The sequence below is a fragment of the Xenopus laevis genome, chromosome 1S, assembly GCF_017654675.1.
Source record: "Xenopus laevis strain J_2021 chromosome 1S, Xenopus_laevis_v10.1, whole genome shotgun sequence".
Classification (NCBI taxonomy): Eukaryota; Metazoa; Chordata; class Amphibia; order Anura; family Pipidae; genus Xenopus; species Xenopus laevis.
This window is the reverse complement of record NC_054372.1, coordinates 193,911,743-194,037,686: the sequence shown is the minus strand read 5'-3', so window position 1 is coordinate 194,037,686 and position 125,944 is coordinate 193,911,743. Positions and strand designations below refer to the sequence as shown.

Here is a 125,944-nt window from a genome sequence, read left to right as displayed (position 1 = left end):
CAGTGACTGCAATATCACACAGCGCCCTCTGTTGGTTATATGAAAGATTAACAGTGACTGCAATATCACACAGCGCCCTCTGTTGGTTATATGAAAGATTAACAGTGACTGCAATATCACACAGCGCCCTCTGTTGGTTATATGGAAGATTAACAGTGACTGCAATATCACACAGCGCCCTCTGTTGGTTATACGAAAGATTAACAGTGATGGCAATATCACACAGCGCCCTCTGCACATGGTAGTGGGACAGTGGGACAATGCACACAGTAATCCGTTTGGCAATTCTCTGTCACCATCAACTTTGCAAAGAAGTCCGGTTGATCGCTGGGGGGGTCGCTTTGGCAGAATGTGTGCTGCTGGGAGACAGGGCTGTAGTTGTGTCTAGGCTTATACTAGAGTCAATAAGTTTTCCCAGTTTTCGTAGGTACCTCGGCTTATACTCGGGTCGGCTTATACTCGAGTATATACGGTAACTATAAAACTATAAAAAATAAATAACGAAAACCAATTGTAAATTGTCTGGGTTTTTTTTACAGATCATGGAACGCTGAGGTGACATATTTTACAGTGGTGCATTATTTTTATAATACGCACGTTTCAGTGAGTCATGTGACACCAATTACATCACTGAGCACAGATTATAACTGATGACATCACTACGCGTCAAGGATATAATATGGATACAATTTACGAGATATTGATGGCTCCTCTAAAGCATTAGTGCCCTTGCAAGGGACAGTGAAAAGGAATTTGCTAATTTTGATTTCTTATAATTGTTTTTTACAATCAAAGGGGAACTGCACCCAAAAACAGTTTATTGAGGCAGAAAATGTCATTCCAAACGACTGGCCAATATACATTTATTGCACTTTTCAATAGTTTTACTGTTAGGGGCATATTTATCAAGGGTCGAACTTCGAATTGAAAAATCTTACAAATTCAAAAAGACCAACCGCAATGAAGTCGAAGGTTTTTTTTTGGTCGAATAGGTCCATACTTGGCAGAATTCGAATCATACGAAACTAAGGAATAGCACATTCGATCAAATTTGATCCAAAGTTTTCAAAAGAAAAACTTCGAATTTTCAAAGTCCACCAAATAGGTTCTAGGAGGTCCCCCATAGGCTAAAACAGCAATTCTGCAGGTTTTAGATGGTGAATGGCCGAGGCCAAATTTTTAAAGAGAACATTACATGATAAATTTCGATATTCGAAAGAAATAGCTGAAAATTCGTTTTTTTTTTTCATTCGAAAATTCACTTTACCTTTGATAAATCTGCCCCTAATTGTAGGCAGTATCCGTCTGCCTGTTTATATTCTGTGCAGTACTGTTTCCGACTCCTGAAACAATGAGAAGCAGCCATCCAGGGACGCAGACTTTCTGAGGTCGCAGAGAGCAACAGTCCAAACTGCATCTTCCATGATGAAGGACAACCGGCAGCATCTCCTGTAAATCCGCTGTTTTCCCATTCCTGAATTTAACCGGCAATACAGCTACGGTAACCCTTTAAATTTAGCATAGTTATAATTTGATTGTTAGCCCAGGGACCAGCAATTGGATCAGCCAAGTCTGACCCAGCATGTTGGCGTATGTGTATCTTTATGGGGCATATTTATCAAGGGTCGAATTTCAAATTGAAAAAACTTCGAAATTCTAATTCAAAAAGACCAACCGAAATGAAGTTGAAGTTTTTTTTTGGTCGAATAGGTCTGTTTTCAATCGAATAGTTTCGTATTCGGCCGAATTCGAATAGTTTGAATCGAAGCGGGATCAGGAACCTTGGCTCCCCAGCTGTTAAGGAACTACAAGTCCCACAATGCATTTGCCTTTAGACTCCTTCAAAAGGCTCCATAATTGCATTGTGGGACTTGTAGTTCCTTAACAGCTGGAGAGCCAAGGTTCCTGATCCCTGCGCGGGCATTCGATCGAATTTGATTCAAAGTTTTTCCCCCAAAAGAGCTTTGATTTTTCAAAGTCCACCAATTGACTCCAAATAAGTTCTTCGGCTTTAGATGGCGAATGGTCGACGTTGAAAAGAGACATGATAAATTTCAATATTCGAATTTTTGACGTTTTTGCAAAATCGAATATGGACTATTCCCTAGTCTAAGTACACAAAATATAGCTCGAAATTCAAATTGTTTTCATTCGAAAATTCACCTCGACCTTTGATAAATCTTAGAAAAATCTTAGAAAAACGAAACCCTAAAAATGACTATAACTAGAAATACCATATTTTATATGCTGAACTTATTGCACCAACCTTAGGGGTGGTTCACCTTTACATAAACTTTTAGGGGCAGATTTATCAAAAGTTGAGGTGAATTTTCAAATGAAAAGACATTCAAATTTTGAGCTATTTTTTGTGTACTTCGACTAGGGAATAGTCCAAATTCGATTCGAATTTGGACTATTCGAATATCGAAATTTATCATGTACTGTCTCTTTAAAAATTCAACTTTGACCATTCACATCTAAAACCTGCCGATTTGCTGTTTTAGCCTATCGGGGACCTCCTAGAACTTATTTAGAGTCAACTAGTCACTTTAAAACATCAAAGTTTTTTTTGGGAAAAACTTTGAATCAAATTCGATCGAATGCGCTATTCCTTCGATTCGTACGATTCGAATTTGGCCAAATTCGGACCTATTTGATCGAAAACTGACCTATTCGACCAAAAAAAAACCTTCAACTTAATTTCGGTTGGTCTTTTTGAAATCGACTTTCAAAGTTTTTTCCAATTCGAAATTTGACCATTGATAATTATGCCCCGTAATATGTAATAGAACGGTCAATTCTAAGCAAATTAGTTTTCATCATTTATATTTTTATAGTTTTATAATTATTATAATATAATTATTTGCCTTTTTCTTCTGACTATTTCCAGCTTTTAAATGGGCGTTGCTGACCCCATCTATAAAACAAATGCTACAAATCTATTGTTATTGCTACTGGTTGCTAGGGTAAATTGGTCCCTAGCTACCAGCTTCTGAATAAAAAGGTAAATAACTCAAAAACCTTAAATAATACTAAATGAAAATTAATTGCAAATTGTCTCAGAATATCGCTCTCTCATCTCCCATCATCTCTCAACATTTATTAACAGAACGGGCAATACAATACTAAGTGGTCAACAGAAACTGGGTTGTATCGCTGGCCAGATTGCACAACATGCAGGTCTATGCTAACTGGGCAGGATTTCCCCCCCCACACACACACCGGAAAACGGTTCAAAATTCAGCACAGATTGTTTGGCACCTCAACGTTTGTGGTATATATAGTCACCTGCCCATGTGGACTCTACTACGTTGGCAAGACAACCACTTCTCTGCGTGACAGAATCACCAATCATAGATCGGACATTAGTAAGGCACTTAAAGGGAAACTGTCATGGGAAAAAAAATTTTTTTCAAAATGAGTCAGTTAATAGTGCTACTCCAGCAGAATTCTGCACTGAAATCCATTTCTCAAAAGAGCAAACAGATTTTTTTTATATTTAATTTTGATATGTGACATGGGGCTAGACATATTGTCAATTTCCCAGCTGCCCCAAGTCTGGTGACTTGTGCTCTGATAAACTTCAGTCACTCTTTACTGCTGTACTGCAAGTTGGAGTGATATCACCCCCTCCCTTTTCCCCCCAGCAGCCCAACCACAGAACAATGGGAAGGTAACCAGATAGCAGTTCCCTAACACAAGATAACAGCTGCCTGGTAGATCTAAGTACAACACTCAATAGTAAAAACCCATGTCTCACTGAGACACATTCAGTTACATTGAGAAGGAAACAGCAGCCTGCCAGAAAGCATTTCTCTCCTAAAGTGCAGGCACAAGTCACATGACTGGGGGCAGCTGGGAAATTGACAAAATGTCTAGCCCCATGTCAGATTTCAAAAATGAATATAAAAAAATCTGTTTGCTCTTTTGAGAAATGGACTGATGCGTTTTGAAAAAAACATGTTTTCCGATGACAGGATCCCTTTAAATAAAATACATCCCAACAACCGGTGGCCAGACATTTCTTGCAGATGGGACACAGATTGCCCACATTCAGCTGCATGGCAATAGACTATCAACCCCCACTCCCTAGAGAGGGTAATAGAGATGTCGCCCTGTTGAGAAGAGAATCAAAATACATCGTCTGGACACTGTTACCCCACGAGGACTGAACGAGACTTTACCATTGGGGTGTTTCGTCTAATGGTCTTTCACCTATTACAATAATTCCTCTTTGCTAATTCTACTGATTTTTACAAAGACATTTTAGACTATAGAGGGTTAATGGCCCTCTACCGTTGCCAATGACTTGTTACACTTGAGGCATAAGTATATTACCGCTGTTTCAACTTTGAGCAGTATGGCAACTCCGTTGTTACTCAATTGTGACTGTCTTTCTCCCTCCTCTAAAGCTCCCCATAGACGCAAAGATTTCTCTTGCCGAACGACCGATTTTAGCGGAGTCCGACCAATCCTTCGAAATTATCGTGCATTTAGTGGGATTCGAATGACTGAACATCTTACGATTTTGCGGCCGACATCTGTCAGGAAATTGATCAATTTATGTTTGCAGGGCCAAGCAGGCAGCTCCCCTTTGTTTTCCTGGCCAATTGGTCTTTTTAGTTGATGGACAATTCGTTAGATCGTTCCGAGAAAATCGTGGTCTCACGATGGTGATCAGATCTTTTAAAAATCTCAACATTTATGGCCAGCTTAATGCTCTCGTCCCTTTTTGTTTTTATTTTTATTATTCCCTCTCTTCTGGCACCTACTGCACATGCCAAGAATTACCTGGACCTAAAATACCCATGGGCGATGGCGAACTATACACCCACAGGCAGTTATATGTGGTTCTAGAGGGAAGTACCTGTCCATTTTTGTTCCCTTGTTGGATAACAGCTGAGGCGATCTATATGGGCTCTAGCATTGCCTATGAATGTTGACAAATAAGCTGGGAATACCCAGGGCAAGTAAGTACGGCACGTTTAATAGTGGCGAATTCGTGATTAGAGAGCTGCGTTTCGCTCCGTCACTGAACAGCTGCATATGCCGGTTCCTAGCAACGGCCAGGCTTCTGACAGGTAGAGTATGGAACTCTGGTGCGCACTAGCGCACAACCACCTCTATTGTGCACAGTGATTGGGTGAAGGCCTTGGCTTTGCCCGGTAAGGGACACTGGGTAATAAGAGGTCATTTTAATTTGGCACAGCAAGGGCTTTTCCTTTACCCGATCCCTATCTGAGGATCTGGTCTACTCATGTCACTGCTACTCCTTTCACTATGTCTCTTTGTCCTTTCCCACTTTTCTCTTGTGACAGATTTACTTGTGCACGCATTGACACTAATTAGGTTGCCCAAAAAAAGGTTAGGGTTTAAATTTTGTGGGACCATGAGGCCTCTGGTTGTTTGTTCTGTGTTCTCCTGACGAAGATCCCGGTTTGTGATTGAAATGCTTCAAACGTCTTCAATAAATAACTATTTGCATTTGCATCAAGAAAAGTCAAGTGAGTATATATATATATATATATATATATATATATATATATATATATATATATATATATATATATATTTATATATATATATATAATATCAAAACAGGGGGGTTGTGGGAGCACTCTAAAGGCTTTAAAGTATATATATAAGTATAATAAATGCTATTGCATATGTACCCAAAACAGGGGTTATTTTGTTACAAAGTTATGATCATAAAATTGATAAGCCACCATACCACGTCAAGGTAAACCCCGAATGGCGGTCCCTAACTTGTTTTATATTTTATGTGCATTTTAGCATTACCTGTAATCAATGTCCGTTGAACGCTGTTTTTTCACTGAGGGCTAAATCCTCCCCAGCCAGCAATCAGGCTTTTAAAGGAGAGATATTCCCAAAACAAACGCCCAATTTTAAAAGCATAGGAACACCACTAGTTTAAAGGGGGGGTATGGGGTGCTACAACCACTGAAGCTATGCCACAGCTTCCGGCTAAATATACAATATCAAAACAAGGGGGTTGTGGGAGCACTCTAAAGGCTTTAAAGTATATATAGATATAAGTATAATAAATGCTATTGCATATGTACCCAAAGCAGGGGTTATTTTGTTACAAAGTTATGATCATAAAATTGATAAGCCAGTATTAGGCCTCAGTGACAAAACAGCGTTCAATGGACATTGATTACAGGTAATGCTAAAATGCACATAAAAAAAAAAAACAAGTTAGGGACCGCCATTCAGGGTTTACCTTGACGTGGTATGGTGGCTTATCAATTTTATGATCATAACTTTGTAACAAAATAACCCCTATTGGGTACAAATGCAATAGCATTTATTATACTTATATATATATAAAGCCTTTAGAGTGCTCCCACAACCCCCCTGTTTTGATAGTATATATATATATAGGTAGGTGAACAATGGCGGCACTCACAGGATTTTCAGGCGAAATAAAGAAAAACTTTTTATTTCGGGATCTTTCTTATGAGTATACTCCGTTCCGATCACTCACAGGGATCGTTCTCAAGAGTATACTCTTGAGAAAGGGATCGAACATCGAGTTAAATAAAAAGTTTTTCTTTATTTCGCCTGAAAATCCTGTGAGTGCCGCCATTGTTCACCTATACATTTACCCTGCTGGCTCAGGCACCCTGTACTCTATCCTGTAAATGGTGTGCACCTTTGGGACTGTATATACTGTACATATATTTATATAAGTGAATGACATTACAAAGTAATTAACCCCATTTAGAAAGCACATTTCTCCTTTTAATCACTAAGGCAGACCATTTATTTTTTATTTTTATATATTTTTACAGAGAGCCAACACATTAAAAATTATTATGAATAGAAAAATAATTTGTAATGATTTTTCAGCACATCAACGAGTCGAACATTAGTGTCAAGTTCTTGACACCGTACAGTACTTTCCCTCTTTGGATAATTAAAATACCTCCAAACTGTATGCATGGAAACACAGAAAGAAAAAGGAATCACTGGCCGTGTATGTATGTACAAAGCTTTGTACAATTTAAGATAAGCAGGTCTCTTGGCGAAACTGACTTGCAGCTTAAAGCGCAATTAACCTTCATTAGCAAAACTGAAATAACACACAAAATGCTGGGAGGTATCAGCATTCCTGTAACACAAGCACCACCTACAGACACTGTTAGTTTAGGGCTTTAGATGTTGAAGAACACAAAACAGTTCAGATAACTTTGCATAATTACTTTTTGTATTCTGGAACTACAATCCAATTGGCTACCTGCACAAAATTTGCCCTGCTTGCTGCAAAATACAATAAATAATTATTTCTTGATTCCACCCCCCTCTTGCCACCCTTTGCCCAATGGTCCCTCGGCCCTACATGTGAGAAGCTGTATCTCACTTTATTGGCCTGTGTAGGGGCTAAATTAATAGTCTGGTTTACTCTGAACTGTGTTGGACTAGGACTACGTCAGCCTATTGATTTGGTCAAGTGATGTGCAGGTCAGGCAGTAGAGTTGCCACCTGCTGGGTTTTAACCTGGACAGCCTGGTTTTTTTGAAGGGCTGCCTGGGTCAAAACTGCCTGCCCAGTTTTCCAATTTAGGAAAACCAGGCAGGATTTCCTATGATTGATGTGACGACCGGCCATGACATCACTGTCCCACCCCCGCTGCGTCATGACCCCTGGCCGGATTGCACCGGGCGAAAAGGTGGCACCCCTATTAGGCGGGTCCGGGCTGATTTACACACACACAGAAGTTGCCGGAGCAGACAGTTGAGTAAAGTCGTTGATAGTGAGAGCAGAAGAATTAGACCCGAACCTGCCCCTTTCCTTACTCTGACAGCTGTCTGCTCCTGCAGCCTCCATTTGTAGGCACACGCCTGCTCTGTCCCCTCTTATTACATCAGAGATGAGCCGGTAAAATACCTGCCAAGGCAGGGGCTGGTATTACAAATTTACCGGCAATGTAGCTGCCTGTAAATTTGTAATACGATTAAAAGGAGCCCTCGGCCTGCCCCCAATCCCCTGGAACTTACCTTTTCTTTTAATTCTTCTAGCGTCCGTGGCCCCGCCCCTATTGATGTCACAGGCCACCCCTTTTGACGTCACGGCCCACCCCTTTGTGTCCCCGCCCCCCAGCAGCCGGTAAAACATTTTTAAAAAGGTGGCAACCCTATGGGCGGGTCAGGTGTGGCTCTATAAATTGGGGTTCCCGGTGGGTTAGGGTCGGGTGCAGATTGAATTTTTGTCGACCCACGCATCACTAATTTGATCCATTACCAGCAGGTCTGCAAAGGCCCAAATTATTGGTTGTTGGCCAAGGAGCCAAACAATTAGATGGGCAATCAGGAAAAAAACCCACTTGTTTGGCCCCTAATATGGCACAAACTTATGTGTGGCTCTCAAATAGTTACTTATCCATCTTGGCTGTAGACCTCTAGCTCACAGATTAGCTCTGAATCAAGTACAACTGCAAATCACTGCATTCCCACCTATACCCCTGTAGCACTTGGCACCGGTGTTTATATACCAACTCTTTTTTTTGTTTTGAGAGAATTTGAGAATTTGTTGAAGAACCCCCTTTGCATTGTATGGTGGTAGTGGGCCAAGCAAGGTGCATTTTCTCTTAAATGTATTCAGAGTGTGATGTAGATAGTTCTGTTCCAAGCTATTTAGCAGCTGTGTTTTGGTGGTTTTTTTAAAGGTTTGGTTTTTTTTTTGGATTGCAGTTTTTTAGTTTGCTATTTCCACTTCTATTTGGTTACTATGGTTCCATTTAGCCTAGCAACAGGCAGCAGTGTGAATGAAGACTAGACAATGGATGAGACCTAAACTCAAAGATTAAAAAAAAAAAAACATCTGATTTCTGGTTGTTGATCTTACGGACCTGATACAATCAGACATAATTTCTTACCTATCATTTGGGTCAGAAAAAGGCAGAATAGAAAAGCAAATACACTACAGAATATGGCTATCACACAGACCCGGACTGGCAACCTGTGGGTTCTGGCAAATGCTAGAGGGGCTGCTATAAAGTGACATAGAAAGTCAGTATTTAGTGGGTTGGTGGGGGCTATTTGGGCCTCTGTGTGGACTGATTGGTACCTGAAATGCCAGGGCCTATTTTCATTATCAGTCCAGACCTGTTATCACATCATATATTACAAGTTCAGTCTAAGGTTAACTTCCCCTTTAATCCTGTGCCTAATCATGCGTGTAATTGTAATTCAGATAAAATTACATGTAAACCATGAGGACCAGCAAATTGGTAAAGGTTCTGTGTCAAATGCTGTGAAATTATTTCCACTGTCCGTTAATAGGGGGCTTCAGATATTGAAATCATAATAAATAAACCTATTAGCGCCTGTAGCCCCATGTCGGAATTAAAAAGAGGGAGCAAAACTGTTCATGTGTATATGGGTGTGAGTGGCAGGGGCATAGACACGTAGATCAGTATTATACTGATGTATATATGTGAGTGTGCACTCACTCTTTGGAGAGGATTTGTGTGTCAGCGATTAAGACCCCCCGTTTGGGGGGTTAAATATCTATAAAACATTGCGTATGTTACAAAGTACATTGTCGCACATCGTCAGTCCTTGTTACAAAGTTTAACTGTAGCTCTTTACTGTTTCCGCCACTGATGAGTGGTTATACGACAGGTCCCAAGGGTTCCCACCAACCAGGAACTGACTCGGAGAGAGGGTCTCGCTATGAGACAATGGAAATGCAAAGAGTCTGCCGTTTCTTTCCGGTTCCAAATGGGCCTTTTCTAACAGTGTCATCTGGGAGTCTTCAAACTGGCTTTCCAAGTCCTGCAGGTTGATTATGCCTCTGGCCTCCTCCATAAAATGCTTTTGGCTGGGCCCTGGAACACACACGGTCCCATCCAGACCAGGGGGCATCATCAGGAAATTTTTATCCTCCTGGCGGTTGTTACGGGCAAACATTAGATTGGCCGTTCTCCAGGACGCAGGCTTTCTCCCTCTTCTGGGTCTGGACATCCGGCAGCTCTGTCTCTTGATGTGACGATGAAGATGATCGGAGCGAGTAAAGCTCTTGTAGCAGAACTCGCACTGGTAGGGTCGTACTCCCGTGTGGATGCGCATGTGGTTCTTGAGGTCGTAGTTGTGAACAAACTTGGCGTTGCAGTGAATGCACAAGTATGGCCGCTCCCCTGTGTGTTTCCGCATGTGTATCTTCAGCTTGTCCTGCCTACAAGGGAAAAAAAACAAATGCTTAATATTTCATTTTGTGTGATTGACAATGGAAAATATTTGGCGACCCTCTAAATAGGTTCCACCAGCTTAAAGGGATACTGTCATGGGAAAAAAAATGTTTTTTAAAAATGAATCAGTTAATAGTGTTGCTCCAGCAGAATTCTGCACTGAAATCCATTTCTCACAGGAGCAAACAGATTTTTTGTATTCAATTTTGAAATCTGACATGTGGCTAGACATATTGTCAATTTCCCAGCTGCCCCCAGTCATGTGACTTGTGCTCTGATAAACTTCAATCACTCTTTACTGCTGTACTGCAAGTTAGAGTGATATCACCCCCCCCCTTTTCCCCCCAGCAGCCTAACAACAGAACAATGGGTTGGTAACCAGATAACAGCTCCCTAACACAAGATAACAGCTGCCTGGTAGATCTAAGAACAACACTCAATAGTAAAAACCCATGTCTCACTGAGACACATTCAGTTACATTGAGAAGGAAAAACAGCAGCCTGCCAGAAAGCAGTTCCATCCTAAAGTGCAGGCACAAGTCACATGACCTGGGGCAGCTGGGATATTGACAAAATGTCTAGCCCCATGTCAGATTTCAAAATTGAATAGAAAAAAATCTGTTTGCTCTTTTGAGAAATGGATTTCAGTGCAGAATTCTGCTGGAGTAGCTCTATTAACTGATGCGTTTTGAAAAAAAAAACATGTTTTCCGATGACAGGATCTCTTTAATTTAGCACATTTCTAATGGAAATAGTGCAAATATATAAATGTTCTTGATTTTTCTTATCTGTCAGTTTCAGTCTTTCTTAAGCTTAAAGGGGAACTATCGCAACAATGAAAATTTAATATAAGTTTCATCATACTGAAGTAAGAAATTTTCTAAATGCAATTAATTAAATATTCTGTGCCGTTTCTGAAATAAACAAGTTGATCATCACTGCCCCTCTCTCAGCATCTGTTTCTCTTCATTCTGTCTTCATTCAGGAGTTGGGTGTCAGATGAATGATCCAATATATGTTATAGGGGGGCTCCTTTCCTAGTAGATGAATTAGAGCTCACTCAGTACAAACAAAATGTAACAAAATAACTGCCTTTTGCACAAATTCTGCATGTAGAGAGACATGATGTCTGGTGATTTCTAATACATCTTCTAGGCAAAAGCAGATGCTGAGAGAGGACTAGTGAAGATAAACTTGATTATTTCAGAAACGGTACCGAATATGTAATTGATTGTATTTAGAAAGTTTCTTATTTCAGTATGCTGAAGATAATATTTTCATTTTCACGATTGTTGCACTTTAAATTTTGTTGCTGGCAAGTACACACTTCTTATCACCTCTCATAGCCCTTCTATCCAGTTACTGTATAACTTCCTAACAAGTAACCAAAGGAAAATGTGGATTTGCACAATGCTAGATAATAGAATTAAGTGAGAAATGTGTGGGAGATTAGATTCAGAAGAGGATAAAAGATAAGAAAAACAAGAGTGTAAAGGAGAGACTTGGAATGGGCACAAAGTAGGACTTGGTCTGATATTTCTGGCAGGTGCTTTGTTCCATAGAAGGTAGTCCCTATTTTTATCTGTAAGAGTTCTACCTGTATCTGGAAACTAAAGGCCCCCATACACAGGCTGAAAAAAGCTGGCGACAGACCGAGTCGGCACCTTATTGGCACGTGTGTGGGACCATCCAATGGGATTCCCCGATCGACTGCCCGTATCAGATGCATTATGATCCGTTCGTTGTGCCCTAGAGCCCACGATCAGATCAGCCCGATATCACCCACTTCAATGTGGGCATATCAGGGAGAGATATGCTAGTTTGGCAACATTGCAACCGGCCCGGAAACGGCGGGTCTGGGCCAATAGAGCTCACTGGGTTTTTCCCCGGTATCCCACCGTCCCAGTCCAACCTTGAATATTACTGCTCCAGTGGCCAATAGACAATTCCTTATATTGAAATTCAGTAGGTGCCAAAAAAAAAGGCACATTTAAAAAGATTGTGCCCTTCTGACATGTCTCGTACTTTGCAGGTGGCACACAATATAGCCCCTTTTACAACAATTTCTCTTGGAAATAGACCTTGTCATACATGACTTTGGGTGCAGGGATCAACCCCACAGATTGGGAAGGTCTTTGGACTAGGGGTCAGGGCAGTTAAGGTATGGGAGTTACATACAGAGATATTTGGAGACTAGTGGGCAGATTTATCAAGGGTCGAATTTCGAATTCATTTAAGTTTTTTTAAACTCCCATAAACTCCTATGAACTTGAAATTTGACCAATCAAAATTTATTATAAAAACCACATTTTTTTAAACTCGGGTGAATAGGATCTACTCATTCGAGTTTTACAAAAAAAAACCCGTATGTCAGGAAGACTGCAAACATCAACAAATTGATCCCTGGACCTCTCCCATTGACTTATACAGCAATTTGGCAGGTGGCAAATAGTCTAATTTGAGTTCTTAAAGGGCAACTAAAGTCAAAAATAGAATAATGTTAGAAATGCTGTATTTTGTATACTAAATATAAACATAAACTTAATGCACCACAAGCCCAATTAAACAAATGAATTATACTTTCAAAGTTGGCACAGGGGGCTGTCATCTTGTAACTTTGTTAAACATCTTTGCAAGACCAAGACTGTGCACATGCTCAGTGTGGTCTGGGCTTCAGTTAGGAGGTTAAGCTTAGGGATCGTCATAAATGTTTAAAACAGCACAAGTCAAATAATATCTGCCATAGAAGCCGATACAGCAAGACTGATTAATAATCAGAATATACAGACTGCACTGGGTCTGTGGATACAAATCTACACAGTTGTTACAGGGAAACAAACAAAGCTGCTCGAGTTCTGGGAAGTAAAGCGGGGGCTCCCCCCTGTTGTTTGAAAGTATGATATTTTCCCTGCAGAGCAGTTAGGGATAGTCTGCAGTTTCCATAACTGCAGCTGTCAGAGCAAGTAAAATGAAGGGGGAATTTCACTGCATGCAGTCAGGTTTCTTATATAAACGGTACACATTTTTTAATTGAAGTATATTGGAGATTGGTTTCTTTTTCATTAAAGAAAGTTAAAAATGGGATTTTAATTTTATCCCCTTAAAAGGGCCACAGTATAATAAATCTCAAAAATAGAATTCAAATTTTTTTTTTAAAAAAAAACTCGAATCAAATTTGAATAACTCCATAGTCGAATTTGACAGTTTTGAAACCCGAAAATTCAAATTTGAAATTCAACCCTTGATAAATCTGCCCCTTTGGGAATGAAACGTTCAGTAAGTCAGGAACAACACAGTACCGGTGAAAGGGGGGATAAAAAGGCAATAAGTCACATACAGGAGGGGCAGATTGTGACCTTTACATGAATTTGGCAGGGGATCAGCAGACTGGCAGGGGTGTGGGTTGAGTCTAGCAGAGGCATTATGGTTAATTTTAACAGGAAAAGATTTTTATATGTGAAGGACAAAGTAAGTGGATAACGGGCCAAACCCAGGCAGATATGGGAACTGAACTCCATCAGGATCAAGTGTGGGAAAGGGCTTTATTTATTGTACTGCTGATATGCTCAGGACTGTACCATCAAGGTTACCAGCACTTATATGTCAGGCATCATTCCACCACTAATGTTGTGTCTCTTTCTGAGAAACATGCAGAGCTGTCTAGAGAGGAGTGAGACGGGCACTACATAGAGTGGTGCCCCACAGGCCAGTTGCTATAGAGCAGAATAACATGGCGACAGCAGGGCAAGTTGCTATCACATTGTTCTTCGGTTTCTCAATCAATCCTAGATCAATTCATTCATTACTGCCAACTAATCTCACAAAGCATCGTGCACAGAATTATCTGACAATACAATTCAGCCTGGCATTGCTGCATCATATTGGGGCATAGGTATTCCCGGTGCATCGCTACCAAGTGTGTCTTTTAGGAATCACACAGCAGTAAAATAAAGTCAGGGCACCATGTGGAACAAATCTTCTCAGCCCAGTGTTCCGTGTCTTGTGCTGCTCCTCTTTATATGCTGAACCCCCACTGGCTATAATGCTGTGTGTGTACATTTTGGTGTGAATTACCCCATTATATATCCATCTAGTCCTGTCCCTGCCTCCATAGAATCTGCTGCATCTGTAGCCGTGCAGGTGGCACCTCTGTGGGAACCAAACGAACAGTCTTGAGACACAAATTACTGTGTTTTTGGACCACAGTGACTTCCTTTTCTCTATCCCGTACAGCCTTAAAGGGACTTTTTTTGCATAATAAAGAAATATATAATTCTAAACTACTTCCAAGTATTCATCCATGAAACTGTTTTTTTTTGTTTGTTTTTTTTGTAAATATAATTGCTATTGAGAGCAACTACAGCGCTTTTTTCTTCTTCGGTTCTGATTCTTAAAGGGATACGGTCATGGCAAAACATGTTTTTTTTTTCAAAACACATCAGTTAATAGTGCTGCTTCAGCAGAATTCTACACTGAAATCCATCTCTCAATAGAGCAAACAGATTTTTTAATATTTAATTTTGAAATCTGACATATTGTCAGTTTTCCAGCTGCCCCCAGTCATGTGACTTGTGCTCTGATAAACTTCAGTCACTCTTTACTGCTGTACTGCAAGTTGGACTGATATCACCCCCTCCCCCCCCCCCCCCCCCCAGCAGCCTAACAACAGAACAATGGGAAGGTAACCAGATAGCAGCTCCCTAACACAAGATAACAGCTGCCTGGTAGATCTAAGAACAACACTCAATAGTAAAATCCAGGTCCCACTGAGACACATTCAGTTACATTGAGTAGGAGAAACAACAGCCTGCCAGAAAGCAGTTCCATCCTAAAGTGCTGGCTATTTCTGAAAGCACATGACCAGGCAAAATGACCTGAGATGCACCTACACACCAATATTACAACTAAATACACTTGTTGGGTTAGGAATTCAATTTTATATTGTAGAGTGAATTATTTGTGTAAACAGTGTAAATTTAGAAATAAAAATGACACCGTGAAAATCATGACAGAATCCCTTTAAAACAATGTAAAATAATATTAGAGAACGTCAAACATTCTGAATGTACCACTAGGTGGCAGCAGATGTTTAGTGTACATAGTATTACCCTCACTGTACCTTACTCCAGTATTATTACTAGTTTTCAAGGCCCAATTTACACAGAATGCTTTGCTGCTGTGATTAATTGTATTGTATCAATCACTTTATTTCAGACTAGTGCTGTGAGCTCAGTAAGGCCAAGGGCACAGTGGGCTGACTCTCAACCAGCAGATAAATGCAGTGGTTCCAGGTGCAGGCACAGAAGAGCAGTTATTCAGTCGTAGGGACTGATTCCTGGCCTGCGTTTATTTTCAAATTAGCTCAGTTTGGCATTAGGGTTAGGGTAGAGACATGCATTCAATGAAATTCAGTATTAAAGATGAACTCCAGTTTCCAAACCAAAATTTGATAAAGAAGTCCACATAACACAGAAACCCTTAATATACCCATCACAGTTATCTATTTCTTCAAAAAGTATAAATAATGTCATTTTCTATGCTGAAATGCAGCTGTTTAACAGTTCTTCTCATTCTGCATCATTTGAAATCCTGGCAGGGAAGGAGGGACTAAACACTTATGTTACAAATTGTAACAACTACTCCACAGCTTACAGACAGCATGCAGGAACTACATTACCCACAATGCATTGCACTGGGATGTTCCTTTCCTTATTGAAATCATGTCTGCAGGGAATTGTGGGGTTTGGAGGCTGCAGGCTGAGGACAGATGGCTGTTGATACAATGTAACAGTAGTCAGACAGCTCAGCAAAGTAGTCAGACAGATCAGCAGGAGAGCAGGGGGCTAGGCTTAGGGATCTGTCTGAAACCATTAAAAATCATGAAAAGCATATTTTTTAATTGATGTATATTGCAAAGTTGCTTGAAATTATGTTTACTTTTCAAAATAATTAAAGAAGAAGGAAAGGTTTCAAGCACTTGGGGGTGCCAAATGTTAGACAGCCCAAGTGAATGTATTTACTTATCTGAAACCCCAGACTGGTGCTCCTATCAGCAGAAAACTGCACAAGCCTGGGGTTATACCAGTGAACACCATGGCTCGATCCTCTTCCGGCTTCTTCTTTCTTCATGCGGCTGCACATGCGCAGGAGAGTGAAAAGATTAACTTTAACTCAGTCGCTATTTCGTTCTACTGCGCATGCGTTTGCCCTGGGAAATTTGAAGAAAGAAGAAGCCGGAAGAGGATTGCTCCGAGGTGCTCACTGGTAAAACCCCGGGGTTTCAGCTAAGTCAATACAAGGACTTGGTGTGCCTAACATTTGGCACCCCCAAGTGCTGCAAGCCTTTGCTTCTCCTTTAAGTTATGTTTGTGTGGAATTCCCCTTTAACAAGGCAAAGTGTGTCCCATGGCCACCAATCACTGGCATGCTCTGATTATGTTAATGGTTAGACCAATGAAAGCAAAATGCTGATTGTTCTTTTGGGATAGTGGAGAAATGCAAATTTTATTACTGTTAGTAAAAACGCAGCCAACTGAAATGTATTTTTACATATACTTATTTAAAGGATAAAATAAATAAAGAGGTTTTTTTTTTTTTTGCTTAAGGTGGCTCCGTAGTCGCTCAGGTCAGATTCAAACCTGCAGTGAGCCAATTATTTCTAATACAGCATGTTGGAGGGCCTGATTAAATTAAAATAATGATGATCATTAGAGTGAAACCTAAAGAGCCTCTGAGCAGACTGGCTATCCGGCCCACGGGCATCCAGGAGGGCATCTCTCATCTAGAGAACTGGTTGCCACATTGTGGGTCTGGCTCATCTTAGGGAAGAAATTAAGAGGAATAGGGCACAAAGATATACCAAAACTTTTTATGTTCCCCTGATGAAGACGCCTTTTCTGCGATTGAAACACCTTGGGTTATGTCCTTTTGATATTGAATAAAAGGTTTTATATTATCTTTCTGCTGGAGTGCCCTGTTCCTCTAAAAATGTTGGTGGTATGTGGGGGCTTGTAGGAAGCCCCCTTACAGTGCACAGGATTCTCTCTCTCTCTCTCTCTCTCTCTCTCTCTCTATTTTGATGGTGTGCCAACCCTATATGCATATGTTGCCCATTTCTGGCGGATTCTAACTGGCCTGCAGGGGGAAAGTATGGGTGGTGCCATCATGGGAAGGGACTTCCCCTGTGAACTGTTGTTTTTATGAGGACCATAACGGAAAAAGCAATTCAAAGCATTGAGTTCTGGGTTGCTACAGACATTAACATTAAAGGATAATAACATGAATTTGCTGTGGGGCTCAGTAAAATCTAGTTACACCACTTCCATTTAAGTACATACACCACATAGGACCACAGACAGATTAGTCATTTGGGGACGTCACACCTTTCACTTCTATCACAGCGACTCTCTTAAAGGATAAGGAAACCTTTAAAATAAGTACATTTAAAACTGATGAGGGGGCTATTCTAAGCACTTTTGTCATTGACATTCATTATTTATTTTCTTTTAATGCCAAGATATTAAGGGATACATGTACTGTTAATAGGAATGAATTTTGTTACAACAGCGCCACCTGCTGGTCATTTTCCCACCAGTCTGTCAGGAGAAAGATGTTCTTCTGCTTAGGAATACAATTAGAAACTTTTCTAAAATCTTTCCTAAGCAGAAGAACATCAGAGCAGCCTCTTTCTTTCTCCTGACAACTTCCTTGACTACTTGATGGTCAGACTGGTGGGAAACTGACCAGCAGGTGGCGCTGTTGGGACAAAATTCATTAAAATTAACAGTACATGTATCTTGGAATTAATATCTTGGAATTAAAAGAAAATAAACAATGAATGTAAATGGCAAAAGTGCTTAGAATATCACTCTCATCAATTTTATATTCACTTATTTTAACGGTTTTCTTATCTTTTAAGAGTCACTGTGATTGAAAGCTGTGACACCCCAAATGAATGATCTGTCCATGGTCCTATGTGTAGGTGTAGGTACTTAAATGGAAGTCCTAGTGCCAGTGGTGTAACTAGATTTTACTGAGCCCCACAGCAAATAAATTTTAGGGCCCCCAACATAACCAGAGGATGTTCTTTTTTACCAATATATGTTGAAATTGCTTATTATTTAGGGCCTCATGGGGCTCCTATACCTCCTGGGCTCCCTCTGCAATCACGCCCCAACCTAGTGCAGTTTTGCTGATGACCTTGAGAGAAATGGAGTGACCCAGCAAGGATGAAACCACACCAATAGAAGCCAGTGACTCACCTAGTAAAGCGGACCTCACAGATGTTGCACATATATGGCTTTTCTCCGGTGTGGGTTCTCATATGCCGAGGCAGTTTCCCCGCCCCCATGATTACTTTATGGCAGATGGGGCATTGCTGTGATGCCTTTGGCTTTAATTTTCTTTCTTCCTCCAAAGGCCACGGAGGAAACATTCCCAAATGCGCTGCACTCAGAAAGCCGAGATAAGCGCTATAGTCCATTTCTGCCTTAATTTGTCCAAAGTGGTTGCCCGAATGGTCGGCAAACACCTCCTTAAAAAAGTTATTTGGGAAAGGGGGTGCAGGTAGTTCATCTTGTTTCTCCTCTTTAATTTTTCTGTTTTTTATCACAAGATCCAAGGGTCCATTGTCTTCTGGTTGGTCTTGGAGTTGGGAAAAGGCCCCTAAATCGCCGTTCCAAAGATGGGGGAAGAAACCAGGTAGAAAATGAGAAATGGTTGGCCTCCTCTCTGCAATGTTATTTTTGGGGTACAGGTTTTCACTTAGTAAAGATTCAATTGAGAAATCTTTTATAGCGTTTTGTTGACTATTGGTATTGGTGATGGATGAGAAATGTGTTGGGAGGTCCTTTTGCATTTCATAATGCCCCTCCGGATGGTCCGATTTTGGCGGGCTTTGATGACAGCTGGAGTCCTTGATATCAGTTTGGTTCTCCTCATTCATAAAGTCTTTTGCTTCTTCATCGTCATCATCCTCATCCTCATCTTCTTCTTTCTCATTATTCTCTTCCCCATCTCTGGGTGTCTGTAATATTTCCAAACATACGTTGATAATGCACTGGATCTCCAGCATCTCCGCTGCATCCAAGATATGTTTGATGTTTGACGTGGTGATGGTCAGAGTGGACGTGTAGGCAAATTCCAGTATGGCGGAAAATGCGTCAGGCTCAACAAAGTCAATCTCATATATATAGGGCTGGTCTAATAATGAGCCTGTCGTAAAGAGCTTTTTGAAATATTGGCTGCAGGCGGCTAAGACGGACCTGTGCGTTCTGTATTCCTGTTCCTGAACAATAAGGATGGCGTCACAGAGGAGACCATCTTGTCTTTGTGCATTGAGTCCGCACAGAACTTCACTGCTGTGATTGGGGAACGGAATACCAATTAGGTCATTGTCCGTGCTGGCCATATTCTCATGTGTCCTCCTGAAAAAGAATGAAAGATGCAGAGAAGTAAATTGTGGGTCCTAGTAACATTTACACCCCAGAACAACTGCATTATCCTTCTATAATACACAAAAGCCATGAATATCCAAAAAAATGATATCCTTTTAAATGGTGACTAGTGATCTCATCAGTTATAAACAGTGAGTAGTGATGTCATTTTGGTCACATGACTCACCAAAACGTGTGTATTATGATAAATAAAGTACCTCTTGTTGGAAAATATGAGGATATTTGAAGTAACCTCAGAGTTTCCGTGACCTGTATAAAAGCACTTGGCCTTTGGCCTCGTATTTTTATATGGTCATGGAACTCCTCGGTGACTTATAATATCCTAATATTTTACAATACGGGGTACTTTATTCACTATATAGTGAGCTAGATAGAGCTGATATGCTGGTGGACCAAAGTAAGGGTGACTGCCCTGAGAACTGCAGAGCAGCCTCTTTCTTTCTCCTGACAACTTCCTTGACTACTTGGTGGTCAGACTGGTGGGAAACTGACCAGCAGGTGGCGCTGTTGTAACACAATTCATTCATATTAACAGTATATGTATCCCTTAAAGGATAAGTAAACCTTTAAAATAAGTAATTGTAAAACTGATGAGAGTGATATTCTAAACAGTTTTGTAATTTACATTCATTAATTAATTTATTTTTATTCCAACATGTTAAGGGATACATGTACTGTTAATGGAGAAAGAGGCTGCTCTGATGTTCTTCTGCTTAGGAATACAATTAGAAACCTTTCTCAAATCTTTCCTAAGCAGAAGAACATCAGAGCAGCCTCTTTCTTTCTCCTGACAACTTCCTTGACTACTTGGTGGTCAGACTGGTGGGAAACGGACCAGCAGGTGGCGCTGTTGTAACAAAATTCATTCATATCAACATCACATGTATCCCTTAATATCTTGGAATAAAAATTAATTAATTAATGAATGTAAATTACAAAAGAGCTTAGAATAGTACCCTCGTCGGTTTTACATTTACTTATTTTAAAGGTTTGCTTATCCTTTAATATCTTGGGAAACAAAAAAAATAAATAATGAATGTAAATGACAAAAGTGCTTAGAATAGCACCCTCATCAATTTTAAATTCACTTATTTTAAAGGTTTACCTATCCTTTAACCAAAACCCGGAATTTGCGGAAGTCAGCAGTAACATAACCTCCTCCGAAAGCAATTTTCGCTGCAGATTCGCCGGCGGGCCCCGAGGGGGTGCGGATCCTGATGCAGTGGCACCCCCAGTAGTTCTGCCACTAGAAGTCAGCCTGAACCTGCCCAATTTTCGGGTTTCAGGCCAGCCCACACATCATAGCGTCAGTTGCTGTCCTCTGCACTGGTGGTTCTGACTTGAAACAATACAGCAACTGAAAACAGACCTGGGAAGATACAGGCAAGGTCTGACTTCTGCTATATTGTTTCTAGAGACACAGCTAGAAATGGACAGACACTGTGTTCAATAGCAAATACATTGCCAAATATCTTGGAAATTTGTTATGAATGTAAATTAGGAAGTTGCTTAGAGTTAAATGTTTTTTATTTCTTTTTAATTTATCATATTTTTATCATCGCCTTTAAATAACACCCGACATATAAGGAAAGAGTGAAAATAAATCACATCCCCCTCTTACAATTGTCTCACACTCTGGATTAAATAAGCGACGGGGTCATTACCAGTAAATGGCTCTTCTAGTTGCCGGTCATTATTTCAGCTGCAGGAAGGGAACTTCATGTCTCATTTGAGGATGATGTGACCTCCACCCTTTCCCTTTTTATCTGTTTAACTGGATACATAATTGTCTGCATGTGGTTTCAATCTCTGCGGTTCTGCTTTGGTGATCAGATGACAGGGCCGGGGGGGGGGGTTGTTTTCATTTTAACCCCGGGAAGATGAGTGAATGTGAGGCCTTGCCACTATCTCTGCCCACACACCCAAATGGCAACTCTGTAAGGGCCCTTACTCACGGGCGTATGAAGCTGCGCTCCCCTGCGTTCCGATTTTATGCATTCAGCCGCAGGGGAGCTCAGGAGTAGATGTGCTGAATTCTTTTCAATGGGGCTGTACTCACACAGACGCATGTAAGCGCCGAACGCAGGTTGGGACGCAGCATGTTGCATTTTACCTGCGTTTGGCGCTTACATGCGTCTGTGTGAGTACAGCCCCATTGCGAAGAGTTCAACGCGTCTACTCCTGCGCTCCCCTGCAGCTGAATGCATAAAACGCCCGTGAGTAAGGGCCCTAATCAGTGTTGGACTGGGACACCAGGGGTCCACCCAAAAACCTTTGACCAGGGGCCCACCAATTAATCTTAGACAAGGCGCCCACTCTCACTACTACTATTATTATTCTTCTCCTCACTCAACCTCTATTCTCTTAGTCTTTTTTCTTTACATACTATAATCTATTATTCCATCTATTTAGCCTCTTATAAATATATATATATACATATAAATAGGGAATGGCCATGAAATAGGCCAAATGTTTAGCAGCAGGAGGGCCACTGACACCTGGGCCCACCGGGACTTTTCCTGGTATCCCGATGGGCCAGTCCGACACTGGCCCTAATGATCAGTGTGAGGGAGAAGGGATCTATGGGAAAGCAGACATCTGTAAATAGAGGAGGCCAGCAGCTGCTTTGGGGACCACCTATATCTGGATGGGCTTTGAGGGTTAACCCCTTCCCTCATTCTGGGGCAAATAAATCAGGAGCAGCCTTGCCACTTGGGCAAATAAATCGTACTGAGCAAGGGAATCAGGTCACCAGGACTTCATACCTCCCAACATTTTGGAAACAAAAAGAGGGGCGAAATTTTGTTGACGCCCACGCCTCATTTTTACAAAATTTGGCAGGTTATGAAACTTTGAACATATTTCTGTGTTTTTTTTTCCAGTTATTACAGTTTTGCTAATGACATTGAATTGACCTTTAAACTGTGAGTCTAACTTCTCCCAAGGGACCTGTTAGCTTATATTGTTACAGTTACTTATTTGCTTATCTCGAAATGGTTACAAAAGTATCTTATCTGCAGCTGTGGCTGTTCTGGGCTCTCTGCCAAAAGCCAATTAAGTTAGAAACTTTGTTTCTTTTTCTGGCTGTTCAGAGCAGAGAGAAACAAGACTTTCCAGGACAAACGAGGGTCTGCAGGTTGAGCTGTCAAAAGAGGGACTGTCCCTCTGAAAACGGGACAGTTGGGAGGTATGGGACTTTCACTGCACTTCAACATCACCTTAAAGCTATACTGACACTAAAAATTTTCTTTTGAAAATATTAATGTACATTAATGACCTATAATAGGTCATATTGATAATTTTTGCTGATAGTTCTGCTTTTGTAAGTAATTGTCACTTGAAGTTCTAAAACTGACTGTTTTGCCAACCTGACTGTCTTTCTTGACCTGTCAGTTAGAGTTTCTAATGCTAACGGACTCCTGCTGCACATAGGATTGGACTGGGGGGCTCGGGCCCCACTGGGACTCTTTCCGAACCCCCTACTGTGACGCACGCATGCGCAAAAGGAGCCGCACGAATGGTGCTGCACGGCACCGCAAATAGTTTTTTTTTTTTTTTTTAGGGCCAGGAGATCGGGAGAAATGGTCTGGCCCGGCGGGGGCCCATGAGGGCCGGGACCCATCGGGTTTTTTCCGGTGTCCCACCAGGCCAGTCTGACCCTGGCTGCATAAATATGGCAGCTCCCTCATAGAGGAACGTTAGGGGTAAGAAAGGTAATGTAAAAGCATCAGGCAAATACTTTTATGGCAAAATTATAAATAGCATTCAAAAACAAAGTTATAACAGATAATAAAAAAGGTTATTTTCTGACGTCAGTATGTCTTGAAAGGGAAACTCCACCAAAACACTTTTTATCTAAGGAAAGAAAACGTAATATTAAGCAACTTCCCAATATAAATTCATTACACATAGGCCCTGTATTTAAAGTTATTTGTAAATGCAATTGCTATTCAGAGCAGTGTCTGTCTGTCCGTTCGTAATTCTGTCTCTTCAAACAATTAAGCAGATTTCAGGCCTTGCAAGGCTTCACTCCTGGTCCGTTAAAGGATAAGTAAACCTTTAAAATACTGTAAATGAACGTAAAATTGATGAGGGGCTATTCTAAGAACTAAAATGTATGGAAGTGATTTGCAAACTATATGGCTGGCCCTAAAGGGTTACCCCCCCCCCCCCCCGGACAGACAAGATTCCGGAGTGATGATGTCAGATATCTGACCAGGCAATAAGGGATGGGGGTCCGATGTACATGAGCAGATAGGTGAGTAGGGTTACACAAGGGGCAGTGGAGCTAGAGAGGGAGCTGAGCAAGAGAAAAGAAGGATTATAAATGTACATCACTGGTAGACTTATAATACCGTCTTCGTTTATTGGTAATCCTGGTATGGTAGTGCATACCTCCCAACTGTCCCTTTTTCAGAAAAAGAAACAAAGTTTCTCACTTAATTGGCTTTTAGCAGAGAGCCCAGAACAGCTAACAGGTGCAAATAAGATACTTTGTAACAATTTTGAGGCACAAAAACACAGTTTAGATAAGGAGAAATATTTTCAAACTTTCATAACCTGCCAAATTTTGTAAAACAAACATGGTAATTAGGGGGTGTGGCCACAGAAAGGGGTGTGACCAAAAAGTTGCTGTGCTACGTGCGGGAAAATTTTTTTTGTCCCTCTTTTTACTTCCAAAATGTTGGGAGGTATGGTAGTGCCCAGGGAACAATCTGGAGGGATAGAACTAGGGATGCACTGAATCCACCATTTTGGATTCGGCCGAACCCCCGAATCCTTCGCGAAAGATTCGGCCGAATACCGAACCGAATCCAACCCCTAATTTGCATATGCAAATTAGGGGTGGGAAGGGGAAAACATTTTTTACTTCCTTGTTTTGTGACAAAAAGTCACGCAATTTCCCTCCCCGCCCCTAATTTGCATGTGCAAATTAGGTTTCGGATTAGGTTCGGTCAGGCAGAAGTATTCGGCCGAATCTGAATCCTGCTGAAAAAGACCGAATCCTGGATTCGGTGCATCCCTAGCTGGAACCAGAACATAATTGTGGCGATTTTATCTGTTCTATGAAGTCTAGTCTGGCCTAATTATACCTAAAGATAAACACTAGGGGGCAGTCATGAGTTTCTTCCCTACTGCACAAGGCAGTTATAGGCATTTTATCCGCCTGACTGAGGAATAAAATAGACAAGGAGACACTTTGCCAAAACTTAAAGGGGTGGTTGACCTTTAAGTTAACTTCTAGTATGTTACAGATTGGCCAATTCTAAGCAGCTTTTCTATTGGTCTTCATTTTTAATAGTTTTTGAATTATTTGCATTTTTCTTCTGACTCTTGAGGACCCCATCTAAAAGCAAATGCAATGCAAGGCTACATACTTATTGTTATTGCTACTTTTTAATTACTTGTTTTTCTTTTTGGGCCCTCTCCTATTTATATTCCAGTCTCTTATTCAAATCAGTGCATGGTTACTAGGGGAATTTAATATCTGTGCCATAAAAACACAGCTGCTGTAATGTCAGATGTATCAATCCTTGTCACTTTAAAGGGGAACTGCACCCAAAAACTGCCTCACTGTCTGCAGAAATCTTGCCTTCCCATTCCTGGTGTCCCCATTTCCACCCTACAACACCCTACGCTCTAAGCGTGGTCTTCTTCTTAACTTTACAAAGCAGCATTTCTGTCACACGTTATTGGTGAGAATTCTGGGTTTTCTTTGCATAGAGATGATATAAATCAGCCTCTTGTTCCTGGGCAATAAAACAGGGATGCCATTGTGAGATAGGAAAAATCCTGAGAAAAGGTCATATAAGGATTCAAACAGCCCTTTTATTTGTAGAGGGTTTATCTCTCCCATCATACCGGGATACTGTGGGGTTTTTTTACATATCAGATGAATATCACCATTATTTTCCCTTTATTGCTACTAACAGTTATTTATAAAACACCATGATGTTTTAAAAGAGACAAATAAAACACCACAATTAAACTAACACAACATGTTTTCGAGCCCAGCATGGGGGTGTAGGGGGCCCCCACTCCTACTTACAGCAAAGCTGCCAATTACACCACTAGCAGTATTTCCAACAGACTCTTTGTGATTGGTTGCTCACTAACAAACTTACGAACCAATAACTGCTTAGGAATAAAATTAGAAACCTTTCTCAAATCTTTCCTAAGCAGAAGAACATCAGAGCAGCCTCTTTCTTTCTCCTGACAACTTCCTTGACTACTTGGTGGTCAGACTGGTGGGAAACTGACCAGCAGGTGGCGCTGTTGTAAAATAATTCATTCATATTAACAGCACATGTATCCCTTAATATCTTGGAATAAAAAGAAAATAAATAATTAATGTAAATTGCAAAAGTACTTAGAATAGCCCCCTCATCAATTTTACATTCACTTATTTTAAAGGTTTACTTATCCTTTGAAGGAATTCTGTCATGATTTTTATGATGTCGTTTTTATTTGTAAATGACACTGTTTACACTGCAAATAATTCACTCTACAATATAAAAATTTAATTCCTGAACCAGCAAGTGTATTTAGTTGTAATATTGGTGTGTAGGTGCATCTCAGGTCATTTTGCCTGGTCATGTGATTTCAGAAAGAGCCAGCACTTTAGGATGGAACTGCTTTCTGGCAGGCTGTTGTTTCTCCTACTCAATGTAACTGAATGTGTCTCAGTGGGACCTGGATTTTACAATTGAGTGCTGTTCTTAGATTTACCAGGCAGCTGTTATCTTGTGTTAGGGAGCTGCTATCTGGTTACCTTCCCATTGTCCTGTTGTTAGGCTGCTGGGGGGGGGGGGAAAGTAGGGGTAATATTACAGCTACAGCATTAAATAGTGACTTTAGTTTTATCAGATCACAAGTCACATGACTGGGGGCAGCTGGGAAAATGACAATATGTCTAGTCCCATGTCAGATTTCAAAATTAAATATAAAACATCCCTTATAATACATGAGTGATACTCAGAGTTCCCTGTATAACTCAGCCTGCAGCCTTGTGTCTTTATATGGTCACAGAACAACCCCTCAGTGACTTCTAATATCCTTATCATTTACAGTAGGGGGTACATTATCCCTTATAATACATGAGTGATACTCAGAGTTCCCTGTATAACTCAGCCTGCAGCCTTGTGTCTTTATATGGTCACAGAACAACCCCTCAGTGACTTCTAATATCCTTATCATTTACAGTAGGGGGTACATTATCCCTTATAATACATGAGTGATACTCAGAGTTCCCTGTATAACTCAGCCTGCAGCCTTGTGCCTTTATATGGTCACAGAACAACCCCTCAGTGACTTCTAATATCCTTATCATTTACAGTAGGGGGTACATTATCCCTTATAATACATGAGTGATACTCAGAGTTCCCTGTATAACTCAGCCTGCAGCCTTGTGCCTTTATATGGTCACAGAACAACCCCTCAGTGACTTCTAATATCCTTATCATTTACAGTAGGGGGTACATTATCCCTTATAATACATGAGTGATACTCAGAGTTCCCTGTATAACTCAACCTGCAGCCTTGTGCCTTTATATGGTCACAGAACAACCCCTCAGTGACTTCTAATATCCTTATCATTTACATTAGGGGGTACATATTATACCATATGATTAATAATTAAGGGAGAGATGTGTGTACATTTTACATTACAGAGTAGCACTATAAGAATCTACATACATACATGTCACATAAGTGTAGATTTTATTGTGTCTGATGGGAAATAAATTGTGTTTTTATCCCTTGAAATAGTCAGATAACTATCAGGAATATTATATTACAGAGTGAGTTGGGAGGGAAAGAGGAGGAACAGACCATTACACATATAACTAAATGGAAGAAACCCCAGAGCATTGAACATCTTTTATCCCCCTCCCATGTCATCCTGTCCTGTTAGATCATTTTACTCTTCCATGAACCCATTTCTATTGAATTGACTTTATTTGTGGCAAAAAGAAAAAAAATGAATAAACCCCAGATCTCTCCCCTTTATGTATCCAGGCACATTCCCCTTTTTATATTTGGGGATATCATTTCTGCTCTAGCACACACCTCCTTAGCCTCACTAGTGTTGTTGGATAGGCCCAAATCACAGAAATAAGGGGTGGAGCTTATCAGAAAGAAGGTGGAGTTTGCTGGTATAGCCTGTATTGAATAGCGCTTTGGTCCTATTTGTCACCTTTTTTAATCTGCATATTAAGAGGTATGTATCTGTGTAATACATGGAAATGCATATATGCAAGTATGTGTATATATATATATATATTCAGTCTTTCACGACATAAATGCACAATACATGCATCTGGATACACTTGCACACACAATAAATATATTAACAGGTTATATAGTAACAGGGGATGTGTGACTAGTTCTAGTTACCCTTGGCAACCAATTCACAGGTAGGTTTTACTGTTGCTGTCATAATTTGCCCTTATTCTTAAATAACCCCTTATTATATTTTTATTTGGCCTGCTGAATAATGGAACACCTGTATGCTGCCATCTGTTGGTCGCACATTGTATTGCAGCAGGTGTGCTATCTCAGGTGCAATGTTTGTGTATTTGCCTTCTCTTCTTGCACCAAAATATTTCCTAACGATGGCAGGGGCTGCATTTAACACATCTAAGCTGACACTGCACCAGGCAACAAAGCTCTAGCAGCACTGCCCAAAACATTATACATACCCCTATAGTGCCCAGGTCCTATATAATACATCATTAAAGAAGAACAGAGGAATATAAGTGAAAGAAAATCCCTGTATGGTTCAAAAATACATTTAGATTGCAAGCTCTTAAGTGCAGCGGCAGATATTTGTACATGCATTCACTTGCTGTCCTGGGTCTGTAACTAGTCTTGCAACTAAACAAACATGAAGTCTTGCCAAAAATAAAAGAATAAATAGATATACGGTATGAATAAAAATAATAACAATGCATTTTCCCCATAGGAAGCAATGGATCCTGGGAAATTTAGCATCTGTGATGCTCGGCAGTCGGGCCCTTGACTGTAGATCTGCGGAAGGTAAGTGGTTAAAAGATTTGTTTTATTGATGTACAGAAGTTTGCTAACTCTTATTATTTACAACTATCCTTTATTAAAAGGGTGGTTCACCTTTAAGTTAACTTTTAGTATGTTATAGAATGGCCAATTGGTTTCATTATTTATTTTTGATCGTTTTATAGTTATTTTTTTTTTTCTTTCCACTTTTCAAATGGAGGTCTCATCTACAAACAAATGCTCTGTGAGGCTGCAAACATATTGTTGCTACCCTTTTTATTACTCACATTTCCTTCCAGGCCTCTCCTATTCATGTCCCAGTCTCTTATTCAAATCAGTGCATGGTCGCTAGGGGAATTTGAACCCTAGCAACCAAATTGCTGAAATGGCAAACTGAAAAGCTGCTGAATAAAAAGCTAAACAACTCAAAAAACACAAATAATAAAAAATAAAAACCAATTGCAAATTGTCTCAGAATATCCCTCTCTACATCAAACTAAAAGTTAACTCAAAGGTGGACAACCCCTTTAATAACTTTTTGGGCAATATCGCCGGCTTCTGCAGTTGGCAATCGGAAAAAGCCCCTGTGATATTAAAGGCCACGCACAGAGTTGATCTTGACAGTGAAGTGAAATAAACACATTCAGTATCAAAAGCCAGTTAACCCCTTGTCATGCCAATGCATATAATATAGACAATACATGCTGACCAGATCATACATAGCAATGTATAATGATGCTGCTGCTGCTGCCTTGTAGGGGTGCCAGTTAAAAGGGTTGTTCATCTTTAAATTAACTGTTAGTATGATGTAGAGAGTGATATTCTGAGACAATTTGCAATTGGTTTTAATTTTTTATTATTTGTGGTTTTTGAGTTATTTAGCTTTTTATTCAGCAGCTCTCCAGTTTGTAATGTCAGCAATCTGGTTGCTAAAGATTAACGAATCGTCTGAAGATGGCGCCCGTGAACTCTGATGCCTGAATCTGCACTGAGGGTTAAGTAAAACATTAGGGGCATTTGGGGTGGGAAGAGGAGGCAGGGGGCACTATGTAGGGTTTTTTTAAATTTTGAGTTTGACTCTCCTTTAAAGGAGAAAACAACCTGTGGGGGGAAAAAACCCAACCCCCACAGAAGAATCTGTGCCAAGGGGTAAGTATGGAGTATGAGGCATCTCGACGGGGGGTAGTTAGCCAGGGGGGAGGAGGGCTACCTGGGGTGGGGGGGGGGGGTAGGGTTTTTTCCCCACAGGTTGATTTCTCCTTTAAAGGAGAATCAAACTCAAAAGTTAAAAAAACCCTACCCCCCTACCCTACATAGTGCCCCTGCCTCATCTTTCCACCCCAAATGCCACTAATGTTTTACTTAACCCTCAGTGCAGATTCAGGCATCAGAGTTCACGGGCGCCATCTTTAGCCGTTTTGGTAATCTTTGGAACGAGTTTGTCGCTTCTGCAATTTTCGTGAGTTACGGCGCATGCGCAGTTTTGAGGAACAGAAAATTGCTCCAACTGCGCATGTGCTGATACGGCGGCTTCATTCTGAAGATTACCGAAGAGAAGAAGATGGCACCCGTGAACTCCGATGCCTGAATCTGCACTGAGGGGTAAGAAAAAAGTTAGGGGCATTTGCCCGGGGTACCACTTAGGCTGGGGGGAGGAGGGTTTTTTTAACGTTTGGGTTTGCTTCTCCTTTAAGGTATGTTAATGCCTACCGACTGGGACAGGGATGGGTAACAGTGCCTTTGGCTACTGAAGGATGCTGGGAATTGTAGTTCATCTGGAAGGTGACCAAATTTGGTCAGTGATAACAAGTCTACAGGAGTTTCTATCTGTTATTTACTGTACCTTCGACATCTCCCAATGACACGGACCCGGCTGCGCACACAAGTATTTATCCGGCTGTCCAAATAAAACACCCAGATGTCTCCACGGAACCTTCTCCCCCCACCGGAACACTGTCACGGTCCCCAGCGATGTGCTTTCTGCTGGAGTCGAATGAATTGCCGAGACACCCAGTCCCTTAGGGTTAGACTGTATTTCCAAACAAGTCGAGGATTCTTTTTGGCTTTTAATCTTGTCACACCACCTACTGTAAGGATTTCACTCTCCCCCCACCCAACCACAACAGCGCGTCACATCAGAAGGTAAAAAGACCAAACCTTGTGTCTTCATTCAGCACATGAAATCCAGGCCAAGGCTGGGATTGTAAACCTGCCGTGAAAAAATAACCACACCCGAGACAATATTCAAGGAACCGCTGCCAAACCCAGGCCGGCCCTGCTGAAAAAAATTCTGATTGCTCACTGTGCCTGTGTTCCACTTAACCCTTCAGGGGGAGGGTGTCCTGATTCATTTAAAGGGGAACTATCGCGAAAATGAAAATGCAACATAAGCTTCATCACACTGAAATAAGAAACTTTCGAAATACAATCAATCAAAAATTCTGTAACGTTTCTGAACTAATAATAAATAAATAATAAATAAAATAAATAAGTTTATCTTCACTATTCATCTCTGTTTCTCTCCATTTTCATTTCATTCAGCAGTTGGGTGTCAGATGAATGATCCAATATATCTTATAGGGGGGCTACTTTTGCCTAGAAGATATATTAGAGCTCACTCTATTAAACTCACCAGACATCATGTCTCTCTACATGCAGGATTTGTGCAAAAGGCAGTTATTTTGTTACATTTTGTTTGTACTGGAATCAGTTATTTGAGTGAACTCTAATACATCTGCTAGGAAAGGAGCCCCCCTATAAGATATATTGGATCTAACCGTCAGTGAATATCTGACACCCAACTGCTGCATGAAGAGAGAATGAAGAGAAACAGATGCTGAGAGAGGAATAGTGAAGATAAACTTGTTTATTTCAGAAACAATGTAGAAAATTTAATTGATTGTATTTAGAAAGTTTCTTATTTCAGTATGAGGAAGCTTATATTAAAATGACATTTTCATAATAGTTCCCCTTTAAAGCAATTATCTTTATCTTCAATGTCCCTTTCTCACCATCTATTTCTCTTCATTCTGTCTTCATGCAGCAGTTGGGTGTCAGATATTCATTGACAGTTAGATCCAATATATCTTATAGGGGGGCTCCTTTTGCCTAGAAGATGTATTAGAGCTCACTCTATTAAACTCACCAGACATCATGTCTCTCTACATGCAGAATTTGTGCAAAAGGCAGTTATTTTGTTAGAATTTGTTTGTACTGGAATCAGTTATTTGAGTGAGCTCTAATACATCTGCTAGGAAAGGAGCCCCCCCTATAAGATATATTGGATCTAACTGTCAGTGAATATCTGACACCCAACTGCTGCATGAAGACAGAATGAAGAGAAACAGATGCTGAGAGAGGAATAGTGAATATAAACTTGATTATTTCAGAAACAATGCAGAATTTTTAATTGATTGTATTTAGAATGTTTCTTTCTTCAGCATGAGGAAGCTTATATTAAATTTTCATTTTTGTGAGAGTTCCCCTTTAAAGTCAAACTACAGCTACAGTGTAGTCCTGGATTCTGTAACAGTCAGAAAGAAGAAAAGCTCTTGTGCCTTTGGCACGGTTTATAATGCCTGTGCTGTTTACATGGAGTGAGTGGGAGCAGGCTTCCATGCGCAGTGGCACAAATATAAAGCACTCATGAATAACCATGTACAGTACATATGCGGAGATGAATTTTATTTAGCATATTAACAGGAGAGACCGGGGAACAAAACTTTATCGTGTATTAATAATAAATATGATAATTAAGTATTACATTAGAGATGAAGTGCCAGGTGGCAAGAGACAAAAAAGGAAAGAGATTGTTGTCCTGAAGAGCTTACAGTTTAAATGCAGTGGGTGACTCACATACACAAATGGGTCGACATTATGCAGCCATTCACAACAGTTAGGGCTCAGACTCACAAGTGCCAGAATTAAAGTAGAACTATCTAGAAAATGAAAATTTAACATAAGCTTCCTCATACTGAAATAAGAAACCTTCTAAATACAATCAATTAAATATTCTGCATTGTTTCTGAAATAATCAAGTTTATCATCACTATTCCTCTCTCAGCATCTGTTTCTCTTCATTCTCTCTTCATGCAACAGTTGGGTGTCAGATATTCACACAGTTAGATCCAATATATCTTATAGGGGGCTCCTTTCCTAGTAGATGTATTAGATTAAACTCACCAGACATCATGTCTCTCTACATGCAGGATTTGTGCAAAAGGCAGTTATTTTGTTAGATTTTGTTTGTACTGGAATCCGTTATTTGAGTGAGCTCTAATTCATCTGCTAGGAAAGGAGCCCCCCTATAAGATATATTGGATCTAACTGTCAATGAATATCTGACACCCAACTGCTGCATGTAGAGAGACATGATGTCTGGTGAGTTTAATAGAGTGAGCTCTAATACATCTTCTAGGCAAAATGAGCCCCCCTATAAGATACATTGGATCTAACTGTCAATGAATATCTGACACCCAACTGCTGCATGAAGAGAGAAGGAAGAGAAACAGATGCTGAGAGAGGAATAGTGAAGATAAACTTGATTATTTCAGAAACGATACAGAATTTTAAATTGATTGTATATAGAAAGTTTCTTAGGTCAATATGAGGGAGCTTATGTTAAATTTTCATTTTTGCTATAGTTCCCCTTAAAATAATGAATATCGAGAGATTCAATGGAAGTAGCACCGCTCTACCCATGGCCATTCTATTGGGGGTCGGCTCTCTCTCTCTGAAACCCTTTAACAACAGTTGGCAGCCTGGATGTAGTAGGCCATAGTGGTGAGATGTGGTACTGCAATAAACTGCAACCTAGAAAGCAATCAGTACTAACGACATTTATAGCGTGAGACCATCTCATCCAAACAGAGATGACAGGGAGGAATTAAAGTTGTGCATACCAGTAGGTTTCCTAGAGTTTGGCCAAGAGAGGGTCCCAGGTTTAACCAGAGAACAGCTACAGATAAAGAAATTAATAGCATAGGATCTAACTAGTACTGATAACTTGCAGTACCGCTTCCCACCATTTTTGGGAAGCGACATTATCATTTCTATAGACTACAACAGAACACTGTCACAGGTATGATTTGTGCAGCTTTATGGGCAAGCAGAGCAACTGTCGTTTGCAATGAAAAAATTTCCCAGAAACTGCAGACTCTTCACTTAAAAGCAACATATATTTCTGAGTAGCCCTGGCTGAAAGCATTTCTCACATTCCCTATCAGAGAGACAGACACTTATTGCCAAGGGAGAAGCTAAAGTGCAACACAAATCTCTGGCATAAAGAAGGGAAATAGTGATCAGACAGAGGAAACTGCAGATAATGTAATTACCTACCTGAAATGAGCACATTGATGAGATCTAAAGGGGTGAGCCTGGAACATGGAGACAGGGTCGTTATTATAGTCCTCTAATAAGCTCGTCTGAAATGCTTTTCCAGGTACTTAATAGCGTGACCTTGTTTAATTCCATCTCATTAGCAGCAGAACTGAGAGATGTTCAACTGTTTGGGGTCTGTCTCGTTCTGCTCATCAGGACAGCAGTGTCGGCTTTACCGGAGGGAGGTGCATAGTCTTAGTGTTATGTTTTTAGCTCAGTACTGAGGGAATTCACCATAGCCAGAGACAGCGTTACAGCTATACTAAGGGGGGGGGGGGTACAAGATGGGGTGACTATCCTGGGCTCATTGTGCAGCCACACAGAATATCAGTTGCAGGACCACAACTTAGAGCAGAACTGTTATGAGAAAGGGATCCAGTTCCAGAAAATATAGGATAGATTTATAGTAGCAGTGGAATAATTGTCTCTGGGAAGGGAGTGTGACTGTGGGATAGCAGGTATAGTAGGGAGAGATGGTGTCTATAGTAACAGTGGATAATAGTCTCTGGGAAGGGAGTGTGACTGTGGGATAGCAGGTATAGTAGGGAGAGATGGTGCCTATAGTAACAGTGGGATAATAGTCTCTGGGAAGGGAGTGTGACTGTGGGATAGCAGGTATAGTAGGGAGAGATGGTGCCTATAGTAACAGTGGATAATAGTCTCTGGGAAGGGAGTGTGACTGTGGGATAGCAGGTATAGTAGGGAGAGATGGTGTCTATAGTAACAGTGGATAATAGTCTCTGGGAAGGGAGTGTGACTGTGGGATAGCAGGTATAGTAGGGAGGGATGGTGCCTATAGTAACAGTGGAATAATTGTCTCTGGGAAGGGAGTGTGACTGTGGGATAGCAGGTATAGTAGGGAGAGATGGTGTCTATAGTAACAGTGGATAATAGTCTCTGGGAAGGGAGTGTGACTGTGGGATAGCAGGTATAGTAGGGAGAGATGGTGTCTATAGTAACAGTGGATAATAGTCTCTGGAAGGGAGTGTGACTGTGGGATAGCAGGTATAGTAGGGAGAGATGGTGTCTATAGTAACAGTGGATAATAGTCTCTGGGAAGGGAGTGTGACTGTGGGATAGCAGGGATAGTAGGGAGAGATGGTGCCTATAGTAACAGTGGATAATAGTCTCTGGGAAGGGAGTGTGACTGTGGGATAGCAGGTATAGTAGGGAGAGATGGTGCCTATAGTAACAGTGGATAATAGTCTCTGGGAAGGGAGTGTGACTGTGGGATAGCAGGGATAGTAGGGAGAGATGGTGCCTATAGTAACAGTGGATAATAGTCTCTGGGAAGGGAGTGTGACTGTGGGATAGCAGGTATAGTAGGGAGAGATGGTGCCTATAGTAACAGTGGAATAATTGTCTCTGGGAAGGGAGTGTGACTGTGGGATAGCAGGTATAGTAGGGAGAGATGGTGTCTATAGTAACAGTGGATAATAGTCTCTGGGAAGGGAGTGTGACTGTGGGATAGCAGGTATAGTAGGGAGAGATGGTGTCTATAGTAAACAGTGGATAATAGTCTCTGGGAAGGGAGTGTGACTGTGGGATAGCAGGTATAGTAGGGAGAGATGGTGTCTATAGTAACAGTGGATAATAGTCTCTGGGAAGGGAGTGTGACTGTGGGATAGCAGGTATAGTAGGGAGAGATGGTGCCTATAGTAACAGTGGGATAATAGTCTCTGGGAAGGGAGTGTGACTGTGGGATAGCAGGTATAGTAGGGAGAGATGGTGCCTATAGTAACAGTGGATAATAGTCTCTGGGAAGGGAGTGTGACTGTGGGATAGCAGGTATAGTAGGGAGAGATGGTGTCTATAGTAACAGTGGATAATAGTCTCTGGGAAGGGAGTGTGACTGTGGGATAGCAGGTATAGTAGGGAGGGATGGTGCCTATAGTAACAGTGGAATAATTGTCTCTGGGAAGGGAGTGTGACTGTGGGATAGCAGGTATAGTAGGGAGAGATGGTGTCTATAGTAACAGTGGATAATAGTCTCTGGGAAGGGAGTGTGACTGTGGGATAGCAGGTATAGTAGGGAGAGATGGTGTCTATAGTAACAGTGGATAATAGTCTCTGGGAAGGGAGTGTGACTGTGGGATAGCAGGTATAGTAGGGAGAGATGGTGTCTATAGTAACAGTGGATAATAGTCTCTGGGAAGGGAGTGTGACTGTGGGATAGCAGGGATAGTAGGGAGAGATGGTGCCTATAGTAACAGTGGATAATAGTCTCTGGGAAGGGAGTGTGACTGTGGGATAGCAGGTATAGTAGGGAGAGATGGTGCCTATAGTAACAGTGGATAATAGTCTCTGGGAAGGGAGTGTGACTGTGGGATAGCAGGGATAGTAGGGAGAGATGGTGCCTATAGTAACAGTGGATAATAGTCTCTGGGAAGGGAGTGTGACTGTGGGATAGCAGGTATAGTAGGGAGAGATGGTGCCTATAGTAACAGTGGAATAATTGTCTCTGGGAAGGGAGTGTGACTGTGGGATAGCAGGTATAGTAGGGAGAGATGGTGTCTATAGTAACAGTGGATAATAGTCTCTGGGAAGGGAGTGTGACTGTGGGATAGCAGGTATAGTAGGGAGAGATGGTGTCTATAGTAACAGTGGATAATAGTCTCTGGGAAGGGAGTGTGACTGTGGGATAGCAGGTATAGTAGGGAGAGATGGTGTCTATAGTAACAGTGGATAATAGTCTCTGGGAAGGGAGTGTGACTGTGGGATAGCAGGTATAGTAGGGAGAGATGGTGCCTATAGTAACAGTGGGATAATAGTCTCTGGGAAGGGAGTGTGACTGTGGGATAGCAGGTATAGTAGGGAGAGATGGTGCCTATAGTAACAGTGGATAATAGTCTCTGGGAAGGGAGTGTGACTGTGGGATAGCAGGTATAGTAGGGAGAGATGGTGTCTATAGTAACAGTGGATAATAGTCTCTGGGAAGGGAGTGTGACTGTGGGATAGCAGGTATAGTAGGGAGGGATGGTGCCTATAGTAACAGTGGAATAATTGTCTCTGGGAAGGGAGTGTGACTGTGGGATAGCAGGTATAGTAGGGAGAGATGGTGTCTATAGTAACAGTGGAGTAATAGTCTCTGGGAAGGGATGTGACTGTGGGGATAGCAGGTATAGTAGGGAGAGATGGTGTCTATAGTAACAGTGGATTATAATATCTCTGGGAAGGGAGTGTGACTGGTGGGATAGCAGGTATTAGTAGGGAGAGATGGTGTCTATTAGTAACAGTGGATAATAGTCTCCTGGAAAGGGGAGTGTGACTGTGGGATAGGCAGGGATAGTAAGGGAGAGATGGTGCCTATAGTAACAGTGGATAATAGGTCTCATGGGAAGGGAGTGTGAACTGTGGGTATAGCAGGTATAGTTAGGGGAGATGGTGCCTATAGTAACAGTGGAAATTAGTCTCTGGAAGGGAGTGTGGAACGTGGGATAGCAGGGATAGTAGGGAGAGATTGGTTGCCGTATAAGTAACAGTGGATACATTAGTCTCTGGGAAGGGAGGGTGACTGTGGGATAGAGTATAGTAGGGAGAGATGGTGCCTATCAGTAAAACAGTTGGGGGAAATAATTGGTCCTCTGGAAGGAGTGTGACTGTGGGATAGCAGGTATAGTAGGGAGAGATGGTGTCTATAGTAACAGTGGATAATAGTCTCTGGGAAGGGAGTGTGACTGTGGATAGCAGGTATAGTAGGAGAGATGGTGTCTATAGTAACAGTGGATAATAGGTCTCTGGGAAGGGAGTGTGACTGTGGGATAGCAGGTATAGTAGGGAGAGATGGTGTCTATAGTAACAGTGGATAATAGTCTCTGGGAAGGGAGTGTGACTGTGGGATAGCAGGGATAGTAGGCGAGAGATGGTGCCTATAGTAACAGTGGATAATAGTCTCTGGGAAGGGAGTGTGACTGTGGGTAGCAGGTATAGTAGGGAGAGATGGGTGCCTATAGTAACAGTGGATAATAGTCTCTGGGAAGGGAGTGTGACTGTGGGATAGCAGGGATAGTAGGGAGAGATGGTGCCTATAGTAACAGTGGATAATAGTCTCTGGGAAGGGAGTGTGACTGTGGGATAGCAGGTATAGTAGGGAGAGATGGTGCCTATAGTAACAGTGGATAATAGTCTCTGGAAGGGAGTGGACTGTGGATAGCAGGATAGTAGGGAGAGATGGTGCCTATAGTAACAGTGGATAATAGTCTCTGCTGTGGATAGCAGGTAGGAGAGATGGTGCCTAGTAACAGTGGATAATAGTCTCTGTGTAGCAGCCTAAGTAACGTGGATAATAGTCTCTGGGAAGGAGTGTGACTGTGGGATAGCAGTATAGTAGGGAGAGATGGTGCTATAGTAACAGTGGATAATAGTCTCTGGGAAGGGAGTGTGACTGTGGGATAGCAGGTATAGTAGGGAGAGATGGTGCCTATAGTAACAGTGGATAATAGTCTCTGGGAAGGGAGTGTGGCTGTGGGATAGCAGGTATAGTAGGGAGAGATGGCCTATAGTAACCTGGGAAGGAGTGTGACTGTGGATAGCAGATAGTAGGGAGAGATGGTGCCTATAGTAACAGTGGATAATAGTCTCTGGGGAAGGGAGTGTGACTGTGGGATAGCAGGTATAGTAGGGAGAGATGGTGTCTATAGTAACAGTGGGATAATAGTCTCTGGGAAGGGAGTGTGACTGTGGGATAGCAGGTATAGTAGGGAGAGATGGTGCCTATAGTAACAGTGATAATAGTCTCTGGGAAGGGAGTGTGACTGTGGGATAGCAGGTATAGTAGGGAGAGATGGTGTCTATAGTAACAGTGGATAATAGTCTCTGGGAAGGGAGTGTGACTGTGGGATAGCAGGTATAGTAGGGAGAGATGGTGTCTATAGTAACAGTGGATAATAGTCTCTGGGAAGGGAGTGTGACTGTGGGATAGCAGGTATAGTAGGGAGAGATGGTGCCTATAATAGTAGTGATAATAGAATCTGGGAAGAGACTGTGTGTGATTGTGTGGTTGGGACATCTAGCCAGGGGCGGAACTACCGGGGGAGCAGGGGGTGCGAGCGGGCCAAGGCCCGCACCCCCTCAGGGCCCCCCGGCAATCCACGCGCCGCACATATCCCTGCCAGTTCGGGGTTTGCGGAGGGGGGCGGGGGGGCCCGGCTGCGCGTCCTGCGCCAGGGTCCGCCCCCCTCTAGTTCCGTTTCTGCATCCAGCCCTGGCATTTCTGCACCATTGCAGTCTACAATATGTTTTCAAACTGTGCAGGATGTGGATTTAATATGTGTCGGTCTTTAAAGGGGTGAGGCGGCAACTTCTGTATAAAAGAGAAGCAGTGTAAAGAGACACAAAGTGCTCATGAGTAAATATACCACTGAAAAGGAACTGATTATTTGAATTCTACAGAAGGACTTCTCTGTAAAATTTTGTAGGAAGGTAGAACAAATTGTTTTCCGGTAACACTATTTACAGATTACCATTTAATCTGGAGGGAAGTGCCATTAGCTGAACCAATGAGCAGGATACTTAGATATGGGCAGGAGGAAAAACCCATTGCAGATCAAAATATCTTTTCCCATTGACTTAAATGCAAACTCGACAGGTCTGAGATGCCGGATTTTCAGATTCAAACTTTTTCCATTCTTGGGGTATAATAAATTCCTGAAAAAATTGTGTTTTTGGCATTCGGAGTTTAGTAAATAACATCCTTAGTTGATACATTTCATTGATACATTTCTCAGCAGCATCTGTGGAATATCAGCAACTATTGTATCAATTCTAACAGCTGCCTTTAATGAAACTCAGGGATTCTGCTCAGCAGGGACAAACATAACAAATGTATCAACTAAATGTATCAATTTAGAACATTTTACAGGGTCGGCGACCCCCCTTCCCAGACCTGCTTTAGAAGGTGAAAAATGATACTTTACACTTCAATACTTGAAAACAATCACACTTAGAAAATAGAAGGTAATTGGAAAAAGTCTTTATTTCTGGTGAACTGTCTGAAAACAACTAGGGGGCAAATTCACTAAGCGCCGAAGCGCCTAACGCTAGCGTCAATTCGCTAGCGTTGGGCATTTTCGTTACTTCGCAAATTCACTAACGAACGCTGGCGTACATTCGCTAGTGTTGCTTCGCACCCTTACGCCTGGCGAATTTTCGCTACGGACGTAACTATGCAAATTTACTAACGTGCGCAGTGTACTGAACGCTACCTTTTACGCTAGACTTCCTTCGCCACCTCAGACCAGGCGAAGCGCAATAGAGTAGATAGGGATTGCTTCAAAAAAAGTTCACATTTTTTCTAAGTCCCAAAAAACGCTGGCGTTTTTTCCATATTATGGGTGATAGGCTGAAAAAGATCGAAAAAATGTTTGGGGCTCCCCTCCTTCCCCCCTACATTTCCTAACTCATGGCAACTTAACTATACAGTGGGCACATGTGTAGGGCAAAAAAAAAATGTTATTTGATGTTTTGAAGGTTTCCCAGGCATTTGTAGTGATTCTACGTATTCCTCCATTGAAATTTAAATTTGGCGCCGTATGCAAATTAACCATCGCTAGCGTAACTTCGCTTCGCTTAGCGAATCAACGCTAGCGCAACTTCGCAACCTTACGCTACCCCTGTGCGCAACTTCGGATTTTAGTGAATTTGTGGAGCGCTGGCGAAACAACGCCTGGCGAAGTGCGGCGAAGTTACGCCTGGCGCAACTACGAATCTTAGTGAATTTGCCCCTAGGTGTTTGAAGGTGAACAACCCCTTTAACTCAGTACCTGTGCCACTGTGGAAGAAGCTGGTACCAATATTAACCATTTTTACAAGAGTATAATAAATTGGCCAGTTTGCAGCCCAGGAGTAATCCAACAGCCAGAGGGCCACGGGCCAGACCCCAGAGCTGCAGGTCAGTATTCACAAGTGTTTATTTGAGCTGATCTCAACACTGGGGAGAATAGAAGGCCTCCATGAATTAGCCAGAGTTTCCCTTCTTCTTGCAGCCTGTGTGTTTAGAAACCTTTGCAAGGAGAATATTTGGCACACGCAGGGTGGTTTAATAGCTACAAAGAAGAAGGGAAGAACAAAGCGATGTCTCCTCCTATTTGCACGCCAGCATTGCGAACATCTTGTTTCAGGGATAATGTGTTATTAAAACCACCCACCCTAATACTCCGTGCTTTGCCTGCAGCCATAAGGTGGTGCAACCAGCTCCGTACACTTATTCACACAGCAATAATAGGCTGCTGCTTCTTTTGCTGCAAATACCAGTGTCTATTCAATTGGATGATAGGTTAGTGCCCCTCCCGGGGCTCATGTTGGCAAAATAATTCTTGAGGGATTAACCTAGAAAGCTGGTTAAACTAGAATTTACCCATATACAAATAGCCAAGTTACATGTATTTACCCCAGTTCTTGTTTTATTACCCTGCTCACTGACGGCAGGTCATTGCTTCTAAATTGCATTATCCCCCCCCCCAATTAATCATGAACCTCTCTGTATCCTGTTTCATTTCCCTGCAGCTTTACTGACTCTTAAAGGAAAACTAAAGCCTAACTAAAGAAGTAGGTAGAAATGTTGTACATGATGTTTTGGGCTTCTGTACCAGCCCAAGGCAACCACAGCCCTTTAGCAGTAAAGATCTGTGTCTCCAAAGATGCCCCAGTAGCTCCCCATCTTCTTTTCTGCTGATTCACTGCACATGCTCTGTGCTGCTGTCACTTACTGAGCTTAGGGACCCACTCACAATATACAGTACACATAGAATAGAAATGTCACAATATAAGGCTGATTAGTAATTAATACAGATAATTACTACATGGCAGCACAGAAACCAGTGCAATTAGCATCAGAATTGAATAATCAGCAAACCTGTAGCATCAGCTTATATTACAGCCAGGGAAGCTCATTTTCTGCTGGATAATTAGTGACGAGCCCTAAGCTTAGCTTCTCAACAGCCAATCAGAGCCCACTGAGCATGTGAGTGTCACAGACACTTTCCAAGATGGTGACCCCCTGTGACAAGTTTGAAGTCCTGGATCATTGCTGCTATTGACAAGCTGAAACATTAGCCTCGTGCAATAAGTTCACTATATAAATATGGCATTTTTAGCCTTATTCAATTGTAGGGTTGAATTCTCCTTGAAGCAAGAAGTAGGCTCAAACTAAGTTTTGGGCTTCAATTCTATACCAGGGCACCCACAGCCCTTTAGCATCTATACCTCCAAAATGCCCCCCAGTTGCTGCCCATCTTCTTTTCTCTTGAATTGCAGCACAAGTACAGGACTTACTCGTTAAACAATGTTCAAACATAATATAAAAGTCATGGTACGGGCTCTAACACATGGGCGTTTTTACTTGCGCACCATGCACTCAATTATTTTGAAGGGGGCTGTACTCACACAGACGCATGTATGTGCCGAACGCAGGTGAAATACAACATGTTGTGTCCCAACCTGTATTTGGCGCTTACATGCTTCTGTGTGAGTACCGCCCCCTTCAAAATAATTGACTGCGTCTACTCCTGTGCTCCCCTGTGGCTGAACGGAAGAAAGCGATGGTGGATGGAGGATTTTAGGGCTGCAGATCCCGTAGACTGGGCCCTCATGTTCCCCGGGGTCTGATTCCTCTATTGTTACCTGCCTTTGAGAAAGCATTTTTTGGTTGGTAAAGTGTTTGAGGTTATATTTGCATCTGCTCATCATGTTCTTTATCCTTCTATGGAATGGACAATGAAAGAATTTGCAGAATAAGTTGGACTTAAACCGGCCATGCATATTAAAATCCATCTTGCCTGATTCAGCGACCTACATGCTGCACCAAATTGGCGATCTTTTGGGCTTTGGGTCAATGGATCATAACGGGCACTTCTTCAGGCCCATTGGGAGAGAACTGCATCAATGCGACAATGTGGGGAGTGCCATATACAGACAGATAAGCTGTTGATTAGGTCTGAAGGGGCTGAATAGGCAGCTGCTGAAATAGCCAGCGTTACTGGGTAGTTACTGACAGTTGGATGGGTGGGAGTTGATCTAAATATTGTTCAGAGTGAGCTGAGCCGCTAAAAACAACTCATCCTGTGGGCTACACACATCCTATTCTGACAGAAAACATTATAATTTTGGGTGGACGACATTTTTCCACAGTGATACAGACTTAAAAATGGGAAACTAAAGCTGCATGGAAACCTCATAAATATCACTTTAGCTGCTCGGCCTTTCCTCACATATAGAGCTCAAATGTTCTTGTGCTGGGCCCTACATCTGCAAACAGTTGGGCTCTTCTGAGGTTCATAATGTTTTAGTGCTGAAAGCTCTGTAGGAGTCAGTGAAGGAACTACCAGGGGAGCGGGGGGAGCAATTGCACCAGGGTCTGCACCCCATCGGGGCCTGCCAGAGTTTCGTGCACCTGCATATCCACCAAGAAGATTGCTTCTGCACAGTTAGTGCATTACTGGTAGGAGTGAGTGTCACTGATCAGTATTAATGGGCATTATTATGGGTCAAATTGTAAATTCAAACTTTTGAATTTTTTCAATGGTAAAAATTCGACTAGGGAGTTATCCATACTAGACTCGGGTTTTTTAAAAAAAATGTAGTTAGATTTTTGAGATTTATCATACTCTGGCTATTTAAGAATTCAAATTAGACTATTCGCCACTTAAGGGCTCTTACAGATGGGCGTTTGTGGGGAGCGCAGGAGTAGATGCACTGAATTATTGTCAATGGGGCTGTATTCACACGGACGCATGTAAGGCCATACGCAGGTTGGGACGCAGCATGTTGCATTTTACCTGCGTTTGGCACTTACATGCGTCTGTGTGAGTACAGCCCCATTGAAAAGAATTCAGTGCATCTACTCCTGCGCGCCCCACAAAAGCCCGTGTGTGGCTGAATGGAAGAAAGCACATGCATGGGGGCGGACAAACAAACGCCCGTGTGTAAGAGCCCGTAAACCTGCCAAATTGCTGTATAAGTCAATGGGAGATTGACTAATTTGGAGATGTTTGTAGCCGTCCTGAGTTTTTTCAACTAAAAATTGGTCACTGAACCTCTCCCATTGACTTATACAGCAATTCAGCAGGTTTAAGGGCTCTTACACACACACACATCGAATTCGAATCAAATTCGGTTCGAGTTTTCGGGAGTTTTTAAAATTCGATTTTAGTAATAAATTTCCCCCAGTCGAATTTCGAATTCAAATGAATCTTAGGGAGTTTAAAATAAAAAAATTAAATGTTTATTTGAAATTTGAATTTGCCTCTACGTGTCCTGAGACTCAATCAGTGAGGAGAGGGGTGCAGCACTAGACTCAAATGCAGCCCTGTGTGATAGAGAAGTAAGATTGTTAGCTCCTCTGGGCAGGGAGCCCTTCTCATCTCTGCAGAATATTTCAGAAATATATAACTAAAGGGTAAGTAAACTGCAAAATCACCAGTAGAAACCCAGTTACACTCTGTAGCTGCACTTTTTTTTATACACAGCTGGGTTTGTGGAGAAATCATTTATTGCTCTAGCCAAAAATAATTTCATTTGGGCTTTAGGAAGTGTTTTATTTCTGTATATTATCTATAAAGAGAAACAGGCGCTTCCCTTCCTATCGCTCTCTCTTTGTGCCTCAGACTGTCGGAAAAAGAATCTTTTCCAGGAATCCCTGCCAGAAATGACATTATTCACACAGGATAAATATACAGTCTCTAATATATCATATACATTTGTCATCGGGAGGGGGGGGGATGCTAGAACAGGAATTTACATCACTGTGCTACCATGATGGGTATCTATTGATTTGATCTAACCAATCAAAAGCAAGCTAACTGATTTACAACACAGTTCAGGTTGAATAAAGTCACATAAACATATATTTATATACTTATGGAATCCTACATAGATTCCGGGGGAAACTTTAGAGAAAGGAGCAGAGCCCAAGGGAGTTTATATGTGTTCCCTGTTCTCCAGCTGCTGCCCTGCCTGTACCCACCCCAAGCACAGCACTACCCTGCAGGAAACACGTGCCCTATTTTCTTCTCTTTCTTCATAAAGCCAATGACAGTTACTGTGCAGGTGATCCGAGGAAACGTCTCTCCCTCCTACTCTTTCTAAATAGAGCAAAGAGGGAAAAGCACTGAAGAAAATGATTAGTGTAGCAACCTACCCTGGGTGGGGTTCTTCCTCTCCAAATACAGACTCCCTTGTCCAGTTAAACCACAAAAAATCAGAATGATGAATCTGTTAAAGGTAAACTATACCCCAAAATGAATACTTCAGCAACACATAGTTTATAACAAATTAAGTGGCATATTAAAGAATCATATAAAACTAATATATATATTTAAGTAAATATTGCCCTTTTACATCTCTTGCCTTGAACCCCCATTTGGTGATGGTCTGTGTGCTGCCTCGGAGATCAGCTAACCAGAAATACTGCAGCTCTAACTGTAACAGGAAGAGATCACCTGACCAGAAATACTGCAGCTCTAACTGTAACAGGAAGAGATCACCTGACCAGAAATACTGCAGCTCTAATTGTAACAGGAAGAGATCACCTGACCAGAAATACTGTCTAACTGTAACAGGAAGAGATCACCTGACCAGAAATACTGCAGCTCTAACTGTAACAGGAAGAGATCACCTGACCAGAAATACAGCAGCTCTAACTGTAACAGGAAGATATCAGCTGATCAGAAATACTGCAGCTCTAACTGTAACAGGAAGAGATCACCTGGCCAGAAATACTGCAGCTCTAACTGTAACAGGAAGCGATCACCTGACCAGAAATACTGCAGCTCTAACTGTAACAGGAAGAGATCACCTGACCAGAAATACTGCAGCTCTAACTGTAACAGGAAGAGATCAGCTGATCAGAAATACTGCAGCTCTAACTGTAACAGGAAGAGATCACCTGACCAGAAATACTGCAGCTCTAACTGTAACAGGAAGAGATCACCTGGCCAGAAATACTGCAGCTCTAACTGTAACAGGAAGAGATCACCTGACCAGAAATACTGCAGCTCTAACTATACCAGGAAGAAGTGTGGCAGCTAAAGACAGAACTCTGTCTGTTAATTGGCTCATGTGACCTAACATGTATGGTTTGTTTGTGTGCACCATAAATCATATGATCCCAGGGGACAGCCCGTATTTTTTAAAATGGCAATTTTCTATTTATGATTACCCAATGGCACATACTACTTAAAAAGTATATTATTATGAAAATGGTTTATTTACATGAAGCAGAGTTTTACATATGAGCTGTTTTATGCAATATCTTTTTATAGAGACCTACATTGTTTGGGGGGTATAGTTTTCCTTTAAAAAAAAGATATAATAAACTGTAAGGAATTATAATCACCAAGGAGCTTTTGGTAAGTGCCACCAAAAGCACCAGTCATGTTCCCCACACCTTTTGGGGTCCAGCAGCCCAGTAATTAATGCCGTAGTGATGCAAAGAAACGGTACTGCACAAATGCATTTGTACTGGGGAGGGGATAGTGTGTAGGGTTGCCACCTCATCCCTTTAAAACCAAACACATATGGAATCCACAGCCTGCATGGCTAATTAGTAATTCATTTAGATGCATGGCTGCACAGAAATCAGTTCAGTCTGTAGCATGAATCTAATTAGCCATGCAGGCTGTAGATTCCATATGTGTTTGGTTTTAAAGGGGTGAGGTGCAACCCTAATAGTGAGTATAGTAAGGCAAGGTGGTATCACTGTGGGATAGTGTATATTGCTGAGAATGATGGTGTCGGGAGGAGATTTAAATGGGATAACATGCAAAGAGGTAAGATGGTGTTGGGGTATGCGCTGTAACTATGGGATACTTTGTATAATAAGACAGGGTGTTGTTATGGGAAGAGAACTGGAGAGCCAATACAAACTACATTTATTCACACTGGAAAAGTCTCTCGAGTTCTCTTCACCTTATATTTCACAGATGTGGAGGTGGCTACTCTACAAACTATTGAATAGCCCAATTAAAGTTTCCTGGACTAAGGGCTCTTACATAAGACCGTTTTTGCCTGCGCTCCCCTGAGTTGCACTTTCCTCCGTTCAGCCGCAGGGGAGCGCAGGAATAGACGCACTTAATTATTCTGAAGGGGGCTGTACTCACACAGACGCATGTATGCTCCGAATGCAGGTGAAATGCAACATGCTGCGTCCCGACCTGCGTTTGCCGCTTACATGCGTCTGTGTGAGAATAATTAAGTGTGTCTATTCCTGCGCTCCCCTGCGGCTGAACAGAAGAAAGTGCAACGCAGGGGAACGCAGGCAAAAATGTGCTCCCCTGCGTTCCGGGCTGAATTCATTTCAATGCGGCTGTACTCGCACAGACGCATGTAAGCGCCGGACGCAGGTTGGGACGCAGCATGCTGCATTTTACCTGAGTTTGGCGCTTACATGCGTCTGTGTGAGTACAGCCCCATTGAAAAGAATTCAGCGCATCTACTCCTGGGTTCAGCTTCAAACACCCGTGAGTAAGGGCCCTAAAGGAGGATCAGTTGGAAAGTAATCACGCATGAAGGAGCTGCAATGGTGCACATATAGTGCAAATAGTAATGCAATTTGGTGTCTGTAACGCATTAGATCAGGAGGGTCTATAGGATCATTATGGTGCAGACATTGTTCTGAAAAGTATATGATTATAGAACATTTCATTTTGCCCAGTAATAGAAACTATAATTCTGAGCAATTTTCTCAATATTTATTGATTTCAACGACTTCAGAGGATTGAACGCAACATGTCAATGTAATTGCTACTGATAACAAAGCCTTTCTGTTCTCAGCCTTGAAACCATGTAGCAGAAGCCGCCTGACCTGGGAGGAAACTCGTGAGTCTGACTTCTGTTACATCGTTTCAAGGCAGAGAAAAGAGACGGACAGACAGATGCTGCTTTCACTAGCAATTACATTGGCACATAACTTTAGATCCAATTAATATTTGTAATAAATGTATATTGGGAAGTTGCACACAATTATTTTCTGTCATTAGGAAACATTTTATTTTTGGTGGCGCTCCTTATAACTATTGTACTGGCCTAGACACAAGTTGGCACATCTCCTTATATCCTTAAAGGAGAAATAAACCCTAAAAATGAATATGGCCAAAAATACCATATTTTAACGTATTGCACGAGGTTAAAGTGTCAGCTTGTCAATAGCAGCAATGATCCAGGACTTCAAACTTGTCACAGGGGGTCACCATCTTGGAAAGTGTCTGTGACACTCACATGCTCAGTGGGCTCTGATTGGCTGTTGAGAAGCTAAGCTTAGGGCTCATCACTAATTATCCAGCAGAAAATGAGCTTCCCTGGCTGTAATATAAGCTGATGCTACAGGTTTGCTGATTATTTAATTCTGATGCTAATTGCACTGGTTTCTGTGCTGCCATGTAGTAATTATGTGTATTAATTACTAATCAGCCTTATATTGTGACATTTCTATTCTATGTATATTGTGAGTGGGTCCCTAAGCTCAGTAAGTGACAGCAGCACAGAGCATGTGCAGTGAATCAGCAGAAAAGAAGATGGGGAGCTACTGGGGCATCTTTGGAGACACAGATCTTTACTGCTAAAGGGCTGTGGTTGCCTTGGGCTGGTACAGAAGCACAAAACATCATGTACAACATTTCTACCTACTGCTTTAGTTAAGCTTTAGTTCTCCTTTAAGTAAGGCACAATATATATATATATATATATATATATATATATATATATATATATATATATATATATATATATATATATATATATATAAATAAATATATCATTTCTTATAAAGCAGAGGTTGGCTGTTTGCAGTTAAATGAAGACCAGATGCGAGTGGAAATGTTGTGCATCGCTGAGTCAGTGGCAGAAGGGTGGGGAGAGGGTAACACAGAGTTTTATTCTTAGTGTTGGGTGGGGGGAGCAGGGTGTTGGCAACAATACAAACACTAAATGTCAGATTGTTTGACCAAGCTCTTGGCTGACAGCAGCACAGGTACCGGCAGGATCTAAGGGCAAATTGGCCAAAGGCGGAGAATAAATGAAGAATCAATAAAAAGAAACGTCAGTAGGAATAACAACTCTGCTGCCACTGCCAGACTCATCGCACACTCACACCAACATTTCCGTTGGCACTAATATATATTTCTTACTTTCAAACCGCTTTACTCCGTTGCTCTCAGGAAAAGATCATTGGCTTTTATAGTCTCATTGTATAAACCACACGCGGGGTGTTTGGATCCCCACAACTTTGGGGAGGGGGGGCAGTCATAAGAGAGAGAGGTGGGAAAGGCCGGGAAGTGATATGGGGTGAGTATCTGCATTATAAGTGACAGTGATTAAAACAGAATTTGTTTTGTACCCTTAAAAACAGACACATATAAAGTAAATATCCTGCATTGGTTATTTGTGATTCTGTGCCTGTGCCTTTTAGCTAATGTAAATGGGAAAGCAAGATGAACTACTCCTCACACTTAGTTACAGTTACATACATTGGTGGAACTAATGGAACGAGAGCACTGGTAAGGCCCCATCTAGAATATGCCGAACAATTTTGGTCTCCATCACTCAAACAGGACATTATTGTATTAGAGAGGGGACAGAGAAGGGCAACTAAGCTGGTAAAGGGGAAATCTTAGCTATGAGGAAAGTATAATAATCTCTCTAATGATTTATTTACCAGTAGGACTTTCCAGCTGACACAAGGTCACCCATTCCGATTAGAAGAAAAGAGGTTCCGGCTAAATATTGGGAAGGGGTTTGTTACAGTGAGAGCTGTGATGATGTGGAATTGTCTCCCTGAATCAGTGGTACAGGCTGATACATTAGATAGGTACAAGGAAGGGTCGGATGCTTTATTCACCAGTAGCTCCTCCCAGCAGACAGGAGGGAGCCAATGAGATTAGAGGAGAGAAAGGGGTGTTACAGGGAGAGCTGGGAAGTGAATCAGTGGTACAGGCTGATACATTAGATAGGTACAAGGAAGGGTCGGATGCTTTATTCACCAGTAGCTCCTCCCAGCAGACAGGAGGGAGCCAATGAGATTAGAGGAGGGAAAGGGGTGTTACAGGGAGAGCTGGGAAGTGAATCAGTGGTACAGGCTGATACATTAGATAGGTATAAGAAGGGGTTGGATGGTGTTTAGCAAGTGAGGGAATACAGGGATATGGGAGATAACTCATAGTACAAGTTGATCCAGGGACTGGTCCAATTGCATTATGTCAGGAAGGAATTTTTTCCCCCTCTGAGGCAAATTGGAGAGGCTTCAATGGGGTTTTCTACTTCCTCTGGATCAACTGGCAGGTTAAATATAGACTAAAAAGGTTGAACTTTTCAGATGTGTGTCTTTTTTCAACCTAATTTACTATGTTACTATGTAATAGAGGGGCTGGGGGCCTAGGGGTGCAACTGCATCAGGGGTTTAAATTTTTCAGTTCAAAAAATTAAAGGTATTTCAACTCTTTAAAATTATAATTCTAAATGGACCAACTTCCTGGTTGTGCTCAGTCACTGTTTAAGGAGGGAATGGTAATAAAAAAAAACTATATAACAGTCCATAGATTATTCTTTTACATAAAGTGTTGCTCCTTAACTCAAAGCCTAACAAAGGATGCAGCTTGGGGAAGGGAGAGTTTTGTTTGTATAGAATTCATTATATGTTTATTGGGGAGGAGGGAGGTTAGGGAGAAACAAAACCGTTTTCCATCGTCCCTGACTCCCTTACAAAAAAAGCAGGGGAGGTTTGAGGTAGATAAAGGAGAAGAGAGAGGAGCCCCAAATTTGTTGTTTGGCACCTGGAGGAATGTAACGAGGCAGAGGATTGTACTAATTCCTGGACCCCTAGTTATTCTCTTGGCATGTTTATGGGTCAGTTCAAGCCCTCCTGGGCAGAACGCTGGGTATCACATGGGATCTTGATGTTGAAGTGTTTGCCTTCAGCTTTGATAAGAAACTTCACATTCCATAAAACGGGAGAAATGTGAAGATCTTGAATCTGTTAAAGGGTTAAATCCCAGGGGCAAGACTTTACTGGAGCCAGAGCAGAGACGTGCCGTACCCCTCTCTCACTGAGATCAAGTGAATCATTTCCTAGTAAATGACTCCCCACCAGAATAGCCAAACTGGGGAGTGGCCCAGCAGCTCTCAGCACAGTCCATCAATAGCACTAAGGGGGGTTAGTGGGATAGTTCAGCCACTTCCTAGGAAGCCCTATTTTCATAGAAAAAAAAGAGTCATATTATCTTGTTAACCCTATGCTGACCTACATGCATTGCAAGGCCAAACACAATTATAGAAGCTCTGTAGGCTCCTCTGTATATTGCCTCAGGCACTATATTTATATTGCATAATAAAAGCCATATGTTATGGTTCCACCTAAAACATAGGTGAATTTACCCTTTAAACTCCTGTCAGACAGCACCCCAGAATCAGTGCATTTTTCTGCTATGACAGCGGGTTCAATTTTGTAACTCCAGTCCAGGCTGGAAATGTAATACTGGGTGCGAAGTTTACTCAAGGTCTAGTAACCAGTTTTTTTACCTAAACACATATACATGGTTGCTATGGGTTACTACACCTGCCCCCCTCCCCCATTTCCACCTGCAGCTTCTCCTCCTGCTGTCCCACTCTCAAACTGCCCAAATCTCTCAAACTGCCCAAATCTCTCAAACTGCCCAAATCTCTCAAACTGCCCAAATCTCTCAAACTACCCAAATCTCTCAAACTGCCCAAATCTCTCAAACTGCCCAAATCTCTCAAACTGCCCAAATCTCTCACTGCCCAAATTTCTCACTGCCCAAATCTCTCTCACTGCCCAAATCTCTCAAACTGCCCAAATCTCTCAAACTGCCCAAATCTCTCAAACTGCCCAAATCTCTCAAACTGCCCAAATCTCTCAAACTGCCCAAATCTCTCAAACTGCCCAAATCTCTCAAACTGCCCAAATCTCTCAAACTGCCCAAATCTCTCAAACTGCCCAAATCTCTCAAACTGCCCAAATCTCTCAAACTGCCCAAATCTCTTTCACTGCCCAAATCTCTTTCACTGCCCAAATCTCTCACTGCCCAAATCTCTCTCACTGCCCAAATCTCTCTCACTGCCCAAATCTCTCTCTGCCCAAATCTCTCTCACTGCCCAAATCTGTTACTGCCCAAATCTCTTTCACTGCCCAAATCTCTCACTGCCCAAATCTCTCTCACTGCCCAAATCTCTCACTGCCAAAACCTCTCAAACTGCCCAAATCTCTCTCACTGGCCTAATCCCCACTTGGACACTGTCCTTAGAACATTCTACCTCCAAGTTGGTAAGGGAGAGAAGTTCAGTAAGGGATTGATTATATCACAGGGTTTGCTCACAGAAGCAGAATATCTTTATTCTCAATGTTCCAGTTTGAGCAAGAAGTACATAATTGTCATAATTACCAGGGTCAGGACAACTGAGATTCACAGAAGCTCCTCCAGGCCCGAGGCAGTTTAAAGGGCAAGTATGATAAAAATAAAAGTGGCTTTTTGAAAATATTGCCAAATGTTCTGTACGGGTGCAGCATTGTTTCATTATATGTAGAGATGCACTGAATCCTAGATTTGGTTCGGCATTCAGCCTTTGTCTTTGTACAACTGGATTTACATTTGGCCAAATCCAGGAGCCTGGCCGAACTGAAGCCTTAAACGTATACTGTCATGGGAAAACATGGGAAAAATAGTGCTGCTCCAGCAGACTGAAATTAGTTTTTCAAAAGTGCAAACAGATTTTTTTAGATTTAATTTTGAAATCTGACATGGGGCTAGCCATATTGTCAGTTTCCCAGCTGCCCCCAGTCCTGTGACTTGTGCTCTGATAAACTTCAGTCACTCTTTACATCTGTACTGCAAGTTGGAGTGATATCACCCCCTTCCCCCCCCCTGCAGCCTAACAACAGAACAATGGGAGATAACAAGATAACAGCTGCCTGGTAGATCTAAGAACAACACTCAATAGTAAAATCCAGGTCCCACTGAGACACATTCAGTTACATTAAGTAGTAGAAACAACAGCCTGCCAGAAAGCAGTTCCATCCTAAAGTGCTGGCTCTTTCTGAAAGCACATGACCAGGCAAAATGACCTGAGATGCACCTACACACCAATATTACAACTAAATACACTTGTTACATAGTTACATAGTTAAATTGGGTTGAAAAAAGACAAAGTCCATCAAGTTCAACCCCTCCAAATGAAAACCCAGCCCCATACACACACCCCTCCCTACTTTTAATTAAAATTCTATATACCCATACCTATACTAACTATAGAGTTTAGGATCACAATAGCCTTGGATATTATGTCTGTCCAAAAAATCATCCAAGCCATTTGTTGGTTCAGAAATAAAAATTATTGTATTATAAAATATTGTAGAGTGAATTATTTGCAGTGTAAACAGTGTCATTTAGACAACTTAAAAATTATGACAGAATCCCATTAAAATCATGTGACTTTAGATCATATGATTAAGACAATCACATTTCTTTCATGGACTTGGGGTGGGTTGGCTCTCTTGGTTTACCCTGATTGGTTACCAGGCAGTAACCAATCAGTGACTTGAGAGGGGGTCATAACTGTTGCTTTTGAATCTGAGCTGAATGCTGAGGATCAATTACAAACTCGCTGAACAGTTATGTCCCATGTGGCCCCCCTTATAGTCACTGACTAACTCAGAGTTAGAGAGCTGAAAAGCAGGAAGTAGTGTTCTGGCTATTCTGTTACAAATCCACTCAATCCAGCCTTTATACATTTTAGAAACATTTTTTATTTTGCACAGCCTATCTATTTACTCTATTTATTTTTATACTGAATTCTTCCTTTAAGTCCATGGGAACTAAGGGGAGTATTTTTGCAACCCTCTTACTCTAGCACTGGTGCCTGGGGTCCCTACATAGTTGCACTTGTGCAAAGCTGAATGCTTCATGGATAGAATGTAATGGCAATATCTGGAGGCTAACAACCACACCCTGGTCACACCCCTGCCATGCCCTTTTCTAGGGGTAAACATGGGAATTTCCAAAAAACCTGGCAGGCTGACAGGTCTGTTGTGGGCAAAATAGTGTTAACTAACGTAGAACCAATGTCTGTGCCCGTCCTCCTTACAAACTACTGTAACAAATCACTGGCCTAGATAAATGAGGCCGGATATATTTAAATACCTTAATATAAACTGATATATCAGCTGTGTTGCTCTTCCCTTTACGGCAGCAAAATCTGCTCCCAAGAAACACATTGGAACCCTGGAACCATTGCTCCCCTTGTCTGCTGGGAAAGAGGGAACAGTAATAATGGTGCTCAATGATATCACTGTTTTATTAATGCCCATGAACAGGGCTGGAACTAGGGGTGAGCAGCAAATGATAATAAGTGGGGGGGATAAGGAGTTTGGAGGGACTCCCCCCTCCTGCTAGTGACCTTACTGGGGGGCTTGCCTTGGGCGCCGCTTTCAATTGACCCAGCGCTACTTATGAAATTCTGTCACAGCAAGCAATATAGCTTCGTCAAAAGTGTGCTTAGTACAGGGAATACCTATGCTGCCATAGTTTTATGGGATCTCTCTGTACCGACCATGAGCAAACTTAGGGACTGTTCCTGCTGAATTGTGCTTAGTACAGGGAATACCTATGCTGCCATAGTTTTATGGGATCTCTCTGTACCGACCATGAGCAAACTTAGGGACTGTTCCTGCTGAATTGTGCTTAGTACAGGGGAATACCTATGCTGCCATAGTTTTATGGGATCTCTCTGTACAGACTATGAACAAACTTAGGGACTGTTCCTGCTGAATTGTGCTTAGTACAGGGAATACCTATGCTGCCATAGTTTTATGGGATCTCTCTGTACAGACTATGAGCAAACTTAGGGACTGTTCCTGCTGAATTGTGCTTAGTACAGGGAATACCTATGCTGCCATAGTTTTATGGGATCTCTCTGTACAGACTATGAGCAAACTTAGGGGCTGTTCCTGCTGAATTGTGCTTATTACGGGGGGGATACCTATGTAGTTTTATGGTAATATTACCAGATCATATGAAAAATCGTACATACAGGGGTAGCACATGTCACAGTACTAGATCCATATTTTGCCTGCATGTTACAATCACTCTATAGACCAGGCATGTCAGAATGGAAGTAGACAGGAGGGTTCATTTCCATGCAGATGTCATTCTGTCCCACAGTAAATGCTGGAGTGACATATCATGTAACAGAATATGCCATGCAGCTTCCACCTTAATCCCTTCTAACAACCCTCTGCCACTGACAGACCCAAGCATATGGCACCCAATATATTACATTATTCTGTCTGAAAGTGAATTAGGCAATGCAGTGTGTCACTGCTTGTTTAGTCTCAGTCAAGCATGACCAGCCTGAAACTTCTCTTTACCTGTTTGTATATTCATTTTATTGCTGTATTCCCTCAAGTGTCTGTTACTGACTTGGCTTGTAGCTTCAGCCTTGCATAAACCTCCATTGTCTCATTGTCACCATCACCTTCCTAATTATCTCCAAACTTGGAATGTCATATCAGTGACCCTGGCAAACAGAGAAGTCTATCTTAGAGGGGAACTATCGCTAAAATGGAAATTTAATATAAGCTCCAATATAATTATGTTTTGGATAGCCATGGATGAGTACAGTATAGCCGTGCTTTATTTGCAGGCTCTCATGCAGCCAATACACAACAGTAACTTTCACTTTCACTTTTTAAGCTGTCAGGAAGTATGCACAGTATGTCTGAACACAGTGACATCTACAGGCCATTTGTATAAACACCACATATTCCCCCTATAGTAGGAAAGCATTTGGACAACTATAATAAACAGCAACAATTTAACAGTATGCATTTTAAGACAATATTATACATTCTTCACATCACAAAGTCCTGGGTCCATGCAGGTAGTTTTCTGATTCTCTCAGTACGCCTTATAGGTTCACTTTCTTCAGGCCTATTGCAGTTGACATTAGGAGTAGGAAAATGTCCTTCATCAAATGGAGCTTCTCCAAAGTCATATCTAACAGGAGCAAGATGACTTGCATTCCATATATGTGTCCATCAGACAGTTCATATGTGTATGGTCCTCGCTGGCGTCTCACTTCAAGTGGTGTAGTAAATTTAGATTGTCCTTGTTTCAGTATTCCTGGTTTCTTAATTCTGACTAAAGATCCAAGCTGAAAGTGCACTTCTCTGGCACCACGTTTTCTATAAGCCTTGCATTTGGCTTGTTGACGTTTCACAATGTCAGCAGTAGATGATTTTGACGGCACAGTATTTTGTGGAAGTTTGATGTCTGCAACATGTAACTTAGTGTGCATCTGTCTGCCATGTAATAATTCAGCTGGAGATGATTGAGTTGTTGCATGGCACGTTGCTCTGTAGTTATGTAGGAACTACTTTCCAAGATTTCCCAGTAAGATTTGCTGTCTGTAGTGTTTCTTTCAGACTTCTGTTGAATCGCTCGATTTCTCCATTTGCTTGTGGGTAATACACTGAAGATTTCCTATGCACAATTCAAACTCATATGAGACAAACTGTGGTCCGTTGTCTGATATTAACTCCTTTGGATTTGCTTCTCTGCTGAAGACTGTAGTCAGAATTGTTATTACTGTAACTGATGTTATATGAGAAACAAATGCAATTTCAGGCCATTTACTGTAATAGTCTATCAAGGTTATAGCAAATCTACAATCTACAGGAGCATCTGTAAAAGGAGGGACAATATCAATAGCAAGTTTTTCCCATGCTGAACCAGGGAATGGTACTGGTTTTACATCTGGTCTCAACATTACTTTATGTACAAAGTTCTTTGCACAACCCAGTGAAGTGTTGCTTTGTGGTGAAATTTTAGACACTGGTTGTGCGACAGGCACTGGTGCTGTAGTAATGAGACCATCAACTAATTGTAGGTTTAATGCAGCAAAGAGATTCCTTCCAAGTATAGCAGTTCCCTTATTCACAATGTAAAAGTCACATTTTGCAGTATTTGATTCAAATTGTACAGTCACTGGCAAGCAACCAAGCACAGGGATTGGATCCTTTAAGTAACTGACCAGTTTCAGGGCAGGTACAACAAGCGGATCTTTTGCAAAGTATTTCAAGAAAATCTCCTTTGGTTGTATAGAAAGAGCTGAACCTGTATCATCAGGTTAATGGAGTGTCCCTTGTCAGCAGAAGCAGTACTGACACTGACAGTGCATATAAACCTGTCTGGAATAAATGTACCAGCTTTATCCACACTTAATACTGTGACATTTGTAGTAGTGTTTTGTGTTGAACCACAGCGAAAGCAGTATTTTCTATTTGTATTTGCTGCACGGTTTTGCAGTGTAGGTGAATCTCTTTCCTTAGCACTGTATTTTGCCTGTGACTGTGCATTATTAGGCCACAGTGCTGAATTCACAGTCTGTACATTCCCAGCAGTTCCCTGACTGAGAGTTTTAGCCTCTGCCACTGCTGTTTCAATTTGGCTAGGAGCAGTCTCTCTCTCTCTAATGTGAGGTGAGTTTGTTTTTTCCACTATTTGGTCTCTTAGCATTTCATCTGTTAGATTCCCAAACTCACAGGTAACAACCAGCTCTCTCAAAGCTGCTACAAATTGTTCTGTGGATTCGCCATTACGTTGTCCACGTTGGCGGAATTTATATCTTTCAGCAACCACATTTACTCTTGGCACGAAAAAGTTCTTTATAGCAGTAAGAGCAGTTTCATCAGGTAATGGTAATGTATAGAATATACGCTGTCCCTCTGCTCCCAGGCAGTGAATAAGTAAAGCTTTCTAGCAGCAGAAATCTCCCCTTGGTCAGCAGCAATAATGTAATTTTCAAACATACGGATCCAAGCAGTAAAAGGTATGGTAGGCTCACCAGGGTTTGGAAGAAAAGTTGCAGGCTGCTGCAGAGGTAGAAAAGCATTCTTGTCGTCAATTTGTTATGTTTTGGGTAGCCGAGGATGAGTAGAGTATAACAGGGATTTATTAGCAGACTCTCATGCAGGCATTACGCAACAATAAGCTTTTACTTTCACTTTTAAGCTGACAGGAAGTATGCACAGCATAAGTCTTGAGCACAGTGACATCTACAGGCCATTTGTATAAACACCACAATAATCAAGTTTACATTCACTATTCTTCTCTCAGCATCTGTTTCTCTTCATTCTCTCTTCATTCAGCAGTTGGGTGTCAGATATTCATTGACAGTTAGATCCAATATATCTTATAGGGGGGCTCCTTTCCTAGCAGATGTATTAGAGCTCACTCAAATAACTAATTCCAGTACAAACAAAATCTAACAAAATAACTGCCTTTTGCACAAATTCTGCATGTAGAGAGACATGATGTCTGGTGAGTTTAATAGAGTGAGCTCTAATATATCTTCTAGGCACAAGTTTCTTATTTCAGTTTATATTAAATTTAAATTTTCGCGATAGTTCCCCTTGAAGTATGAAACTTCAGTTCAGTATAAAAATACAATCAATTCAAAACTCTGCATCGTTTATGAATTAATCAAGTTTATCGTCACTATTCCTCTCTCAGCACCTGTTTCTCTTCATTTTCTCTTCATGCAGCAGTTGGGTCTCAGATAATAGTTAGGATTTAGGCAAATCTGAATTGATCAAGAACTGATGGAATTTAGTCAAGTCCAGGACCAAATGTTGGACTCTACACCCTAGCAACCAGGGTGGGCAGGTTTAAAATCACACTGAAAGATGAAGAATAGAAATAAGAACTGAAGAACAGGGGGACTCAATGAGAAGTGGAATAAATCAATAGAAAAATAATAATTATAGCAATAAACACAAGCCAATCAGTTCATTTCTTCTTTTTTCTTTTCTTTTTTTTTAATTTGGTTGCAAGGGCTAGTGATCCCCCACCAACAGCATTTACAGGATGGAAATATCCAAAAAAGGAAGGCAAATACCAAACAAATTACAAAATATATGAAGAACAACTGTAAAGTTGCTTACCCGATTGGACCTGCGACCTGACCCGCAAGTATCTTATTCGCAACCTGCTGACCATCAAGAATCAGGAAGTAGGCGTGGTCAGAAAAAAGGCGTAAAACAGGAAGTGCTGTCATTGTAAACCAGAAGTGACATAATCGGAAGTAGACTTGATCAGAAAAAAGGAGTAAAAATCACTATTGAGAAGGCCCACAAACCCTCAGAACTGCCGACCAGAGTCTATACCCGCACCCGGAACTTCTACCTGCAGGGTACCCGACCCGCTGCAGGACTCTATATGGCGCTGAGACTATGCGGAACTAGTGCTGTGTGATAGGGAAAACAATGCTTGTGTATATAATACAGTGCAGGCAAGTTCAACTAAGGTGCGCTCAGGGTTCCCCTCACCTGCCCGGCACAGTGGAATTAGAGAAGAACAATAGTGGCACTAAGGGGCAAATTCACTAAGCGCCGAAGCGCCGAACGCTAGCGTTAATTCGCTAGCGTTTGGCATTTTGGTTACTGCGCAAATTCACTAACGAACGCTGGCGTAGTTTCGCTAGTGTTGCTTCGCACCCTTACGCCAGGCGAATTTTCGCTAGCGACGTAACTACGCAAATTCACTAACGCGCGCAGTGTACTGAACGCTACCTTTTACGCTAGACTTCCTTCGCCACCTCAGACCTGGCGAAGCGCAATAGAGTAGATAGGGATTGTTTCAAAAAAAGTCAAATTTTTTTCTAAGTCCCAAAAAACGCTGGCGTGTTTTCTACATGATGGGTGATAGGCTGAAAAAGATTGAAAAATTTTTTGGGGCTCCCCTCCCACATTTCCTGACTCATGGCAACTTAACTAGACAGTGGGCACATGTGTAGGGCAAAATAAACATTTTATTTGATGATTTGAAGGTTTTCTAGGCATTTGTAGTGCTGATACGTATTCCTCCATTGAAATTTGAATTTGGCGCCGTATGCAAATTAGCCTTCGCTAACGTAACTTCGCTTTACATAGCGAATCAACGCTAGCGCAACTTCGCAACCTTACGCTACCCCTGAGCGTAACTTCGGATTTTAGTGAATTTGCGGAGCGCTGGCGAAACTACGCCTGGCGAAGTGCAGCGAAGTGCGGCGAAGTTGCGCCTGGCGCAACTTCGAATCTTAGTGAATTTGCCCCAAAGACTCTGCCAAACACGTTGTTGCATGGAAAGGGCCCTGCATAGAAATGGGCACAATGGCACCAACGGTAAGCTGGAAATCCTCAACTTTTGGGTTACTGTTTAGTACATAGAGCCATTGGCTCCCACAGGGGAAAGTCTGTAAAATACGATCCAAAACATTTAAAGGAGAACTGCACCCAAATAGTATTTTTTTTACCCAATAAAAGAAAATGTAATTCTAAGAAACCAATACACATTCACACTGGTAAAATTGGTGTGTTTGCTTCATAAACAAGAAGCAGCCAATTAACAGACCAGAGGAGAAGCAACTTCTCTTATGTTGTTTGCAGAGTCAGAACCAGAGAACAGAAAGGCCTAAACAAACACCACTTTCCATAAAGATTACATTCATGGAACAGTAACAACTAGGGTTGCCACCTGCCTGGTATTTTATGATGCTTCATGCCAATGTTATTAAACCGGCAAGAATAAAGGAACGCCGGTATTTTTTTCCAAAACCCTAGTTGCCATCTGGCTGGTATTTTACTGGCCTGGCAGGTACAAATGATGGTTGATCCCAATATTATTAATTGGGGAAAAAAGATAAATATATTGGAAGGCCGGTATTTTTTTTTTTCCGGAAAAACCCTAGTAACACCAAAAATGTAACTAAGTGAAAATATAATGTAGTTCTGCAATCCAGAAGTGATCTCACACTACAATTGCTTTTACATTGTAAAAAGAAGATTTTTTGTTTTTCACCATTTAATTGGTATCCTGTAGCCCCCCCCCCCCCCACTTCAGCCCAATTCTGCCCAAGTCACATTCCATGGGTACCTGTGGGTAACGACCCGCTGCAGGACTCAAGGGGGACGGGCCGGGGAGACAGAATGGCTGGGGCCTGAGGTGCCAGTCTCATACTCCTCCCCATCATCCTCAGTCTGACACCGGCCTATTATTACATTATACATGGAGATGCCTGAAAGGAGAAATTTCCTCATATCCTCATAGACTTACTGCATTTACCACGTTCAGCGCCGGATTTCATTTCTGGGCGCCCCTAGGCCGCGCGGTCCGACCAGGCGGCCGCGCGGTCCTAGCGCCCGCCTTCCCAGCGCGCAGGCGAAAAAACGCCGGCGCAGCTGGTGTAATTGAACGGGGACGCGAACGTCCCCATAATGCGGCTGGGCGGCATGCCGCCCCTATTTTTTTGCCACCCTAGGCCCGGGCCTATGCGGCCTTGCCGCAAATCCGGGCCTGACCACGTTCAATTAGTCACTCCAGATATAGGGGTAAATTTACTAAGTGGCGAAAATTAGCCAGCGACGGCTTCGCACCCAGCCAGCGCAACACTTCGTCAGGCGAAAATTTGCCCAGACACTGCTAATTTACTAAAATGTGAAGTTGTGTCCAGGGCGCCGAATGCTGGCGAATTGTCGCTATCGTTACTTCAGCAACTTGAGCAAATCTTCGCTCAGGCTAATTTGCATACGGCTCAAAATTTAAAGTTGAATTGACGTATATGTTGCAGCAAATACATTACATTACACAAGATTCGTTGAAGATGCGCTAGTGTTCAATTCTGCATAGCGCTACTTCGTTAGAGGTCTTCATTCAGGCTAATTTGCATACAGCGGGAAATTTAAAGTTGAATGGACATATATGTTGTAGCAAATACATTACATTACACAAGATTCGGCCGAATACCGAACCGAATCCGAATACTAATTTGAATATGCAAATTAGGGGTAGTAACAGAAGATTGAGGAAGATCTATACATTCCATTGCACTTCACCTGATCTGAGCTGGCAAGTCTGGTGAAAGAAGTAACGTTCAGTAAAATCCGCATCTTAGAGAATTTGCGGAGTAATGTCCGCAGAGCAAAAATTCGCCTGCCGATAGAGTGCAAATGACAGTTAGCTTCTGTCTCCTTCGCTAATGAATTGTCGCCTGCGCCCGTAAAGTGCCTGAAAACCGTAACGCTGGCGAAGCCCTTTAGTAAGTCTGCCCCATAGTGCCCCCACACAACTATCTACTGAATTATAAGATATTGTACTGAGTGTGATTGCATGGCATGGTTACGCCTGTCCCAACACATAAATACCTCTGACTAACATGGAGACGTCTCCCTGATCCCCTCCCTCTATTCATATCTAGTGCCTTGAGCCAAAGGAACATACCAACCCCAAAACTGGGCAGGTAGATTTCAGGTAAAGTGCATTCAACATTTATCCACTATACACCCCTGATTTCTGCACAAATGTCCTTCACTTCTGTTTACGTCTCATCTTCACTGTATGCTTTTCAGGGCCAGGACCTCATTCCACTCTATATTTTATAAGTCCTATCACTTTAATTCCATAGAATTAAATACAATACATATCTGAGTCTCCTTCTCTCCTGCACAGAAACTGTGGATATGGGGAGAGCTCTGTATATAGGGTTACCACCTCACCACTATATAATATATATAATTTGTGGCTGGTATTAAAGGGTGAGGTGTCAACCCCATACCTCCTAACTGTCCCGTTTTTTGCAAGACAGTCCCGATTTTGACAGCTCAACCCGCAGTCCCGGAATGTTACTGAAATATACCGACTTTCTCTTTGATCTCTTGCACTGAACAGCCAGAAAAAGATACAAAGTTTCTAACTTAATTGGCTTCTGGCAGAGAGCCCAAAATAGATACTTAGATACTTTTGTAACAATTTAAGATAAGCAGGTCTCTTGGGAGAACTTAGACTCACAGTTTAAAGGGCAATTTACCTTCATTAGCAAAACTGTAATAACACATAAAAACCACAGAAATATGTTCAAACTTTCATAACCTGCCAAATTTTGTAAAATGGACATGGCAATTGGGGGTGTGGCCACAAAATGGGCGTGGTCAAACATTTGCTTAGGTGCAGGCAGGGGCATAAACACAGAGGAAGCAGACCCTGCGGTTGCAGGTAGACCCAGGAGTCCATAATTAATCAGTAATTTTAATGTATGTTGATAAAAAAGGATAACCTTGAGGAAGAAGAGGAAAGGCAAGTTGCACTTTGCCAGTAAATTTATAAAACTGACTCTAGCTGGTGATACAGAGAAGTTGTGCAGAGGGAATACATACAGGGAATTTTCAGAAGAATGATACTTGCCCTTAGCTAGAGGGATAAATCTCATTCTATGGAATAAATAACTAGCACTTACTGTCACTTACTGTCCCTCCAGTCCTGTTTTAATACTGACCTACAAGCTCTTGGGCCAAGAGGAATGAAGAGAGATAAGTCATTGATGACAACAGGTTAATGCCTGAGCATTCCACTCTGGAATAGTTTATGAGCATCGTGTTCACTTTAAAACCTCTACTGGGATATTTTTGTGGACTCGCCAGACGGAGAGCACCCACAAATTACCTGGGCGGTAATCAACCAGGGTGGGGTCCCGCAGTCTCGCCCTCTCTCTCCCACACACACACAATCCTGTAAGCAGCTTAAATAGAGGAAGAGACAAGGGAAAGATTTGTTTGTGCAAGAGCGACCCCTCTGATCATGCGCTAAATCTCACCCTGGAACAATATGGGCACAATATGTGGCCACAGAGCTACTGCTTTAGGATTTCTACCTTTTTCTAAAGCCCAAAGCAGACAGATGCAGAAGATAAACTTCACTTAAGGGGCACAATAAAGGGTGCAGAGATGGTATTAGGGTCCAGCTAGTGATTCCGTATGCAAGTGGCTGATCATAGCATTTTGAAGGCACCTGTTAATACAGTTTAAACGTGGGATATAAAACGGTGTAAATTTTACTCTTTCATGGCAACCCGTGAACATTTTAAAGTTCATTAGTCCTACCAATCAGAGCAAATCACTGACTGATTTCTAGGGATTTCAACTCCAGAGCAAAATTGTTCTGGCTTTGTAATACTATCCCCTCACCTCCACTTGGTATCTCCCATATTCCAGCGTATCATTACCCCCCCCCCAAGTGCATAATATTGATCACTATTTCCAAAAGTACAAGACCACTGAGGTGTCCCCTAAAGGCATAGTCAGCCAGTTCATACAATGAATCAGTATCCCAAAGCCTACTCACTAGCTGAACTGCCACCCTATGGTAGTCACAGAAGACAACATTTATACACTTACAAACCACAACTATCCAGACAAACCAGGAGAGACTATTGATCATGCTCTGTTCTGGCTTTAATAAAGTGAATTTTAAGGGTAAGTGCTGGTGCTGATCCTAGTCAGAATCTTGGGGTGAGGGTCATTGTTTTAGGGTACTGCCAAGTTTTGAGGTCTTTGAATCCTATCCAGCTATATCTATATATATATATCTCATATAAGTTGGCTGTATCTACATATTATCTGGGAGGACCTTTATTTGCCATACAGTTGTTATCTTGCGTTATTGTCACCAATGTGTGCTATTGTCCCTATCTTGTCCTACTGGCGCCTTCTTGTCCTACTGTTTCCATCTTGACCTTTTGTCCCTATCTTGTCCTACTGTCCTCATCTTGGCCTACTGTCCCCATCTTGTCTTACTGTCTCCAACTTGCCTTACTGTATCTATCCTGTTCTACTGTTACCATCTTGGCATGTGGTGGCCATCTTGTGCCACTGTCACCATAGTTTCTTTATCTTGTCTTGCTGTCTCCATCTTTCCCTGCTGTCACCACCATGTTACTCAGTCACCATCTTGCCCTATTGCCCCGGTCTTTTCCTACTGTTTCCATCTTGTCCTAGTGTTTCCATCTTGTTCTATGGTCACCTTCTTGACCTACTGTTTCCATCTTGCCCTACTTTTTCCATATTGTTCTATGGTCACTTTCTTGCCCTATTGTTTCCATCTTGTTCTACTTTTACCTTCTTGCCCTACTGTTTCCATCTTGTTATACTGTCACCTTCTTGCCCTACTGTTTCCCTCTTGTTTTATGGTCACCTTCTTGCCCTACTATTTCCATCTTGTTCTACTGTCACCTTCTTGCCCTACTGTTTCCATCTTGCCCTACTTTTCCATCTTGTTCTATGGTCACCTTCTTGCCCTACTGTTTTCATCTTGTTCTACTATCACCTTCTTGCCCTACTGTTTCCATTTTGTTTTATGGTCACCTTCTTGCCCTACTGTTTCCATCTTGTTCTACGGTCACCTTCTTGACCTACTGTTTCCATCTTGTTCTACTGTCACCTTCTTGCCCTACTGTTTCCATCTTGCCCTACTTTTCCATCTTGTTCTACGGTCAACTTCTTGCCGTACTGTTTCCATCTTGTTCTACGGCCACCTTCTTGACCTACTGTTTCCATCTTGTTCTACGGTCACCTTCTTGACCTACTGTTTCCATCATCTTGTCTCCATCTATGACTTTCATTCCCTACTATAACTAGAACGAGAAGAAAGAACCATGACAAGCTTCCCTATGCACCTTGTTTTCTGGCAAATGCAACTATAAGAGAAGAACAGAGTGTGAGCCCGTTGTTTGCTTTAATTAAGTAGAGCAGAAATAATAAAATAATCCCTTGTACAAACCCAGGTTTCACCTGTTCCCCAGCCCCCTACCGGCTGTAGTTTGGCACAGGGAGAGCTATTCACTGGTGATTGTTTGCCGTCCCATTGTACAGAGATTTGTTAAACGAGAAAGCAAATAACAACTTCTCATTTCTGCTTCCCTAAAACCCATTGAGAGTATGTCAAACAAATGTTTAAATTAAAATATACTGTATAAACAAATGAAAGAGGAAGTTCGACTGTGTGTTATGTTAATTTATGCTATAGCTGAACTTATACGGAATTCTTTTCTGCCTCTTCCCGGTAAAACTCTGGTTGTTATGGTGACCCATGGACAAAAACAGACCAAATGTGTAGCTTATTGTTATTTTTTAATTACTAATACTAACTTTTTATTCAGCAGCTCTCCAGTTTGCAATTTGAGCAATCTGGTTGCTAGGGTCCAAATTCCCCTAGCAATCATGCACTTATTTGAATAAGAGACAGGAATATGAATAGGAGAGGCCTGAATAGAAAGATGAGAAATAAAAAGTAACAATAACAATACATTTGTAGCCTTACAGAGCCTTTGTTGTTAGATGGGGTCAGTGACCCCCCGTTTAAAGGCTGGAAAGAGTCAGAAAAAATAGACAAATAATTCAAAAACTATACAAAGAAAAAATGAAGTTGAATTGAAAAGTTGCTTAGAATTGGCCACTCTACTAAAATTTAACTTGAAGGCAGTGTAGGACTGGGATGCCACTTTGGACCAACTTTCCAAACTATTATTCCTCCTCTCCTCACTCAACCTCTTTATTCTCCTAGTCATTTATATCTACTTACTATAATCTTCCATAATTATGCATTTTCCCCATAAAGAAATAGGGAATGACTATGAAATTGGCCAAATGTTAAGAAGCAAGAGGCCCACTTACACTTGGGCCCACCGGGAGTTTTCCTGGTAACCGATAGGCCAGTCTGACACGGCTTGAAGGTGAACCACCCCTTTAGGAGACATCTGAAGAAAGCCTGGACTACTGGTTAGACAGATCAGGGAATTCAAATATTTCTAATTTCTAATTCCCTTGAATTCCAAAACAGTCAGCTAAAGCATCGAGCTCTTGTGAATAAAATGGATCTTGGACCCAGAAGCCCTACAAAGTGAAAGTCAGCAACCCAACCAAGCAGAAAGAGAGACTTCAGTTGTATTCTATAGCTTTCTGTTTAAGCTCTCTATTTTCCATTCATCATTCGGGCATCACACTGATGTGGTCGCTAGGGTCAATAGTCCTAGCAACCAAAGAGCAGTTTAAATTGCAGGAGAACAGAAAATAGAAACAGAAAGACCACTTGCAAATTGTCTTACAGCAATGTCAACCTCAAACTACAAGTAGAAGCTAAGGCAAACAGTCCTAAAATATATAACAATGATTGTTAAAGGGATACTGTCATGGGAAAAAAGATTTTTCAAAACACATCAGTTAATAGTGCTGCTCCAGCAGAATTCTGCACTGAAATCCATTTCTCAAAAGAGCAAACAGATTTTTTTATATTCAATTTTGAAATCTGACACGGGGCTAGACATATTGTCAATTTCCCAGCTGCCCCAAGTCATGTGACTTGTCCTCTGATAAACTTCAATCACCCTTTACTGCTGTACTGCAAGTTGGAGTGATATCACCCCTCCCTTTCCCCCCCCCCAGCAACCAAACAAAAGAACAATGGGAAGGTAACCAGATAGCAGCTCCCTAACACAAGATAACAGCTGCCTGGTAGATCTAAGAACAACACTCAATAGTAAAATCCAGGTCCCACTGAGACACATTCAGTTACATTGAGAAGGAAAAACAGTAGCCTGCCAGAAAGCATTTCACATGACATGGGGCAGCTGGGAAATTGACAAAATGTCTAGCCCCATGTCAGATTTCAAATTTGAATATAAAAAAATCTGTTTGCTCATTTGAGAAATGGATTTCAGTGCAGAATTCTGCTGGAGTAGCGCTATTAACTGATGCGTTTTGAAAAAAACATGTTTTCCGATGACAAGATACCTTTAAGGTAACAAGAAATTTTCAGATTTTACAAAGGACAGTTTCCGAATAAGGGGACCTGAGGGCCATAAATTATGATGGCACCAGAGTGTGGATATTGCTAATCATGCAAAAGAAAACAACAGGAACAATCATATAAAACAATCTATTCTGCAGATATGTCAACTCCTGCACTGTTTAACTAGATTAGAAATAACAACTCCCAGTACCCTCAGAAAAAGAACAGTTTGGCTATGATATTAGGTTCTGTAGTTCCTGTTCTTTATATTTAATAAATAAGTTGAGTGGTTGGAATTTTATATTTATTGCAGAACAGGAATATTTCAACTTCTGTCCCTGTAGAGGTCACCTGAGGATTCTGGGAAGTGTAGTTGGAGAAGTGCAGGTGGAATAATCCTATTGCGGGAATATCATGCTGAGCATGCTGGGAGTTGTGGTCAGTATACCAATATTATTAGCAGTAAATCAGAACATTTAAATGATCATTGTTTAATGATAGTGATCCCCTTCAGTGGGAATATGGTTACCGACCTTTCTGCGTCCGTACGGATTTTCCCAGGGACGTTCCAGTTGGACGGCGCAGAGATTCCAAAGGACGGGATATAAAATGTCAGTGAAGCTGTGGGATGTGTGTGAGGCAGACTGGAAGTTGTCATTGATTTGTGTGAAGGCAGCAAAGCTTTCCTAGGAGTGGCTACAAGAATTCACTCCCTCTAAACCAAAAGTATTTGGCACCCGGCCTCCCCAGTCCACCTGTACAATTACACTCCAGGCACCCGAGAGACAAGTACCAGTTTTATCTGACACGTGATCCCTGCACCCTGCCAGCACCCACAGAACAAAGCACCTGAATCTGCACAGGGAAACTCTCCAAATCTCTCTGAACAGGACAGGACGTCTTTCCAGAGGCCAAACCCCTCGCTCTCATCCCAAAACATGGAAATGTCTCTCTCATTCTGAGAAGGATTTAAAGGGACAATATTGTTAAATTCTTATCTTTATATTTCAGACTGAAAGTAATGGGTAATTCTTTCGTGCTGTGAATGAGTGACTTCTAATATCCTTATAACTCAGCCTGCAGCCTTGTGCCTTTATATGGTCACAGAACAACCCCTCAGTGACTTCTAATATCCTTATCATTTACAGTAGGGGGTACATTATCCCTTATAATACATGAGTGATACTCAGAGTTCCCTGTATAACTCAGCCTGCAGCCTTGTGCCTTTATATGGTCACAGAACAACCCCTCAGTGACTTCTAATATCCTTATCATTTACAGTAGGGGGTACATTATCCCTTATAATCCATGAGTGATACTCAGAGTTCCCTGTATAACTCAGCCTGCAGCCTTGTGCCTTTATATGGTCACAGAACAACCCCTCAGTGACTTCTAATATCCTTATCATTTACAGTAGGGGGTACATTATCCCTTATAATACATGAGTGATACTCAGAGTTCCCTGTATAACTCAGCCTGCAGCCTTGTGCCTTTATATGGTCACAGAACAATCCCTCAGTGACTTCTAATATCCTTATCATTTACAGTAGGGGGTACATTATCCCTTATAATACATGAGTGATACTCAGAGTTCCCTGTATAACTCAGCCTGCAGCCTTGTGCCTTTATATGGTCACAGAACAACCCCTCAGTGACTTCTAATATCCTTATCATTTACAGTAGGGGGTACATTATCCCTTATAATACATGAGTGATACTCAGAGTTCCCTGTATAACTCAGCCTGCAGCCTTGTGCCTTTATATGGTCACAGAACAACCCCTCAGTGACTTCTAATATCCTTATCATTTACAGTAGGGGGTACATTATCCCTTATAATACATGAGTGATACTCAGAGTTCCCTGTATAACTCAGCCTGCAGCCTTGTGCCTTTATATGGTCACAGAACAACCCCTCAGTGACTTCTAATATCCTTATCATTTACAGTAGGGGGTACATTATCCCTTATAATACATGAGTGATACTCAGAGTTCCCTGTATAACTCAACCTGCAGCCTTGTGTCTTTATATGGTCACAGAACAACCCCTCAGTGACTTCTAATATCCTTATCATTTACAGTAGGGGGTACATTATCCCTTATAATACATGAGTGATACTCACAGTTCCCTGTATAACTCAGCCTGCAGCCTTGTGCCTTTATATTGTCACAGAATCCCTCAGTTGCTTCTAATATCCTTATCATTTACAGTAGGGGGTACATTTTTATATGGTGAAGGAATTTCTCTGGAACATGCAATATCCTTTTATTTGAACATATTTATATTGGGTACATTTGTGTAATAAATAAAGATATATAAGAGAATGAGCATGTTCTATATGACACATGAGCCTTAAAACAAGTGAAAGCAATGGGAATACATGGAGTTATGGTGTTAGTAAAGCCATAGTTCCAGCTATTTGCTGAGGGATAGGCCTTGCACTGGTGGTTCTGGCTCTCACCCACTGACTCATTCTGGCATGACATGTGGATTCAGTTTAATATTTAGTAAGAGTCTGGGCTTATTCCTCCAAACAGGCGTGTCTGCTTATTTGGCTTTTGGGCGTGTGTGTAACTGGCAGGGATGGGGTATAGAGGTGACCATTGGTCTGAGATCATTGGAATAGCCCATGGGTGGGCCTCACTCAGGTGGGACCTAGAAACATAAATAATATCAAAATAAAAGATGGAAGCAATTAAAGGGATTTGAGATAACTTTTAGTATGACGTAGAGAGGGATATTCTGAGACCGTTTGCAATTGGTTTTCATTTTTTATTATTTGTGGTGTTTGAGTTATTTGGCAGCTCTCCAGCTGGTTGCTATGGTTTAAATTCCCCTAGCAACCATGCATTGATTTGAATAAGAGACTACAATAGGAGAGGCCTGAATAGAAAGATGAATAATAAAAGTAGCAATAACAATACATTTGTAGCCTTACTGAACATTTGTTTTTTATGTGGGGTCAGTGACCCCCCATTTGAATGCTGCAAAGAGTCAGAAGAAAAAGGCAAAATACTATAAAACTATAAAAACCAATTGAAAATTTGCTTAGAGGTGAACCACCACTTTAAGAACCAGCTCCTTCTGGAACAAGGTCATAGTAAGGTTCCCAGACACCGAGAGCTTTCCTAAGGGAATGAAGAACTGCAGTTTGTTTTCTGAAGAACAGACATTGAAGTACAGCAGGTATGGGACCTGTTATCCAGAATGCTCGGGACCTGGGGTTTTCCGGATAATGTATCTTTCCATAATTTGGATCTTCATACCTTAAGTCTACTAGAAAATCATATAAACATTAAATAAAGCCAATAGGCTGGTTTTGCTTCCAATAAGGATTAATTATATCTTAGTTGGGATCAATTACAAGCGACTGTTTTATTATTACACGGAAACAATTTGGAGTATTTGGATAAAATGGAGTTTATGGGAGACGACCTTTCTGTAATTCAGACCTTTCTGGATAACGGGTTTCCGGATAACGGATCCCATACCTGTACTAGGACATCACTAATTGTGTGCTCAGAGCTCTGATATTCTCTATATTTTTTAGGGATGCACCGAATCCAGGATTCGGTTCAGGATTCGGCCAGGATTCGGCCGAATCCTTTTGCCCAGCCGAACCGAATCCGAATCCTAATTTGCATATGCAAATTAGGGGTGGGGAGTGAAATTACGTGACTTTTTGTCAGAAAACAAGGAAGTAAAAAATGGTTTCCCCTTCCCACCCCTAATTTGCATACTCAAATTAGGGTTCAGATTCGGTTCGGTATTCGGCCGAATCTTTAGCAAAGGATTCGGGGGTTCGGCCCTAATATTTTTAGTTTGGCAAGTGCTACCATGTTGCCATATGGTTACTGGTTAATGACCCTAGCAACAAGACAGTGATTTGGAAATCAAAATCTGAAAGTGAAAATGAAACCTCAATGAAATGTAAATGTCGTAGTCGTGCTGTTCTTCAGTTGCCGGAGTCAGTGACCCCTGACCACATCATGATACCATTTTCTACACTATATAATTAAACCATGATGGTTATTTTGTGTTGTAGTCAGAATAGAAAGGATAATATTTTATCAGTTGTGTAACTTGAAAATTTTGGGTAAAAAAATCTTCAGAGGGGCCTGGCGCACACAGCAGATGGCAGAGTTTAAAGGGGAACTATCACAAAAATGAAAATTTAATATAAGCTTCCTCATTTCTAAATACAATCAATTAAATATTCTGCATTGTTTCTGAAATAATCAAGTTTATCTTCACTATCCCTCTCTCAGCATCTGTTTCTCTTCATTCTCTCTTCATGCAGCAGTTGGGTGTCAGATATTCATTGACAGTTAGATCCAATATATCTTATAGGGGGGCTCCTTTTGCCAAGAAGATGTATTAGAGCTCACTCTATTAAACTCACCAGACATCATGTCTCTCTACATGCAGAATTTGTGTTATTTTGTTAGATTTTGCTTTTACTGGAATCGGTTATTTGAGTGAGCTCTAATACATCTGCTAGGAAAGGAGCCCCCCCTATAAGATATATTGGATCTAACTGTCAATGAATATCTGACACCCAACTGCTGCATGAAGAGAGAATGAAGAGAAACAGATGCTGAGAGAGGAATAGTGAATATAAACTTGATTATTTCAGAAACAATGCAGAATATTCAATTGATTGTATTTAGAAAGCTTCTTATTTCAGTACGAGGAAACTTATATGACATTTTCATTTTCGCAATAGTTCACCCTAAGGGCTCTTACTCACTGGCGTTTTGACCTGCGCTCCCCTGCGTTCCGTTTTTTGGCGTTCAGCCGCAGGGGAGCGCAGGAATAGACGCAAGTCATTATTTCAAATGGGGCTGTACTCACTCAGGCGCGTGGTTCGCCGAACGCAGGAAAAATGCAGCATGTTGCGTCTGAACTTGCGTTCGACGCCTACACACGCCTGAGTGAGTACAGCCCCATTTGAAATAATGACTTGCGTCTATTCCTGCGCTCCCCTGCGGCTGAACGCCAAAAAACGGAACGCAGGGGAGCGCAGGTCAAAACGCCAGTGAGTAAGAGCCCTTAAGAGGTAGGAGAGACTCAGCTGAGTGTTACTATATAGCAGACCCTCTGCATCTACTGTATCAGTTACACCCCAGTATAAAACCAAACAAAATATATCAAGAAGATCAATTGAATATGCCAATCTATTACAATATAAAAGTTTATAAGTCTCAGTAAATCTCTAGGGGCATTTTCTTACTGGAATCGGAGATCAGAGTTCTGCCACCATGCAGGAAAGTTTGGGTCCCAAACTGGGGGAGCCAGGGGTTAATAATGGAGCGCCCCAAGCTGTTGTTCAAATGATACAGATATTTATGGTTTCCCTATTCTGCATTTTCATGGATGAGCTCATTTGGCCCGTGGGCATTTGGAATACTGGAGATGGGGAGAGAATTGGGCATCGTTAGGCTTATTTAAAAAAAATGCTTGAATCTCCCCATTCAGAGATGTGGGACAGACAGGAGGGGGATGGGTAAAGCAGGGGCAGGTATGGTTATTGGGATTTGAGTGGCAGCCATTGTGCAGCTGTGTGTGCCAGGGAACCAGTGAGCTGCCAACCCTCCTCTTCCCCTGCCAGTTACCATCCAGATTTAAGGGAAGACAAAATGAGGAATGTGCTGTTACCACAAAACACCCAATTAGTTCAGCTCTCTCCCATCCCTCCCAGTATCCTCCCCTCCCCAATCTCTCCTTCTGCTCAAACTGGAATGTTTTCCTAAGCCTCTCCTACACAGATTCACACAGCAAATGCACCGACGCTGCGCCCCCCACCCAGGTTATAGAGGGGTGGGAGGTTCCCCCTGTGCCCAGTTCTGTGACCTTCATGAGCCATTAACGCTTTCAAGATTCAGAAACCCAGCAATTTATTTAAAAAACTCCCATAAACTCCCATGAACTTGAAATTCGACCAATGGAAAAATTCGAATTTCCTAAACTCAGGTGAATAGGACCCGCAAACTCGAATCAAATTCAAATCGAATTTGATTCGAGCTTTACAAACTCAAATTGGATTTTTTCTCTGAAAAAAACTCGAATGTCAGGAAGTACAAGATACATTAGAAGAGAGCAAGATACACCAGGAGTACAAGCTACTGTAGAAGGAGAAAAAGATACACAAGGAGTACAGACTAGCATAGAAGGAGAGCAAGATCGACCATGAGTACAGGCTACCGTAGAAGGAGAGCAAGATACACAAGGAGTACAGACTACTGTAGAAAGAAAACAAGATACACCAGGAGTACAAGAAACATTGGAAGAGAGCAAGATACACCAGGAGTACAAGCTACTATAGAAGGAGAGCAAGATCCACCAGGAGTACAGGCTACCATAGAAGGAGAGCAAGATACACAAGGAGTACAGACTACTGTAGAAAGAAAACAAGATACACCAGGAATATAAGATACATTGGAAGAGAGCAAGATACACCAGGAGTACAGGCTACCGATGAAGGTGAGCAAGATACACCAGGAGTACAGACTACTAGAGAGCAAAATACACCAGGAGTAACGACTACTGTAGAAAGAGAGTAAGATACACCAGGAGTATAAGATACATTGAAAGAGAGCAAGATCCACCAGGAGTACAGACTACAGTAGAAAGAGAGCACGATACACCAGGAAAAGAAGAGACATAGGAAGAGAGCAAGATACACCAGGAGTACAGGCTACCATAGAAGGAGAGCAAGATCCACCAGGAGCACAGGCTACAGTAGAAAGAGAGCAAGATACACCATGAGTATAAAATACATTGGAAGAGATCAAGATACACCAGGCGTACAGGCTACCATAGAAAGAGAGCAATGATCCACCAGGAGTACAGACTACTGTAGAAAGAGAGCAAGATACACCAGGAAAAGAAGAGACATAGGAAGAGAGCAAGATACACCAGGAAAATAAGAGACATTGGAAGAGAGCAAGATCCACCAGGAGTACAAGGCTACCATAGATGGAGAGCAATAATCAACCAGGAGTACAGACTACTGTAGAAGCAAACAAGATACATCAGGAATACAAGATACACTAGAAGAGAGAAGATAAACCAGGAGTACAAGATACTTTAGAAAAGAGCAAGATACACCAGGAGTACAATATGTGCAAGATCATACTAGAAGGAGAAGTAAGAAGACAAGTAAGAAACCAAAAGCAGGGGGCTGATTGGTTGTAATGTGTAATGGTACCTGTGCAACTTGAAGGTAAGATACACACAGTCAACAATATGCACTAAAAGAAAAAAACAAGGAGCATTTGATACACAAGAGCAGCTTGCAAAGTGTATAAGATGTGCAAGATACACAAGGAGTAGAGGGTGAGACATGTAGCAAGTATGCGGTACGTAAATGGGCATAGTCTAAAACATATATGAGGGGGTTCTTATATTTTGGCGTGTATTGCCTGATTCAGATACACCATGTGACACTGAAAGACAATGCTAGCTAGTAGTACATATGTGGTGCCCCTTATGTAGGTGAGTAGGTGAGTAATTCAATTATAACACGGTCGGTGTGGGGCATATTTTTATAAGAACCTTCAATTCAAGTGATTAGATATAGGGAAAGTATACTGTATATTAAAGGGCAAGTCAACCCCCAAATTTAAAAATTGGCTAATAAAAGAAAACATAAATCTAAGAAAATTTACAGTATACATTATTAAAAATTGTAATTGTAAGTGTAAAGTTATTTGTAAAAACAATTGCTATTGAAAGCAGCATTTGCTCAACTCCTGGTTGTCACCTTTTTAAACAATGTTGCAAAAGTCTTGGTTCCCCAGCAAAGAGAAGTCTGTTAATCAGCTGCCTTGCCTTACATTGTATCAACAGTCTGAGCCATCACGACAGAGACTAGAAAGGGACAGACAAACATTGCTTTTTCTAGTAATAGGTGTACAAAATATGTTAAAAACCACTAAATTATAGATGTATAATGGAAAGTTGCTTAAAATTATGTTTTCTTTTATTAGACACATTTTTATTGTGGGGTTGACTTGCCCTTTAAAAACGACAGGAAATAAGGCAAAGTCATCCTTTATAGAATTTAGCCGCTTTTCTATCTCTCATTCTCTGTATCATTCCTGTGCCATTTTCCCATGGAGTAAAGACCCCCGGCCGTCCCCGCACCTGCGCTGCACCAACGTTAGTGACATAAATAAATACATTTCCCAAGGTCACACAAACACTAAACTCCATCCCCTACAAGAGTTTCAGCTGCTGAAGTAGGACACGAGTCTATACCTGGCTGCATTTAATTCAGCTCCGGAGACAACGTGCCCGAGGGATGTGTTCTGCTCCCAAATTAACCACATAATTCACAGCACCCGACATCTTGTAGCAACACAAGGAAGGGAGGCGTCTCTCCTGCATTAAAGGAGTTGTTCACCTTGAGTTAACTGTTAGTATGATGTAGAGAGGGATATTCTGAGATAATTTGCAATTGGTTTTCATTTTTTATTATTTGTGGCTTTTTATTTATTTTGCTTTTTATTCAGCAGTTCTCCAGTTTGCAATTTCAGCCGTCTGGTTGTTAGGGTCCAAACAAAGTTGCTTAGAATTGGTCATTGTACAACATACGAAAAGTGAACTTAAAGGTGAACCACCTAAGCAGCGTAGGTGCCGGGCTAATTATAACAAACATACAAATCACACAATGTTACAATTTGTCACTGAGAGAAAATGATGAAGAAGCCTTAAGGGACAGAGAGACATGTTACCTTCCCCGATTGCTGATAATTAGCACCTGTAGTTGTACCTCTCTACATTAATTGTGCACACGGTATAAACACTCCAGTTATAGGACCCCAATAGGCTCTCACTTTCATTAAATAAAGTTGCTTTTACTAAATAAAGGCTTTTTACTAAATCAAATCATGTAACTCAGGGGCGGAGTTATACAGGGAACTCTGAGTATCACTCATGTATTATAAGGGATAATGTACCCCCTACTGTAAATGATAAGGATATTAGAAGTCACTGAGGGGTTGTTCTGTGACCATATAAAGGCACAAGGCTGCAGGCTGAGTTATACAGGGAACTCTGAGTATCACTAATGTATTATAAGGGATAATGTACCCCCTACTGTAAATGATAAGGATATTAGAAGTCACTGAGGGGTTGTTCTGTGACCATATAAAGGCACAAGGCTGCAGGCTGAGTTATACAGTGCACTCTTAGTATCACTCATGTATTATAAGGGATAATGTACCCCCTACTGTAAATGATAAGGATATTAGAAGTCACTGAGGGGTTGTTCTGTGACCATATAAAGACACAAGGCTGCAGGCTAAGTTATACAGGGAACTCTGAGTATCACTCATGTATTATAAGGGATAATGTACCCCCTACTGTAAATGATAAGGATATTAGAAGTCACTGAGGGGTTGTTCTGTGACCATATAAAGGCACAAGGCTGCAGGCTGAGTTATACAGGGAACTCTGAGTATCACTCATGTATTATAAGGGATAATGTACCCCCTACTGTAAATGATAAGGATATTAGAAGTCACTGAGGGGTTGTTCTGTGACCATATAAAGGCACAAGGCTGCAGGCTGAGTTATACAGGGAACTCTGAGTATCACTCATGTATTATAAGGGATAATGTACCCCCTCCTGTAAATGATAAGGATATTAGAAGTCACTGAGGGGTTGTTCTGTGACCATATAAAGGCACAAGGCTGCAGGTTGAGGTATACAGAAAGCAGATTCCAAAGTAATTTGTATAGTTCACTAGAACAGGGTATTTTTAGATTCCAGAAATCTAGACAGAGTCAGAATAAAAAGGCAAATTATTCAAAAAGTACAAAAAAGAAAAAAATTAAGGTAAATTGACAAATTGCTTCGAAAAAATTGCTCTACAACATACTAACACTTATCTTAAAGGTGAACCACCCCTTTAATTCCTGTACTGATCCTGTATCAAATCTATTCTTTATGGGATGATTATTTGGCCCAGGGATGTAACAGCAAAATATCTGTCCCTAGTTCGTATAATAGTAGGGAATACATGGCTCATTCTCTTTGGGCTCCATCTACTACCAGGGGGTGGAAGTGCTGGGAAGCTGGGAAGCTCAGCAAGATCAGCCTTGGGGAGATAGAAACCCCCAGGGACACCAGCCTAATGGTGCTGAATCCTATTTAAAGGAGAAGGAAAAGCTAAAAGTAAGTAATCTTTATCAGAAAGGTCTATATAAACACACCAGTAACCCCTCAAAGTAATGCTGCTCTGAGTCCTCTGTCAAAAGAAACACCACATTTCTTTACTTCTATTGTGTACTCATGGGCTTCTGTATCACACTTCCTGTTTTCAGCTTAAACCTCCAGGGCTGGGGCTTGAGCATGCTCAGTTTGTTCCTCTCTCCCTCCCTCCTCCCCTCCCTGCTGTAATCTGAGCCCAGAGCTATGAGTGAGCATGGAAAGACTAAGGCAGGAAGTGATGTCACACCAAGCTAATATGGCAGCTGCTATCCTAAACAAACATAGAGAGTTTCTAGAGCAGATTACTCAGGTATGGTAAAGCATTCTGCAGAATAAATATATTGTTATATCTTGCAATATTGTGGCTAATCTATTGGCAATAAACTGCTTCGGTAGCTTTCCTTCTCCTTTAAGAGGCACTCTCTGCAAACACTGCTCTGTGCTGTCTATAAAGTAAATGGGATTTCACTTTCATTAGCAAAGTTTAAATGACAAAACCTTTCCAGCTTTAATAAAGCGGCAGAATGTTCTCAGGGTCACTACAGGGGTGCAACTCCCCGCATACTGTCCCTGGGATTTGCCCACATCTTCTTCTTCAGTCCAACCTGCCGGCATCGCCATTGATTTTCCTATTGATCCAGAAATCATTTGTTTTCGTGCCAGTCGGATGTCAAACGATCTTCTCCTTTTTTCTATTCAAAAAGGAGAGAAACCCGGTGCATTTTCAGGAACGCCACCTGCTGTTTTTATTTGAGGCATGAAAGAAAAAATCAGACAGTTTTGATTTTGTGGCTCCCTCTGTATCTGTAACTCACAGAATTGAGTAAATAAAAAGGGCAGCAACAACATATAGAGAAAAATGTTATAGTAGCCTCACAATAGGTGAGATGAGCTTCATGTATATCACCCCTCAACAGAGATGTAATGCCTTGTACCAGACTCTGTGCATTTACCCCTAGAGACCAGAAAGGCAGAATGGACTGAGTATATAGAAAATCACAATTAGGTCTTCATTAAATGTCATTATTCCTATGATTTCCATATACAGTATATGTATTAGTAAAGATTGTAAAATCTAAAAAACTGCAGTTGTCTCTGTGGCAGTTTAATGAATACAGGTGGATATATGATCATTGTACCCATTGGCATTATGTGCATATTACCCCCAGAGAGATTAGTGATATAGTATAATAGGATTTGTGCCAGTTACCCCACAGAAGGTGGCACTATGCAGGGCCAGAACTAGGGGTAGGCAGAAAAAGCACTTGCTTAGGGCGCAACAATAGGGGGGGGTGCTGGACAGGCACCTGGTAGTGTCTTCTGCCTACACCTAGTCGATGTTCACTGCCCTTTGTCACTCTCCCCTCCTTCCCCTCTCCCCTCCCCCCTCTGTCCATCTCCCCTCCCCTCTTTCCCCCTCCACTCTGTCACTCTCCCCTCCCTCCCCTCTCCCATCCCCTCTGTCCCTCTCCCCTCCTTACCTCTGTCCCTCTCCCCTCCCTCCCCTCTGTCCCCCTCTCCTCTGTCACTCTCCCCTCTGTCCCTCTCCCCTCCCTTCCTCCCCTCTGTCCCTCTCCCCCTACCTCCCTCCTTCCCCTCTCCCCTCCCCCCTCTGTCCATCTCCCCTCTTTCGCCGTCCACTCTGTGACTCTCCCCTCCCTCCCCTCTCCCATCCCCTCTGTTGCTCTCCCCCTCTCCCCTCTGTCCCTCTCCCCTCCCTTCCTCCCCTCTGTCCCCTCCCTTCCTCCCCTCTGGCCAGCATTGTGTACCATCCCTTTCATAATGTTTGGAACAAACAAACATTTTGTTTTTGATACCCCTCTGCTCATCATTGTGAAATTTTAAATAAAACATTGCAGATGTGATTAAAGTGCACATTCCAGATTTTAATTTAAAATTATTTGCATACATTTCAGTTTCACTAGGTACTTGTTATCCCAAGTCCACCTCATTTCAGGGCACCATAATGTTTGGGACAAAGTCATGGTAGGTACAGTAAAGCAGTCATGTTGCATATTCCTTGCATGCGATTCATAGACATCACCAGGTGCTGAGTATCTTCTCTGGTGATACTAAGCCTCTGCTGCAGCCACATTCAACTCCTGCTTGTTCCGGGGGCTTGTTTTCTCTTTGTAAGGCCACTTACCGGGGTATCCGTCCTGGGAGATGTCCGCTTGGGTTCCTGCCTTCTCGGAATTGTTTGACCGTGACCTGTCTGATCCCTGGTTCTTCATTTAGACTCTCCAGCCTCTTTTCATGGCACGACAAGTTCTGTTCCAAGTACTTCCCAAGCACGTGTAAGCTGCTAGTGAGCCCTCTTCTCACTGCTTGAATCAGGTAAAACCTCACACTCTTCAGCATATGGAAAGCTCAATTGGATTTATATCAGGTGACTGGCTTGGCCATTCAAGAATTTTCCATTTTTTAGCTTTGAGAAGCTCCCATGTTGCCTCAGCAGTATGTATGGGATCATTATCTTGTTGCAGGATGAAGCACCATCCGATGAGTTTGGAGGCATTTACTGGAACTTGAACAGATAAGATGTTTCTATACACCTCAGAATTCATTGTGCAACAACCATCAGCAGTTACATCATCAATGAAGAGACGTGTGCCAGTACCTGTGGAGGTCATACATGCCCAGGCCATAACACCACCACCACCACCATGTATAACAGATGAGCTGCTTTGCTTTGGATCTTTGGTACTTCCTTTTCATGTCCACACTTTTCTGTAATCAACACTCAAGTTAATCTTGTTCTCGTCTGTCCATAAAACCCTTTTCCAGAATTCTGCAGGTTCTTTTAAGTGCATTTTAACTGTAATCTGCCCATCCTCATTTTGTGTCCAACTAGAGGTTTGCATCTTGCAGTGTAGCCTCTGTATTTCTGTTCAGGAAGTGTTTCAAATCTGTTGGACAGGCATTTGAGGATTTGGTCTTTACCATAGTGAGGATTCTTCTGTTATCAGCAGTCGAATTCTTCCTTGGCCTACCAGTCCCTTTGCAATTACAGAACTCACCAGTGCATTCTTTTTTCCTAATGATATTCCAGGCAGTTGATTTTGGCAATCCTAAGGTTTGACCGATGTTTCTAATGGTTTAATTCTTGTTTTTCAGCTTCGGAATAGCTCCCTTGACTTTCGTTGGCACAGCTTTTCTCCTCGTGTTGAACAATGGCAACTACAGACTCCAAATGGTAGAAACATGCCTAGGTATCTTATCCCTGCACTAATGAAGCAATGCAACACACCTGAGTTATTACAAATGCATGTGAAACCAATTGTCTCAACTTTGTGTATATTATCTCTGGACAGACCATCAATTCACTGCAATGTGTTGGACCCTTAGGCTGGGGCCAGACGATTGCAGATCTCAGCCTGTGTTTCTCCACAGTCCAATAATCCATTCCCTCCATGCTCCTCCATTCCTGCTCTGCCTGTATTCAGAAGCATTGTCTCCACTCGGTGCAGGCAGATGCAAAGTATTTTGGCACAGAAATACGAAATTTTGCATTTCGTGCCAAATCCGCCCTTCCTTGAGAAAACAAGGAGAGCAACAGGGCAGTGGATTGTCCACCTGCAGAAAATCCACAATCATCTTGACACTTGCTCTGGGCATATGACCCCAGACAAAGCAGCAATGCAATTTGTCCTCTTAGTATATTTGCCATGATCAGAGCCAGCAGTGCATTTTAATGTGCTTTGTGTGAATTACCCCTTGATAGACCTGCAGTAGTGTAGAAAGGATTTAAGGCATATTTCCCCCAGACAGACATGAAAGTGACCTACGCTATTTATGAAATGTATTCCCTCGATAAAACAGCAACACAGAGATGGACTGCATGTATATAATACATATTATCACCAAATGTAGGGCTGGTATTTGGGCAAAATATTCCCATGCAACCAGCAAATTTGTACTCCTATACAATAACCGCTATGTGGTATAATGGGCTTTGTTCATAACAGCAAGTGAGGCCTGTAAGGCCAAGCAACAGGCTTTGTCTATATTGCTCCAACACAAATCAACATTATTGCCCCACTAAGGGTGTAATATATACACAATACCACCAAGAAGCTGTACCATTGTGCTCTGCAATGTCAGTGTTTATATACTGTAGATGCACAGGAAGATATTCACCGACTCCCATGATTAATTGGAAAGTCATTTAATAAATAAAAATACATGACAGTTTTAATTCAGTAGGACTCAGTGAGTGTCCCAGGTTATGCCAAAGCAAAGGATTCCCGAGTACAGAACATCTCCATGTTGGCACAGGACTTAGACTTCGCTGCATCTCAGATATTGAATAAAGGCTTCATCAGTTACAAAATGGAAATTTCAGTTCATTTTCTGAGCAATATTCTCACCGAGGGACAGAAAAAAAAGAAGCATAGCGGTAATAAATAGTGGCACACAGACATAATCAAGGCAGTCTCCGCTGTGAATCTCTCGCTGGAGTATCTATGAGGGACCCTCTTCTAATCGCCATGATTAATTATCATCAGCATGAACCAGGCTAAGCCAAGGCCTGCAGGAAGGAAAGGGCAGCTGTGCTCATTCTGCAACATGATTAGATTTGTTTACTAATTAACAGAGACGAGATGTTACTTCTAAGTCTGGTTTCTCTGATCACTCTCTGTGTTTTTTGGCTGCTTTATAAAGTGACACTCCAGGTGCCCAAAAGTGCCCAGCGACAGCATTACCCTATATAGGTTTCCATGCAGCTGCACAGTTTGGATACAATCTTTATGGCCACGTTCCCAGTATGATTGTTTTTTTACTTTCACATGCACAATCAGTGGGGGGCGTCTTTTGATCCCTCCAGTTGGACAGAATTGCAGTTTGGAATTTATCCGTCAGTCTGGAATTGTTTTGCCTCGACTATTTTGCTGGACACAACTTGCATTCGGTTCTCTTTTAAGGGCTCTTACACATGAGCGTTTTTACCTGCGCTCCCCTGCGTTTCGTTTTTTGGCGTTCAGCCGCAGGGGAGCGCAGGAATAGACGCATTTAATTATTTCAAATGGGGCTGTACTCACACAGGCGCATGTAGGCACCGAACGCAGGTTGAGACGCAACATGCTGCATTTTTCCTGCGTTCGGCGCCTACACGCGCCTGTGTGAGTACAGCCCCATTTGAAATAATTAAATGCATCTATTCCTGCGCTCCCCTGCGGCTGAACGCCGAAAAACGGAACGCAGGGGAGCGCAGGTAAAAACGCTCATGTGTAAGAGCCCTAAATCAGGCACAATTGCAGAGATTCAGCTCAGAGCATGGATGGTGTTACCCAGAGGCGCAACTACAGAGGAAGCAGACCCTGTGGCTGCAGGGGCCCCAGAAAGTGTAGGGGCCCCATGAGACCCTCATTAATGAGTAATTTTAATATATATTTGTAAAACAGGACAACCTCTGGAGAGTTTGGGATGTCCTCAAATTATTTTGCTGTGGGGCCCAGTAACATCTAGTTATTCCACTGGAGTTACCCCTGGAATTATGGGAAAATTCTGTATATGGATAAAAAAAAAACATGATGGTTTTCATCCAAAATTTCACACTGCACATGCATTTGTATATAGTGTCGGACTGGGCCAGCCTAGACCCGTTCCATTGGCTGCCCCAAAAAACTTAGCTGCATCGGTGTTGGAGCGGCGCGTCTTCTGCATGTGTGCCGCAGGTCTTTTGCCTGTCGCGCGTTCGCGGATGAGAGTGCTGGTGCCGACAGGTTTATGGGTAGGAGGGGGCCCCTGGGACTGCCAGGAGGGCCCTTGTTTTGCAGCCCCGGTGGGCCCCCTAGGATTCAGTCCGACCCTGTTTGTATATGACCCCTAATGATTTATGTCTCAAAGGCCTCATTTGTGATGCTCCAAGGCAACAATCCGCCATTTTTTTGTAATCTGCCCACTGTGTACATTTAGCTGGGAGGGCAATTCTTTAGGAAATGAGTACTTGCTCTTGTACCCCTTACTGTTTTTGCACTTGAAGCCCTGGGGGTCATAAATGACAGTTTAAATGTGGCCAAGCAGGCAGCTAATGCTTGATAGTGTCTGGGCACCTTAAAGGAGAAGGAAAGACTAAAAGTAAGTAAGCTTTATCAGAAAGGTCTATATAAATACACCAGTAAACCCTCAAAGTAGTGCTGCTCTGAGTCCTCTGTCAAAAGAAACATCACATTTCTGTCCTTCTATTGTGTACTCATGGGCTTCTGTATCAGACTAACTGTTTTCAGCTTAAACCTCCAGGGCTAGGGCTTGAGCATGCTCAGTTTGATCCTCTCTCCTCTCCCTCCTCCCTGCTGTAATCTGAGCCCAGAGCTATGAGTGAGCAGGGACAGACTCAGGCAGGAAGTGATGTCACAACAAGCTAATATGGCAGCTGCTATCCTAAACATACAGAAAGCTTCTAGAGCTTTTTACTCAGGTATGGTAAAGCATTCTGCAGAATAAATATAGTGTTATAGCTTGTGGCTAATCTATTGGCAATAAAATGCCTCCATAGCATTCCTTCTCCTTTAAGGACTCCCATTCTGTATGTTAAAAAGCAGTTCCTACAAAGATCAGGCAACTTTGTTTTAGCCATTTAAATGTATCTTTTCATAGGAAGTGGATTCATAACAAGGAACCTCATTTAAATCTGACTTTCCAGTATAATAAAGGAGAAGGTGGGTGATTAAAGGACTTGACTGCGGGACCACTTTTAATGGCACACGAGAGAACGAGCGGTTGGTTTGGATAATGAAACCATAACTTCAGAAAAGAACAGACGGAATGATTATACGGTAAAATAATTGGAAAGATAAAGAGTTGGGGAGCAACACAAGCATGAAAAAAAGTCCCTGAGTGCCAAATAAAGGCTGTGATTGTTTGGCTATATGGACTGGTAGCCTACAGGAGACTGTTTGGCAGTAAATCTGGTTTTTATACAACCAAAACTTGCCTCCAAGCCTGGAATCCAAAAATAAACCCCTGCTCTGAGGCCACTGGAAGCAACAATCATGGGGTTGGTGAGTAACGTTACAACTGGTTGGGGATCACTAATGTAGAGAGTGATATTTTCAGACAATTTGCAATTGGTTTTCATTTTTTATTATTTTATTCTTTTTTATTTAGCGTTTTATTCAGCAGCTCTCCAGTTTTCAATTTCAGCAATCCAGTTACTAGAGTCCAAATTCCCCTAGCAACCATGCACTGATTTGCATAAGAGACTGGAATATGAATAGGAGAGGCCTGAATAGAAAGATGAGCAATAAAATGTTGCAATAACTATAATATATGTGTAGCCTTACAGAGCATTTGTTTTTGTAGAATGGATGACCTCCCATTTGAAAACTGGAAAGAGTCAGAAGGAAAAAGGCAAATAATTAAATAACTATAAAAAAAATGAAGGCTAATTGAAAAGTTGCTTTGAATGATCTATTCTATAACATTGTAAAGGTTCCCGCTATCTAACAGTTGCAACTCTCCATTTCTGACACGGTCTTGCCTTACTATACACACTATCCCACACTTACTTACAGTTCCTCCTTGATACTCTCCTCTCTTACTATACACACTATCCCACACTTACTTACAGTTCCTCCTTGATACTCTCCTCTCTTACTATACACACTATCCCACACTTACTTACAGTTCCTTCTTGATACTCTCTTCTCTTACTATACACACTATCCCACACTTACTTACAGTTCCTTCTTGATACTCTCTTCTCTTACTATACACACTATCCCACACTTACTTACAGTTCCTTCTTGATACTCTCTTTTCTTACTATACACACTATCCCACACTTACTTACAGTTCCTCCTTGATACTCTCTTCTCTTACTATACACACTATCCCACAGTTACAGTTCCTTCTTGATACTCTCTTCTCTTACTATACACACTATCCCACACTTACTTACAGTTCCTCCTTGATACTCTCTTCTCTTAATATACACACTATCCCACACTTACTTACAGTTCCTTCTTGATACTCTCTTCTCTTACTATACACACTATCCCACACTTACAGTTCCTCCTTGATACTCTCTTCTCTTAATATACACACTATCCCACACTTACTTACAGTTCCTCCTTGATACTCTCTTCTCTTAATATACACACTATCCCACACTTACTTACAGTTCCTTCTTGATACTCTCCTCTCTTACTATACACACTATCCCACACTTACTTACAGTTACTCCTTGATACTCTCTTCTCTTACTATACACACTATCCCACACTTACTTACAGTTCCTCCTTGATACTCTCTTCTCTTAATATACACACTATCCCACACTTACTTACAGTTCCTTCTTGATACTCTCTTCTCTTACTATACACACTATCCCACACTTACTTACAGTTCCTTCTTGATACTCTCCTCTCTTACTATACACACTATCCCACACTTACTTACAGTTCCTCCTTGATACTCTCTTCTCTTAATATACACACTATCCCACACTTACTTACAGTTCCTTCTTGATACTCTCCTCTCTTACTATACACACTATCCCACACTTACTTACAGTTCCTCCTTGATACTCTCTTCTCTTAATATACACACTATCCCACACTTACTTACAGTTCCTTCTTGATACTCTCCTCTCTTACTATACACACTATCCCACACTTACTTACAGTTCCTCCTTGATACTCTCTTCTCTTACTATAAACACTATCCCACACTTACTTACAGTTCCTTCTTGATACTCTCCTCTCTTACTATACACACTATCCCACACTTACTTACAGTTCCTCCTTGATACTCTCTTCTCTTACTATACACACTATCCCACACTTACTTACAGTTCCTCCTTGATACTCTCTTCTCTTACTATACACACTATCCCACACTTACTTACAGTTCCTTCTTGATACTCTCTTCTCTTACTATACACACTATCCCACACTTACTTACAGTTCCTTCTTGATACTCTCTTCTCTTACTATACACACTATTCACCTAGACACAATCTAGCCTCGCTATACATAATACATACAACTCACACTTACAAAAGAGGCTGTTACAGTAACATACTGTGGTTTGCTTGACTTTTATTAGCATTTAGCTTTAATAAACCACGTGCCCCAACCCGCTCTGGTGTCTGTTGTCTACTGCAGAGCACAGAAAAGTAAAAATAAATACTCTGTAAAACAAACATTTATCTAAGTTGCATTTAATAAGTAAATCTATATGTTTCGACTTACATACAAAAAAGAACAAACTTATCAACATAATCCGAGGACTACCTGTGTCTCATAGTTATAACCTCTTTAAAGACAGAATTAGAAGAGAGTGTGGCCATTATCCTGACATTCTCCTTTGGAGCCGGCTGTCTGTCAGTGGCAATTGCATGTGGGTAAAGAGCAATTAGAGGGGTTATTTATTGATGCCCCTGATAGCCACAGTTACGGGCCAGTTCTCTAATTTGCATCTCCAAATGACACACTTTGGAGACAGCAGGGGGGCAAAAAGGCTCATATGTGCCCAACTTTCAAAGCACTTCATAACTCCCACCCTACATCTCTGAACTGATCTCTATATATTCACCCAACCGCTTACTACGCTCCTCTACTGAACTGCTACTCAACTCTTCTCTCATTACCTCCTCACATTCAAGACTTTGCAAGGGCTGCACCCCTCCTCTGGAACTCTCTCCCACGCTCTGTCCCACTTTCTCCCAACCTTTCTGCTTTCAAGAAATCTATTAAAACGCACTTCTTTCGAGAAGCCTCCCCTCACTCTGCTTAACTACCAAACGCAACACCACATACAGTACCACCTTTCTCACCCACTTAATTCGATCTTGCCCACTCCCACACCTTGTGTATCACTCCCTTCCCTTTAGAGTGTAAGCTCTTTCTGCATAGGGCCTTCCTCACCTTTTGTACCTGTATTGATTGTGATGTAAGTAACTCCATATGTTCTATGTAAATAATTCATGTGATTTTGTTGTATAATCACATTTACTTTACAGCGCTACGCAATATGTTGGCGCTATATAAATACATGTTAATAATAATAATAATAATAATAACTTGTGCAAAAAGAAAATAGTGGTCTGTACTGTGTCCTGCACCAGAAACCAATGGCAAGAAAAAGAATCAGTTAGGGATGCGCACGTGGTACTGAGCTACACAGTTATCAGTAAATCTGCCTTATTAATAAGAAGTCTCAGTGAATATCAGGGCAGATTGGGCTGCCTGGAGTCTTTCCTCCGCGCCAGGAAAATTTAGGCCAGACGTGTTATTTTTATCTGCCCCCAGATACTGCACCAAGTCAGCGAACTTATTCTCCCCCCCAGTACTTAAGCTGCATGAAATAAACACATCCCAATACACTAAGCCAAACAGTCTGTGTATCTGCTTATTTGTATGAATAACAAGAGCTGTGCCACTGCTTCTTACTAAATTATCATGAATTAGGCCTCTTTACCCCATCCTAAAATTACCCAAATTTAACGGCTTTCCATTTGTTAGGATGATACTTTCTTTTAGTTACAGTGTCAGACTGGGGTACGTAGGGCCCATCAGAGTACTTCACTCTAACTTGATCACTGCCGGCCCCCCTTCCAAACATGCAAGTAAAATCAAAGACAAAAAAATGTTTTTTAAACACATTTACCATGCGAGCAAGATGACTACTGCAATGGATTATGACCATATTAACCCCATAAATGGCAGTAAGATCACTGCAGAAAATTGATTGTGAGCACATAAACTCCAGACATACCAGTAAGATCACTATTGAAAATCGATTACTGGTATATTGATGCCAAGCAGGATTCTACAAACATTTCTTGTTCATTATGGTCCTGCATGGGTGGGGGGCAGCAATAGGACAGGTCAGTGGTGGGGCCGGGCATAGAGGCTCCTGGTTGGTGGGGCCCAGCAGAGAAGTGGTGGTTGAGGCCACAGAGGAGGGAAGTATAATGTCTCCATTATGTGAATAGCAGCACATCACAGGCTACAAAAGGAACAATTGCAAAAAGGGAGCATGAAAAGCAATAATGCAGAACTAGCTGCATTTTTGTGTGTTTATTAACACAACATGTTTCAATCTACTTGGCTTGGTATGTGTTTTGGTTTCATGTTTATTTCATGCTGCCTTTGTCATGTGTCAGTTAACACGCGGTGACACCAAGTTTTTCCCAATAAGTCATCAGAAGTGACATTGTTGATAGACACACACTCCTTCAGGGCGTAATACATTGGCCATATGCATTTAATACATATACCATGTGCAACAGACTATACACCAAGCTGTGGGGGTTCAATTTTAGAGGCTCATTCATATCAATGGCCTTGAACTCTGGCCTCCCAATGGCAAACAACAAAACCACAATATACTGTATAACATGACATAAAATAAACCGGTGCTTTTTAAAGATATTTGAGAAGATGACCGTTATAAAAAGAGTTGTTTGATGCAAATCTGTCCCTGGAGCTGTAGAAAGATAAAGACGTGTGGGAGGATTTTTCCTTTGGAAGTAGCAATTTGAGGCTCTGAGCTGACCAGACGTTGTACTGTGAGCGCCTCTCTTTCTCTTTCTTGTGTTGCTCTTTAATTACACATGTGCTTATTGCCAGCTAAGCAGCTCTATGGAAATGCCTGGTTAAACAAGCCAATCGCTTCCTATGCACCAGACGCAATTCACTGTTATTTTTAGTAAGTCCAGCTTTTAAATCAATCGGCCTGACATCCCTTCCTCTGTAACAGGATCATTAAGGATGAAACCTGGGCTTTTGCTCTGCACACACAAAGCTGTCATTGGAGGGTCACACAGGTCCTGCTGCCCTGGAATCTAAACATTGTGATGCCCCTCGAGCAGCAGCTGATGGTAGGACGTGTGATATAGTAGGGTAAGATGGAAGGATTAGGGCAAAATGAAAAAAGAGATGGGGCATATGCTGACATTAGAGAATAGTAATGACCGCAGAACAAAAGGGAGACAGTCAAGCAAGATAATGACAGTAGGGGAAGATGGTTTCAGTAGGGCAATATGAAGGAAGGAGGGCAAAATTATATAAGTTGGGCAAGATGGTAGGGGAAGATGATAAAAGTAGGAAGAGATGAAGATAGTAGGGAAAGAAGATGAAAGTAGAAGGAGATGGAGACAGTGGGGGAAAATGGAGACAGTAGGATAAGATGAAGACAGTGGGAAAAGATGATGAAAGTAGAACGAGATGGAGACTGTAGGGGAATATTATGAAAGTAGGGCGAGATGGAGACAGCATGAGATGATGCGACAGTGGGGGAAGATGGTTACCGTAGGGGAAAATGGAGAGAGCAGGGCAACATGATAAAAGTAAGGCAAGATGGAGATGGTAGGGGAAGATGAGAAAAGTAGGGAGAGATGAAGACATTAGGAGAAGATGAAGACAGTAGGAGAAGAAGATGAAAGTAGAAGGAGATGGAGACAGTGGGGAAAATGGAGACAGTAGGAGAAGATGAAGACAGTAGGGAAAGAAGATGAAAGTAGAACGAGATGAAGACTGTAGGGGAATATTATGAAAGTGGGGCGAGATGGAGATGATGGGGACAGTGGGGGAAGATGATAAAAGTAGGGTAAGATGAAGACAGTGGGAAAAGATGATGAAAGTAGAACGAGATGGAGAAAGTAAGGGGAAATGGAGACTGTGGGGGAAGATGATGATAGTAGGGTGAGATGGAGACAACAGGAGAAGATGGTGACAGCAGGGCAAGATAGTCACAGTAGAGCAAATTAGTGACAATAGATCAAGATGGCAGTAGTTGGGCAAAATGGAGACAATAAGACATGATGGAGAAAAAGGGGGGAACAGAAAAGGAACATGACAACTGTAGGTCAGCGGTGTTATGGAAGAGGCAAGAATATTTATATCACTATTGCCCTAAGTGCAGCTCTTCAGTGTTGTCCAATACAGGCTGTAGGACACATTCACAAACTTGTCTGTCGAGTCCCCCAAGCAGGAATGTACCACCAAAATTGCACCAGTTAGGAGGTACATTCAGAGGCAGGAGGCTGCACGCATGGCATTTATACGCATGGGTGAGAACTGCCAGGTTGTTTGCCTTCCGCACAATTTTGCATTTGCCATACATATTAGCAGTCACTCCTGTTCTGCTTGGCTCTGCGTTATGTTCTACTGCGGCTTGCTCTCATAGGCGTAATCGATATACAGATAAGTCTACTAAAGTATACACTCACCAGCAAATATGCCTACATGTCCTATTGCCTGTTTAAGGGAAAATAAATGAAAGCTAAATGTATGTATAAATCTGGTAAATTTCCCTTTTATTAGAAGAGATTCCTATCCAAGTGCTTCCCAGCAGGTTTGAAAGTCAGTGCTGAACCGTGACAGCCTCAAATCCTCAGTGATATAGGAAAGAACTTGCCTGTTCCGTCGGGTCTAGTCTATCCAAGGCAGCCAACTATGCTCCCCAAATCTGATCATTACAGTCCATAAAACTCCCAGTCCCTACCATTCTCCATGGAGGAGTCCCTCAGCACCTACCGTATATACTCGAGTATAAGCCGAGTTTTTCAGCATCCAAAATGTGCTGAAAAAGTCTACCTTGGCTTATACTCGAGTCAACGGGTGCTAGCTGAGATTGTAGTCACTGCTAATCATTCCTATACCAACAGAGGAATAACAGTGACTGCAATATCACACAGCGGCCTCTGTTGGTTATATGAAAGAATAACAGTGACTGCAATATCACACAGCGGCCTCTGTTGGTTATATGAAAGATTAACAGTGACTGCAATATCACACAGTGCCCTCTGTTGGTTATATGAAAGAATAACAGTGACTGCAATATCACACAGCGGCCTCTGTTGGTTATATGAAAGAATAACAGTGACTGCAATATCACACAGCGCCATCTGTTGGTTATATGAAAGAATAACAGTGACTGCAATATCACACAGCGCCATCTGTTGGTTATATGAAAGAATAACAGTGACTGCAATATCACACAGCGCCCTCTGTTGGTTGTATAAAAGAATAACAGTGACTGCAATATCACACAGCGCCCTCTGTTGGTTATATGAAAGAATAATAGTGACTGCAATATCACACAGTGCCCTCTGTTGGTTATATGAAAGAATAACAGTGACTGCAATATCACACAGCGGCCTCTGTTGGTTATATGAAAGAATAACAGTGACTGCAATATCACACAGTGCCCTCTGTTGGTTATATGAAAGAATAACAGTGACTGCAATATCACACAGTGCCCTCTGTTGGTTATATGAAAGAATAACAGTGACTGCAATATCACACAGCGCCCTCTGTTGGTTGTATGAAAGAATAACAGTGACTGCAATATTACACAGCGCCCTCTGTTGGTTAAATGAAAGAATAACAGTGACTGCAATATCACACAGCGCCATCTGTTGGTTGTATGAAAGAATAACAGTGACTGCAATATCACACAGCGCCCTCTGTTGGTTAAATGAAAGAATAACAGTGACTGCAATATCACACAGCGCCATCTGTTGGTTATATGAAAGAATAACAGTGACTGCAATATCACACAGCGCCCTCTGTTGGTTATATGAAAGATTAACAGTGATGGCAATATCACACAGCACCCTCTGCACATGGTAGTGGGACAGTGGGACAATGCACACAGTAATCTGTTTGGCAATTCTCTGTCACCTCTCATCAACTTTGCAAAGAAGTCCAGTTGATCGCTGGGGGGGGTCCCTTTGGCGCAATGTGCACTGCTGGGAGACAGGGCTGTAGTTGTGTCTAGGCTTATACTCGAGTCAATAAGTAGGTTAAGTTAGGCACCTCGGCTTATACTCGGGTCGGCTTATACTCGAGTATATACGGTACCCAATAGTCCTGTGTAACTGCACATATAACAATATACTGCCCAAAAGCACTGGCTGGTGTCATCAGGAGAACAGTTGGACAATCTGTGTCTCCTTAAAGGGATACCTTCATGGGAAAACATGTTTTTTTTCAAAACACATCTGTTAATAGTGCTGCATGAGCAGACTTCTGCATTGAAATCTGTTTTTTTAAAAGAGCAAATAGATTTTTTTATATTTAATTTTGAAATCTGACATGGGGCTAGACATATTGTCAGTTTCCCCGCTGCCTCAGTCATGTGACTTGTGCTCTGATAAACTTCAGTCACTCTTTACTGCTGTACTGCAAGTTGGAGTGATATCACCCCCTCCCTTTCTCCCCCAGCAGCCTAACAACAGACCAATGGGAAGGTAACCAGATTGCAGCTCCCTAACACAAGATAACAGCTGCCTGGTAGATCTAAGAACAACACTCAATAGTAAAATCCAGGTCCCACTGAGACACATTCAGTTACATTGAGTAGGAGAAACAACAGCCTGCCAGAAAGCAGTTCCATCCTAAAGTGCTGGCTCTTTCTGAAAGCACATGACCAGGCAAAATGACCTGAGATGCACCTACACACCAATATTACAACTAAATACACTCGCTGGTTCAGGAATTAAATTTTATATTGTAGAGCGAATTATTTGCAGTGTAAACAGTGTCATTTAGAAATAAAAAACTATATCATAAAAATCATGACAGAATCGTTTTAAAGGTAAACAACCACTTTAAGTGTCAGTGGCATTGCACATGCTCAGTGAGCTCTAAGCTCCTATTGACAAAATAAGCTCAGACAATATATATATATCAACCCATTGAATTAATAATAGATTTTGCCATTAGTAAAGGATGCCTATAGTTCATGGGTAGGTATTGTGGTATAAATGTTTCTTTTATGCGGGTCCTGCGCTGTAAGGACCAGCAGTAATGTCCAACATATAAAAGTACACACACACACACACACATATATATATATATATATTTATATATACACAGAGTTTAAGTGCCATGTGGTTAAGAGATAAAAATGTGAAAATCTGTAAAAAATTGGGAAGATCTGCCCTTGTGGAAAGGTCATCAAAGAAGTGAATGTCTTCACCATGTCGAGAGCCAAAGCAGGTTGGTTCCCCTGGGCCAAAGATTGGATCATAGTTAAGGCCAATGGAGACTGGTAAAGGATCACTTCAATGTGCCAATGTGGGCTTTATCCAGTGTACTTTTCTAACCCGCACAATAGATATGGGACTGAGTTTTCACCAGATATTGGCCAGGCATAAGATCTGGATGGCCCCATACAAAGGCCAGTTACCTGCCAACATTTAGGGTAGAACTAGAGGAGCATCTGCATCGGACAGTCGTGTCGCGTCGGATCAACGCTGCAACACCATGCAACATTTCTATTTCTTACCTTACTTTCCATCACATCCCACTTGACGCCTGCGTTTTGGAGCCGTGTGTCGCATGCGGCAGAATCACGTGGGCACCCTAATAAAACATTACTTCAATTTAAACAGATTTGTTGAAACACCTCTGCACTTTGGTAGATTTTCAAGCAATTTCCATTCACCTTTAATAATGAAATGCATATTTAGCGGTGGGAGGGTTGGTACAGTCGGTGGCATTACAAAACTATAATTGGAGCCGGCAGGTTCCTCTCTCCTGTTGGGATCCGATCTGTCTCTCCCGGCAGGATTTCTCTGTATTTCTTATCACACGTCTTATCTGCCGCATCCAATTCCCCTGTGCATGTGCCCCTATGTGTGTGTTTGTGCTGCTTGTGATATCATTTATACACCGACACAACCTTTCATACTGTTTCGCTTATCTCCCGCACAGGGAATGGATTTGTATTGTATAATCGCGTTACTTCTCTTTATCGGTAATTATGTGTTTTAAGCTCAGCATTTGAATTTTTACTTTCTGTGAATGTCAATGATTTTCCATCATCAACAACAACAACATAAGTGAAACCATTTTAATAACCTGCCCTGATATAAATTAAAAAAAAAAAAAAAAAATTTATTTTATTCTCCCCCGATTTTATAGCCGCTTGTCCACATCAATTTGATCAACACTCCCCTATTACTTATATGTGTACCCTCACGCACTTTTATGTACCTATTTCACTACTCTGTCCCATCCAACATGGCGGCTAAGTAACCCCCACACTGCCCCTCCCAACATGGCGACTATTTACTTCCTATACTATAGTACTGAACCTTTTGCCTTAACCCCGCCCCCCTATGATGCACTTCCTGTTTGTAAGATGCTGGTTCCCCTTCAAACTCTCACTATAAAAGACACTCAGGCGTCCTCCGCCGGCACAGAGGTGCTAAGTGTGTATACTACTGCCAGATGGTGAGTTTTGTTATTTGTTACCACACACCACTCTATGGGGCAAATTCACTAAGCCGCGAAGCGACGAACGCTAGCGTTAATTCGCTAGCGTTTGGCATTTTCGCTACTGCGCAAATTCACTAATGAACGCTGGCGTAGTTTCGCTAGTGTTACTTCGCAACCTTATGCCAGGCGAAGTTTCGCTAGCGACGAAACTACGCAAATTCACTAACTTGCGCAGTGTACTGAACGCTACCTTTTACGCTAGACTTCCTTCGCCACCTCAGACCTGGTGAAGCGCAATAGAGTAGATAGGGATTGTTTAAAAAAAAGTCAATTTTTTTTCTAAGTCCCAAAAAACGCTGGCGTGTTTTCTACATGATGGGTGATAGGCTGAAAAAGATCGAAAAATTTTTGGGGCTCCCCTTCCTCCCCCCTACATTTCCTGACTCATGGCAACTTACCTAGACAGTGGGCACATGTGTAGGGCAAAATAAAAATTTTATTTGCTGATTTAAAGGTTTTCTAGGCATTTGTAGTGCAGATACGTGTTCCTCCATTGAAATTTGAATTTCGCGCCGTATGCAAATTAGCCTTCCCTAGCGTAACTTCGCTTTATATAGCGAATCAACGCTAGCGCAACTTCGCAACCTTACGCTACCCCTGTTAGCAACTTCGGATTTTAGTGAATTTGCGGAGCCCTGGCGAAACTACGCCTGGCGAAGTTGCGCCTGGCGCATCTTAGTGAATTTGCCCCTATGACTTATCTGTTTATATTAACTTTGCAGCCCCACTACGTTTTTGCTCACTGCACTTCCTTCTTACCCTTTTTTACTTCACCCGTATAATTGTTGTATCCTCTAATACCTATCAACCTTTACTTTGGTATATCCAAAAAAAAAAACCCTATTTTTATTAATAGCTAACTAGTCCCTGCACCATACCTTTATCCCAGAATAATGACTACCATACATATTTTGTACTACTAAAAAAGCTTTTGTTTTGACGGATAAGCATACAGCATACTATTTGTCACTTTGGTCTCTGAAATTCACAGCTGTAACTCCTATGTTTATTGCCTGAAGAAGCGGGTCTGAGCCCGTGAAACACGTTGTACTGATTGGAGTTCGTTAATAAATTTTGACTGCTTAATTACAGTCGTTGTGTGTCTGCTTGGAGGAGGTAAGTCCACTACTGCCTCCTCTGATTACCAAGTTTTTGTATTAAACTCGTTTATATCCTTTTATTCTTTTGGCGCCTCTGTTCTTTTTATACAATAAGTGAAACCATGTTATTATGTCTGGGGATCAGCCAAAGGGGACTTTGAGGTCTTATTTCAACCTTTATTAGGTGCCATTGACTAGCGATGAGCGAATCTGTCCTGTTTCGCTTTGCCGAAAAACTCATGAACCGACAAAAAAAATTGTGAAATAGGAATTTTTCTCACTCTAAATGCATTAAAGTCAATGGCCAGTTTTTCTTATGGCGGTGAATTTTCGCAGCAGTTTTGTGAAAAAATTCACACATGGCAAGATTTTCCACAAATCCATGGCTGTCAATTAATTTCGCTCATCACTATTGACCTCAGAAATTAAACTTGCGCTTTTTCTGTATTCTGTTAGTATAAAGGATAAGTAAACCTTTAAAATAAGTGAATATAAAACTGATGAGGGGACTATTCTAAGCACTTTTGTCATTTACATTCATTGTTTATTTTGTTTTAATTCCAAGATATTAAGGGATACATGTACTGTTAATATGAATGAATTGTGTTACAACAGCGCCACCTGCTGGTCAGTTTCCCACCAGTCTGACCACCAAGTAGTCAAGGAAGTTGTCAGGAGAAAGAAAGAGGCTGCTCTGATGTTCTTCTGCTTAGGAAAGATGTGAGAAAGGTTTCTAATTAGCGGCCTGTGCTCTATAGTAAAGCCACTCTGCTGTATATACAGTGAATACACACTCTGGCCATGAACAAGAGACGGTTAATAATATCCGATTGTTCCGAAGGTATAAAGTGCAATTGTCTCGCTGTAGGAGAAGCCCCTCTGAAATACATATTCCTGACTGGCTGATCATTCTTGTGCCCTTCACTGCTCCGGCGCTGAATACTGATGTGCTGGAGACGCATTTTCAGAAAATAGATCCATGAACCTTGTCCCTTTTCCCTATAGTCAGACTCCCGGCACAGCACAGAGCCCCGGAGGTGCCGATAGACTCCTAATGATTCTATTCAGCCCATAAGGAATTCTCCTGTGTATAATGTGTGACACGGGCCGATACTACGTACAGCTCAGCAACTGCCGACTGGAACAAAGGGCAGATTCCAAGCAGATAATTCATATTATATTCAGTTTTGGGGGGTGGGAAATGTGTAAAGCACAAAATGGTCAGAGCACAGATAATATGGCAGGTGATAAATTGCTTTATTCACAAAGGTACTGTAACTATACAGTAAATATATATAGAGAGAGACAACAAGAGGGAGCAGGCTTACATCCGTTTCCTTTAAGGATCAGTAACATCAAAATTTCTTTTTAAAAAATTAATTAGTATTCATTGAAAAAAAAAAACACAAGACAGATTAAACTTTAAAATCGCAAAGCCTTTATTAGAAAATAACTTAGCGAAACTCCGCTTGCGCTCCTCTTCAGAAAGTGATCAGGCGATCCATCGTGCTGCGCTCTATTTCTCCTCCCTGCCTTCCTTATAGGAGACAGCCAGGGAGGAGAGACTGAGCGTGGCACGATGGATCGTCGCCCTGTCGCGCTTTCTGAAGAGGAAGCAGAAGCGGAGTTTCGGGAAGTGTTTTCTTAATAAAGGCTGTGCAATTTTAAAGTTTAATTTGTCTTAGTGTGTTTTTTTTTTTTTTAAATATACTAACAATTTTAAAAAGTGATGTTACTGGTCTTTAAAGCAACAGTTCAGTTTTAAAAAAAACTGGGTAAATAGATAGGCTGTGCACAATAAAAAATGTATCTCATATAGTTAGTTAGGCAAAAATGTAATGTATAAAGGCTGGAGTGACTGGATGTGTAACATAATAGCCAGAACACTACTTCCTGCTTTTCAGCTCTCTAACTCTGAGTTAGTCAGTGACTATAAGGGGGGCCACATGGGACATAACTGTTCAGTGAGTTTGTAATTGATCCTCAGCATTCAGCTCAGATTCAAAAGCAACAGGTATGACCCATGTGGCCCCTCCTCAAGTCTCTGATTGGTTACTGCCTGGTAACCAATCAGTGGAAACCAAGAGAGCTGAAAAGCAGGAAGTAGTGTTCTGGCTATTATGTTACACATCCAGTCACTCCAGCCTTTATACTTTACATTTTTGCCTAACTAACTATATTTTTTATTTTGTACAGCCCATCTATTTACTCAGTTTTTATTTTTATACTGAACTGTTCCTTTAAGCTTATCTATCCCTGTAACTTCCAGATAAATCACTTTCTCTATTCCCAGTGAAATGATGATTTTTCAACAAATGCCACTAGCCAGCAATATGCTGCCGTAGACTAAAGTGGGTCAGGTCAAAACTTATGAAATCTATTAGAAATATGGGAGTGTCGCATTACTTAGCAGCCCCCCAAAGGTAAAGAGGTAATTCCCCATCTGTGCCCCGGGTGATAGACCCTGTTAACTAAGTAGACTTTAAAACAAAAAGACCAACTCAATTTTCCACCTGCATCAAAGGGGTTGTTAACCTTTAAATTAACTGTAAATGTAGAGAGGATATTCTGAGAAAATGTGCAATTGGTTTCCATTTATTATTATGTGGTTTTTGAGTTATTTGGCTTTTTATTCAGCAGCTCTCCAGTTTTCAATTTAAGCAATCTGGTTGCTAGGATCCAAATTCCCCTAGCAACCATGCACTGATTTGAATAAGAGACTGGAATATGAATAGGAGAGGCCTGACTTGAAATATGAGTAATAAAAAGTAGAAATAACAATACATTCGTAGCCTAACAGAGCCTTTGTTTTTTAGATTTTAAAAAAATGGCCAATAATTTAAAAACTATAAAAAAAAAGAAAAATGAGCATCAGTTGAAAAGTTGCTTAGAATAAGCCATTCTATAACTTACTAAGAATTAACATAAAGGAGAAACATTCCCCAAACCACTTCCCTTTGCTCAGTGTCATATTTTCAGGGGTCGAGTCTTCACCTCCAATTTCATGCCAATTATTGGTCATCCACTACCTCCCCCCACCAGCCTCCATTTTCCCTGGATACCCCTGAGGCTGTGGGCATCTGCCTCCTCTCTACTCTTCCAAACCTCCCAACTGTCCCCTTTTCTGCTGTCCCAATTTTGATGGCTCAGCCCATAGTCCCATGTTTCTTACTGAAATGTCCTGAGGTCCTCTTTGATCTCCTGCACTGACGCCAGAATAAGATACAAAGTTTCTGAAACGTAAGTTTTTTTTGATAGAGAGCCCAGAACACTGAGCAGCTGCACTTTGGTACATTTGTAAGATAAGCAAAGATACAATTGTAACTATTTAACATAAGCAAGTCTCTTGGGGAAACTAAGACTCACATCTTAAAGGGCCATTTCATCTTCATTAGCAAAACTGAAATAACACAAAACATTGCCCTAAAACGCTCAAATGTGTTGAAACTTTCATAACCTGCCAAATTTTGTAAAGTGGACATGGTAATTAGGGGGTGTGGCCATTGATGGTGGCTCTGCTCAGTGGTATCTGGAGTCTTGGCATCAATTTTATTTTCCAAGGATTTGAGAGGTCTCTGTGGTTGGTTTCAGTACATGCGCCATCTAGTGGCAGAGAGTATTTACAAGGCGCAGTTAGGTAATACCTTATATAGTGAATAAAGTGCCCGCTATTGTAAAATATAAGGATATTATAAGTCACCGAGGAGTTTCATGACCATATAAAAACATGAGGCTGAAGGCCGAATGCTTTTACTCAGGTCATGGAACTCCGAGGTAACTTCCAATATCCTCATATTTTACAACAAGGGGTAATTTATTTATTATAATACACAAGTTTCAGTGAGTCATGTGACAAAAATTACATCACTACTCACCGTTTATAACTGATGACATCACTGCTCACCGTTTATAACTGATGACATCACTACTCACCGTTTCTAAGGATATCATTTACAGGATATTCATGGCTTTTGTGTATTATAAATGGATATAAATTACTAGTAGTATAAAGAGAAATAATCTGTGAGTTTAGAAAACATTAGTAGTATTTACTGTATAGTGAGTTGCCTATAGCAGCGTCCCTGTATAACTGGACAAAGTTGGGCACCTGCGTTTGTAGGGGGACTAATATTACTCAGGTGCATTTAGGTTGGGTGTAGCCAGATACAATGGTCCCAGTCTCTACACAAGGTTTATATGGAAAATTTGGGGTAGCAGATAAACAGAGGTGCAAACCTCCCCCCTATTTTTAAAGGTTTCTCTGGCCCCAGAAACAGAAGTAGCAAATCTTTTAATTCCCAGTTCACAGGTGGCGCCAGCTGGGGGGATTGGGAACACTAATAATATTTTATCACTTTATACAAAGGTCAGAGGAAGAGTTCCCTCAGGTGTCTCCAAGATGAAACAAAAAGCAAAGCTTTTCAATGTTGTACCAGTCTTGCTATTGATAATAAAAATTATTTCCAGAACATTCCTACGGTTAAGGTTGTGTTCCCTGAGAGGTGTAGAGAGTTACACTAGTAATGATCAATTTGGGCTGTGGGCGAATGTCACAGGAACCTTAGATTGTAAACTCCACCGGGAAGGTACTGGTGGGAATGATGTATAATCTCGGTAAAGTGCTGGGGAATATATTAGTGCTGTATATTAACAGTCTATGATTTATATGTGTAATAAATATTCAGAGGGTACTTTCTCTTTAAACATTTGAATGGATTGGGCAGAGCAGGGCTGGGCGCTCTAGTCAATCCGGCCGGCCTCACCCCGTGCATGCATGACCACGATGAAGGGGAGCGATGAAGGGGAGAGGAGGGAGGGAAGAGCGATGGATGGGAGGGTGATAGGAGGGAGTGGAGAGTTACGGAGGGGAGAGGAGGGAGGTGAGAGCAATGGGGGGGAGGGTAATAGTAGGGAGGGGAGAGCGACATAAGGGAGGGGAGAGTGACGGAGGGGAGGGTGACAGGAGGGAGGGGAGAGCGACATAGGGGAGGGGAGAGTGACAGAGGGGAGGGTGACAGGAGGGAGGGGAGAGCAACAGAGGGGAGAGGAGGGAGGTGAGAGTAATGGAGGGGAGGGTAATAGTAGGGAGGGGAGAGCGACATAGGGGAGGGGAAAGTGACGGAGGGGAAGGTGACAGGAGGGAGGGGAGAGCGACGGAGGGCAGGGAGGGGAGATCGATGAAGGGGAGGTAACAGGAGGTAGGGGAGAGCGACGGAGAGGAGGGAGGGGAGAGTGGTGGAGGGGAGGGTGATAGGAGGGAGGGGAGAGCTACAGATAGGAGAGGAGGGAGGGAAGAGCAACAGAAGGGAGGGTAACAGGAGGGAGGGGACAGCAACGGAGGGGAGGGTGAAAGGAGGGAGAGCAACGGAGGGGGAGGTTGACAGGAGGGGAGGGTGACAGGAGGGAAGACTGAGGGGTGCAAACACAGACTAGGGCAAGGCAGAATACAAGTTTAGAGGTAGCTTCCCACCAGCCCCTATATTTGCACCCTAGTCAGCTGCCTCTTCTGCCGACCCCTAGTTCCAGTCCTGGGATTGGGATTCTCTAAGGAGGCTAATTTGTCAGTGTGCCAGAAGGGGGGGTCATTGGTTAGTAGTGGGGGTGCTGCACTAATGGAATCTAGAAGACTCTCTGATGATGATTTGCACAAAGCAACATCCCTTGTCTGAACTCTGAGCTCATTTCCTTCCCAGTCTGTATATTCAGCTTTGTGTCCCCCCTACCCACCCCAAGGCCTTTCAGCACCCACCCAGCATTTCCTGTCCAACACCCACAGAAGTCACCAAAATACCAAAATAGCATCATTGGGGCAAAAAAAGCTCTTTTTTAAAATCTGTGTTTATACATTTCCTCTCTCAGGCAGATTGGTTTAATTTATATAAAGTGAACCCTTTAAAATTGTTTCTATTATTATATGAATGTGACCGAAAACATATGGATTTCAAACAAGTCCTTAAAGTAGATGAAGAAAATCATATGAAATCCCAATTATTGTATTTATTGAAAGGAAAATGATCCAATAACAAATCTGCGTGTGGCAAAACTAAGTGAATCCTTAGGGTTATTATATAATTTAACGGTGAAATCTGGTGTTTTTCAGGTTTGAGTGATTCCACCAACAAATGAAAGTATTTAAAGGAGAAGGAAACTCTAAAACTAATTAAGCTTTATCAGAAAGATCTATACAAATACACCAGTAAACCCTCAAAGTAATGCTGCTCTGAGTCCTCTGTCAAAAGAAACACCACATTTCTTTCCTTCTATTGTGTACTCATGGGCTTCTGTATCAGACTTCCTGTTTTCAGCTTAATCCTCCAGGGCTAGGGCTTGAGCATGCTCAGTTTGCTCCTCAATCCCTCCTCCTCCCCTCCCTGCTGTAATCTGAGCCCAGAGCTATGAGTGAGCAGGGAGAGACTCAGGCAGGAAGTGATGTCACACCAAGCTAATATGGCAGCTGCTATACTAAACAAACAGAGAGTTTCTAGAGATGTTTACTCAGCTGTGATGTTACAGGGCAACCTTTTTGAAATAAAAAAAAATTACAAAAGTGGTATAAAGGTGATACCTTTAGCCAATACCACTTTTGTTATTTTTTTATTTCAAAAAGGTTGCCCTGTAACATTTTTACTGGCTAACATGGTACAGCAACTTTACCTACAATTACTCAGGTATAAAGTATTCTACAGAGTAAACAGTGTTATAGTTTGCCCTATTGTGGCTAATCTGTTGGCAATAAACTGCTTTGGTAGCTTTCCTTCTCCTTTAAAGGTCAAGGAAAGTCTAAAATAGAATAAGGCTAGAAATGCTGTATTTTGTATACTAAATATAAGCATGAACTTACTGCACCACAAGCCTAATCAAACAAATGATTTATGCTTTCAAAGTTGGCCACAGGGGGTCACCATCTTGTAACTTTGTTATACATCTTTGCAAGACTAAGACTGTGCACATGCTCAGTGTGGTCTGGGCTGCTTAGGGATCGTCATAAACAAAGCCGCTTGAGTTCTGCATGGCTGGGAAGTAAGGCGGGGGCTCCCCCTGCTGTTCATAAGTATGATTGTTTCCCTGCTCAGCAGTTAGGGACCGTCTGACAATTCCTATCCACAGCAATAAATGAAGGGAGAATTTCACTGCATACAGTCAGGTTTCTTATAAAAACTGTACACATTTTTTGATTAAAGTATATTGGAGATAGGTTTATTTTTCATTAAAGAAAGTAAAAATGGGATTTTATTTTTTTGCCTTTCCTTGTCCTTTAAACTAATGAAAATATAATGTTGTGCTGCCCTGTACTGGTAAAACTGATGAATTTCTTTCAGAAACACCATTATAGTTTATATAAACAAGCTGCTGTGTAGCCATGGGGGCAGCCATTCAAGCACAGGATACACAGTAGATAACAGATAAGTACTACTATAGTTTATATAAACAAGCTGCTGTGTAGCCATGGGGGCAGCCATTCAAGCACAGGATACACAGTAGATAACAGATAAGTACTACTATAGTTTATATAAACAAGCTGCTGTGTAGCCATGGGGGCAGCCATTCAAGCACAGGATACACAGTAGATAACAGATAAGTACTACTATAGTTTATATAAACAAGCTGCTGTGTAACCATGGGGGCAGCCATTCAAGCACAGGATACACAGTAGATAACAGATAAGTACTACTATAGTTTATATAAACAAGCTGCTGTGTAGCCATGGGGGCAGCCATTCAAGCACAGGATACACAGTAGATAACAGATAAGTACTACTATAGTTTATATAAACAAGCTGCTGTGTAGCCATGGGGGCAGCCATTCAAGCACAGGATACACAGTAGATAACAGATAAGTACTACTATAGTTTATATAAACAAGCTGCTGTGTAGCCATGGGGGCAGCCATTCAAGCACAGGATACACAGTAGATAACAGATAAGTACTACTATAGTTTATATAAACAAGCTGCTGTGTAACCATGGGGGCAGCCATTCAAGCACAGGATACACAGTAGATAACAGATAAGTACTACTATAGTTTATATAAACAAGCTGCTGTGTAGCCATGGGGGCAGCCATTCAAGCACAGGATACACAGTAGATAACAGATAAGTACTACTATAGTTTATATAAACAAGCTGATGTGTAGCCATGGGGGCAGCCATTCAAGCACAGGATACACAGTAGATAACAGATAAGTACTACTATAGTTTATATAAACAAGCTGCTGTGTAACCATGGGGGCAGCCATTCAAGCACAGGATACACAGTAGATAACAGATAAGTACTACTATAGTTTATATAAACAAGCTGCTGTGTAGCCATGGGGCAGCCATTCAAGCACAGGATACACAGTAGATAACAGATAAGTACTACTATAGTTTATATAAACAAGCTGCTGTGTAGCCATGGGGCAGCCATTCAAGCACAGGATACACAGTAGATAACAGATAAGTACTACTACTGCGTCAAACGCCAGCATCACTAGGGCCGAGAACCCGGAAGTGCCTGCGCACCATCAATCTTCGAGAGACGCGCCGGGAGGTAAGAGATGTTGGCAATCTCCCGGCACGTCTTACAATAGTAAATATGGAAAAATGAAGTTTTTCACAAAGTTTGGTGTTTCTGCAGTGCCAGGGGACCCACCATTTATAAATACAACATGTCTGGCCCGGTGGGATTTGCTCCCATTCAGCCACAAGAGCATTAGTGATGTTGGGGATCAGGCCCGGCTCACAGTCGGGGTTCCAATTCATCCCACAGAGGGTCGAGATCAAATTCTTCCTCCCATCTCAGCAGCCCATTCTGTATGGACCTCGCTCTGTGTTTGGGGGTCATTCTTGTGCATATTGTGCGGGGGGGGGGTTGGTATATCTAATCCCAGTGTAACTCAGCTCCGACATTGCCCAGCTCTTTAATTTACTGCTCCCCTTCCCTCTGGCCTTCGCTCGGATTGGGAGACGCTGTTATTTATGACTGTGGCTAAACAGTGTCATTTTGTGTGTGATAAGCAAATGGGAAATAATAGGCAAAGTCACTTTAATAAGCGGCTCTTAGCGTGATAGTGATCTGACTCATCTGTCACCAGCAACTGCCTCATACACGGCATTATTTACTAAGAAAATACATCTGTTTCCCCTGCCTCTAAAATGCACAGGAAAATAAATGTGCCCTTGATTATTCCTGTGTCTTCCCGTTACTGTCTCCTGCTTTTCTGCTGACACCTTGAAGGGCCACTGAACCACAATTAGTATTGATTTTCCTTGTTATTTATAAATGAAAAAATCTTCATCTTGCCTTGTTTTGTATAAAGGAGCCACTTTTTCAGCTTCGACTTTCAGCTTTGGGGGAGACTCAATTTTTCTCCAGGTACTTGTAACTCAGAGTACCCTGTATAACTCAGCCTGCAGCCTTGTGCCTTTATATGGTCACAGAACAACCCCTCAGTGACTTCTAATATCCTTATCATTTACAGTAGGGGGTACAATATCCCTTATAATACATGAGTGATACTCAGAGTTCCTTGTATAACTCAGCCTGCAGCCTTGTGCCTTTATATGGTCACAGATCCCTCAGTGATTTCTAATATCCTTATCATTTACAGTAGGGGGTACATTATCCCTTATAATACATGAGTGATACCCAGAGTTCCCTGTATAACTCAGCCTGCAGCCTTGTGTCTTTATATGGTCACAGAATAACCCTTCAGTGACTTCTAATATCCTTATCATTTACAGTAGGGGGTACATTATCCCTTATAATACATGAGTGATACTCAGAGTTCCCTGTATAACTCAGCCTGCAGCCTTGTGCCTTTATATGGTCACAGAACAACCCCTCAGTGACTTCTAATATCCTTATCATTTACAGTAGGGGGTACATTATCCCTTATAATACATGAGTGATACTCAGAGTTCCCTGTATAACTCAGCCTGCAGCCTTGTGCCTTTATATGGTCACAGAACAACCCCCTAGTGACTTCTAATATCCTTATCATTTACAGTAGGGGGTACATTATCCTTTATAATACATGAGTGATACTCAGAGTTCCCTGTATAACTCAGCCTGCAGCCTTGTGCCTTTATATGGTCACAGAACAACCCCCTAGTGACTTCTAATATCCTTATCATTTACAGTAGGGGGTACATTATCCCTTATAATACATGAGTGATACTCAGAGTTCCCTGTATAACTCAGCCTGCAGCCTTGTGCCTTTATATGGTCACAGAACAACCCCTCAGTGACTTCTAATATCCTTATCATTTACAGTAGGGGGTACATTATCCCTTATAATACATGAGTGATACTCAGAGTTCCCTGTATAACTCAGCCTGCAACCTTGTGCCTTTATATGGTCACAGAACAACCCCTCAGTGACTTCTAGTATCCTTATTATTTAGAGTAGGGGGTACATTATCCCTTATCATACAGTGATAGGGGTATATTGTCCCTTGTAATATATAACAAATTGTTCACTCATGCTGTGAGTCCCAGACTAAAAGCATGAGTGCTGTGGGCGTAACAGAATATAAGAGGATTTTTCTTATTTCTCTAGACAGGAATTCAGGTGTAGTTACAGAGGTTCTAATGGTTCTACATGTATGGGGACCTGTTATCCAGAATGCTCAGGACCTGGGGTTTTCTGAATAATGGATCTTTCCATAATTAGACTCTTCACACTAGAAAATCATATAAACATTAAATAAACCCAATAGGCTGGTTTTGCCTCCAATAAGGATTAATTATATCTTAGTTGGGATCAAGTACAAGCGACTGTTTTATTATTACACAGAAAAAGGAAATCATTTTTTAAAATGTGGATTATATTGATAAAATGGAGTCTATGTTTAGGTTTCTGGATAATTTTCCAAATAACAGATCCCATACCTGTAAATGCAGTTGGGCCTGTTTTGACGTGTAAAGTCATGACAGCTGGGGGGAGGGGCTGTGCAGGAGCTTTATGATAGTTAAGTGGGTTCAGTTTTCCTTTAATTTTCATACTGGAATCTTCAAAAGAAAAAAATGGAAATAAAGGAAAAGAAAACGAAATCGAAACCTAATAATAAAAGTCATTTTTGGCGACTAAATGCAGTCAGTTTAGTGGTGATTTATCTGTTACAGGAGTAAATATCATCCCGTTATCCCCGGGTCCCTTTATAACTGAGTCATTCAAACGACGCACATTTCCCGTATTCCGGCGACAACATCTCTTGTTTATTATCATTAAACGGCTTTTTATTTTATTTTTTTTTGCTTTTTGTCTATTTCCTCCATAAATAAATGTTACAAATAGCAAAGCTTAGCGGCCGAGCGATGTCTATATTTTGGGGTTGTGACACGGTTGCTTAGCAACTAGCAGCAGGTGAGCGCCATAAAGAAAACATCAGAGGAGCGTCAGACACAAAAAGTAGGAAGACGTTGGTTGCTAAACTTCTCCTTCCCTCTCTGTGTAAGAAACCTGAAAATTAAAGGGGATATAAACCCAAAAATAAAAATACATCTGATGATAAAAAAATATTTAGTTCTAAGCAACTTCCCAATATACATTCATTACAACATTTCAATGTTTTTTCAAGTTATATGTCGATATAGTTGTTATTAAAAGTAGTGTCTGTCTGTCCATTTTTTGCACTGCTGGATCTGACAATGTAGTAATTGGTTTTAATTTTTTATTATTTGCGGGTTTTGAGTTATTTAGCTTTGTATTCAGCAGCTCTGTGGTTTGTGATTTCATCCATCTGGTTGCTACGGTCCAAATTCCCCTAGCAACCATGCATTGATTTGAATAAGAGGCTGGATTATGAATAGGAGAGGCCTGAATAGAAAGATGAGGAATAAAAAGTAGCAATAACAATACATTTGTAGCCGTACAGAGCATTTGTTTTTAGATGGTGACCCCCCATTTGAAAACTGGAAAGAGTCAGAAGAAGAAAGGAAATAATTCAAAAACTATAAAAAAAATAAATAATGAAGGCCAATTGAAAAGTTGCTTAGAGTTGGCTTTTCTATAACATACTAAAGTTAACCTAGAGGTGAACCACTCCTGCTTTCAAAAACTTTTAGTATGTCATAGAATGGCTAATTCTAAGCAACTAACTTAATTTCTTTTTATGAGAAGGTAAGTAGAGACCTCGATTCTGGGATGGCAGTGGATGTGATGTACTTAGACTTTGCTAAAGCATTTGATACAGTGCCACACAAAAGGTTACTGGTTAAATGAAGGAATGTTGGCCTGGAACATAGTATTTGTACCTGGATAGAGAACTGGCTAAAAGATAGACTACAAACAGTGGTGGTAAATGGAACATTTTCTAATTGGACCAGTGTTGTTAGTGGAGTACCGCAGGGCTCTGTACTAGGTCCCTTGCTTTTCAACTTGTTTATTAATGACCTGGAGGTGGCCATTGAAAGTACTGTTTCTATTTTTGCTGATGATACTAAATTGTGCAGAACTATAGGTTCCATGCAGGATGCTGCCACTTTGCACAGTGATTTGTCTAAACTGGAAAACTGGGCAGCAAACTGGAAAATGAGTTTCAATGTTGATAAATGCAGGTTATGCACTTTGGCAAAAATAATATAAATGCAAGTTATACACTAAATGGCAGTGTGTTGGGAGTTTCCTTAAATGAGAAGGATCTTGGGGTCTTTGTAGATAACAAGTTGTCTAATTCTGGGCAGTGTCATTCTGTGGCTACTAAAGCAAATAAAGTTCTTGTATAAAAAAGGCATTAACTCAAGGGATGAAAACATAATTATGTCTCTTTATAGGTCCCTGGTGAGGCCTCATCTGGAGTATGGGGGGCAGTTTTGGACTCCAGTCCTTAAGAGGGATATAAATGAGCTGGAGAGAGTGCAGAGACTAAGTGCAACTAAACTGGTTAGAGGGAGGGAAGAGTTAAATTATGAGGGGAGACTGTCAAGGTTGGGGTTGATTTCTCTGGAAAAAAGGCGCTTGCGAGGGGACATGATTAGACTTTACAAGTACATTAGAGGACATTATAGACAAATAGCAGGGGACCTTTTTACCCATAAAGTGAATCACCGTACCAGAGGCCTCCCCTTCAGACTAGAAGAAAAGAACTTTCATTTGAAGCAACGTAGGGGGTTCTTCACAGTCAGGACAGTGAGGTTGTGGAATGCACTGCCGGGTGATGTTGTGATGCTGATTCAGTTAATGACTATAAGAGGGACTTGGATGATTTTTTGGACAGACATAATACAAAGGCTATTGTGATACTAAACTCTATAGTTAGTATAGGTATGGGTATATAGAATTTTAATTAAAAGTAGGGAGGGGTGTGTGTATGGATGCTGGGTTTTCATTTGGAGGGGTTGAACTTGATGGACTTTGTCTTTTTTCAACCCAATTTAACTATGTAACTATGTAACTATGTAACTTTTCAATTGGCCTTTATTTTTCCTTCTTTATAGTTTTTGAAATATTTGCCTACTTCTTCTGACTTTTTCCAGCTTTTAAATGGGGGTTCGCTGACCCCCATCGTAAGAATGAATGCCCTGGAAGGGTACAAATGTTATTACTCCTCTTTCTGTTCAGGCCACTCTCCTTTTCATGTTCAAATCAATGCATGGTTGCTAGGGGAATTAGGACCCTAGCAACCATATGGCTGAAACTGCAAACTGGAGAGCTGCTGAATAAAAAGCTAAATAACTGAAAAACCACAAATAATAAAAAATGAAATCCAATTGCAAATTGTCTCAGAATATCCCTTTCTACATCATACTAACGGTTAATTTAAAGGTGAACAACCCCTTTAAGGCAATTCACCTTCATTAGTAAAACTGTAATAACATAAAAACCACAGAAATGTGTTCAAACTTTCATAACCTGCCAAATTTTGTTAACAAACATGGTAATTAAGGGGTGTGGCCACAAAATGGACATGGTCAAAAATGTCAACATACTCCAGGCGACAAATCTTTTTGTCCCTCTTTCTACTTCCAAAATGTTGAGAGGCAAGTCAGTACCTCTCCTATTCATATTCCAGTATCTTATTAAAATCAGTGCATGGTTGCTAGGGGAATTTGGACTCTAGCAACCAGATGGCTCAAATTGAAGAGCTTCTGAATGAGAAGCTAAATAACTCAAATATTACAAAAAAATGAAAACCAATGGCAAATTGTCTCAGAATATCCCTCTCTATATCATACTAACAGTTAATTGAAAGGTGAACAACCCCAAGTTTTGCCATGTTTTGAGCTCTCCGTCCACACAACTGTCAGCACTGTTCTGTTACAAACCTTAATATAGTTGAGCCGGCACTCAAGGGACCATTCCTCTACACTAAACGCTAATAAAAAATCCAGTGTATTTATTAGGTTCTATTAAGGCAAAGCCTTACGCGTTTCATATCTCAGCAGATACTTAACCTTAGGCTCTATATATTCTATTGCAGTCACCTGCAAGTGACAAAGCTACTAAAGCAACTGCAATAACATCTAAAGGATGCATCCCCCACAAATTGCAACCTCCCAATTTAATTATCTGGAGCATCTCTGCAACACTTCCCCTTTAAAGCTATGGCCTGTAGCAACATCTCCAGACAAAAAATTTGACCAGCGACTCTGAACCCCCCCCCCCCCGATAAAATCAATATTTATTACACGAGTCCCCCAATTAAACGTTGTTTAGAGAGAGCTCCCGGCACGCTTGGAGAAAGCTGATAAATACAGGAAAAGAATAGGAAGCCCTTTATCAAGGTCGGCCAAGCCTCTGTTTTCCGGCTCAGGGAGGCGACTGGGGCGGAGGAGACGGCTGATATAAACCAAAGGAAATGACACAATGGGAGATGGTTCCTTTAATTTGTTTCCTTTACTGATTTATGACTTAGAAATGATGCAGCGTAAGCACAGTGACCTACATCTGCTGCCCACACCTGCCCTTAAACCTGAGACATTGGCTACAGCAAGAGCCCACGAGATATGGCACTGAGTTAAAGGAAAAATGAGAATTTAAAATAAGCTTCCTCATACTGAAATAAGAAACTTTCTAAATACAATCAATTAAATATTCTGCATTGTTTCTGAAATAATCAAATTTATCTTCACTATCCCTCTCTCAGCATCTGTTTCTCTTCATTCTCTCTTCATGCAGCAGTTGGGTGTCAGATATTCACTGACAGTTAGATCCAATATATCTTATAGGGGGGCTCCTTTTGCCTAGAAGATGTATTAGAGCTCACTCTATTAAACTCACCAGACATCATGGGGCCCATTCACTTAGCTGGAGTGAAGGAATAGAGGAAAAATAGTTTGAATGGTCAAATATGGCTACTTCGACCATCGAATGGGCTACTTCGACCTTCGACTATGACCTTCGACTTCGAATCGAACGATTCAAACTAAAAATCGTTTGACTATTCGACCATTCGATAGTCGAAGTACTGTCTCTTTAAAAAATTCTTCGACCCCCTAGTTCGCCACCTAAAATCTACCGAGGCCAAAGTTAGCCTATGGGGAAGGTCCCCATAGGCTTCCTAACAATTTCCTGATCGAAGGAATATCCTTCGATCGATGGATTAAAATCATTTGAATCGTTTGATTAGAAGGATTTAATCGTTCGATCTTCAAAGTCGAAGGATTTAACTTCGACCCTAGGTAAATGTGCCCCCATGTCTCTCTACATGCAGAATTTGTGCTACAGGCAGTTATTTTGTTACATTTTGTCTGTACTGGAATCAGTTATTTGAGTGATCTCTAATACATCTGCTAGGAAAGGAGCCCCCCTATAACATACCTCCCAACATTTTGGAAGTAAAAAGAGGGACAAAAATTTTTTTTCCGCCTGTAGCGCAGCAATTTTTGACCACACCCCTTTCTGTGGCCACATCCCCTAATTACCATGTTTGTTTTACAAAATGTGGCAGGTTATGAAAGTTTGAAAATATTTCTCCTTATCTAAACTGTGTTTTTGTGTCTCAAAATTGTTACAAAGTATCTTATTTGCACCTGTTAGCTGTTCTGGGCTCTCTGCTAAAAGCCAATTAAGTGAGAAACTTTGTTTCTTTTTCTGGCTGTTCAGTGCAGAGAAAAGAGGGACTTTCCAGTACAAATGAGGGACTGCGGGTTAAGCTGTCAAAAGAGGGACTGTCCCTCCGAAAAAGGGACAGTTGGGAGGTATGCCCTATAAGATATATTGGATCTAACTGTCAATAAATATCTGACACCCAACTGCTGCATGAAGAGAGAATGAAGTGAAACAGATGCTGAGAGAGGAATAGTGAAGATAAACTTGATTATTTCAGAAACAATGCAGAATATTTAATCGATTGTATTTCGAAAGTTTCTTACTTCGGTATTCTGAAGCTAATATTATATTTTTATTTTCGCGATAGTTCCCCTTTAAATAAGATTCTTTCCTATTTTTGCCTCTTGTCTGCCCATGGAAATAAGCAGCGCAGGAAATGCAGGATCTGTCGGGCGACCTGCGGAATTACCGCGCCAATACTTCACCTTTATGGCGGCATTAATTTCACCCATCCTTCACCTTTAATGAACTTATTCCCACAGCAAATCAGGGCTGCGCAGAAGTCCCGGAGCTGATGTGAGATATAACGTTCATTACTAAAGAGGCAAAGCAATCGGTAAATCCACATAAAGCTTCACTTTCTGGCCGCACAGAGGGGCACTGGCAAACAAACGGGAGGGAGTGGAATGTTTTTTAATCTTTGTGATCAATGGAACTGGGGGCGGAGGAGGAATCTAAAGGGAACCTGGGACTCAATGATCATTCTCCTTTATTTCTTTATTCACCTTCTTTCTTGATTTCTTCTCCATACCCATATTTTATGCTCCTTTTCCTACTTATTTCCTTCTCCTCACAGATTATGGTGCTAAATTATGATTGAGGGATGAGGCTCAATCCCCCCAACTGCCAGCACAGCTCCAAACTGCCATGTTATAAAAGGATGCCTTTGTAAAGTCATTGAACAATTCCTTATACAGGTATGGAACCTGATATGCAGAATGCTAAGGACCTGGGGGTTTTCTGAATAAGGGATCTTTCTTTAATTGGATCAGCATATGGGGCAGATTTATCAAGGGTAGAATTTCGAGGTGATGGGAGTTTCACCTGGAAATTCGAATAAGAAAAGACCAAACGAAATGTATTAAAAAAAAAAAAATTTTTAATTTCGGATGAACAGGCTGTATTCGATCGATTCAACTTCAGATCGTATTCAATCGAATTCTAATCAAAGTATTTTCCACCATATTAGTCCACCAAATAACTCAAAGTAGGTTCTAATCGATCCCCCATAGGCTTGAACAGCAATTCGGCAGTCGAATAGTCGAAGTCGAATTTGTAAAGAGACAGTACATGAAAAATTTTTATTTTCAATTTATTTTCAAATTCTATTCCCCAGTCGAAGTACATTAAAATTGCCTTGAAATTCGAATTTAAAAATTCAAATTTTCACTTTGACTCTTGATAAATCTGCCCCATGATGTCTACTAAATAATCATTAAAAAATTAAATAAACCCAATAGGCTGGTTTTGCCTCCAATAAGGATTAATTATATCCAAGTTGGGATCAAGTACAAACTACTGTTTTATTTTTACAGAGGTAAAGGAAATGATTTTAAAGAATTTGGATTATTTGGATAAAATGGAGTCTATGGGAGACGGCCGTTCTGTAATTTGGAGCTTTCTGGATAATGGGTTTCTGGATAATCCCTGTATATAGAACTTCTAGTTGGGCATCCATCAAGAAGAACTACTATGCTAGCTCCAGAAGTAAAATAAAATTGAAAATTAAAAAGAGTATAGAAAAATTTGTTAAAATGTATAAATTAAATGAAACTGCATAAATGGTCCAATGATCAATTTAAAGCAAATCTATATGGGTTTGTGTCCCCTTTAATAATCAGTTAAATTGCCTTTAAACTATAATACTTAGAACATTGTGTAAAAGCTCTGCCAGTTCTCTGCTCAGTAGATGAACAGGTTATGAATATAAATACACTCCAAGATTATACTGTCCTAGATACAACGTCCTCCCTCCGACCTGAAACCGTCCCACCATTATAACATTCACTGATCTCTCCTCTATAAACTCCTGTGTAGAGCAGTGGGGAACAGGGAATACAACTGCCAGCTGGTTATACAAATAGGTATGGGACCTGTTATCCAGATTGCTGCGGCTTTCCAGATAACGGATCTTTTTGGATCTTCATACATTAAGTCTATTAGAAAATCATGTAAACATAGGGCAGATTCATCAAAGTCAAAGGTAAAAATCGAATTTAAAAAAATTGAATTTCGAGCTATTTTTTGTGTACTTCAACTAGGGAACAGCTCAAATTCCATTCGAATTGGAAAATTCGAATATCGACATTTATCATGTACTCTCTCTTTAAAAATTCGACTTCGACCATTCGCCATCTAAAACCTGCCAAATTGCTGTTTTAGCATATGGGGACATCCTAGAACCTATTTGGAGTCAATTGGTGGACATTGAAAAATCTAAGGTTTTTTTGGGAAAACTTCTAACCGAATTCAATCAAATGCGTTGTTACTTCAATTCATACAATTCGAATTGGATCGAAAACAGACCTATTCCCTCAAAAAAAAAATAGATTTTTTGATAAATATTGATCGGTCATTTTTAATTCGAACTTTGAAGGTTTGGGAGTTCAAAAAAAACTCCCATTACTTTGAAATTCAACCTTTGATAAATTTGCCCCTAAATAAACCCAATAGGCGGGTTTGGCTTCCATTAAGGATTAATTAAATCTTAGTTGGGATCAAGTACAAGTTACTGTTTTATTATTACATGTAATTAAATGTAATTTATAAATTAAATTTTTAAAAATTTGGATTGTTTGGATAAAATGGAGTCTAAGGAGGGAATGCCAAAAACCTATAAAATCTGAATTTTTTATGGAAAAATAAACTTGAATTTTTTTGTGATTTATTAAACCAGAGGCTGCTAAAAGTCAAAATCCAAAAATCCTCCATCTCCAAGCTGTCAGGCTCCTGTAGAGTTTTGTCTAAAGATCCGAAAAAACAGGGGTTTCAATCGATTTCACGAAAAATATTAGTATTCGGGGGGAAAACCTGAATTTTTAGAGTTTTTTTCCTAACCAATTTTATAGAGATTTTAAAATAATAAATAAGGTCAAGTTGTGGATTCTAGTTTGGTCAGACTTTTTTTACTTTAAAGATCAGAAAAAAATAGTTTTTCAGGGAGACGGCCTTTCTTTAATTCGGATCTTTCTGTATAATGGGTTTCCGGATAATGGATCCCATAAATGGGAGTTGCTGTTCGGGTCGTTGGACTGGGGGGGGGTCCAGACACACTGGGGGCTGCCACATCAGGGGGGCGCACACACCGCGGGGTAGGATTAAACTTAGGCCGATACCACTGTCCCCCAATGAACTGTCTGACTAATTAGCACATGAATGAATCAAATGATTTCCTTATTACAGAGTAGCAGCTGTTTATATTGGGATCTAAGTACTAAATTATAAGGGCATCTCCTACAGGAATTTATAAGCAGTGAAATGACTAGTCTTTGGCCCCCACAGCAACATCATCGGGGCCCCTAAACTTTGGTAACATGACATTTTCCATGAATATCTATTGCAGCTGCTTATTAGTCCCATGGGCCCCCCTATAGTTTCTGGGCCCCCAATAGTTGCAGGGTTTGCGGTTTTCAGCTTTTCAGTAAAATGATTGGTGAGTTTGTATCACAGTAGCTGAGGTTGAAAAAAATCCATCTAACCAGTTCAGCCTTTTGTCCCAGCAGCACCTCTCTACCTACTAGTTGATCATTCGTGAAGCACAAACAAAGGTGAAAAAAGAAAGTTTTAACTTCAATATTAGAAAAACGGTCACAAACAGAAAGTTTCACTTGAGCACTTCAGGACACTTCCAGCCCCACTGAACTTCAGAGGAGCTGATAAAACGAATTACCGGTCCACCGAGAAACCCCTGATAATGAGCTGCTCGAGATTGCCCTGTTTATAAAGGTAGGTTATAAGAGCAGTGAAAATAGCCCATCTTCACAGGTTACTGTATCTATTCACAGTCAACTTACTGTAACCCAGGTTACAGTTTACATGTATGGTCAGGTTACTGTATCTCTGACAGTCAGGTTACTGTATCTCAGGTTACAGTTTCTGTGTATGGTCAGGTTACTGTATCCCAGGTTACAGTTTGTGTATGGTCAGGTTACTGTATCCCAGGTTACAGTTTGTGTATGGTCAGGTTACTGTATCTGTGTTTGATCAGGTTACTGTATCTGTGCACAGTCAGGTTACAGTTTCTGTGTATGGTCAGGTTACTGTATCACAGGTTACTGTATCTGTGTTTGATAAGGTTACTGTATCCAAGGTTACTGTAACTGTGCACAGTCAGGTTACAGTGTATGGTCTGTATGTATTTATACTTATGTTACAGTATCCATTCACACTCAAGAAGCTGTTCCCGTGCTTAGTCAGATTATTGTACCCACGTACAGTACAGGCAGTAGGAATTTGATGAGTGTTTAGGCACCTCAGGGATCAGACATTACAGTATGATCATAAAGAAAATCCCAGTTGTACCCTGCTAATAACATCTGGGCAATAAATGGACAGAGGTGAGATATTTTTGGATACAAACATCCATATGTTTGTATTTTCTAAATTCACCCTTTAGGGAAAGAAACACAAAAACAATAAGAACATAAAGCAGCTTCCTTACAAAATTGAGATTAAATAGAAAGAAAATTAAATTCAATGATTTTTAACTCGGGGGGATAATTGTTTAGTGTGGTTTTGTTCCGATCACGTCAGTTACAGCGAATACTTGTAGCTATTAATATTAAATTAATATTAAGTCAGTATTTATATGTAATCTCTATGTCTAATATATACTCCCTTGTGTCGGCACAATATAAATCATTGCTGATAGAGTTGGGTGTAAAACTGCAATGCTGTATGTTGGTTGTTTCCCTATGACTTTGGCCTCTGTAAACACATGAACCATACGGTAGATACAGAAGATACAGTTCAGATACAGTATATAGAGACACTGTATATATTTATATTCTACCGGAAATCCTCACAGTTTCCTAGAAATGTGGATTATTTTACAACAGTCCTGAGAGTCTGTTCTTTCATCTTCTCCTTTTGCATTAAAGATCAATAAAAACCCTCTTTGTTCTAAGGGCCGGAGAGTGGAATCCCGAAAACTCTGAATAGCCATCTCCCATAGACTCCATTTTATCCAAATAATCCGGATTTTTAAAAATGATTTCCTTTTTCTCTGTAATAAGACAGGATATAAATAATCCTTATTGGAACCAAAACCAGCCTATCGGATTTATTTAATGTTTACATGATTTTCTAGTAGACTTAAGGTATGAAGATCCAAATTAAGGAAAGATCTGTTATCCAGAAACCCCACTTCCCAAGCATTCTGGATAACAGGTCCCATACCTGTATCATGAAATAATCCAAAATTTTTAACTGATTTCCTTTTTCTATGTAATAATTAAACAGTAGCTTTTACTTGATCCCAACTAAGATATAATTAATCCTTATTGGAAGCAAAACCAGCCTATTGGGTTTATTTAATGTTTATATGATTTTCTAGCAGACTTAAGGTATGGAGATCCAAATTAAGGAAAGATCCGTTATCTGGAAAACCCCAGGTCCCGGGCATTCTGGATAACAGGTCCCATACCTGCAGCGTCATACAACAAACGGGGTGATCTCAGCTTTATTACAAGGTGTTTGTGACACTTCATAAATGATCAAAAGGGTCTCTTTTTGTTCATTAGAATACAAAGCCCCTACTTTCCTCTCCCATGGGTGCTGACTTTCCTTATTCTGTACACAGTTGGGGCTTTTTGGATTTGTTTCAATTTAGGGCGACAATCCTATTTGAAAGACCCAGGTGTTTCATGGACAGATCATGGGCTTGATGGTGCCAAAGTCCTTGGTGAAGTCATTTGGTTGTGTCTAAAGCATCAAAGGTGAGGCCCATAAAATATCAGAGATGCCTAAAGTTGGTGACACCACAGGGGTCATTTAAAACCAAAGTAGAAAAAGTGTTTTAGAGTGTAGAGAGTGATATTCTGAGACAATTTGCAATCGGTTTTGATTTTTAATTTGTGGTTTTTCAGTTATTTAGCTTTTTATTCAGCAGCTCTCAAGTTTGCTATTGCAGCAATTTTGTTGCCAGGGTCCAAATTACCCTAGTAACCATGCACTGATTTGAATAACAGACTGGCATATAAATAGGGGAGGCCTGAATAGAAATATGAGTAATAAAAAAGTAGAAATAACAATAAATTGGTGGTTTTATAGAGCACTTGTTTTTTAGATGGGGTCAGTGACCCCCCATTTGAAAGCTAGAAAGAGTCAGAAGAAGGCAATTTTTTTAAAAACTATAAAAAATAAAAAATAAAGACAAATTGAAAAGTTGCTTTGAATTAGCCCTTCCATTACTTACTTAAAGGTGAAACACCCTTAACCAAATTGCCATGGAAACTGTAGTGGCACCTTACTAGTGTGACCACTATTACCATGACTATATTCCCCAACAGCACACTGCCTAAATTACCAGTTTAATATCTGCAAGCACTTAAATAGCTGAGTCTACACCCAAAATCCCTGCTGTAAATTAAGGCAGGACTACTATCTGGTGCCAGGAAAGAAGCAATGGCAATCACATGCTGGAGCTTCAAAATAAATGCATTTTTGTACTGGCAGAAAAACACCCCAACCATGCCATCTGTTTTCTCTTCTGACGCTTGAAACATTGTAGCTTGTCCTCTAGGTCAGTTAAAGGGGTAGTTCCCCTTTGAATTGACTTTTAGTATCATGTAGATTGATATTCTCAGACAGTTTGTAAGTGGTCTTAATTTTTTGTGATTTTATTCCGTTATTTAGCTTGTTATTTAGCTTGTTGCTTAACCAATTTTGAGTTTGGAATTTCAGTAGCTATCTGGTTGCTAGGATCTTATGTACCTTAGCAACCAAGCATTGGTCTAAATGAGAGACTGGAATATGGCTATGCAGGGACAGAATAGTAAGATATACAATGACAATAAAATCATAACATTGCGGAGCAATTTTTTTTGTCTGCCGGGGTCTGTGACCCCTATTGGAAAGCTCAAAAAAAGCAAATAAGGAAGGCAAATAATGCACAAACTGTTTTTAAAAAAATTAAGACCAATTGCAAAGCTGCAAGGAAGGGGACATTCTATAAGGTACTAAACCTTAACTTAAGTGAGCCACCCCGTTAATCGGCTGCCTTCTTCTATATTGAATCAAGAGTCAGAGATCATAGAGAGAAAAATGCTGCTTTCAATAGCAATTACATTTGCAAATCCCTTGAAAATATGTAATGAATGTAGAATAGGAAGTTGCATATAATTGACACCTATTCCATCATCATACTGCCCCGTTGCTAAGGTATAACGCTAGTAACGTTTCTTATCAATGCCCCTTGTAATATAGCGGAACCACTGGCAAGACGCATTGTCATCATCATCTCCACATCTCATTATTATTATTATCATTAACATGTATTTATATAGCATCAACATATTGCGTAGTACATTAATGCCTATGTCTCATATATCATTAACAGGCAAGTTGACTACCACATTATGGATACTCAGCAATGTGAAGGGGGAGGTAGTTATCAAATATATAAAGGGCCACGCCAACTGGGGAGATGCATGACCATCTCCTCTCTCTCATTATTGCCTATAATAATGTACTTTGTATACAGTATAGAACTCATGTGTTATAAGCCTAATATACGTCAACCTCAATTTCTCATTAATGCCCAAACTAACACACTTTACCCCTTTGGGAGGTATTTGCTAGTCCTGTATCTTTTTAGTTTCCCTTCTACTATTCTGGTTCCCTCTGGAATGTATATATATCTCATCTCCACGTCTCATTAATGACTATTTTTTATATGCTGAACCCCCTCTGGAAGATATCAGTGCCATATTACACATTGTATAGATAGAAATGCAATATCCTACTAAGGAATTACCTTGTTTCCAGGAACCCCTATGAAGTTATACAGGAGTTCCAGTATATCGTAACATACTGCACCCCATTAACAAGTATTTGATATACTACACCAGCTGCACACTGTACCCGACCCCTCCAACCCAGATATTGTGACATCTAAACCTACCCGGCCCCCTTGGGAAGGCAAATATCACATTGATACAAACAAACTGGAGCAGCCTTGGAAGGTATATGCCAACCTAACTTTAATGGTTAATGACCAGTCTAACTTGTTTACATCTCAGTAATGACAAAATCTCAAAAAAAATAATATAGATATAGACATAGATATAGAGAGAGAGAGAGATATAGAGATATAGAGATATATATATATATATAAAGTCCAGAGCAAATGTGTGAATAAAGAAAAATGTTTATCTCAAAACTTGCAACGTTTCGAAGCTCAAGACAGTATGGAAAGGGTTTCTCACTAGATAAAATCATTCACATTGTATACATTACATTTATTTGATACATGCTGCAACATAACATGCTGTACTATGTAATGTATACAATGTGGCTGATTTTATTTAGTGAGAAACCCTTTCCATATTGTCTTTCTTACCATGTGTGTGTTAAAACGTAACCTTTAAATAGGATGTGATGTCACTATGATGTATATTGTTATTATAATTTTAATAACCAATATATACATACAGTATATGGAAGTTATATATCAGCCCCATATAGGATCTTACCTTAACATATTACCCTTCAGGATACAAATATTTACTGTACCCCTGTATTTCCATATCAGTAACGCCATTCCTAACATACTGCCCCCTGTTGGTAAGGTGTGTGCCAATCCTAACAAGCAGCGCCTCCTTGGAAAGGTATATGGGAGCACTACACATATATATCATTAATGCCACCCCCTGGGATGGTATATAGCAGTCCCACGTCTCATTAATGCCCATTATAATCACCTCCTGTCCAAAAACTTAAAACCAGCTGCATCTCCTTGAACTTAGATCGGCTGCCATAGAGAACTTTGTGGGCAGGGGCAGAAGGCACATTATTCATGAGTGGTTCCATAGGGACGGGCATCAATGAGGTGCAGAGATTCATGAGAATGAGGCAAGTTCTTACCTCCCTGTGATGTGCTGAGCTTCACATGCAGCCTGCTGCCCACCTGCTGCCCACCTGCTGCCCGCCTGCCTCCTGCCAGGATAGCACTGCTGATAATGTCTGCCTCCTCCTGTCTCCTCTTCCAGAAGTGATCAGCTAAAATGTACTGAGCACAATAGCCCGGATGTTTTACTCTCACTGCCTACCTCTGTGCCCATTGCCTGATCCCTCCTGATCTCACCCCCCCCCACACACACACACACACACAGCCGCCTTCTTCACTTGTTCCCTGTCACAGAGATGGGGGGGTCTCTCTCGCTCCTCATCTCCCACCAAGACACTGGCTCAGCCCCCCTCCCTTCTTCTCTTCCTCCCTTTCCCTCATGCCCCCTACGTGTGAGCACTTATCTCCTCAGATCCATCTCTCTCTCTCCATTATTTTCATTAAATGTGACACACGTCACCCTCAGGCGTTGGGAAGGTGACCCGGCAGTTACCCCTCACCACACTGGGTGCCTGGACTGGAAGCACCGCTGCTGCTCACAACTGTTTGTCATTATAATAAAAAGAACCTCTGTCTGAACACGTCCTTTATTCTCTTGCTCAGTCCCCAGTTCTCCATGCAATGAATAGGCTAATCCCAAAGCCTATAATCATATGAATTCATAGTAATCCACTATATTCAATAAAAATAAACCTAAGGGGCACATTTACTATGGGTCGAATATAGAGGGTTAATTAACCCTCCATATTCGTCCATCGAAGTAAAATCCTTCGACTTCGAATATCGAAGTCGAGGGATTTACCGCATTTCGTTCGATCGAACGGTCGAAGGAAAAAACTATTCGAAGGATTTTAATCTATCGAACGATTTTCCTTTGATCAGAAATTACTAAGAAAGCCTATGGGGACCTTCCCCATAGGCTAACATTGGTGCTCGGTAGGTTTTAGGTGGCCGAAGTTTTTTTTAAAGAGACAGTACTTTGACTATCGAATAGTCGAATATTCGAACGATTTTTAGTTCAAAGTTGTAGTCGAAGGTCGAAGTAGCCAATTCGATGGTCGAAGTATTTTTCATTCTAATCCTTCACTCGAGCTTAGTAAATGTGCCCCTAAGTGTTGCACTCTAGTAGCAGAGCTGGGTCTCACCCTGTTTGGGCTGGATGGTGAATAGGGCTCAAGGAAAGTTCACTTTGAAATGAACTTGTGGCATGGTGCAGTTATGAGCAGCTTTGCAGTTGGTCTCCTTTTTTGTCTTTTACATTGGTGATATGGTTGCTAGGATAAGTTAGTTTCCTTCCTCTGGGTCACCTTGTAGACTTGTGTCTTTTTTTTTCAGGTGAAAGTACTATAGTACTATGTCCATTAAAATGCAATATCAGGCATCTTTGTGGATATACAGCCATGCTCAACTGCAGAGAAGTCAGGTCCAGGGGAAACGGGACTTGCTTACATCTCCACAATTGACTGGACTAAACCAAACACACGACACAGTAGAGAAAAAGGAAATCCAATTAAACTGGACTGGAAAAATGTGTATTTGCACCATCTAGAAACCAGGTTGGAACACAGGAGGCTACAATACTAGATTGTACAGGGAAACTAGATTGTGCAGGAATACTAAATTGTACAAAAATAGCAAATTGTGCAGCAATAGTAGATTGTAAGGAATACTGCATTATAAAGGAATATTAGGATATGTAGATAAAATAGATTGTGCTGGAAATACTACATTTTGCAGGTAAACTAAATTGTGCAGGAAAACTAGATTGTGCAGGAATACTAAATTGTACAAGAAAACTATGTTGTACATAAATATCAAATTGTGCAGCAATAGTAGATTGTAAGAAATACTGCATTATACAGGAATATTGGGATGTGCAGGAAAACTAGATTGTGCAGGAAACTAGATTGTGCAGGAATACTAAATTGTACAAGAAAACTCGATTGTACAAAAAAAGCAAATTGTGCAGCAATAGTAGATTGTTAGAAATACTGCATTATACAGGAATATTAGGATGTGCAGGAAAACTAGATTGTGCTGGAATGGAAATACTATATTTTGCAGGTAAACTAGATTGTGCAGGATAACTAGATTCTACAGGGAATACTAAATGTTACAGAAATAGTAAATTGTGCAGGAAATATTTAATTGTGCAGGAATAGTAGATTGTGCAGGAATATAACAGTATCCAGGAATATTAGGATGTGTAAGAAAACTAAATTATACAGGAATAGAAAATTGTCCAGTTAAACTAGATTGTTCAGGAAAACTATACTGTGCAGGAAATACTAAATGATATTTGAATAGTAGATTGCACAAGAATATAACAGTATACAGGAATATTAGGATGTGCACAAAAACTAGATTGAGCTAGAAATACTAAATTGTATAGGAATAGTAGATACTGCAGGAATAGTAGATTGCAGCAGAATACAACAATATCCAGGAATATGAGAATGCGCAGGAAAACTAGATTGTGCAGGAAATACTAAATTCTACAGGAAACATTAACACATGGGTATTTTGGGAAATACTTATTATACTCTTATTACTGTGTATAAAAACAGATGGATCCCATTTTTGGACTTAACTTCAAGGAGAACTAAAGCCTAACTAAAGAAGTAGCTAGAAATGTTGTACATGATGTTTTGTGCTTCTGTACCAGCCCAAGGCAACCACAGCCCTTTAGCAGTAAAGATCTGTGTCTCCAAAGATGCCCCAGTAGCTCCCCATCTTCTTTTCTGCTGATTCACTGCACATGCTCTGTGCTGCTGTCACTTACTGAGCTTAGGGAGCCACTCACAATATACAGTACACATAGAATAGAAATGTCACAATATAAGGCTGATTAGTAATTAATACACATAATTACTACATGGCAGCACAGAAACCAGTGCAATTAGCATCAGAATTTAATAATCAGCAAACCTGTAGCATCAGCTTATATTACAGCCAGGGAAGCTCATTTTCTGCTGGATAATTAGTGACGAGCCCTAAGCTTAGCTTCTCAACAGCCAATCAGAGCCCACTGAGCATGTGAGTGTCACAGACACTTTCCAAGATGGTGACCCCCTGTGACAAGTTTGAAGTCCTGGATCATTGCTGCTATTGACAAGCTCAAACTTTAGCCTCGTGCAATAAGTTCACTATATAAAATATGGCAGTTTTAGCCACATTCATTTTTGAGACCCCCAAGTACAAGTAATGGATAGAGGACTTGAGGTGGGGCAGGTAGCTTCTGTTACAACACACTAAAGGAATGTGAGACATTGTGAGCTACTTTGAGTAATTCTGTACTATAACAAGGACATTGTATTGTGGGGTAGTCCCCCAGCTGACACCCACCAAACTGCAGGGACTCAGCTGGTTAGGACTCAAGGCAACACTGAGAGACCCTCAGGCCCGGATTTGTGGAAAGACCAAGGCCCGGGACTAAGGCGACAGTATTTTAGACGGCAGCATTCTGCCAACCACTCCCACATTGGTTTAAAAACACTGGGGATGCGCTGGAGATACACTAATTCTTAAATTTCCTCTGCACCAATCCCCATTGCTCCAATCCCGATGATGAAAATTTGCATGAATAAAGGGGAGGGGACATGAGCAACGAACCGCAGTGGGCTCAGGGGCCCGCTCCCTACAATTCCCTCTCCTTACCTCCCTCACTATTATCCCACTGTTACTATAGGCACCATCTCTCCCTACTATACCTGCTATCCCACAGTCACACTCCCTTCCCAGAGACTATTATCCCACTGTTACTATAGGCACCATCTCTCCTTACTATACCTGCTATCCCACAGTCACACTCCCTTCCCAGAGACTATTATCCACTGTTACTATAGGCACCATCTCTCCCTACTATACCTGCTATCCCACAGTCACACTCCCTTCCCAGAGACTATTATCCCACTGTTACTATAGGCACCATCTCTCCCTACTATACCTGCTATCCCACAGTCACACTCCCTTCCCAGAGACTATTATCCCACTGTTACTATAGGCACCATCTCTCCCTACTATACCTGCTATCCCACAGTCACACTCCCTTCCCAGAGACTATTATCCACTGTTACTATAGGCACCATCTCTCCCTACTATACCTGCTATCCCTCAGTCACACTCCCTTCCCAGAGACTATTATCCACTGTTACTATAGGCACCATCTCTCCCTACTATACCTGCTATCCCACAGTCACACTCCCATCCGAGAGACTATTATCCACTGTTACTATAGGCACCATCTCTCCCTACTATACCTGCTATCCCTCAGTCACACTCCCTTCCCAGAGACTATTATCCACTGTTACTATAGGCACCATCTCTCCCTACTATACCTGCTATCCCTCAGTCACACTCCCTTCCCAGAGACTATTATCCACTGTTACTATAGGCACCATCTCTTCCTGCTATACCTGCTATCCCACAGTCACACTCCCTTCCCAGAGACTATTATCCACTGTTACTATAGGCACCATCTCTCCCTACTATACCTGCTATCCCACAGTCACACTCCCTTCCCAGAGACTATTATCCCACTGTTACTATAGACACCATCTCTCCCTACTATACCTGCTATCCCACAGTCACACTCCCTTCCCAGAGACTATTATCCCCACTGTTACTATAGACACCA

The 125,944-nt window shown here is 41.3% G+C and overlaps 1 protein-coding gene across 6 annotated transcripts; it reads right to left on the bottom strand.

Moving 5' to 3' along the window:
- Nucleotides 1-8,669: 8,669 nt before the first annotated feature.
- On the bottom strand, nt 8,670-121,610 carry zbtb7c.S (zinc finger and BTB domain containing 7C S homeolog). 6 transcript variants are annotated; one of them, XM_041580644.1, is made up of 3 exons: nt 121,326-121,610; nt 18,475-19,638; nt 8,670-10,200 (listed from the first exon to the last, which is right to left on the bottom strand). In XM_041580644.1, the coding sequence occupies exons 2-3, from the start codon at nt 19,620-19,622 to the stop codon at nt 9,597-9,599; spliced, it is 1,752 nt and encodes a 583-aa protein (XP_041436578.1). In that variant the 5' UTR covers nt 19,623-19,638; nt 121,326-121,610; the 3' UTR covers nt 8,670-9,596. The 6 variants fall into 6 exon arrangements, with proteins under 6 accessions (XP_041436578.1, XP_041436575.1, XP_041436576.1 ...); XM_041580641.1 differs by lacking the exon at nt 121,326-121,610 and adding an exon at nt 68,186-68,455; XM_041580642.1 differs by lacking the exon at nt 121,326-121,610 and adding an exon at nt 34,018-34,233.
- Between the last annotated feature and the right edge of the window lie 4,334 nt (nt 121,611-125,944).

Coding starts and splice junctions, on each gene's coding strand:
- zbtb7c.S (XM_041580641.1), bottom strand. CDS start 68,310: ATGACAACTTCCAGTCTGCCTCACACACATCCCACAGCTTCACTGACA. Junction 19,639..68,185: donor ATCCGTACGGACGCAGAAAG/GTCGGTAACCAT, acceptor ATTCTTTTTCAG/GAGGACACATGAGAATATGG. Junction 10,201..18,474: donor TGTGAGGTCCGCTTTACTAG/GTGAGTCACTGG, acceptor TTTCCCTTGTAG/GCAGGACAAGCTGAAGATAC.